The sequence below is a fragment of the Meriones unguiculatus genome, chromosome 12, assembly GCF_030254825.1.
Source record: "Meriones unguiculatus strain TT.TT164.6M chromosome 12, Bangor_MerUng_6.1, whole genome shotgun sequence".
Classification (NCBI taxonomy): domain Eukaryota; kingdom Metazoa; phylum Chordata; class Mammalia; order Rodentia; family Muridae; genus Meriones; species Meriones unguiculatus.
This window is the reverse complement of record NC_083360.1, coordinates 32,529,051-32,667,729: the sequence shown is the minus strand read 5'-3', so window position 1 is coordinate 32,667,729 and position 138,679 is coordinate 32,529,051. Positions and strand designations below refer to the sequence as shown.

Sequence of the window (138,679 nt, the reverse complement as noted above, 5' to 3'; positions counted from 1 at the left end):
CCCTCCCTCTCTAGCTGCTTCGTGCATTTCCCCTCTTCTCCCTCACACAAGGCATCCTCCCTTCTTGGCTGCCTGTTCCCAGGGTTGTGACCCTGGGCCCCACCCTGGAGTGGCAGCCCCGGCCCAGCCCCTTCCAGCTGTGATTTCATCTGCAGCCTGTCCAGATCCTGCACACTGGGCCTGCTGGGGGTTTGACAGGCTTCAGGATGAGGGAGACAGCCAGTTTCCACACAGGGAATCCCTCAGGAGGGATAGGGGGCTGCCATGCCAAGCCCAGGTGCAGTCTGCAGGTGACTGTGTCTTCTCTCCAGGAAGTGACTAGCTTGGAGCCAGGCCTGGAGGCCTAAGTTAATCTGTGCCCTTCCCAGAAGCCCTTGGTGTTCTCTCTTCCATTCACTTCGGTAGATAGGGCCAGTCCACCCCGATTTTTCCCTCGGCTTTCACTCAACATACACAGCTCTCTCCTAGGATATCACAGCTGCTTGTTTTTCACACATGGAAGTTAAGGGGTGTGTAAAGGCCTGTGCAGAAAGGTGCACAAAGGGTTGACATGGGAGCCCTCCCCTCCGGCTGGCAAACCACAGTGACCCCTCGAGGAGGAAATAAGGACTTCTGGCAGGAAGGGCTCCTCCCGCCCCCCACCCCGAACCCTGACCTGTTCATTTGGCCTTGGCACCCTCCGAAGGGTCTCCCCAGACAGCACTGGTCAGGAGGGAGCCCTTGGAGCAGATGCTATTTACTTAAGCATTTTACGCCTTGAAAGCAGTCTGGGCAAAGGTAGGAACTCTGGTGGTTTGAGGCATGTTTGGACTTTGACCTCATTTGGAAGCAGAGATTTGGCTCAGGGAGGTACAGGCTGTGTGACTTTTGGGAAGTAGACACCTCTCATCGTTAATTTCTTCATTTGTAAGAATGATGGCACACACACACGCGCACACACAGTGGGCACACACAGGGACGGCCTGGGGTCCAGCAGGGTGCCTGGCACCCAGCAAGCCTCTTGTGTGTCAGCATGGACCCTAAAGACTCCTCTGTGAAACAGAAATCTTTGTCCTGTTTGAGATGAAGAAACAGCACACTCCGGAGCCAAGGGCAATGATAGACAGGAGAGGGGCTATTCCTCACCCCACAGTCTCCAGCTTCATCGGTACCTCAGAGAGATCAGACAGGCTAGAGAGGACTGGTACGGTAATGTGCCTTCCCTGTGTCTCACACACACAATTTGTCACTTAGACTTCCACAACCTGTCATAACCTTACATACACACCTGTCACACCTACACACACACACACACACACACACACACACACACACACACACACGCCATCCCAGTCAAGGCTTGAGCTATGGACAGTTGCTGGCTGGACCTTACCACCCCCAGGAGCTGATTCACCCCCAGACCCCATCTGAGGTGCTCAGCTCAGAGGAATTTGAATCACCAGCTGCCCCCCTGCAGAGCCCCTGGGGGCAGGACGCGGGGGTGGGGGCCAGCCCCTTGCCTGCCCGCTTGTCTCTTTCCTGGGCCCCGGGGCTCTCAGACTCAGGAGGGAGGACCGCAGAGCAGGGGCTGCCTGCAGGGTTTGGGGAGGTGGCTTGTCAGCCAGGCATCCTGTGTGGGCAGTGGTTACTCAGCAGGTAAGTAAGCAGCTCTCTGGGCAAGGGGAATTCCCCAAGACCAGTGACCCACATGCTGAGCTGTCCCTGCAGCCCGGCCAGCTCCATTCTCCCAGCCTCCTTCCACTCCCCTGGAGAATCTCAGTTCTTCAAAAAACAGCCTCGGCTGGGCTTTGGTGATCTCACCTGGAAGGTGAGCACAGTTATCAGATGAGCTGGGGGAGGAAGCTGGGGTTGGGGGGTGCTTCTGAACACCCGAGCTGGCAACAGGTGCTCGAAGGACATAAAAGGAACTCAGGAATGTGGCTGGCACGGATATGGCAGTTGATACTATGTCAGAAAAGTCAGAGGCGCTTCTGTTGTCCAGGGGATGGGGGGCTGCCCTGAGAAATGAGGCTGAGCCACCTTCGAGGTCTTTGGGTCCTTGGGGTGGGCACGGTCCCTGGCAGTGGGTGGCTCCCGTCTCACAGTCCTGAAGAGGTCCAGTGCTGCCATGGACTCTGTCCCTTCTCATCCTCATCCTGTCAGGCACCAGTGACATCCTCTCAGAGCCTCAGAAGAGCCAGAAGCCATCTGGCCAATGGCCAGCCATCCCAGCATCACCTCGACATTTCCTGGCTCCTTCTGCGTCAGGAATCAAGCCCTTGGAGGTGAATCAGAGTGACTGCATCCCCCCCCTTGTTCATTTCTGATAGAAATTGCAAAGGAAATAGCAGCCCACAGAGCTGACCATCCGCAGGGCCAGAGGCCAGGGTGTGGCGTGGTGGGTGGCCAGTCCCACCCTGATGCTGCCCTCCAGCCCTCTGTCTGTAGACTAGGCTGCTGCCCCTGGTCTAGCATTTGGTGTTCGTGTTGAGCAGGCACTTACACCTTCTTCCCCAGGAATGTCCAGGACTATCTCAGGCAGAGGTGGACACCAGAGCTTTCACGCTGACCTCTACCGCCTCCTAGGTGACAGGTGTGATACAAGGTGCCAGCGGCGCTCCCAAAGAGAAATGGGATGACAGAGTCCCTGGACATCGCCAGGACGAGGGCGAGCATGCTCTGTGAAGCATGCTTCCCAGCTCTCTGTGTGTGTCCATATGCTTCTTACCGTGGGAATCAGAAACGCAGGCCTGGCCCAGAAGGGCTGTGTGACTTGCCCAAGGTCACTCAGCAGTGGGAAGCACAGGGTCCCTGGCTTCTATTGAGCCTGCCACTGAGGCCAGCTCAGGAATGGGCCCAGGTATGGCCAGGCCAGGGCACAGTGTGGGGGTGGAGCAGTGGCCTCAGGCTGAGCAGTGACCATGTCCCTTGCAGAGGCTGGCTTCTCCAGAAGCACATCCTTCTCTGAAAGACATCGGCCTCAGCCCCTCCAGGTTCCCTGTCTTACCTGGGTGAGGCTAGGGACAGTCACAGCTAACTACCAAGCCTTTCCCACAGGCATCAGAAGCCTTTCATGCAAGCCATGGGAGGAGGAAGTGGTTCCTTCAGGGTGGCCTAGGCCCGGAGGCCCGGCTGAACCCAGAAGAGGGCGCCCCGCAGATTCCCCATGACTCAAGCTTGGTGGAGTCTGTGTGAGCGTCAGTGAGCTATGTGCTTGCAGTGAGTGCAGGGAGTGTCAGTGTGGAGTCTGTGTTCATCTGTGTCGGCCCTCTTGTGCACGTGTGTGCATCTGATTATACTGTTTGCCTGTGTCCTGTGTGTGTGTGTGTGTGTGTGTGTGTGTGTGTGACTTGGTGACTTGACAGAACGGGACTTTGCAAGTCCTCTGGTATGTGTGTGTGTGTGTGTGTGTGTGTGTGTGTGTGTGAGCCTGTTTGGGATAGCAGGCCTGGTGGGTAGACAGGCATGACCCGTGCATGTGTATTCATGTACCCCCGTGTCTCTCCCTTTCACTGTCCTGCCCCTGCCTCTGGGAACCATGGGGCAGCCTCGTGTCATGGGGGCCACCAGCAGCTGGTTCCCTCACCCCGCCCTACCCCTCCCATCCTGACCACCCTGACTTCTGGCACAGGGACAACGCTGATGTCAGAGCCGAGCTGACAGCTTCCTTTTCCCTCTGGGTTTTCTGAGAGAGAGAAGGAGAGAGAGAGAGAGAGGCCACAGCACGGCTGCTATTAAATAATCACGTGTGTGGGGGGGTGCTTACCACTCATTGGTTTCCTGAACTTGGAGGCAACAAGCAGAACAGGAAGCCACAGTGGACAGACACACAGGAAGCTGGAAGCTGGCCACAGTGGTAGGCCTGGCCTCATCTCTGTCCCTTCTTCCAGTCAAACTCTCTAGGGCCACCTAACAGGACCAAGAAGTGATGCTGGGAGGTGGCCTGAGCCCTGTCTCAACCCTCAGTGGTGGGGAGGCTTGAAAAAAAAAAAAGTTTTTATTTTTATTTTTTCTGAGGATGTTAGGAAGAAGACAACATGAGAAGAACATGAGGAGAATGAAGGGTCCCATTCCAAGTGAAGGTGGGAGGAAGAGTTCCATCCCCAGCAGGAGGAAGACTCATCAGGGTAAACTGTCCAGGTTCTGGGAGAGAGACTACCCTGTGACTGTGTGGGGACAGAAGCAGGTGGAACTGCCAGAGACAGCAAGACACAGCTAGGACTGGCTGCCCTGTCACGCCAGTCCCCTACCCTTGGGCCTCTGCAAATCTTGAGTAGTCTCCCGGGGCACAAGGCTGGCATGTCCACCAATCCCAGGGACCCCTTCCACTGCATGGCAGAATGCCTAGAAGATACCCTAAGGCCTCCAGCCCTGACGCCCACCTGCTGTAGGAGGCATTTCTCCTGCAGCACTTGGAAGCTGAGGCTGGGGGAGTTGAGGTCCAAGGTCACAAAGTGTGCAAAGCTCTGCATCCCCAGCCCAGCCAGTCCTCTGCGAAATAGGCCCAGGAAGCCTGAGGGTAGTTGAGAAAGCCAGGAGGTACTCGGGGCGGATGCCAAGGTCTGTGAGGGGCTCTGGGGCCAGTCAAGCCAAGGGAGGAGAACCTCCTTCTGTCGAGGCCAGGTGGCCAGAGCTTATCAGCCACAGGGCTCCATGACACAATCCGCTCTGATCTCCTGCCCAGTTGACCGCACCCCTGGGCCCTGCTTCCGTCCCCACCCTTCCAGGTGGGACCTGTGCCATTCCTTGTATCACAGTGGGTTCTGTGAACCCCTCAGCTGTGGCACCTCTCCCCTGGTTGGACTCTGACGTGCAGGCTGACAGCTCAGGACCCTCTAGAGAAAAGATGGCTTCCTCTCTCAGCTCAGCAGCCCACCCAGCCACACAGAGTCCTTGCCTATCTTTCCACGTGGGGTGTGACTCTTGTTGGCTGGAGGAGAGGGGCTCTGGGCCCTGGAATCGGTCAGGCCTCAGATCCAGTGCCAGCTCTGTCACTTAGCCACCTGTGGCATCGCCACTCAAACCTCAGTTTACAACGTGTACAAACTTAGTAAGTGTTGTCAGTCATAGGTTGGCAAAGCCACAAGATACGCCCTCATTACTAACATCTTTATCTGGTACAACTTCAAAGGGAGGTCCAGAGAGGAGATGCCACTCTCCCAAAGCCACACAGCACACAGTGGGCCATCCTCCGTGCCTGTCCCAGGTTCTCAAGGGGATGGGACCCTAGGGCTTCAAAACAGGTTTGATTGGGAGAAAGGACTTGCTTCTTGAGATCCAGTCACTGATCTGGGGGGTTGGAGGCCCCTCCTCCCCCAGCAGCCTGGAAAATTGAGCTTAGGATTCTTTGCCCAGGAAAACCCTTCGCAGCTCCAAGCCCTGGGCAGCAGCGCCTCCCGCTGACCAAGGTCAGCAAATGCAGCAAGTGCAGGCCGGCTCAGCCAATGTCAGCAGGCGGGTGGGGCTGGATCGGTGGATTGGAGGAAGTGAGTGGGTGCCTGGGGCTCTGGATGGGGGTGGGCACAGGCCATCCGCCAACACAGGAGAAGAAGGTTCCTCTGAGGGGCTCCCGGAGAGGCTTGCCCTAACATCTGCAGGGTGAAGCCCAAAAGACTGGCCACAAGGGGGCGCCAGAACCACACTCACCGGACAATGTAGCGCAACCTTGCTGAGCCGGCACTAAGGGAGGGGGCCGCGGACCTTTCCTGGTCCTGCTACTTGCTCCCACCTTGCCTTGGCAGTTCTTCTAGGTGGGGATCAGGCTGTCCATTTTGCAGGAGAGCCACGGTGACCCACGAACTGCCCAAATTCACACAGCAAGCAGCAAGAACCAAATTCAACCCAGGGACAGCTGGCTGTGCCGGCTGTGGTCATAGGCTCCCCACAGGGCACCCCACCCTGTGCCCGCATGGCATGGGAAAGACAGGGTCCTAGGAACAATTCCCCATCCTCTTGGCAGCCCCCTACCAGGTTTGGAGGAACACTGGCCACAAGTTAGAGAAGAGCGCCTCTTTTAATTTTGGGCGCCAAGCCCCCAGTGCAAGGTTTTTGGTTTTTTTTCCTCTCACTTTGTCACTATCCTGGAACTAGAATGTCCAGGTTCACAGACCAGCCACACTCCGGCCCAAGGTCAAAGACAGAGGGGTGATGACCTTGGCTGATCAAGCTCCCCAGAGCACCCTTGATAGCCCCTGTGGCCTCCTTTGGCCCGTTCTGGATGGACAGGGACTGGCCCTCCAATGCTCCACATATTGGAGGGTAAATGAGGCCTCGGCAGGCTCAGAACTCCACTGCTTTGAAAGTAGAAAGAAACCCGAATGCCCCTTTGAGAACCCAGGAATCAGTTCAGGATGCCTTTGGAATCAAGCTGACCCTACCACGATCGAACAATGCAAGATTTGAATCCATGGGCGCTTTCCACTGCCCTTTACCCATCCCATGAACTTTAACCCATAGGGCACTTTCACAGCTGGTCTCTCCTGGACATCCTCCAAGAGAGCCTTACAACCGTGTTTTACAGTACAGGAAGACCAAGTCCTGGAGAGCTGTGTGCCCAGACGCACAGGGAAGCAACTGACGTGCCATCCACCCTCCTGGGGAGACGTGTGGGGAGCAGCAGTGCCCCCTTTGTCCTGCCCCCTCAAGGGAAGCCTACCGTGGTCTCTGCTGGGTAGCGGCCCTCCGCAGTCTGCACAGATGTCCAGTCTTCAGGGCGATACCATGGTAGTTGGGTCCCTCTGCTTCCCTCTCCTGCTGAGGCTTCTTCTGGCGTTGGCTGCTCACCCTGCCCCCCACCTGACTTCCGTCCAGGGCTGGTAGTCTGAGGCTCCCCCCACTTCCACCCCACCCCCCAAGGTGAGGACCAGAGGTGGAGAGCCCACACCCCACACCACGGACAGAGCCTGACACCGGTGGGGAAGGTGTTGTTGGCTCGTTGGAAGGAGAAGTGGTGTTGGGTGTGGGGAGGGGGCGTCCCTGTACTTGATGCCCCCGGGCTGCGTGGCAAGGCCACTGTGGCCTGAGTCACAGCTGACTAGGCCGCGCCTAGCCTGTCTGGGTGACCCAAGCGGGCATAAGGCAATGACTGGGCAGCTCTTCTCATGACCAGCTGGGGTCGACCTTAGGTGTTTTGACTCAGAGCTGCCATGGGCTGTGTGCACAGCTGCCATCGTCTGTCTCTGTCCTGAGAGCCACAGGCCTAGAGCTGCCACTGTCCCAGCCCCCAGCTCAGGACCTGGGAAGCTACCTGATCTGCTTTCAGCCTCAGGCTTCAGGGCCCCACCTGCTGTGGGACCTTCGGCCCTCCCTGGGCAAGCCCAGCCCATGGGGACACTCCAGGAAGAAAGGGACTTTGCTGCCTGAGTTGAGGGCCTCTTGATCCACTGTGGACTGTGACCCTTTTCGGGTGCCACAAGGGGTTCTGTGGACTGCCTGGACAGGCCTGGCGTGGACCTCAGAAAATGGGGACAGGACTAAGAAAAACAAATTATATAGAGAATTAAAATAATCTACACAGAAAAGAAAAAAAGTCAGGAAGCGATTAAGGGAAGAAGGGAGGAATGGATGAGGGAAGGAAGGAGGGAGGGAAGGAAGGGGGAATGGAAGGAGGGAGGGAAGGAAGGAAGTATATAAGGAGAGAGGGAAGGAGGGAAGGAGAGAGAATAAAGGAAAGAGAGAGGAGGGGAGTAAAGGATGAAGGAAAGGAAAGAAAGCAGGAGGGAAGGAAGGAAGGAAGGAAGGAAGGAAGGAAGGAAGGAAGGAAGGAAGGGGGAAGAGATGGAAGGACTGTTTACATAAAGCTTACAGACCTGCCTAGGGCAACGCTAGCCCTATACTTTTCCCGGGAAATCCTATGGGCTTCAACAGGAAAACTGTTTCTCAGGAAAAGTTTTCCCAGGAAATCCCTTGGGCTTCAATAGGGAAGTAGACTTCAACAGGGAAACTGAGGCTGGCCTGTGAAGGCCAAATAAGGTAAGGGCCGAGGTCCTATTCATTTCACCTCTAAGACTTCATCTCTCACTGAAGAGAAAATAATCAGGATATCTCTCGGATGAGGAACAGGACTGGAGAGATGGCCTAGGGGTCCGCACTCTCTTTTAACCTCTAGGCATCAGGCACACACTACCAGGGAAAACGCCCAAACACGTATAAACACGTATAACTATTTAAAAAAAAATAAAACTGGGAGCCGGTGTGGTGGCACACGCCTTTAATCCCAGCACTCAGGGAGACAGAGGCAGACGGATCTCTGTGAGTTTGAGGAGAGCCTGGTAGTGAGTCCAGGACAGCCAGGGCTACACAGAGAAACCCTGTCTCGGAAACAAAAACAAAAACAAAAGCCAAACCAAACAAAATGAAAAGTGGGACAGTGGTTAGCAGACGGCTCTGTGGGTAAAGAGCGCCTGTTTGAACTTTCGCAGGGCAGCAGGTGTCTGTGACCCCGCCCCGGGAAGCAGAGACAGATAGATCTTTGATACAAGCTGGCCGAGCAGCCTAGGCAAAATGGTGAGTGTCAGATTCAGTGAGAGACTGCATCTCAGAAAAACAAGGTGGACGGGGCCTGACAGATGGCTCAGTGGCTCAGCCGTGAGGAGCATTTGCTGCTCCTGGAGAGGATCCAAGTTCAGGCCCAGCACCCCAGTCCCAGGGGATACAACACCCTCTTCCCGCCTTTGAGGGCCTCGGGCGCACAGACACATACACGGAGAAAACACACTACACATAAAATAAAATACAGAAATCTAAAGAAAAAGTTAACAAGCTGGGGGGACTGGAGAGATGGCTAGGTGGCTAAAGAGTAGGCGCGCTTTGGCTGATAATCCAAGTTCATCTCCCTAGGACAGGCGTCAGGCAGCTCGCCCTTGCCTGTAACTCCATCTCCAGGGGGTCTGTCTCCTCTGGCCTCCGCAGGCACCTGTGCTCACCAGCACATGCACGCCTACACAAAATTTTTAAAGTAAAAATAAAATTTTTTTGATCCAGGGTTTTATTGGGTGGTACTGGCTGTCCTGGAACTAGATCAGGCTGGCCTCAAACTCATAGAGATCTGCCTGCTTTTCGCCTCTTAAATGCTGGGATTAAAGGTTGTGCTACCACCCACTCCCCACAAATAAATCCTAAAAAGAGAAAAAGAAAAAAAAAAAGGTTGAAGAATGGAGAAGCGTTAAGGAAGGAAGACATGCCACACCAGTCTCTGAAGTCAACACATGAACTATTCTGGTAAACACAGAGGTAGTTTTTTTTTTTTTGTTTGTTTGTTTGTAATTTAAATGAACCTGAGAAAGCCGTTGTGATGATATACCCCTGTCACCTAGGAGGATGGGAAGTTCAAGGCCAGCCTAGACTCCATATTGAGACCCATATGGAGCAAACAAAACAAAAACACAGTAACCCTGAGACACAGCTCTGTGGTAGGGCCATTGCCTACATGCTCAAGGCCTATGGCTCTATTCTTAGCACAACAAAGAAAGACAGTTGGGACAGTAAGGCCCACAGAGACCCAAGGAAGCCCCAGGTCTCATGTGGGCTCCGCTGTGCCCAGGATGAGCACCCAGATTGTGGGCTCCTTGGAATGTAAACCATGTCTGCTAGGACCCCTTCTCCAACCATCAGGCCTCTTATCCTAGGGAACCGTGAAATATTTGTTTATTTGTGTGAACATGGTGCCTGGTTCCCACAGAGGCCATAAAAGAGTGACAGATCCCCCAGAACTGCAGTTACAGGCAGTTTTGAGCCACCATTTTAGTACCAGGATCCAAACATGGGTCCTTTGCAAGAGCAGCAACCGCTCTCAACGGCTGAGCCGTCTCTCCAGGCGTGTGTGATAGATGTCAATGACTAGGTCTGTGACTATCACCCTAAAAACAAACCAAAGCAGAAACCCCAGCTTCAAACAGGCTGGTGTCCTTCTGCCTTCCTGAAGTGCAGACTCTACAGAAGCACTCTGGGAATTGCTGCCAGCAACAGGGAAGCCCTTCAGCCCTTCCCTTGGGGAGACCAAGGAGATGGGGGTGCTTGAGCGGCACCAGGGCAGTGTAAGGGGTAGGGAGCGGTGGGAGGCCAGGCTGCCGAGCAGGGGTGTGCTGGTCCTGAGGGGAAGCTGGGGTACAGGGGAGGGGTAGGCAGGTCCTGAGAGGCCTCCCAGTGGTGGGGCAGGCATGTTGTGGTGGTTTGAATTAGAATAGCCCCAAGGGCTCACATATTTGAATGCTTAGTTACCAGGGAGTGAAACTGTTTTGGAAGGCTTGGGAGATCTGGCCCAGTTAGAAGAGTTAGAGTCAGTGGGGTTGGGCTTTGAGGTTTCAAAAGCCCATGCCAGGCTCTCTCTCTCTCTCAATCTCTCTCTCTCTGCTCCCCAGCCCCCTGCCTGCTGTCTGTGGATCAGGATGTAAAGCTCTCAGTTACTGCTCCAGCACCATGCCTGCCTGCTTCCTGCCATGACGACCATGGACTAACCTTCTAAAACCGTAAGCAAGCCCTCTGTTAGATGCTTTCTTTTTTGAGACTCGCCCTGGACGTGGTGTTTCATCGCAGCGATAGAACAGTGACCAAAACAGATGTGCTGGACCTGACAGGGAGGCCAGGCTTCAGGGCAGGGGAGTGCTGGACATTGACAAGCCTGGAAAGGAAACTCCAGGCTGGAAGACAGGAAGGTACTGTGAACATTCTGTGAGTGGAAGAAGATATATCGCAGTGTTTAGACAACACGGAGATGTCTAAACTGTGTTGAGGGAAGCTAGACTCTGGCTGGGGAAGGGCAAAGGGAGGCCGATCATGGAGAGAGATGAGTCATGAACCATCAGGGGTTGGGGGGGCAGGAACATTGACTAGTGGACGGAGAGTGAGGGAGTTCTGCAACATTGTGGGTGGGGCAAACAATGCAGACAGTGTAAGGGCTGGAGGAGGTGATGGTGAGCTGGGATTTAAAACGCCTCCAGGTCTTCTGGAGCTGGGGAGGAGCAGGAGCCCGTCTTGGGAGAAGGCAGCTTTGTGACTCCATGAATAAGTCTGTATCGACTTACATGAGATGCCTGCATGCAGCTAAGAGCATCCTTAGTTACTTCCTGGGATGGCTGCTGCTCCAGGCCAGAGGCAGCCCTCCCAGGTAGGGATACAGAACTCAACCAGGGTGGGGCAGCCACAGGCCTCTCTGCCCTTCCTCTGCAGACCAACTTCTGCCCTCTCTGTGGGCAACCTCAGCGCCTGAGGCAGCCCTGGATCCCCTTCTGCTTCAGGAAGCTGGGGGTGCCTGTCTTTCTGTGGGTACCACCTTCCACCCACAGCTTCCCAGCAGCCCAGGCCAAGGAAAACCCCCTTCTCCTCTGTGGTCATGGCAGCCCTCAGGGAGAACCAGTCTTCTGATTTGGCAGACCTGGTGTTGCAGCCGTGGGGTGTTGGGATGAGTAGGGTGGACTCTCTGATTGGCTCATGAGTAGCTATCCTCCATCCGTCCCGTCCTCTCTGGGCTAAGGGCCGGGTCGATCCTCCCTCCTTCTTGTTGAGCTCCTATTGCGTATCAGGCAGTGTGCTAGGCTGGACAAAACGAAGGCAGCTCTGCCCTCTGTAGCCACGGTCTGTTGAGAAAGCCGTGCGGGATGCAAGCCTCACAGAGAGAGAGCTTCCGCATAAACCAGCATGTGCTCCGAGAAAAGGCACAACCAACTCGGTGGCCGTAGGCAGGGAAAAAAAAATTAAGCTTTTGTTTGTGAGATTTATTCCATCTTTAATTACGTGGGTGGGTGTGCAAGTGCAGGCGCCCACGGGGGCCAGAGGCATTGGATCCCTGCAGAGCTGGGCCTCCAGGCTGTGCAGACCACCTGTCATGGCTGTTGGGAACCAAACTCAGGTCCTCTCCAAAAACACTGTGTGCTCCTATCCTTGGAGCCATGGCACCAGCCAAATAGGCAGCCAGCCTCGAGGATTGATGGGAGTCCTGGACCCAGAGTTTGATTCCAGCCTTTGCACGAGTCGTCTGTGCTAGATGCTCTTCCTCTCTGGGCTTTGTGATTAAACACAATCCCTTTACTTACTTACCTCTGACCCCAAAATACTGGGGGCCTTTGCCCCAGCTGTCCCCATCATACCTGCACGTCACTCAGACCACAGTGAGGACGTCACCTCTCCAGACACTAGCCTGACCACCCACATCGCCTGATTCTCGCTCTCTGTGTTACATCATCCACTGACTGCCCAGTTCATGCAACCTCGGATGCTCCTGTTGGTTCCTTTGCTTGTCTGCTGTCTGTCTGCCCCTTGCCCCGGAGCTCAGTGTCTCTAGGGACTCTTGTGATTGTTAGCCAAGTGCAGAGGCAAGAGCTAGGAGCAGAGAGATGCCTCTGCCTTGGGGCCCAAGGGGCCCAAATTCTAACAGTGCCAGCCCACAGCTAAGCTGTAGAACCCACACAGGACTCTCGGATATCAAAGCCGCAGCCTCATGTCTATTGCTGAGTCACACATTAGTGCCATCTGGGCCTGTATTTCAGGAAGTGGGGGAGATGGGGACTGATTGGGTCATGTTTCTTTCGGGGACCATACACAAGTGCTCCATCACTGAGCTACATCCCCAACACCCCATCTTATAGGGAAAAGAACACACAAATTTAGTTCATGTCTAAGGCCTATTAAAGGCCAAGTTCAAAGTCTCACCCACAAGACTGTTCAAACGTGAGCTGAACAAGGATGACACCAATGAACACACCAAGGTGGGTGGGAAAAGTCCATAAGGCCTCAACCTTACCCAGAACTACGGCAACTGAGTAAGGCTGGGAAAGGGGGTCTCCCAGAGGAAGAGCTCTCCAGTTGGTTGACCAGCGCCAAATAGTCAGCCCTGAGAACATACACACAAGTAATAGTAAACAGACTTAACGGGATATATTTATGAACTTTTTATACACACAAATGCATGCATGTAAAACATGGTTAATAACAGTTAGTTAAAAAAGAAGCCATGAGGCTGGGTGAGGCGGTCCACACCTTTAATCCCAGCACTTGGGAGGCAGAGGCAGGCGGGTCTCTGTGAGTTTGAGGACACCCTGATCCACAAAATGAGCCAGAAGAAGAAGAAGAAGAAGAAGAAGAAGAAGAAGAAGAAGAAGAAGAAGAAGAAGAAGAAGAAGAAGAAGAAGAAGAAAAAGAAAAAGAAGAAGCAGCAGCCATGAATTTGAAGGTGGTTGGGGAGGGGTATGGAAGAGCGTTTGGAGGGAGGAAAGGGAATACAGAAATGTAATTAAATTGCAAACTCAATAATAAAAGGAAAGAAGGCCAACTTCTTGACTTTGTCGGCACTTCTCCTGAGTTTGACCAATAGGTAAGCCTCTCTCCCTTGTCCTGAAGGGGGCCCCACCTCCTGGGATTCAGGTATAAACTCTAATGCAAGCTCATCAGGAAGCAGGTTAATCCACACCAAGTCATAAGCTCCACCTTGTGCATTGCACAGATGAGGAAACCGAGGCTCTGAGACCATTCACTTGCCTATTGTCTTACAGACGACAGACAGACAAAGAGACCAAGGAGAGTGAGCCGGCCCGCTCCGCCTGTGTCTGCCATGTGGCCTCCCACTCTGACCTGTGTGCTGTGTTTTCTTGATCTGCCACAGAGCCAGAAGGCTGTTGGAGGCAGGGGTGTGGCTGTGATTCATTCCAAGAACACTGACAGCACTTATTGTGAGATCCAAGCACCAGGCAGACCTGTGCCCTCTGCTCCTACACAGGACACGTGCCCATGACCAGCCGGCATGGAAACACACCCTATCCCCACCTGGCGATCACAAAAAACACACGTCTAAGTGTCTGTTTCAAAGCGAACATCTAGGCTTCAAAATGAGGCCAGGAAAAGAAACGACACGGATCAGCGCACAGACTTATCAGCTCACACTCATCATGTACAGCAGTCAGCACATATGCTCATTCTATATGGCCGGCAGCTCACATATCCGCCGCACACACCCGTCATATATACCCATGAGCACACACACGCATGCATGTACACAGTAGACACACACTCCCATATACCATCCCAGGATAAAGTTATACCTGAAAGCTGAGACCAACTCTCATGTTTCCAGGGATGTATTTATGACTTTTTAAAGATTCGTTTTTATTGTTTTAAATGATGTGTATGTGGAGGTCAGTGCTTCCAGGGGCCGGAGGAGTCTGATTCCCCTGGAGTGGAATTTCACCTTCTGTGGTTCCTCTGGAAGACCATCACCTGCTCTTAACTGTTGAGCCACCAATCCAGCTCCAATTCGTCACTTTCTTTGTCCTGTTGCCATAAAAGCTTAATAAAACTACTTCCACGTTGGAACATAGAATCTGGAGTGACCTCAGTCTGTGTTCCCAGGCCATGGCCACTCATATTTGGTTCCAGAATAAATCACCTTGCAACCTGTATGAGCTAAGAGCTGCGGTTCTGGCACCCAACATGGAGTTCTGAAAACAATCCACTTTTTACCAGAGGAGTCACCTGGATAGACACACTGGCGTCCTTGGGTGGATTTCAGTGAGCTCTTTCCTGAGTTCTCTCAGACCTCCCTTGGTTTGGTCAATGTCCATTTGTTCGTGCTGAGCTGGATATTTAAGAATTCTGTTTGCTAGACCCTTTCTGTTTTCAGTGGCTTCAGTTTAAGACATCTGTTTTGTTTCTGTCCTTTGGAAGTGCTGTGGTCTGGACTGGTTTTGGTTTTTGCTTGCTTGCTTGCTTGCTTGCTTGCTTGCTTGCTTGTTTCTGGGTCTCCAAGGCACAATTGGTCAACTCGGACTGATCTGTTTTTAGCTTCTGTTCACATTCAGACGTTTGAAGACATTTTGGTTTATGTTTTGGCAGTATTCGTCTTACCACCATTTGGCCTTTGTCTCCTGACACTCTTCAGATACCAAATTCTGCCTTTTCCTGTGGGCCCCTCCTGTGGCAACCTTGCTGACTTCAGCTTAGGAACATGTGCGCTCCATCACAAAGACCCCGAAGACAAGAAAGCCCATGTTCGTCCAGCCTGGACGAAAGGTGGAAGAAACCCCACAACACAAGGCCTCATGGGAAACCCACAAACACGCCTCATTCCTGGGCCCAAAGGGACTTTAGCAGCTCATCTGGGGAGACACACGTGAGACAATCACCCCATGTGCAGCATTTCCCTGAGACCCACTGTCTGGAAAGGGGCCCGGGCAGGATGGCCCCAAAGCAGCACCTCAGAAACAGCTGCTTCCACGCACTCTCTTCCACTGAGGTCTTCCAACTGCTCTCCCCTTTCCCGCCTGTCTCTTCTGTCTGGAAAGCCAGCAGCTCACACAGGGAGGGCTCTTCTGGCTTCCTCCTTCGTAGTGTTCCGAACAAGAGGTTGACTTCTCCAACTCTTAAGGTCAAAATATGTAAATTTAAACTCTGAATGTCTCCACTTCATCAGGGGTTAAAAAGGTGTCTGGGGAAATGGCTGTATGGGACAGGTCTATGTTCCCTGATCCAAGAGAAGAGCCATGCCTGCACCGTCAGATCTAGGTCAGGAAAGCAAAGTACAGACGGCTACTGGGCCAGTAGATGATGGCTAATCCACCTCTACTGCTTTCACTTCTTTCTTTTCCTTTTTCTTTATAAACAAATAAAATCATGGGAAGTATGATTTATTCTCACTGTAAATTAATACACACACACACACACACACACACAAGCTTTGGGTTAAAGCGGCACTGAGAAAAACATCTTCATCAGCAAAGGCATCTCCATCCGGGCTTTTTAGCTCTCCGGTGAGGAAGTGATATTATCTCAGCCTGCACGACAAACATCATCTTTTGATCTTAGTTTGGTTTCTCTTGCTGTCATAAAGCACAGGGACCAAAAGCAATTTGAAGAAGAGTTTTTTCAGCTCACACTGCACACTCCATCAGCAGGGGATGGCAGATAAGAGCTGATGCAGAGGTCACGGAGGAGGATGCTTGTTGGGTTGCTCAGCATGCTTTCTCATAGACCCCCAGAACACAAGCCCAGCAATGACTCCACCCACAGTGGGCTGGGCCCTTCCCCATCCATTACTAATCAAGAAAATGTCCTACAGCCCTGTCTCCAGGCAATCTAATGGAGGCCTTTTTTTCAATTGCTAATCGTTTCTTCCTGGATGACCACAGCTTGCATCAAGCTGACAACACAGCTGCTAACATCTGGGACTCGAACCCAGATCCTCTGGAAGAGCAGCTGGTGCTCCTCACCCATGAGCCAGATTCAGCCCTCTTCTCAATCTTAAAGGTACCAGAATATAAAACTCTCTACCGTTTTCAGTGAATGCCCCTAGATTTCACATAATGTTATGGGCATCTATGAAAATCGTTTTCATGTATTGTTTGTGTGGAAAAACAATTTAACAAACCCTGACCATTTCATTTTTTAAATTTATTTTTATTGTGTGTTAAATTCTTATTTTTTTTTTTGGCATTCCTAATGAATACAGTATTTACAACTGTATTTTGGTGAGGTATTAAAAAGCCTGATAATGCTAGCTGTAGTGGCACACGCCTTCAATCCCAACACTCAGGAGGCAGAGGCAGGTGGACTCTGGTCCACAGAGTGAGTTCTAGGACAGCCAGAGCTACACAGAGAAACCGTGTCTCAAAAAAACAAAACCTCTAATAACAACAATATTTGTGATGTTTTGTATTTTAAATGTTGGTATTTCTTGGTGAAATTAATATCTAAGCTGTCCTATGAGTCAACTAGTGGAGATTAAAATATTAATTAAATAATACTTTGCTGATGGAAAGAAAATGATCAACATAACAATGATTCCTTATGGACTCCCATTTTCATTTCTAACCATTAAATAAAAAAGATGGCAGGTGCTGGTGACCCATACCCTTTAATCCTAGTACTGGGGAGGCAGAGACAGCAGACCTCTGTGCGTTCAAGGCCAGCCTGGTCTACAGGGTGAGCTGCAGGACAGTCAGGGCTACATAGTGAGACACTGTCTCAACAAACAAATAAATAAGATTTGGTTTCTGGGTAGTGGTGATGGCACACACCTTTAATTTCAACAATCAGAAGGTAGGGGCAGGTGGATCTCTGTGTTTGAAGCCAGCCTGGTCTGCACATCGAGTTTCAGGACAGCCAGGGCTAAACAGAGAAACCTTATCTCAAAAAACAAACAAACAAAAGATTTGATAATGCCTGCAAGGACTACAAAATCCTTATATCTAACAATTCTAATCTCATTTCTATTAACGCTATTAATATTTCATACTTACAAAGAGAAAGTTACTTTCAAAAGTTTGAAGGAAGTCTGTTACCTAATTTCTTTTGTATGTGGCTTTTCATTTAAAACCACTGTAAAAAACTGTAATAACACAGATTGTCAGTATCCACAGACAAGAGCCCTAATACTTCAAATATTAAAAGACCTGCCTTCCCTAGACTTATAGCCAGCCACTCCACATGAGGTGATAGCTATAACATAAAAATGGACAAAATGGACCAAAGAAAAACTAAAATTGAAAGACAATTGACTTGTTTAAATTCTCCAACCATAAACAAGATAGCCATGGAGTACACCATACAGTTGTCAATATGGAGAAATACGTCCAATACATCCATCTAGCTTTTTTTGTTTTTTAGACAGGGTTTTTCTGTGTAGCCCTGGCTGTCCTGGAACTGCTTGAACTCAGAGATCTGCCTGCCTCTGCCTCCTAAGTGCTGGGATTAAAGGTGTGAAACCACCACCGCCTGGCCCATCCAGACTTTTTAAAATGTGTAAATTTGGGGGACTGGAGAGATGGCTCAGCAACACTGGCTGCTCTTCCAGAGATCCTGGTTCAATTCCCCAAACCCACATGATGGCTCACAGCCATCTACTATCTGTAGTCTCATGAGAGCGGATGCCCTCTTCCAGTATGCAGATAAAATACCCATATACGTTACATAGATAGATCTTTTTTTAAAATATATAAAGTTTGGTTGTTTAAAATCTGTGCTTCCAGGGTTGGTGAGATGCACAGCAATTAAGAACACTTACTGCTCTTGCAGAGGACTTGGGTTTGGTTCCCAGTACCCGCATTGCCTCTCAATTGTCTATAACTTCAGTCCCAGGGGATCTGACGCTCTCTTCTGGCCTCCATTAGCAATGCACTCATGTGCACAAACCCAAGCTCACACACACACACACACACACACACACACACACACACACACAAATATACACAGAAAAATTAAATCCTTTAAAAGGAGGGGAGCAGATGGCATGTCTGTAACCCTGCTGGGGAGGGAAAGGCACACAGATCTCGGGATCTGCCTGAGCAGCCAGCCTAGCAAACAGTGAGCTCCAGCTTCCGAGGCAGACAACCTCAAGCAAAGGGTGAACAGTGATTGAGGAAGCCACCTGATAACCGCCTGTGGCCTCCCCACGTTCTGCGGCTGTTTCCTCTGAATTGTAACACTCTCTAGGGGACAGGAAGCTAAGAGCCCCAGGAGGGAAGTCAAAGTTCACACGTCTGCCCACACCTGTAATCCCAGCACTCTGGAGGCAGAGGCAGGCGGATCTCTGTGAGTTCAAGGCCAGCCTGCTCTACAAAGTGAGTCCAGGACAGCCAAGACTACACAGAAAAACCTTGTCTCAGAAAAAAGAAAGAAAGAGAGAGAAGAAAGAAAGAAAGAAAGAAAGAAAGAAAGAAAGAAAGAAAGAAAGAAAGAAAGAAAGAAAGAAAGAGAAAGCTCATAGGTCTAGGAGAACAAAAGCGTAAGGGTCCGGAGGGTCCCTCCTCAGAAAGTAAAAGGGACTACTGCAGAGAAGGATGCTGAGCCGCTAACCGGGAGGTGACATGGACTGCCTGCTGTCACCAGTGCTGCGTGGCTTTTCAGTGAGTCACCTGCTCTTGGGTCATCCCTGCTCCTGTAAGTAACTCCTCAGCCATCCTCCCGTGTGTAACCCCAGTGAAAGCTCAGTGGCTCAGCACCATGGACTTGAACCTTAGCCTGTCATGGGCTCCCATTCTGGGATGAATAGGTGTGTGTGTGTGTGTGTGTTTCAACTCCCCAGGAAAAACCTAAAGACAACACACACACATGAGCACATGCACATATGGGGGGGCGCACACACTCACACTCGCACACACACAAACACACATGCACACGGCTAAGGAGAAGCAGATGCCCCATCAGCTGTGTCATGTGACTTCCTTTCCTGAGTGATGGTCAGACCTCTAACCCAGCCCAAAGCCACCAGGCCCCAGGAAGGTCGCAAAGCCCTCCCCCATAAAAGAAAAAGGCTGACACCAGCTTTAGAAACGAGGAAAGTTTTAAATACGTTAGCAAAATATTAACATTAAATATACATTATAAATAAGCCTTATAAATAAAAAACTAATTAAAAACTGATATAAAAATGAAATAATAAATTAGTGATGTCCATCCAAGCTCACCAGGACCTGTTCAGCGTGTGAAAATTCCACAATTCACCACCAGAGGGCGCACAAAGCAGCGGGGAGCCAAGATGGGGCTTACAGGCACTGCTTTCTTTTCTTTTCTTTTTTTCTCTCCCAGATCTCCATTCAACCCACCCACGACCATTTGCAGCATATGTTCCCATTATACAGAGCCTTTGGTGTCCACCTTACGTCGCAGAGCCCAGCAGCTGACAGGAGGAGGGGGGCTTACATACGGACCCCCACACACTGCACGGCTTTCATCCGCGTATTTATAAAGTGCCTTGCTCAGTCGCACAGAGAATCAGGAAACTAGCTAGTCTCTGAGCTCTCTTCCCTTGAACCCCCAGATCAGTGCTCCTTCCAGAACTCCGGGCCCCCTGTCACAACTGCCAGGAGTGAGGTCACCCAGATGTCCAGGTGTCTGGCCTGAGTGGGACCAGGCCTGTGAGGGAGAGGGAGAGCACCGGACCTGACCTCCCCTTTGGAGCCCAGCCGCGGGGAAAGGAGGAAGTCTGGAGGCAACAGCTTCAAGTCATGAGAGGAGAGGACCAGCAGCCTGAGGGGGTCAGCCCGGCGGTGAGTCAGCTTGTGTCATCAGACCCCTGAATCAATGGAAAGCCGCTGGCCCCACGTGGCCTGACCCAGCCACCCCACTAGGCCTGGAGTGGGGGCGCCACAACCCGACTGCCCCCCCAGGCCGGAGTGGTAGAAGGGGGGACCCAATCCACCCTTTAAAGTGCTTTTCTGTGCAGCCCTGAACACCGGAGTCGGTCTGAAAGCCTCTGAGGGGCTCCATCCTGCATCCACAGACGACGCTGTACCCATCAGCGCCCTCAGGCTACCGGGGCACCTGGACCCTGGGCGCAGGGCTCCGGCTGCTCGCGGAGGGTCTGGTTCTGCGGGCTCCCTTGCGCCGGGCCCGGAGGGGGCTGTGTCTCCGGCTGCGGCTGGAGCCGTCTCCCCACTCCCTCAAGACCCTCCCCACGGAGCCCATGAAGCGATGGTAGCCCCACAGGAAGCGGCAGCTGTCTATCTTGGCCTGAAAGATGCTCGGTGTTGTGGTCGTGGGCCTTGAGGGCCGCGTGGGCTCCGCCTGCGTGGGCTCCGGTGTCTCCAGGGGGTGGTGGAGCAGCCGAGCCAGGCAGTAGACATTGTTCCTGATGCCTTGGGTGTTCTGCCTGGCCCTCTCCAGCTCTGGGAAATCCTGAGTCTTCACAAACTGCTGTCTTAGCGTCCCCAGCTGGTGCCGGACTCTGCCCAGCGTGACATACACAGTGCTCAGGAAGTGAGGCTTGCTCAGCGCCCGCAGAGCGTCCTCGCTCGGGAAGGCCGCAGACTGCCTGTGGCAGCTCTCTCTCAGGGTAGATGGGTTCAGGTTTTGGAGGCGGATCTGAGGAGGGAAGAGAGAGGGGAGTGCGTGGCAGAACCTCCCAAACACACACACAGGAACCTGCCCTTGCTGCCAAGGGAAGAAAAAGTAAGAGCCTGGCATCAGCAGAGCTGGGCAGGGGCCTGCCAGGGCCCTGGGGTGAGTGTCATCAGCTGCAGGTGAGGAGTAGGGGTCCCTAGGTGTGGTCTGCGCTGCAGAAGCTCGGAGCAGGTTCGCTCCCCACAGCCTCTGGGGACCTAGAACAAAGTGTCAAACCTTCCAGACAGTCCAAGAATGAAGCTGGGAGCTGGGCAGCTCCAAGGTCCCTGAGTAACTCGGTCTCCCCGCCTGCCTGCTGACTGGCCCTCTCTCAGTAGTCCCCGGGATTCTGAGGGCTGAGGCTTACATAGGGCTCCAGGAGTGATTTCGTGTCCCCAGTGATGTTCGCCTGACTCTGCAGCTGGCTGAGGAGCTGCTGGGAAGAGTTGGAGCAGCTGCGCGTGGCCCTGGCCATGCTCAGGAACAGGACACTGAGGGCAAAACCTGGGGCAGAGAAGGTGGAAGTTACCCGACCTGTGGGAGGTTCGGCCACTTGAGCCTGGTGCCCAGCCCAGAGCAGGTGCTGGGAGCGCAGTAGGCCACTGGGTTTGCACAGGGGTATGGGGGAGGGGGGGCAGTGAGTCACCACACAGACCAAACAAGGTGTGAGGGATGGTGGTGGCCACAATTCCCAAACGGCTCTTCGGGCAGAGGTTGGGCTGGTGTTAGCCCACAGCATCCCTGTCCTGACCTCACAGCACACGGAGCAGGCGGCATGAGTCCTCTGTGGGATAACAGGCCTCAAACAAGGGTTAGTCTTGTCCCAAGACTGCCCCACTCCCTGACTCCGGTATAGACTCCGGTATAGGTATAGAATGGAGGGGCCCCTTGGACAGGCCCCTGGGGGCAGCCCTAGGGCAGCAGGCCACCCCAGCTCTATTCACAGAGCCAGGAAAGGCACCTCTCCACACCACGGGGCCAGCCAGTGCTGACACCCATCCTACTGAAAGTCCTGCCCAGGTCACACGTGCCCAGCACTTGCCTTGACCTTCCTGCTCCTCGGTCAAGAACCCCACCCCCACCCCACTGGAGCACACACACACACACACTCCAGAGATACTGGGAGTCCGTGAGAAGGTTGTGGGGGTTAGGGCAGACTAGCATAGTTCCAGCTCCTGGCCCCCACCCTCACAGACACCGGCAAGCCACGTGGTCGGAAGGGGCCCGTGGTGCAATGGCCCGGAAGGCTGTGACACCATCCTTCCCTTCCTACAAACCGACCAGCCCCTCGGGGAGGGCCAGGAGCCCAGGCGTGCCAACCACAAGTCCCCTCTCCGTCTTCTCCAGGGGTCTGTAGCTAACAGTGCCAGGGAGGGCCCACAGCGAGCGTGTAACAGGAGCCCGCGCGCCAGTGTCCACAGGGGCGTGCCCGTAGGCCCGTGTGAAGCACTGGGGTGCTTGCCCTGCTCACTGGCAGTTCTGGTCCGCAGGTAAGCCTTCCCATGTCACCGAGAGGGAGGACCCTCGCCCACATCCATGGCTCTGTTTGCCAGTCCCCGTGTGGGTGTGGCTGTCTGTGCAGCGTGAGCTAGGGCCCTCTGGCTTGGCTGACTTTCCATCTACCCCAGACCCTGAGAATTGAATCAGGGCCCCATCTCGGCACTTGCCTCACTTCCTCACAGTCCTCCTGCAACTTCCTTTTCTCTTCATCTCCCACCTGCCTGCTGCTTCTCCAGCTTCCTCCCTCTCTCTCCTCTTCCCTCATGCCCTGGTCCCCAGCGTGGGCTCTGTCTCACCTCCCTCTGGAAGCCTTCCAGAAATACCACATCTCCACCTGTGGGTATGCTGGGGTGTCAGTGGACCCCTGACCCCCTAATTCTCCCTCTCATCAGCATCCTTCACCTGGTGACAGACCTGCAGCTCCTAAAGGGCAGAGGGTACCCACAGCAGCCAGTTGGCACAGCTGTGCCCTTTGGATGGCTGAGAGGAAGGAAGTACTTACTGAGCAGTGTTCTCTGTGGAAGCTGTGCCCGCATGCTGGGTGCTGGTGACTCGGCCCGTGCCTCTTAGGGGTGACCCGGCTTGGCTGGGTGTCCTGCCGGCTGGCAGCCACTTTATGCCCGACGGGGCGATTGGCCAACACCTCGTGAGGTGGGTGGGGAGGGGGAGGGGGGAGGGCAGGCCTTCTGGGAACATGACCCCAAAAACCAAAGTCTCCCCAGGCGGCCAATGGGCGCCAGGCGCCATGACATGCCCGCTCCTCCTCCCCTCCGCCCCGTTTTCTTCGAATTCGTTCTTCGAGGTCAGCCCCACGCCCAAGGATGATGTAAACTGCAGCCTCAGCCTTCTTAGGGTGAGCGGGCAACTCGGGGGTCCGTATCATCTTCAGGGGTCAGCCCAGGGTCAGAGACAGGAGTGCAAGCCAGGCCTCCTGAAGCCCAGACCACCCTTGGCCCAGGAACCACCAACCTCGTAGGACACCCAGGCTCAGGATTAAAGGGAGCCAGACATCTTCCTCGTTGAGTGCCCTTCCCACCCTCTCGCTTGGGCTGTCGGGACATTTGTGAGCGGAAACCACCAGACTCTGGGCACAGAGCCAGACTTGGGCCCCAAGATTGCGCCTCTAATCCCAGGCCAGCATCTTCTAGCCCAACTCCTCATTTCCATTTTCCCCATTAGCTCTCCCCTACCAGCCTTCCCAGTCCCAGGTCCCCTCTCTGGAGACAGGATCCTCTAAGGGAACCTGGACACTTGGGTCAAAAGAAATGAGAGACGGGGTTTCAAACCCCCTGACATGCCGTGGAGCCTGAGGCAAGTCACTGAACCACTTTGAACCTCACCTGTGACGTGAAGAGGAGAAAACCATTTCTTGGTTCACCTCACAAGGCCACTGCCAACATGGACATAAAAGGCAAAAGAGCCTTTGGAGGAAAAGAAAAGACGAAACTCCAATTCCAAGTACTAGTTTTCGGGGGACGGGATGGAGGGGGGTGGAGGAGACGGGGAAGCTGTGAGCTCAGAGGGGAAGCTGGAGGGGGGGGGATTGCGGTGACAGTTGGACACCAGGTTTCACTTTCTTTGAAAGATAGCGATCCGTCATGGGTGGGTCCTCTGCTCAGCCCCGGCCAAACATGGTGACTTGTGGGTGGCCCTGGAGAGGGCATCTCCCAGGCACTCTACTGCTTTACTGTGATAATCTGAGACCCGGGCTGGCCACAGGCCATGCTTAGAAGCCCAGCAAGTCTACCAACCTAGAATGAGTACCCTTAGTTTGTAACCTCAGGAACCAGAGGGCCCTGCCTCTGGTCCTCACGAATTCAATCAACAAACCCCTTCACCACCGCTCCCCATCCAGGAGGCAGCTCTGTCCGCATCCACCCACTCTCTGCACCCAGCAAGGTACCCCCCCCCCCGTCAGCAACCTGCTAGTCCTCCTCCTGAAGGCTTCATTTCCTTCTGCTGAGTTTCTCACCTCTGCCCACCCCAGGGTGCTGCTTCCTCGGGCCCTGGCCAGGACTCCTTCTGCATTTCACATCCCTGATGTCATCCTGGGGCAGTCCCCATACCCCTACATCCAAGCCTTGGCAGGGAACTGCCTCGTCTCACGGTGAGGAGGAGACACCGGAAAGTTTCCAGCAGCCCGGAGGCCTGGCTGGAGAGTGCTACAGGACCCTTCTTCATCCCAGCTTCTCCTTCCTCCATCCCAGACCAGACACTGTCTCCTCTGTTTAAAACAAAGATATAGCCAAGCAAGGTGGTGCACGCCTGTGATCCCGGCAGAGGCAGACAGAGCTCTGTGAGTTCGAGGCCACCCTGGTCTACAAAGTGAGTCCAGGACAGCCAAGGCTACACAGAGAAGCCCTGTCCTAAAAACCAAAAAAAGTAATTAATTAATTAATTTTTATTAAATAAATAACTGAAACAAAGGTTCAAAGACATGAGGCTGCCCCGCTGGAGCTGGAGGCTACCTGCCCATTTGAGAGGGCATTCGAAGCTGAATGGGAAGGCCTGCATTTGCCCTTTCAGTTTCTCGGGGGGCTGAGATAAGATTGTGGGTCAGAAGGGCAGCCTGGGGTAGACAGGCCCAGCACTTGGGAGCTGGTAAGTCACTTGCTGCAAGTTCCAGGTCAGTCAGAGAGACTCTGTCTGCAATAAAGAAAGAAATTCGACTCAGTAAAGTCGAAGGGTCTGCTGGTGGTCCACTGAAGCTAGCTGGCCTACACGCCTGACGCCCTGAGGGTGTCCTGCTGCTAGAGAAAAGGTGAGCACGCCTCAGCTGGGGGCCAGAGTGTTATGCTACACAGGCTCCTGTGACCAAGGTCTCCAAGGGCAAGACCTTTGTGTGGATTTATTTCCTGGAACTGTCAAAACAACAGACCCTCAAGTGACTGATTTCCAGGGCCCCCTTCCCAAAGATAACAAAATCTCCAGAAGCCCCGGACCCTTCTGAAAACAGTGTAGCATATGTTCCAGACCTTCACGCAGCCTCCGGTAGATGGAAACCTCCCCAGCGCAAGGCAGATGAGTGACACAAACAACAGTGTCACGAAGAGAGCATGTTATCTGCTCCTCTCTCACGGAGGAGACCGTCTCAGCTGGGCTTCTTTTCCTGTACACACTCATCTGAACCCTCTGATGTGGAGGACCCCACCCACAAGTGGGGTCACTGTCCCACAGGCTGTGCGGCCTCAAGAAAGAAATGTGTCCACTGCCATTGCAGGGGCGAGACGTCCGAGTGAAGGGTCTCTGGGGCTGGTCCCTCAGGGTGCCTCTCCTTAGCTGTTCACGTAGGCCAATTCTCGGCTGAGCAGCCCAGGCCGGCTCCCAGCTCACCCTGCAGTCCAGCTAGGCTTTAGGGCCTCAGTCCCCTCGCCTTGGCCTTCCTAGTGTTGGGATTATTGGGGTGTGCCGCCCACATTGCTGCTCTTGGCTTGTAGGTGGCCAAATTTTCACTGTGTCCTTATGTAGTCATCCACTGTCCACGTTTTTCATTTCCTGACCTCTTTGTTTTTATTTTTCTTTCTTTTTTTTTTTTTGTTGTTGTTGCTTTGCTTTTCAAGATGGGGTTTCTCTGTGTAGCCTTGGCTGTCCTGGAACTCGGCTCTGTAGACCAGACTGGCCTCGAACTCAGAGAGATCCACCTGCCTCTGCCTCCCCGAGTGCTGGGATCAAAGGCGTGTGCCACCACCGCCAGTTATCCTGAACTCTTTGTAAGTGGTACATGCATGATGCTTACATGAGAGTAGGTGTCTTTCTCTATTACTCCCCACCTTTTCGTATAGGGTGTGTGTGATAGATGGATATGTGTGTGCTGGTATGTGTATGTGTGTGGTGTATGTGGATATATGAGTTTGTGTGCTGTGTGGTATATATGGATATGTGTGTGTGTATGAAGTGTGTCTGTGTGGTGTGTGCCTATACATAGGGTGTATGTGATGGGTTATGTGTGTGTGTGTGTATATGGTTTGTGTGTGTATGGGGTGTGTGTATATGTTTGGGGGTGTGGCATGGGTATGTGTGTATATATAAGGTATGTGGGTGTATGCGGCTGTGTGTATAGGGTGTGTGTACACGTGGGAGGGTGCGGTGTAGATGCGTGTGTGTGTGTGTGTGTGGTGATGTGGCTGTGTGCATAGGATGCGTATGTGTCTGTGTGTGGTGTGTGGTGGTGGTGGAGGTGTTGCGTGGATACGTGTGGATGTGCATGTAAGCCAGAGGAGGACGGCATGCATCCTGCTCTGTCACTCTGTCTCATTCCCTTGGTATGGACTCTCGCTGAATCTGGCGCTCAGCCGCTAGCCCCAGGCACTTCCCGCTCGGCTGCTTACTCAGAGCTGGGGCCGAGGGCCGGCGTGAGCGCGCCTGACTTTCCTCATGGGCTCGGGGTATTTGAACTTAGGCCCTCACACGTGCACAGCAAGCCTGTTACTGACGGAGCCATCTCCCCAGCCTGTAATTCCTTTCCTAATCCAGCCGCACCGAATCAGAGCCCGCCTTAAAGGCCCCATTTCTAAATACAGCTGAGATACTGTGAGTTAGGAGTACGTTCAGACTCAGAGACCAGGCCCCAGACCGGAACAGATTGCAAGAGGAGTCAGGGCTGGAGGGTGGGGACCTGAGGGGAGGGTCCAGACCTTGGGGCTATACATAGATACATAGGGGCAGTGGGAGTGGCTGGAGGCCTGCCTCCCTGCCATCCAGGCAGAGCGCAAGGGAAGATGCGTCAGCGATTCTAGTGAGGTCAGTGGACAGTGACGTCCCTGTCGCCAGCAGGAAAGGCTTGCAACAGCCCAGTATAAATAGGATCCTCAACCACAGGGCTCGGGCTGTCCCCTCTTCCTGGGCCACGTCAGCCAGGTCCTCGTGATGTGGAGAGGAAGAGAGGGTGGGTTTGCTTCCTCAGAACTGCTATCTCCTAGCCTTTCCGGCCCACCCTCTGGCTGTGAGAGCCCTGCCCCTTTAAACGCATGGATGGGACCTGTCACGGCCTGAGGCGGCACTTGCTGGGTCAGAGGTGGACACTGATTCAAGCTCCAGCCTCCGCTGCACGGGAGCCTGTCGTCTTCCGCCAACCCGTCACATCCTCTCTCGGGGCCTCATTTTCTCTTCTCTGTAAACTTCAACGGCATAATTAGGCAACAAGTGAAACAAAATGAGCCAATTAAAACGGGCAAAGGGCCAGGTGTGGTGGCACACGCCCGTGATCCCAGCACCTGGGATGTAGAGGCAGGAGAATCAGGAGCTCAAGGTCAGCCGCAGCTCACAGTGAGATGGAGGCAGTCTGTGCTGTGTGAGGTGCTGAGAAAGAGAAGAGGGCAGCTGGGGGAGAGCGGGGAGGGTGAAGCTGGGCAGGGTGTGCTGGGGACAGCTGCAGCCGCTGGAGCGCTGGCCTGAATGCCATTCTTACAACCCGCATGGAAACGCCAAGCGTGGGGGCGTAGGCCTGTGATTGACCCTGGCACCAGGGAGGTAGAAAGTCAGGGTTAGGGTTAGGAGGCAGCCTGATAAGAGACCCTGTCTCAAAGCACGTTGGATGGCACTCCTAAGAATGACACCTGAGGTTGTCTCCAACCTCTACACGCTTGTACTTGTATTCAGTTGAACACGCACAGAGACACACACTGGACAAAGGATTTGATCGGGCATTCCCTACTAAAGAAAAAAATATATCTAGGTGGTGGTGGCAGGGTGAACGTCTTTAATCCCAGCCTTCGGGAGGCAGAGGCAGGTGGATCTCTGTGAGTCCAGGACAGCCAGGGCTACACAGAGAAACCCTGTATGGGGGGATACAAAGTGAATAAAGTGTAATTAATAAAAGTTAAAAAAAACAACAACAAACAAACAAACAAACAAAAAAAAAAGCAGGAATGTCCTGGAGGTGTATGAATGGTTGCTTGGAGCCACGAGGTACTAGGGAGGTAAGAAGCCTCTCTACGCCTTTCAGGGCTGAGTCAGAGACAGAGTGTTGATGACGATACAGAGACAGTAGAACCCTTGGACAATGCTGGTGAGAACGCAAGATACTGCCAGGAAAACAATTTGACAAACACAAAGAATATGCCCAGCAAGTTCACTCCTAAACTCATGCCCCAAACCACATCCAAAAACACCTTCTAGTTGTTTTTCTGAGGCAAATCCTCATTCTGTACCTTAGGTTGATCTTCAGTTCACTCTAGCATCATGAGGCCTCAAACGCATGGCAATCTTTCTGCTTTAGCCTTCCAAGTGTTAGGATCCCAGTTGGGCATCACCACATCAGGCCAAACAACAACAAACCTGTTCTAATAAGAGCAAAACCAGGCCAGGTGGCTGTGGCACACACCTTTAACCCCAGCGCTAGGGAGGCAGAGGCGGGTGGAGCTCTGAGTCTGAGGCCAGCCTGGCCTACAGAGTGAGTTCCAGGACAGCCAGGGCTGTGCGGGAAACCTCGTCTTGAAAATAAACAAAACAATAACAAAAAAAAAAAAAAAAAAAAAAGGAAAAGGAAAAAGAAAAGGGAAGTTCATTAATGCTGTCTGCTGTTGCTGACACTGGCACACAGTGTCAGGACAGACGGCAGGAGAATGGTGCCAGGCGTGTGAGGAGCCAAGGGTAGGGAGTGACTGCTAGCAGCATTTGGGGAGGCATGAGAGGACTGTTCTAGAACTGTTATGGAGATGACTTCATGACCCCGAAGGAAGGAAAAGCACAGAGCTACCTACATCCGGTGATAGGCTGTATCTGGATTCTTGTAAGTCCAGTGAGCGGTGCAGGGCACCCCATACAATGCTCAGTGTCCACTCAGGAGCTGAGCCCGACCCTCCGTGGGCATTCGGTAAGCACGTACCCCAAAGTTCCTGGGGTGGACGAAGGCACACATCGGTTTATGTCGTCGGGTGGCTTTGAAGCAGTTGGGAAAGGCGGGGTTACGTAAGGCCCAGTGAGCAAGGACATGCCGGGTCAGGGAGGTCATGGGACCCAGGGGATCCCTTGCTCTCCAGCTGCCATGGAGTCTTCTGGGGACATCGCCTGCCAACAGGTAATGCTCTGTGCCTCCCAAACTGAGGAACTGACCCCTCCAGGGCTCTGCAGCCTTACTCAGAGGAGAGGGAGGAGAGGGGAATGGAGTTTCCTCAGCTCTGTGACTCTCTGCCACCCCCTCCCCGCCAGCCACCAGCACAGCTGCACTGACGAACTGCCCCAGGGAAACCCAGACTGAGGGAAGCCCAGAGACTGTGACGACAGGCATACTGACAAGCTCGCGAAGGAGCAGAGGCTGCCCAAAAGTCCACTGGCTGGTTGCCCAGGATAACCCCATCACCCACTATGAGCCCAGGCTGTCCCTGTGAGGCGAGCCGCAAGCACAACGACCGCAGAAGGTCCAGAGCCCCAACAGGGCTGCGTTCCTTCAAGGGAAACACCATGTCTAGCTATGACATGGTAGGAGTTCATCTGGATCCCCACTTTTCTTGTGTTGACAACACAGACACTACCCGCTTTTTGAGGCAGGGTGGTCTTGAGCTGCTATGTAGCTGACACTGAAGTTCTGATCCCCCTGCCTCCACTAACAAGGCCACTGCAAAGGCCTTGAAGGTGTGGAGCTTGAATCCAGACCTTCCTAAATGCTGGGAAAGCACCCTACCAACAGCTCTACCTCTCCAGCCTTTAGAATACCTATTTTGATTCTCTCTTTCTCTCTCAACACAGTTTCTCTCTGTAGGCTTGACTGTCCTGGACTTGCTTTGTTCCAGGCTGGCCTCGAACTCACAGAGATCTGCCTGCCTTTGCCTTTCTGAGTTCTGGGATCAAAGGTGTGCGCCACCACGCCGGGCTAGGACACATGGGCCACCACACCCAGCTAGAACACCTATTTTGAAATATCCGATTCTTGCTTAAAATGTTTGGGTTCCCTGGACGCAATAGACTGGGTAGGTTTCTTGGTTTCTCATGTGCCAGGCTTCCCATTACACATGCACAAAGGGCACACCACTTGGATCCTCATCGACATTTTAGGATCCTGTTCCATTTTGCAGTTGGAAAAGCTGAGGCTGAGAAGGCAGAATCCTGGGAGAAAATGCAGGCTGGAGTCCAGGGAGCCTTCCTAGGCCAAGGGACCCACCAACGCCTTCGATGGATTGTTCAGAGCTGATGCTGCCAAGTGGCTCAGTGAAAGCAAACATGACAGTCTCTCTCCACAGGGTCAGGGGTGAGCGTTATGCTGAGCCTGACGGCTAGAGAGGAAAGCAGGGAAGGAAAGCATACCCTGTGCTCATACTGCAGGCCGGGCCCAGGGTGCAGCGGGTCTTGAGGAAACATCAGTGAACCTCTGCATGGCCATCCGGACGTCTTCCCCTGTAGACTTGGCTCCCGGCCGGCAGGACCCGGGACCATCCATACTCTACGGGCACATGTGCCCCGATGCCTCTGCGGCCAGGCTTCTGGAGGGACAACATCCCCGGTGCTGGTCAGAGCAGCTGATCTCGGGCAGTCCAGCTGGCTCTTAGTTTCCTTTCCCAGGGAACCAAGCTCTGTCACCCTTGTCACACCGGAGCACATGATCGGCCTTGCTTCTGGGCAGCTTTGAAAACATGCTGACTTTTTCCTTGACTTTTTTTTTTTTTTTATAGCATGTTCAAAAATTTGCTTTTTTGACTACCCTAGATTGCAACACTTTCCAGGAAAAGTAACTGAAGGGAAAAACGTGCCTCACGTCCCCTCTTTTGTAAAGTTTACTGGGGCGCATTTCACAGAAGCAGCCACCTGCTGGCCTCACAGTGGAGGGGGCTGAATTCACCGTGCGTGCGTGTGTGCGTGAGTGCGTGAGTGTGTGATTCATTCATCTATCTATCTATCTATCTATCTATCTATCTATCTATCTATCTATCTATCGGCAGGGTCTCTCACTGAACCCAGGTCCCAGCAGCTTAACTAGACTGGCTATCCCGCAGGCTCTAGGGGGCCTGGCTCTGCCCACAGCACTGAGGTTACAGACCCGCCCCACACTCTCAGCTTTTGCACGGGCACCGGGCACCTGAACTCAGATCCTCAGGCATATGAGGCAGGCACGTTACTGACTCTTTACATTCAGGAATTGAGCACCGGAGAAAAACAAACAAGAAGGAGAAGTTCTGGCTGGGTGTGGCGGCGCGCGCCTTTAATCCCAGCACTCAGGAAGCGGAGGCAGATGGATCTCTGAGTTTGAGGCCAGCCTGGTCTGCAGAGCTAATTCCAGGACAGCCAGGGCTACACACGCGCGCGCGCGCGCACACACACACACACACACACACACACACAAGCTCTGTCTCAAAAAAAAGAAGATACACAAGAGGCAAGAGGAAGACGTGGGAAGAGGAAGGATGCCTGTGCTAGCCAGCAGGTACACTGAGAAAATGCTCTTGCAGAGGACCCAAATTCAGTCCCCAGCATCCACACAGACTCACAGTCACCTCTAACAGCAGTTCCAGGGGACCTGACACCCTCTTCTGACATCGGCAGGCGCTGCACATATTCGGTGCACACACACACATGCAGGCAAGACACTCACACACATAAGAGTCAACAACTGGGTTTTGGTTTTGTTTTTAGTTGGGGATCTGAAGAGGTGGCAGTTGGTAAATGCAGGAGAACCTGGGTTTGGATCCCCAGGACCTTGTCACAGCCTGGCGTGGTGGTGGCCATCTGCAACATTAGGGCTTGTGGTCAGAGCCAACCTAGCAGGGACATGGAGCTTTCGATTCACTAAGGGAGCCTACCTCAAAAATGAGGTGGCGAGCCATAAAGGAAGACACCTGGCTTTGGCTTATAGCCTCCACACAAGTGTGCACCCTTGCACCACATACACACATGTGCATGCACACATTACCACACACACACACACACACACACCACACTCACATGGAGAAAAAGAGTGAGGACAAGGCTAAGAACATGCTACAAGCTTGGGTGTTGGTGTGTGAGAGGCCCTGGGTTTGTCTCCGACATGGAAGGGAGGAAGAAAAGCGGGAGGGCGGAGGAAGAAGGAAAGATGCAGAATGGAGAAAGGAAGGACGACAAAGCCACCTCAGGACAGTCAAGGGGCACAAGTGCGAGGCCCAGGGTCTTCCTGAGGAGAAAGAGGACAGCTGTGGGGCTGTGTTCCACAAGGGATGTGCTGGGGACAACTCACATGTGCAGCGACAGGAGAGGGAAACTGAGGCACTAAAGCCAGAAGAGCAGGGACAAGGACGAGGAAGAAGACCTCCCATAGGTGCTGTGTGCGGATCAGGAGCACCTGGGAGGGCAGGGGCTGGAGACTGGGTGATATTTTAGGGTCTATGCAGAAAGCTGCACACACTCGCTTTGGTGGCGGCAAAGAGTGGGTGGGGGCGGGGACAACCAGGAGAGCTGAAGCAGGGAGGAAGGAGGGCAAGGGGTCAACCTCTTCCTGGGGGTGCAGGGGCCCTGGGGACAAGCAATAGGGGCAGAGTGCACATGTGATCATATAAACACCAAAGATGTTCCCAACACACACACACATAGACACACACATAGACACACACATAGACACACACATAGACACACACATAGACACACACATAGACACACACATAGACACACACATAGGCATACACATGCACACAGACACACACAGCGATACACACACATACACACGTACAGCCACACACACACACAGCCACACATGCAGACGTATGCAGAGATAGAGGCAAGCCCACAGTGAACACTCATACAACATAGACACATATATACATAAGCACATGCCCACTGAAGTGGACTGAGTAATGACCACACAAAAACTATCCCTTCTACATATATATATATATGCATGTATGTATATATATTCTACATAAGCAGCTACATACACACACCAAGTACCCACCCGCTCACGCAGCACCCACGTCTACACGATGCCACAACTCCCTAGAAAGAATTTCTGGGCACCCCTATGACTGGCACTTGTGGCTCAGAGACTCAGCACCATGACCCTCTTGGGAAAGTGAGCCAGACAGGAGCCATTGCTCAACATCTCCGGCCTATCCAGCGCAGGGTCAGGGAGGAGGCAGGGCCAGACCTCGCGTGCCTGCCCACACAACCACTGTCCCCAGCGGCAGACGCAGGCCACCAACGCAGACAGCTAGGATTACAAGGGATCTTGCAAAATCCTTCCTATCCTTCAGGACTCATCTACAGTCCCTCCCTCTCCCCCTTTCTCTCCATCTCTCCCTCTCTCTGTCTCCTTCTTCCTTTCTCTCTCATGTCTCTCTCTCTTTCTCTCTCTCTCTCAGCCTGGGGAGCACTTGGACCCTTTTAGAATTCTAATTTTGTAATTATCCCTGTGTGGCCTTGGGCAGGTCACTTCATCTCTCTGTGCCTCCTTTCCACCTATGTGGAGTGAGGCTAGGCTGCTATCATATGGGAATCAACTTGGGACATCCCCCTAATGGCCCTTCCCCATAAAGGTGGACACTGAGGTCAGTGAGAGCAGCAGCTCCCTTGTGTACATCGACAGCTGCCCACAAGCTCACCTCCAGCTCCTGCCTGAGCTTTTCCCTGCAGGGCAGGATCCTGGCATAGCACCGTGGCAAACACTTTCTTTTCTCACTCCTATGGAGGGACAGGAACCCAACTGTAGGGGCTGGAGAGCTAGCTGGCTCAATGCTTAAGAGCACTTGTTGCTTTTTTTTTTTTTTTTTTGGTTTTTCGAGACAGGGTTTCTCTGTGTAGGCTTGGCTGGCCTGGTCTCACTTTGTAGACTAGGCTGGCTTTGAATTCACAGAAACCTACCTATTCCTGCCTCCAAGAGTGCTGGGGTTAAAGGCTCACACCACCGTGCCCGGCCACTTGTTGGTCTTATAGAGGGTTCAGTTTCCAGCAGCCACATGGGGCTCACAACCATCCATAACTCCAGTTCCAGGGGATCCGATGCCCTCTTCTCACCTCTGTGGGTGCTAGGCATGTCTGTGCAGGCAAAACACTCATACATATAAAACAAGTAAGTCTTTAAAAAAAATTAAAAAGTAATCCAAGTATGGTGCAATTTGGCACATACAGGACCAGGCAGCCTTCAGGAAAAGGGTGGGACAGAGGTCTCAAGAGCCTGAATTTCTGTTCCTGTCTTCATGGATGACCTGAGACCTGTGTACGGACAAGATCAGAGGGTAGAAATGGGCCCTAGCTGAGGTTTCGTCCTGTCCCGTCTCTACTTGTCCAGGCCTGCACCTCCGTTGGGCTGGACCCTGAGCTGCACACTGGAGGCCCAAGCACACCTTCTAGGGCAGCCCTGCCAACCCCAGCCCAGGCTGATCCAAGCCCTCCAACTTCCATTGCCCCGAGACCCCCATGGAGGCCTCTGTAGAGCAAAAAGTTTGGTGGGCCTCCGCCCCTACCTCAGCCTGGAGACTGCTAGGCCCAGCCTACACCATCAGCCTCTAGGGAGGTGGAGACCCCTCCCTGAGGCACCAGGGAGCCCTGTGCCTGTGACCCCCAAATGTCTGAGGTTGGAATTCAGTGGATTTCTGTCCGTGTGGGCTGGGAGAGGCAGGAATCCAGCCTTGGGACCCCAAGGGCCCTAATGCCCTGAGAGTTAATGGCCCTCCTCATTGACAAAGCAGATGTGGACAGAGATATAACGGGGCACACAGATATACACACTCACCGGGCTGGGCTGGGCTCTAGGCTCATCTGGGGTGTAGCCTGGGCCCCCAGCCTTGGGGTATACCTGACCAGCCTGCTGGGCCCTCTGTCACTCTGGCTGGATCAGACCGTGTCTATAGAATTTGGACCTTGTCTATAGAATTGGCTGAGGCCTGAGGCTTTTGAGAGAGCCAGGGTAAGAAGAGCACCCAAACCCGAGAGTGACTCAGGCAGACCTCCCAAGCGGCAGGTATAGGAGGATCATTCCTGAGGGTCCCAGCTCAGTGCAGGCTGCCCCCCCAAGCCTGAGCTTACACCAGTCCCCAGTTACAGAAGACAGGACCTCTCCATCCCACTCCCAACCACACACAAACTCCAAAGAAATGCTCCCTCCCAGGATCTCAGAAGGAATTGATTCCTGGACATGGGGAAACTGAGGCTGAAGAGGGCTAGCCAAGGCCTCTCCCCACGCACTCACCATGCCGTGCTCTAGGCTCATCTGATGTGCAGCCTGATGCCTTAGGCTCGGGATCCCCAGAGCCAGGCGGGCTTACTGCCAGAAGCCTGGCCTGTGTGCTGGCTTTTCTGGGGAGTCACTCTGACCTGGGTACACAGAAGTCACACCCTTCTTCCCATCCTGAGCTTGGGCGGGTCTGAACTGAAGATACCTGATAACCTCCCAGGGCATGTGTGGGGCCCTGGCCCCTGCAATGGAGCCCTGGCTGAGCAAGAGGCCCCTGGACAGAGAAACCCAGGCCCAGATGTACCCAGGCATGTGACACTAGAGGACAAACAGGGCTCCAAGTGGCCTCTCAGGCTCTGTTCTGTCCACCTAGCCCCACATCTCAGTGGGAAAATGCCTGATCACCACGTCAAGTGTCATAAACTATGTGATTCTCCACAAGAGGGACATGAGAGTTTGGGCAAGGCCCATAGGAATGCAGGTAATAGCCTCGGAGAAAGGTGCTTTGGGACCACCTGGTTTCCCAGTATCCAGCCAGGGGACTCTTAGGAGGGTACACCTCCACCTTCCCTGAGGCCAGCTCAGGGTCTATGGTCATTTCCTCTACAGTCCAGAACTCTCTAGGTTGTTTTGCAAACGACTAAGAATGAAGAGACGCTAGACTTTAGACATGATCAGCCTTGGTTGGGAACCACTTGACTTAGTCACAGATGTGCTAGAGGCTTCAGTTCCTCATTTGTGACACATACACGCTGCCTGAGAAGCCAAGGAGATGGGACAAATCCGGTAGAGACCAGGACCGACACTGGCTGTCACTCAGAACCAGAGGACGCAGCTCATCCAGTCTTTCCTTTATTTAAACAGTCACAAAATCAGATGTAAAATGAGATGTAAAAACCCGCTCCTTGGAGCCCCGAGAAGGGAAGGCACTGTTGGAACTCCATCTGGCTAGGAAGGCAATCCAAGCTGGAGATCGGAGCCCAGCTTAGGGAAGTAAGACCCAGCCAGGTGAGAGGGGCCGGGAGTGAACCTCGGGCAGGAACTGTGCAATGCTGAGGTCACGCAGAAAATGACGGGTTCGGGGTCTAAGCCCCAAGCACCATGGTGTCCTTTGTGGGCAGACATTTGGAGTCAGCACCTGCCCACTGTGCCTAGAGGTACGTGTCTGAGAGTGCCAGCTCATGCAGCTCACACACAGACAGCAGAACCAGGGCCCCTTGGCAGGATCAGGGGACTCATTCTAAAGCTTCAGGAAACAGCCCAAAAAAGTCTCTGAAGGCCCAGGGCGAGGGGATGCTGGGAGTCTGGTGTTCCCTATGGATCTTTGGAAGAAAGGCCTTCTTGCCTTTGCTGGAGTATCTCGATGACACTGCTGATCTCGTCTTCAGGAACCTGGGGTAGATGCACAGCATGAAATGCCAGGCTGAATCTGGCCCGGGAGGCCCAACTCCCTACAGCAGCTGGGATTTCTCCCTTCCCCCACCCCCGGGACCTCAGTGCCCTCGCCAGCCCCTCCAGCCCAGCTCAGGTAGTACTCACCAGGGCATGGTCGAAGTTGAAGGTGCTGATGTAATAAGCAGAGATGTCAGCAGCTGCCAGGGGACCCGCGATCTGGGCCACAATCCCACACTCATCTGAGGGTTGGAGACACAGGTGGTTTATCTTGTGAATACCCACAGGCTTGCCCTCCTCCCTCCTCCATGGCTCAGTGATGGGAGTGAGCGGTCCTCCCATCACTGAGCCACTTGATGAAGTCCTCACCGAAGCCCAGGGGCTGTCCCCCGATGCGCACCATCCTCCATAGCTCCCCAGAAGAACTGGTCAGCAGGAGGTCACTGGGGAACCTAGGGAGACAGGTGGGTGATGCGAAGGGCACCCCACGCATCCCCACCTACCCTGAGGCCTGGCGGCCCTCCCCCACCTTCCCTGAGGCTAGCGGAGAGTCTATGGCTTTCTAGGGGTCAAGGAAGGGGCTGCATACCTTTTCTGGGTCTCCGCATCCATGACGATGGAGATGTATCCCTCAATGAGGGAGAAAGCGAAGAATGGAATGGAACTTGACTCAGGACCAACTGAGGCTGCCTCCTTGGGGACACTGGAGAGGGATGACAGGGTCAAGGGCTCTGCCAGGCATGTGGTCCTCTATATTTCCTGACGAGCAAACCACAGAAAAGGAGCTCTGGAAGAGATGGCTCTGGGAAGGCCCTTATATCACTACTTCACTGTGAGAGATCCCTGAATTCTTGAGGGATGAGCCCTAACTGCCAAGGGCAGAGGACCCGACTGGGGCATATGTGGCTGGGAAGTGGTTCCGTTCAGCTCACACCTCTGGCTGAGGGCTAAAAGGCTGTCAAGGGACCCTAAGACATTGAGCGGGATACAGAGCGACAGAAGAGATGGATCGGATAAAGGTCAGAGGGCACGAAGCATCTGTGTGAGGCAGAGATCAAGGGCACGCGTGGCCCACCTGTGTGAATAGAAGAGGACATCGATGAGGGTGGTAGCAATGGCGGGCAGCGTCTCAGGGTCCAGGGTGAGGACGCAGAAGCGGTTCTGCGGGCTCTGAACGGGATGCACTGTGGGACCAGGCCCTGCTTGGGAGACACGGGCCACAAGGTGGAAAGGCAATCCTGGACTGGGGTGACCCCTGGTGGCTGGGCAGGGAAGGGTCTGGGTGAATCTAGCCCATCTCACACATTGAGAGATGGTCTGCCAGTCCCACAGAAAATACCATCCGTTTCTCAGACAAGCCCTCCTGCAGGAAGAGGTCCCACCTAAATCTGGGTGCTGAGGGCAGACCTTACCGTGCTGTGCTCGGGGGAAGCCGTTGCTGGAATCATCGATGTCAACAGGCACAGGCTCCCCACCCACTTCACGGTAGATCTGAAACTCCTGGGCCAGCGTGTGGATCACCAAGGACAGGTCCTGCTCCCGCACCTGGGGTCAAGGCAGAAGACACACATTATGCAACCCCAGGCACCCTGCTTCCGCCCTGCGTCAGCACCCGCCCAGACCCACCAGGATGAAGTCCGTCTGGTATGTGGACAGCATGAGCACAGACACATGGTGCTCGGCCAGCGGGGCGATGACGGAGCGGGCGATCTTGGTGACTCCGGCGGCCTGCACCACGGCTCCGCTGTGAGACACGTTCATCACCAGCCACGTGGCCTCGGCCACTTGCAGGAACTCGGAGGGGGGTAGCTCTGTGGGAAGGAGGTACATGCCTGGTTAGTCTGCTCCCCTGTGCACCCCCGTTTCTCTAGCTGAACCTTGTCGGCTTCTGACGAGGCAGGCCAGGCCTGTTTCCTGACGGACCTGGAGACCAGGGCTGTTTCCTCTCATTTCTGCCTTGGTGGGTTTGCAGCCGCTCTCAGGGAGCATTAGCGCTCCAAGCTTTGAACTAGGTTCAAGTCCCAGCTATACCGTCTTGCTGTGTGACTTGGGGCAAGTGTGTTTGGGGTTTTTTGATGGTTTGTTTGTTTGCTATGAGACAGAGTCTTACAATGGAGGTTAGGCTGGGATTTAACCCAAACTGATCCTCTTTCCACAGCCTCCTAAAGGCTGGGGTTACGCTCTCAGTTTCCTCTCTGCAAAATGGGATAGTCCTCAGGCCTTTCTGGCCTAATGGGTTTCATAGCACCAGCAGAGGGCGCCCAGGGATCTACTGATGGGGAAACGCTCCCTCACAGAGCAGAGATTTCCCTAAGAGCGGGGAAACTAAGTCCTTTGGGAGGGAGGCCAAGCGCCTGGTGGCTTGCCAAGGAGGACGAGCCAGGCAGAAATGGGAGCCAGAAGTCAGTTCCCGGGTCCCAGTCCTGAACAGGGACAAGGGCCAGGGTGGCTGTTGTTCGCCCAAGCACAGTCAGGAGGCCCCAGGACCTTGCTCTGGGCTTGTTGCCTGCTCCTGCATTCCTTCCCCAACCCTGAGACTCCCAGACATCCCAGGCCAGGGGAGGAGCTGGCTTTCACTGGGAAGATAAGTCCAAGAAGAAATAATGCCCAGAAGCTAAAACAGCTGCAGGAACCCCCATACTCTGGCCTAAAACAACCTTAAGGGAGACCTCCCCGGCTGGCCTGGGACTCATATCCAGCTCCTCCTGGGCTTTAAGCTTATAAAACTCTCATAAATACCGATGAACGATCATGACTACCTCCCATAGAAGAGAAAACAGTACTTAAGTGAGCGGTGGAGGATTTGAAACCAGACCTTTGAGGACTACATCTTCAGGATGCTGGGTCGCTGGACCTAGTAAGAAGAGTGCTTCCATGTGAGCCCCTCAGGGGTCAGTTCCCACCTTTAAAGCCCTCTTCATCCACCATGAGTGTGTAATCTTCTGGGGTCTCCGTCAGGCTGAAGAACTGGCACCTGGCAGTGAGGGAAGCATTGGGGAGACTTTCAGCCTGGAGTGAATGGGATTCAGACAGCAAGTGAACTTTGTTCCGACAGCACTCACAGACCCCTGCAGGGAGCCTTCCGGACCCGCCCTCAGGCTTCAGCTTCTTCTCTGGAGCAATATGGTCTAGGTCCCATGTCTGGGATCTCCCCTCCATTCCACACCCTAGAGGTGTCAGGCTTTGGGTCCCCGTGGACAACTCTCAAACTTCACGTGAGGCGTCAGGGAAGGGACTAGGAAGGCAAGACCCCGCTACGTTGCCCATTCCTGGCAGTTTGCACCTTAACAAGCCCTGGGATGGGGCCTCTCCGGGCCGGATAGGCGTCGTCCCAGAAAGGGTAGGCCCAGGCCGGATGGCAGCCAGCGTGGACAGCGTCCCTACCCGGTACCCGCTGCCTCGCGCCGACCCTAATCCTCCGCCCCTGACCCAGAGTGACCCGCCCGACCTGCGCCCGTGAACCCCGGTGCGCACCGGCTGCGACGGGGCAGGAAGAGCAGCTTGATGAGAGGGTGCGTGTAGAGCCAGAGACCCTGGCGGGCCAGGCTCAGTACTCGCACCCGGTGCTCTAGGATATGGAGTTCCATCGCAGATCCAGGAGCCCTGGCCTCGCCGACAGCTAGACCCCGGCAGGAGGCGGGGCGGGGGCGCCCGGCTTAAAGAAGCAGGGCTCCACTCCGCCCGCCGCGGGCCCGCCCAGCCAGGGACCCACTCTTCGGTGGCCACGCCCCACAAGCCCTGGTGAGGTGGCCACGCCTCCTCCTGAGCCCAGCCTTCCGGGCGCTGTGGGCTGCTTTGGAACCCGGCCTCGACCAGCTCCGCTCCTCTAGCCTGGGAATCACGGCCTGCTCCCACCCATCTGTGGCCTCCAGGCCACGCCCGGGGCCACGCCCTTTCCGCTGGATGACTGCTAATGAGTTTGGGAACTTGCCGGAAGCTCTGGGTCTGGACTATCCTCCAGGCTCGCACGTGGGCTTTATGGTTGAGGCCATTGAGACGCGGAGCCCTGCGGTGGTGACGTAGGCCTCCCAGCGCCCGGGAGGCAGAGGCAGGCGTATCTCCGGGAATTCAAGGGAAGACTGATCTACAGAGTTCCAGGACAGCCGGGACTACACAGAGAATCCCTGTCTCGAATTACCCCCTCCCCCAACACCCCACAAAAAAGACACTGGAGTAGTATGCCGAGACGTGTCTGAGCTCGCCTGGGGCCGGAATGCTGTCCACGAGTCTCCGGAGCTTGGAGCTTAGGCCGGAGACCCACGGTACACCTGGGTGGTGTCTTTGTCCTTCCTTTTATTGCTCGAGGACTTGGACTGCAGAGCTGACGATCCCTAAGAAAGGGCTGCCCAGGGTTGGTATTGCTACTTCATCTCTACCTTGCCGTTGTTTTGACCAGCTGAAATCTGGCCTTTGTGGCCCAGTTTTTAAATCACCCAATTTTCAAAGCAGATTCCCCCTTCCCCCCCTGGCTAAGGGGAGGCACAGAAAAAGTAACCTCCTCACCTGCCTGAGCAACATACTATGGACTCTGAAACTTGAAGTTATTCCAGGGAAACAACCCAGAAGTACCTGAGCTGGGAACGCCCAGGACTCAGACGTTGATGGGACAAGCCCTTGTACTTGAGGCTCCCTGAGTATTCGGGCCAGAGACTTGAGTCCCATTGAAGTCTCCTTAGAGCTTGTCGCCATTAGCAGAACTCAAACTGGCCTGAGCACATCTACATTAGATACAGATCCAAGAAAGCCCCAAGCACTGGCAGACACCCCAGATATGATCAAGCGTCTGAAGGTTTAAGAAGACCCCAAGGCTGAGCAGGAATGAGCAAGCACAAGTAGTTCCGATGGCAGGACACAGCATGCTCCAAGGGGCCCTTGTTTGGCCCAGGCACTCAGCTTCAGCTTGGAGGCTTTGAACAAGGTAGGTCTGAGTAGGCCTTGGGCATGATTGGGCCCCAGCAGGCCCATGCAGGACTTCACACTCCGGACCCTGCACCAGAGGAAGCTGGGCTCAGCCCTGTTCCTGGCTTCGCTAGCTCCAGATGATTCTCATGGAACACTGCAGCCACCACATCCTGGCCTGTCCCCTGGAGAACTGGGGGTGGGGAGTGAGTGGAGTGGAGTGCTTCCCAAAGGCTGAGCACATCTCACCATGGCAAGTGTGGACAGAGTGGGAAACTGTAGGGGTGAGAAGCAAGAGGCAGAGAGCGGGCAGGCTGTCCCAAGCCTCTGCTGACCATTCGCTTCTCTAGCCTCAGTATCCCCAGTTGCACCAGGACAACACGTTCTAGGCCCAGGCAATGCCTGAAAGCTCCCAGCAAGTCTGTTTCTCCCTCCCTGTTCCTGACTATGGTCTGGCCCTGCTTGGTCTCAGGCCAGGAACAGCCACTATTGTTTGACTAGAAAAGCTGCTTCCTCAGCAGAAGGGGGGCCTTCTCCCAGGGACACCCTGTTCTTGCTACTGCCAGTTATCAGGTTGTCACTGAGCACCTGCCTGCCACCCCTTCATGGAAGCCTGCTCACTTGGGTGAGGGGCTGGAGGGGGGGGCAGTCATGGAATTCCTTTTATGTCAGGCACAAGCCCAGCCTGGCAGGTGGAGCATGTCAGTAAAGGGAAAGCAGCATTTCACCAAGGAGGCCAACTTCTTCTCTTACCTGTCTGCCTCTGGTGGAGGGACTTTGCCTTGGTGGCAGCCCCAGGTAACAGTGTGAATGCTCAGAAGGTAACCGGGATCTAGGCTTGGCCTTGGAGGAGGAACAGCTTTAAGCTACCTCTTCATGGATCTACTCCCCATTCCCTAATAAATTTACAGAAGCAGGGACCAAAGCCTCGGGGTCTGTTTCCTGCTTTGCTCTGGTGGTGGGCTTCATCCCTGGAGTGACTCATCTGTGCCAGGCAATGGACATGGAAGCAGAGACGGATTGAGAGAAGAGCCAAGAACAGCAGCTGGCTCTGGACTTGGTGCCTCCTGTATGTTTCAGAGGGGCCCCTGCTGGGCCTGAGGCCCAGGATGAAGGGTTATACCCTTCTGGTTCCCTAGCTGCACACCAGCTCTATACACAAGCCTGTTTATTTCAGTACAAAACCATATTTCTATTTTACACAAAGAGTACCCCACCACTTCCCCGCATGTCAGCACCCTATCCCTGGGGAACATCCCCAGTAGGGTGGGGCTGAGTGACACCCAACCCATTCGGCCGTAGCTTCTGCCTGTGCTGGCTGGGACAGCTCCACTCAAGAGAAAATAAATAAGGAGGCTCAGGCAGAATCTGTACTGGTCTAGCCAGATTCTATCCCAGCCCAATGGCCAAGCAGTTGGGCCCTCAGGTACAGAGGACCTGGAGTGCTGTCAGTCTTTGAACCGTGTAAGATGTGTGGAGACCCCACCTGGAGGCCTGAGCTCCTGGGGTTACAAATAGGTGTCCTCACTCTCCTGGGAGGTCAGGCTCTCCTGGGAACGGTGGTAGACTAAGTTCTGGGGAGTAGAGTCCTGGGGGACTGGGTCCTGGGAGACTGGGTCCTTTGGGGGCACATCCTGAGGACTGCATGCATCTCCTGAAGCAGTCACCACTGTGGCTTGATTGGGGCCTGGGGACTTGTCCAGCTGTCCCCTGGCCTTTGTCCGCTTCTGCTCCTTCTGGACCTGCTTGGGTGGCTTAGCCTTTGAGCTGAGGAGGGTTGCATCTGGGGGTAGGCGGATGGACGGTGAAGGTTGCAGGGCAGGTCGGGGACCAGGCTCTGCATCCAGGATGGCCTTGGCGCCATGCATCCTGGGCGGAGAGCGACACTCCAGCTCACCACGGGTCTCTTGCCAGCGTCGCAGCTGGATGAGGTGCTCCCGCTCAATCTGGCGCTCTGTCACAGGCAACTCTATCACCTTTGGGACAATGCAGGGCACATGAGCACCAGAAAGAATGGCCTTTCCCTTCTGCTCCCAATCCTAGGCTTTCCTGTCCACCAGCAACCCGTAGCTGTGTCTACTAAAGGCTGAACCCAGGGAGGACGTGACTGTGGTCTAAGTGCCAAACCTAAGCCCCACTGTCTCAGAGGAAAAAGCTCATAGGCCCACTCACCTTACCTCTAGGACAGAAGGGGCAGAGCTGAAATGGGCAACTTCACTCTCAGCCAATACTGTCCCCTCCTGACCAGGGCAGCCTGACTGGCCAGGCTCCAGTTCCAGCCCCATCACTTTTCCACCTTTGACTGTTAGGAATCACTTTGAAATCTTGCCTCTATGAGCCTCTATTTTCTTGAGTGTAAAATGGGGACAATGCTGGAAGTGGGTTACAGAATAACCCTTGCAATATGCACTAGCATGAGCCTGGCCAAAGTCCCACCACAGAATGTATGTATCAATTTGTAGCCCCTGAAAGAAGAGTATCCAGAAAAGAACTCTTCCCTGTTCCCAAAGAGGAGTGGACTAGCGAAGGAAGGCACTGCACAGCGCCACTTGTGCCTCCTCTCCTAGCAAAGGATGAGGCCCATCCACCCTGACCTGGGCTGACTACCCCTTGGGGCAGGGCCGTACAAAGCCCCCCAAAGCCATTGCCAGCTCCCCTTCCTCCTATAGCAAGTGGGAGATGTGGTGCCCCACCTCCTGGACCAGGAAGGCTTCCTGCATGATCTTGGGACTGAGGCTCCGCAGCTGCTCGATGGTTTCATACTGGCCCTGGCAGGCTTTGAGCTTCTCGGGGGAGCCTAGCGCATGCTTCAGCAGGACCAGCCCCACACGGAAGATGATCTTGACTCCTGCATGGGGGCAGGTGATGAGTCCAAGGGAGGCTTTTGGGCTTCCTTTGCACCCCCCACAACCCAGCATAGCCTGGTACCTTCACAAAAGAACATGTCCCAGACACGCAGCACAGAGCTCCAGGGCAGCGTGCGGGCAAAGGCACACATGAACCACTCTGTCATGTACAGCAGGGGGTCAATCTTCTGGCGGCTAAGGTGCTTGTGAGCCACAGGAGACACCTTCTGTAGCAGTGAGAAGAGGATCTCGCCATCCAGCTGGATTGCCTCCTGAAGAGACATCAAGGCCACAGAGCCATGACCACAGCCCATAGGGTTCCTAGTACTGGGTCAACAGTCAGTAATTCATCAGGTAGCTAGAGCCTATAGAGCACTGGAAGACAGATGAACAAACCAGACACAGATGGTCCCTCAGGAAGAGTGAAAAGACTCATGGACACAGAAAGGGGAAGGGGACAGTGGGGCTCAGTGTCCCCAAAATGGCAGGAATAGAAATTCCTGCCTGTCAAGATCAAGAAAAGCTCCATGAATAGGCTGAAAGCTGAGGGAAAGGCATTCTAGCGGGAGAGAATGGAGCTTCAAACAAGCTCTTCAACCTATACAAGGTCAAGGAGCCCTGAGGCACAGTGTGTAAGTGGAACCTGGGTGACCTCCATCGGGTCTTGGGCCTTGAGCCTAGAGCGGCTATGAGAGAAGTGAGAGGTCTTGGCGTGCACGGCAGAGGGCACCCAGCCTGGAGCGTCTCAGGCCAGGCAGGCACTCACCAGCTTCTCACTGTAGTAGCCAGGCAGGTACTTCTCACAGACTTGTACCAGACACCAGAAGGCTTGCTGTGGATGAAAGGGGTGTGAGCCCTTGCAGCTGAGGTTGGGTCCCCTGCCCACCTACCCACCTGGGTCCTAGGTACCTCAGCAGGCATGTGCATGAGCAACACAGCAGCAATGGGTGCCTGAGCCTGGCAGTAGCCCTCCTCAGGGCGGTACAGTGTGTAGGCCTTCAGCACACGGAACAGGTCCTGCTGGCTGTGGAGAGGACAAGGAGGATAGGCAGGCAGGAGTACCACCTCCCCCGTACCCTGATGAATGTCTATAGCCCTGCCTCAGAACCTGCCCTCCCCTGAAAAGGATGTGCTCGTAGTCAGCAGTGGGTCAGTCTCCCATCTGTAACCCAAAGACAGGGCTCGAAGAGAAAGCCAGGACTGGGCCAGGGCTGGAGCCAGATGGATACAGACTGAGGAGGGGCCAGAGTCGCCCACCTTGCTGAGCAGCTCTGTCCCTTGTCTAATACATTACTCCTCTCCTGCCTACTCTTTCTGTCCACCAACCCCCCTGACATCTTCCCCTATGTCAAGAAGGCCTGACCAAGAAAGTTCTATCAGTCTAGAGAGTAAATAATGCAAGGTATTGCAAGAGTCAAATACTGTGGTCAGTATACCACCAAACCACAGAAGGTAAAGGCTAACAGTAGAGTTTTGGCCACATTGTACCTTTCCTGACAGTCTAAAGGAGTTTTAGAGCCACCTCCCAGCCCACATGCTTAGTTAGCCTGCTTACCCATGGCCTCCTCGGGACACAAACATCTCATGGAAAGGGAACTGACGGTGCAGGTCACGCTCAATCACATCTAGCCATTTGGGGTCACCAGGAGACATGTCCAGCTCCTGGGAAGCAAGGGCATAATGTCAGGAAGCAGTGAGGAGTACCCCTGGTAGGAGATAATTGTCTCAGGTATCAGATTAGGCACCAGAGGCACCCAATCTCTTATTGAACCAGGCCTTCCTAAAGACAGGAAAGGAAACCCACAGAGGCAAGAATGGCAGAACCCTGGGAAGCCTGAGAGGTATCCTAACTCCTAGAGGATGAACAAGCATCTATTCTGGCTGGAATCACAGCAGTCAGGACTCAGTTTATCTAGGGATAATGTCTGTCCTTCAGATAGAAGACTTCTCGACAGCAGCTACAGGGTTAGCACTGCTCGGAGCCAGATGCAGAGCTGAGTATGGAACACACACAGACTCCCTGGCCCCTTCCCTACTCCAAGACAGATCCTGTCATTACATCTGTTCACAGATGAGAGAACTAAAGGGTCAACTGGAAGTCTGTTACCCAAGGCATCATGACTAGAAAAAAAATGGTGGAGCTGGAACTTAAAAGCAGGTGTGAATCAGAGCCCCCAAACCCAGTCAACTCTGCTGCATGCGTCCTGTGTTGCAGGCATCACCTGTTCAGGAAGGGAGTATGCCACTAAGTTCTTGTCTAGGTACTGAGGTTTCAACAGTTTTACTTTCTTCTTTGAACCTCCAGTGTGTGTACTTTTAAAAGCCACCAAGCTCTAACAGAATAAAAAGGTTCCACAGTCATTTGAAATGTTCTGTCTTGATCTGATTGTTGGCCACATGCATGTGTTCTTAGGCTCACTGAGTTCTATGCTCAAGTCTGTCCATCTTACTCTTTGTAAATCCATACGTCAGTTTTCAGAAAAAGAAATACAAAGGAAATGCAGAAAGATGGACAGGAAGACCAACCAAGTACTAGTTGCCTTGTCTAATCCATTACTCCTCTCCTGCCTACTCTTTCTGCCCACCAACCCCCCTGACATCTTTCCCTATGTTAAGAAGGCACCAGAGGCACCCATTCTGGGAAGGTCCTGGGAATTATGGCCTTGGCAAATATACTAGATGAGCTCAGGCCATGCTGGTGAGGTCCTGATTGATGGTGACTTTATACTTTTCCTCATGGCCTGACGTAGCAATAACTGAAATACAAAAGAACCTAGTGTGTCAGAAACTAGACTAGAACGCAGTGAGGAGAAGCTCACAGACTGTTTAAAGTTTCAGGACAGTGGAAGAGGCTGGGATTTTTCTCAGTGGAAGGAGTGAGCGTTACCCTCTGGAGCCTCAAGAACCCTCAAGATAGGGTCTTTGTGTGTCCTGTGCACTCTCCTGTACCATCTGAGCACAATGCAGGGATGCTTTTCTCAGAAAAGAAGAAGGTTCCCTCAATTGTTTTTGTCCCCAAGAACCCCAAAAGTTAGTTCCTTGGATGTAGCATCTTGGTGCCTCAGCAGCACGAAGTGCACAATCACATGTGGGCTGCTAAGGAAGGCAAAGGGTAGCAGCAGGGCCTCCAGGGAAATAGGGTGAATACCACAGGCATTTTAATTGTCTCGAGAGATAATTGTCTCGGGTATCAGATTAGGCACCAGAGGCACCCTGTGCCTAATTCTGTGAAGTCAGAGAATACCAGAAAAAAAGAGCAGGAAGGTCTTGACTCTGTGAAGTCAGAGAATACCAGAAAAAAAAAAAGAGCAGGAAGGTCCTGCCAAGGAAAAGGCAAGAAAGAGCAAGTGCTAGAGAAAATAGCCACAGATAGTGTGGCAGAAGGGCCCTGAGCACAAGAGCAGATATGAGCACTGATACACAGTTCAGCACTGTGATTCCCTATGGCTCAGGCACTCAGAACAGAAGAGAAGACCCCACCCTCGTCTACTTCCTCTAGGTCCTCTACAGGTTAAGTCCTTCCATGCATGCTTGAAAACACTGGGACCCCAGTAGTGCCATGATGACCATACATCATCAGAAGGCCTTTCTTGGCAAATCTACATCCTTATATAAGCAACCTACCATCCATCTCAGGGGTGGCCAGTTCCTCTCTGGACACTATTCTACACACACACAAAGCCCTGTGCTTCTGCCAGGGCAGTGGTGGCACACACCTTTAATCCCAGAACTTGAGAGGCAGAGGGGGATGGATCTCTGGTCTAAAAACTGAGTTCCAGGACAGCCCGGTCTACACAAAAAAGCCCTGTCTCAAAAGTAAACAAAACAACCCCTCTAAAACAAACAAACAAAAGTTCTGTGCTTCACTGCACCGGACACACTGCTAGACAGTGCACCCAGGAGGCTTGCCACTCACAGCCTGGACTCTGGGTGGGACACCCATCCCTGGACCACCAACTCTGACCAGGATGGAGCCCACTGGAACACAGGAGATGGGGCTAGTAGAAGGAAGATTCTGGAGTCAAGAAGTTGTTCTTTTGGACATGGTCTTAGTGCTGTGTAGGAATATCCAATCACCCTGATTCACAGTTTCCTCTAACCGAGTGCTGCCACCCCACCAGGCTCTCTGTCCCCCGGGCCAAGTGGTGCCAACAAATAGTTTGAGCCCTCTCCAGGTCAACAGTGTAAATTTCAGGCTGCCTTGCTCTGCCCCTGCCCACTCTTCACAGAAAACAGGTCTGGCCAGAGAGAAATTATTCTTTGAAGTATAAAGGATAGCAACAAAGAGCTGGTGGCTAGCAGCTCTGTGTCACTGCCGACCATTAGTCCCGACAGCCTGGGGAAGCCCTGACGCCTGGGGTCAAGTCTGGCAGGTACAATGGGGCCACCCCATGGAAGCCAACTGTCTCTATGGTATTCTCCAGGGGAAGAGGCTCAGCAGTTGAGCTTAGTGAATAGAAAAGTACTGTGCCACGTCAACCAGGGAGAGGTAGATGGGGCAAGACTACAGAAGGCATGGTTTCTGACCAATGATTGGCTTTTGACCCCCAAGTGGCCACCTAGTGGATCACATCTAGTTAGGCTTAGAGGCAGGAGATAGAGTAGAGGATAGGGACCAAGAAATGTGAAGGCTCTTGTGGTTCTAATGCGCAGGCCCCTAAAGGCTACAGCACTTGTTCAAGGCATCAGGAGGGGAAGTGGTTTTGAGGGTCACTTCTTCCCGATGAGCTCTGAAGTAGTGCACATGTTCAATCATGAAAGCAATTCTGGGTAACTGTTGAGAGAAAGGGCTAACAGAGGGTGCAGAACTGTAATGAAGTCCATTCCATTGAGGCCTAGTAAGGGCAGAGCCTTAGGTGAACAACAGCCTCCAGTAAACACGGTTCATGGACTTGGCCAATCTGGGTCAGTCAGGCCTTTGAGTAGAGGCCCCGTCAATCGTTCATTTTACTGAAATCTAGGACAGTACGTGGGGGATCCACTGCCAGGGAAAGATTCCCAATGAGAAACAATAGGAAAATAAAGAAAGGAAGAAAAACTCACATCAAATTTTCCAGGGTTCTGCTGAAGTTTCACCTTGCCTCCTGACAGGTACTGCCAAGCCCGTCCCCGCAGAGAAGGTGGGATACCCTTCTGGCACCGAAGACGAATCTGAAAGTCAAAAGGACAGCTGTGCCCACGCACCCACCCTGGCAGCTCCTCTGCAAGGCTTGGTGGGCCTTCAGCGAGCTTACCCTCAAGAGCAGAAAGGGAAAAACTGAGGGCTTTCCTGCCCTGCAATGCAGAGCTCATGAGGGCAATAGGGACTGCAATTAGACATGCTGCCACCAGGTGATGGCAGAGTGCACATTCTCTAATGACAGTGCAGGCGTTCCTGAGCTCCGGACCCCAGAGCTAGAGCCAACCCTTAGTATCCATGGGAGACGGGTTCCGGGATCCTGGCAGACACCAAACGTTCCTCAAATCCCTCATACAAAGAAGCCAGGCATGGTGATGCATCCTGTCAGATCTCAAAGAAGACAGGACGGACAGCTACCTGTGGTGCCTCTGAGTCCATCAAAGCAAATGAAGAGCTTCAGGCTCACTCAGTACCTGTGGCTCAGCTCAGCTCTTCTCACAAAGCTCCGACCTTGAAACTTCTCCAGCCCAAGGGCTTTGTGCTTCCCTTCTCCCAGGTTCTCTTCCCTATAAAACCTGCCATTTTGGCCAGAGTCCTCCTGGTCCTCTGCTCTTGGTTCCTAGTCCCCTCTCTTGGCCTTCTTTCTCTCTTCTCTTCTCTTGCTCCCACCCCTCATTGCCCAGTTTCAGTCTGCTGGCCATGTTCAGTCAATTACTTTCTCTCCCTGCCCTGGACTCTTCCAGATGCCACTGGCTGTACTCTCCTTCACATCTACAATAAAAGCCTTCTCTTCAACCATACCCTGGAGTGGCCATGTCCTCTTTTTTATTCACATGCCTCCACACTCAGGAAGCAGAAGGAGGCTAGCCTAGAACTTGCTGTGTAGTCCAGGCTGGCCTTGAACTCACAGAGATCCACAAAGTAAAGGCTTGTGCTACCGTGGCAAGCCTACTACCATGTCTTTTAAAAAGACAGAAAACTGTTTAAGGGAACAAAGATTATTAAAGGGAAGGAAAAAGGAAACAAAGGGGGTACAGGTAGAAATATGCTCAATGTACAATATATACATACATGAAAATTTCAAAACAAATACAAAATAAAGAACAAAACATTTTTCCTCAGAATAGGGAAAATTATTGCCTTACTATCACACCATCAGAAACCATACCTCTTCTACACTGTGCCACACAGCTGGAGACCGAGCTCTGTGTACTTCCTACTTCACTAATTCCTCAGAGACTGACAGGTGGAAGGAACAGGCTCCTCCTGGGCTTGATCCCAAAAAGAAGTTCTCAGAGCAGCTGCCTGACTTACCAGATGGGTGAATGCAAAGGCAGAGGGCCTGAGCTTATGGGACGATAGCAGAGAGGACAAGGCTGAGAGGCTCCTTCACCTCTGCACCAAGCAGCCTGGCCTGAGATCAAGGAGACAAGTACTTGTGGCATGAGAATAGCTGATGTGGGTTCGAATCCCACATTGACCTTGGGTCACTTCTCACCTGCTTTAAGATCTGAATGACATTACGTATTCCTCTGCAAGCTTGGAGAAGCTCCATTAGAGGGGCAAAGGTGCCTTGGGTGGGGCTTTCTCCCCGCACCATCTCAGAAAGACACTCGGCATGGAAAGGCTAAGGGCTTTAGCTGCTGCCTAACTTCTCAACTGGAAAACCCCTCATACAGTCCCATTTGAAGCCTCATAAGCAGGGCACAATGGACCTTCCTGATGACCAGCAAAAGCAAGAGAAAACTTTTCAGAGCTCAGAGCAAGTTAAGACCTAGGAGGGAGACAGGCAGCAGGCTGCAGAATACAGTCGGTAAGGAAGAACAGCTGGTTACTCAGAAGAGCCACACTGGGGCTTCTGGCTGCTGGAAAACTGGGAGAGAAGGGAGCGGAAGAGAACTGCACTAGACACAGGGGACAATTTCCTGTTACTGTGGGACAAGGGTCATCTTAAGGAAGCCACTTTGGGCAGGCTTTGGCAGTGGAACATAGGACATCCCAGAGCTTCAGGTCCTTCAAGATCCCACACTTGGGCAAGGTCAGCATGAGACATCCTTCTCGTGAGCCCAGCACATAGGCCGGCTGCAGGACAGTCCTGGAGCACATTCGGCCCACTGTGATGCCCTCATGGACTCCAGGGCCAGGGCAGGGGATGGAGAATCAGGAGCACAGCCAGCCTTTCCTAGACCCCTACTCTAGACAGCCATCAGCCTGCCTTAGGATAACACATGAGAAAGTGCTGCCAGAATACTCAAAAAATTACCGGTCTCTACAGCTAACTTAAAGGAAGTCACTGCTGACAGCTTAGTGAAGCCACACCCTTGCCTGCTGAACTCCCTGCAGGCCCTCGCTTCTGCCCTGAGCACAACTGGGAGGTGGAAGAAGGCACTCTCCTCACAGGATTATGGGTGAGTTCAGGAGAACTGTTGGGTCTGAACCCACTTCCAAAAAGTGTTGTTATCCTTCCTGTGTCATGACTTCCTGAGTGGAAGAAGCCATGCTTCCAGAGCCAGGCAGAAGTTACCAGGGCAAAGCCCGATGTAGCTACAGCAGAGGAACAGTCTTGGTCTGGGCCTCTGAGTACAATGGGATAAAGCATGTCTTTGAAGGCCCCTGCTGGGCAAAGGCAGCCCTTGGCCTTTACCCACAGTGCAGGGGAAGCCAAAGGGAAAAGGAAGGGCTGCTGAGTGCTCTATGGGAGGATCTCCCCACAGCTACAGAAGAGAGGTGCAGAGCCAGCTACAGCTCAGGGTAAGAACTGGAGGAAAGAGGAGGCAGGACCCCAAAGTTAGCCAGGGAGCAACTGGAGTAAGTGTTCTAAAAATCCTGAGTTTGCCAGGTATGGTGGCATATGCCTATAATCCCAGAACTTAGGAGAACTACAGTTGGAGTGGGAGACCAGCCTGATATATAGAGCAACAGAGAGAGAGAGAAAGAGAGGGAGACAAAGATAGAGACAGAGACAGAGAGACAGAAAGAGAAAGAGAGAAAAAAAGAGAAAGAAGCAGGTACTCCATAGGAGGAAAAGAGAGGGGAGAGAGGAAAAGGGAGTGCGGAGTCTTTCTTTCCTTCTTCTATTCTAGCATATTCTATACTGAACTATTCCACACATAGTCTGCCACTGAACCCCGCAACCAATCCTATGTAGACCAGCAAGAAAGAGCCCAAGCCTGGGTGCGCTCTCCCCCTTGGCAGTCTGTGAAGCACTTCCTGTTACCACCTTGTAAGGGTCCTCATAAAAGGTTCATCTCTCCCACTCTCCTAATGACTGAGTCTGAAAAGAGGACGCCTAGTTACATAGCTCAAGCAGATGGTATAAGACTGAGTGAGGTGACACTCACTCCAGACTTTCAGTCCTGGGCAAACAGAACTAGACCATTGTGTCAGCTGATGACAGGGACCATCGGGCTAACTTTGTGGATTGGAAATTTGTGCAGAGATTGTGGCCATGAAGGGGCAGGCAAAGGGCTCCCAAGGACAGTGACACACAACTTCAGAATGGTGGGTGAGTGTGGTGATGAGCAAGCCAGTACCTAAGGACAGTCTAACTAGACGGGGAATAGGTAGTCTCATTTTTATAAAACTACTTGTAAAGTGTCAGGTTACTCTTCTTTCTTTTCACTCTGGCCGGAGATGAGGAAAACCATCAACATGTCTAAGCAGTGAAGAAGGCCCTTCCTATGGTGGTCAATAGGGCAGACACTAGAGTTTACTGCCTGACTTCAAATCTTAGCTCCCTGATAAAGCAGAGTGCTACTATTAACTTCACTGAAGTGTTAACTATATGATCATAGTCAAGATATGAACCCTAAAAATGCTCCCAAAAGTTAGCTACACTAATATTAGGAAGCTCTTCAGTCCTTCTTCTGGCAGGAGTAAAGCAAAGTTACCTATGAGGGTTGTTGGCTACGGAGTGGCTTTGAGGTTTAACTCCAGGACAAAGTTCTATGTGGCTCTCCTCTGAAATCATAAGCCCAGTCCAAACCTGTCCTAAAGCCAGCTTCTGCTCCTTACACGACAACAGAGGACACCTATGGAAGCCTGGCAGTTGGAGAATCCCTATTTTGCTGCAGTGATGAAGTTCATCCCTTTCTTTCTCCTTCCCAGACTGCTAACTCCCAGCCCTAGGCCCAAGCTCCCTTACCTTTTTGTGCTTCTTGGCCATCCATTTGTCCCAGTTGTTGAGCATGTCCAGCCACTTGGACTCTCTTTGCCTCAACACCTCCAGGGGAACTTCCTCCAGCCTGTGGATCAGAGGGCAGGGCATCAGTCAGATGTGTCAAGAGAAGCAAAGACCCTGGCTTTGGCCTCAGCCAGCAACCTGGCCAGCCCTCACCCCACCGCCCTGTCTATCCTCCTTCAGGTCTGCAGACTCTTGATGCCCTGCTGAAGATGAGCTGAATACTGCCCCTGCCACACACAACAGGTGCAAGGGCCTATTCACCCAGTGTGTCAGGGGCCAGGGACACCTTGCCTGTCTGGAGCAAAGGCTGAGCGTGTGCCTCTGTGCACTGAAGTCAAGCATTCCTGTCTTGGGCCTGCCTTAATAAACAAGCCTCTTCAGGAGGCCAGAATGCTAGGAGTGAAGCTGGATGCCAAAACTAGTCAAACAAGTACAGAAATAACACACTCACCTCTTCACCTGAGCCAAGCTGGTTACTCAGACTTTCCCCAATTACAGCCTCACTCTTTCCCACCACTCAGCCTCAGCTCATGCCAATCCCTTGGCTGGAATGCTCCCCAAGTAAGTCCCTTCAAACGCTACCTTCTGTGTTTGTACACTTACTGACCGAGCCGCTGTGTCAGTTTTGGCAGGTTAAAGCGAATTTTTTAAGAAGTTTCCCCTCTCTTATTTGTTTGTTTGTTTGCTTATTTGATGCATATGAGTGCTCTGTTTTCATGCATACCAGAAGAGGAAATCAAATTTCATTACAGGTGGTTGTGAGCCACCATGTGGAAGAGCAGCCAGTACTCTTAACCACTGAACCATCTCTCCAGCCCAAGAAGATTCTTGTTCCCAGGCCCCTTGTGGAATTGACATTTGAAGGATACCGAGACTCAGCTAGGCAGATCAGCACCAAAGAAGGCAGAGGTGGGCTGCGGAGGAACCCTGTCTTAAGCAGAGAGCACAGTCGCTGAGGAGGCTTCCTAGGGGAGTAAGCCCCGAGGATCCACACGTTCACACAAGTCTCGAAGGCAGAGAAGAGAAGGAGATGAACGTTTGTAGTGTGGGCGTCCTACATACGCCTTCTTGTCTAGCCTACAGAGTAATGCCGAGTAGACAACACAACACAAGATGTACACATGCAACTCTCACACACACCATTTCCTCAAATGCACTTTAAAGTATTAGATCATCATAATCTTGCATTTCTTTGTTGTGCTTTTGTCAAGTTTTTTTTTTTTTCAAGTACAAAAACTTGTTCTGGTGATAATGCAGCTCTGTGGTAGAGTGCTAGCATGTACCAGTCACTGTGTTCAATTCTCAGTACCACCAGAAGAAATGCAATACTTTATAAACTGCGCGTGGTCTCAGCTCTCTGGACATAGAGGCAGAAGTTTAAGGCCAGCCTTTGAAACATGACCTCCAGTCAAAAAATCAGTGGGCTGGAAAGATAGCTCAGCGGTTAAGAGCACCAACCACTCTTCCAGAGGACCTGGGTTCAGTTCTCAGGACCCACATGGCAGCTCACAGCTGGAGTTCCAGTTCCAGGGGATCCAAAACCCTCACATGGACATGCAAACAGGCAAAATAGCAATGTACATAAAACAAAAATAAATCATTGCAAAAATTTAAAGTACTTGATAGTATTAAGAAAAGATTAATTACAGACGAGAAAACAGGCTCAGAGAGGTCACAATACCCAGGAAAGGCATCCCACGCCTAGAACTCAATTCCAAGCCAGACCCTATATAGCCTAAAGCTGGCCATTTCAGCCCAATCTGACTTCCATGAAAGGGGCACAGGGTCGGAGACACTTGAGGCAGCTCCAGGGAGCTCTCTAGAACAGAACACGGTGGAGCTGGGCCTGGCCCAGGGTTGGAGTTTCTGCTTCTCTCTGCTGGAAGGAAACACGTTGCTGTGACTTTTACTGGTCGTGAGAGAGGGGGAGAGGCCCTGGCAGAGTGGAGGCCTCCAGGAAACAAAAAGGCAAGTCCTCCTGTTCGGTACACTTCATCTGGGGAACTGAGCCTGAACTCAGCCTTGGATTAGAAGCGTTGAGAAGGAACTTGCCTGGGGTAATAAACTGGGCACCTCAATACAGAAGTCCCTGTGCCTCACACTGCTCTCTCTCATCATCTAGAGGCAGAACCAAAGCACAAAGATTTTTTTCTTTCTTTCTCTCTTTTTTTTTTCCTTCTTTCTCTCTTTGATAACAACAAAGCAGTGTTCAAGCCTTTAGGTCGAGTAATTTATAAAAGGATATACATGTTCAGGCAACCCCCAAATACCCAAGAAGCAGAAACCTAAAGTCCCTACACCCCCGGCCAGGATGATGTGTATACCAATAACAGTGTTCACTTATGCAACACGTCAGGGATGAGCCTTCTAGTTAACTAAACAGAGAGTAGGATGCCCACATGAGTCAACAGGAAGTTCTGGCAGTTATGAATGTGATAACATCTGATTCAGCCCTCTTGTGCGGACAAGGAAACTAAGGCTCAAAGATGAGCCTTAAAACTGAAATTGCTAGTTGCCAAAGACTCCCCACATAATTAAATACCAGACTATATGATACCTCAACACTGGGGTCTGGTTTTGTTGGTAAAATATTACTGTAGAGTCTCAGAGATACCTATTCTTCCAACTGCAAACACAGGGGAACATGTTGAGAGCTCTTTCAACTGACGCCAGATGAGTTTTGGCAGTTTCAAAGCTCCAGTGTCAAACATCAAACCAGAACTCAAATAGGGTAGAAAACAAAAGGTCATGTTTCCTGGATTCTAAGACAGCACTGATTCTAGGCTGTACCAATGATTAGGCAAGAGCTCAGAAAGACAAACAACTGCTGTTGCTCTCAATGTGCAGATCAATCAGAAAGGCTCTGTTCTAAATTTTAAAATCTCAAACTAGGAAAACTCTTGAGGAACTACATTCATTTAAATGGCTTCTCTTCCAACAGAAAAACTTAATCCGGATGTTGGGAAGACAGACACAAACACAGTCCCTAGCACTCGGGACAGTCTCTAAGTGCAGGTGAGCTTATCTTCCCATACAAGTGTACATTTCATAGAAATCAGGTTAAAGGGCCCTTCAGCAGAGTCAGTCAGGATCCCAGAAAGCATCAGTTCTGGATAAAGGAAATTCATCCAACAAAGTCTCACGGAGGCTAGAGAGATGGCTCAGCAGTTAAGAACCCTGGTTGCTCTTTCAGAGTACCTGGGTTTTGTTCCCAGCACCTACATGACAGCTACCAGCTGTCTAAACTCCAGTCCAGAAGATCTGATGCTTTCTTCTGGCATCCACAGGCACTGGATACATAGACATACATGCAGGCAAAACACCCATACACAGTAAATAAGAATAAAATCCAAAAGCAAACCAAAACCAAAACAAACATCAAAGCCAACTCCCCCCACTTTCTGTGCTTGTTTTCTGTTACACGTGGACAGGCTACACTGTGAAATGACTCTGAAAGGATGCCAAGAGGGAGCTGTGGGATGGAGCTGGGAAGATGGGAGTGTTTCAAACAGCATGGTGGTGTAAAGGCCCTAAGATGGCTCCCCTGGCAGTACAGAATGTGTGAGCCAATTGCTAGTAGTCAGAGGGAAGCTGACTGGAAGCTGCCTCAGCAGCACACTCACTTTCCAGAAAACCCTCTGCCCTGAAAGTGGCCAGAGGGTTCTTCTATACCCAAAGAGCCTGTTACGAAAAGTCTCTGGGGGCAGCCCTTATTCGAACTGCCCCAGGGCTAGTGCTTTACCTCCAGGGGTAGCCATCCTATCACTGAACAGCTTCTACTGCTAAATGTTCTTTCCCGTGCTTGGACACCCTGCTGTCTTCTCTCCATAATTTCAGTACTGTTTTCTGGTGCTACACAATGCTCATGCCCTCTTCTATGAGACACACACAGGATTATCCCTTGTCAACCATCCACCCTGGTCTGGAATGCTCTTTCTTGTCTCTTCTTAGTCACAGCACCCTTTCAGGCCCTCAAACACCATCAACCCCCTCAACAACAACAACAATAATAACAACATCAACAACTGAAGTTTGCATTTACTCATTCATCATTTACTACTTAACTAATTTCTTTCTCTTATATGTGTTTATCACATATACATCTTCTTGATAACCCCAGGACAATATCACTCTCCTCATTAACAGGAGAATCCCAGACTTAGTAAAGTTAAGAACTTTGTAGAAAAGCATAGCTGTAAGCAGCAAGCTGAGACTAAGCCCAGGACTGTATGACTCCACAGCCATGTTCTTGACCCTTCCACTACAGTCCTACACCCCCAGAAGCTAAACCCACAGCATCCTCATAGCCTGCCCATCGGTGTGCCCAAATGCCATTCACTGTCCTGCAACTTGCAAACCTTCAGCCTGGCCTAGACCACTGATTCTCATACTTTAAACTGAGACCCATAGTAAGATCTTGTATTTTATACTTTGAATACATACACATAACTGAAATGTTCTATGAAACAAGTTATCCTTATATGTATAAATATGCACTCTGATTTTTCAAATGAATTTTATGCATTTTTTAAAATTAGGTAAGCTGGGCATGATGGCATACATCCCAACACCTGGGAGGCTGAGACAGGAGGAATGCTATGAGTTTGAGGCTAGCCTGAACTACAGACTGAGACCCAAGCAAACAAAAAGCTATTTATAGGACAGTGAGATGGTTCAGTGGATGAAGGTACTTGACTCCAAGCTTGACAACCAGAGTTTGATTCCTGAGACCCAGATGGTGGACTCCTATAAGTTTTCCTTTGACCTCTGCACATATAAGTGCAGACATGCACACACACAGAGATTAGAAAAATTAAAGTTATATCTAATCCTCTGAAACTGACTGCAGTATCTAAGCATGAGTATCCACTTATGAAAGCAATTGAATCAGGTCTTGAGCTTCTGCAGTAACTCCTTTTCTGGTTTCTCTATGACAACATTACTTTCACATGTATTATATTCAGGCATACAAGGCACTTCTACCTACAGTAACTGTCTACATCTCTCTAATGCTCAATGAAAGGGGGCCCTCATAGATTAACTATCATTTCCATTTGCGTAATAAATAGGCTTGTTTAGATCAGAGAGGTTCAGGCAAAGTCACAAAGCTAGAAAGTACATAGCTGAACCAGAGCTTCTTTCCGTCACATAACTCATGCATTGCCTTGGACTCCTTGCAGGAGTCTGTGGGGAGACTGGACCCTTTTCTAGATGTTGCTGCATGGCTTTACCTGGCCCACAGGCCCTTAGAGATGGTCTAACTCCCCCCTTGTGTTCTTCCAGCTATCGTGAGTAGTCTGCCTATGTGTAATGCTACTCACAGGCCAACAGGATGGATAGGCATTGCTGGCAAGTACAACCTCAGCTGGAGATGGTGTGCCTAGGTGATTTGCTGTTTGCCAATAGCTCTGGCTCCTGAGGATGGAAGCTCATAGAAGATAAAGGTGCTAACTGACAGAGACCCAACTAGGCTCCTAGATTCCCACACCTAGTTTGCTGTGCCATTCTGTGGCCCAAGGTGGCAGTGACACGTCATACAATCCACTTTCTACAAGCTCTCCCAAAATTTAGAAGCTAGAGGCTTCCAAAAGTTCAGAGGCACAAACCCAGTTCCCAAAGCTCCTGGAAGTTTCTCTCCCTGTCCTTTCAGACTTCTGTTCTCAACCCCTTGGCTTGGCAAACTCTGTAAGGATACTGGACATGCCCAGAACCCTTAAATCCTTGCTGGAAGATATGCTTCCTACAAGCTTCACTCCCTGAACCCTAAGCAGATACTTCCTAAAGTCAAAAACCACAGGACTGATGCTTTTCCTCTCACTTGTCAGAGATACTGTATGAGACATGGAAGAGAATAAAAGTGTGGGAACACCCTGAAGTCAACTGACCTAGGAATGCCTTTCAGTTCCTCATCTATTAGCTGGAGACCATGGGCTGGCACTTTCCCCCAACCTGCTGGCTTCGAGGTTTAAACCCTAGGCCTTGTGTATGATGCTAAAAAGCAGCTATCATCAAGCTACAGCCCCAATTCTACTTCATTTTTAGTAGGACCACAATACACACCTTGTATTACACAGGACTACAAGGAAGAATGAACACATACTATGGATAGCCAGAAAATGGCAACTAGCTCACAACTTTTGTTTGCAGACAGAACTTTTACACTCATTTTCTTATCTGATCAGTTTCCAAATGCAGTTCCTGGAGGTAAGCAGGACAAGAGCACCCCCATATTGCCTAGAAAATAACAGAGGCCCATGAGATGATGTTATTTACTCTATGACACATGAAGTATAATTCCTGGCTTCTATCACTTTATAGCTGTGTGAAACAGAGAAGGGCTTCTCCACTCTCTAAGCCTCCAGTTTCTCACTGTAACAAGGAGGTTCTGTTATCTGCCCAGGGAGCAACTGTAAAGATGCCATGTTTCAAGAACTGGCTATGTACTAACTCTGCTGAGCCACTACAGGGCATACATTTCCCTAGAGAAATAGTTATTTCCTCCATTCAGCATGGCTAAGTAATCTGTCCACATTAGATAGCCTGGAAATGGAGGCTGCCCTTAAGACACTAACCTGTCTAATAAAGGACACCAGATCTAACACAGACGCTGTCTTTGTCATACTCTCTTTCACTACACTTTAAGTTGAAAAAGACAAAAGAATATGACAACAACTTTTCACTGCTGAGTCTCTAGGATAAAGACAGTCACCTGAGGAAGTCCCATCAAAGTGCGGAAAATTAGGAACATGCAGAGAAAGTATGGCTAATCATGAGTTCAAAGACAGTGAGGGAAGGGGAGTTGGGAAGAAAAATGAGGATAAAGAGGCTAACCTGCTTTACACATTGGGTGATAACTTCTAGAGCTCACTGCTTTAAAAAGATAGTAATACCTGAAAGTACACATAGCTTTATAGCCAGTTGGTTTCACTGAAAGGAAATCACAATATGGGAGAAGTAAGTTAGCATGTGCAAATGGCTGATAGTCAGGCCCAACATATCACATGGTTAAGAATACCCTTTCCAGCTGGGTGTTAAAGGTGTGGTGGCATATATCTTTAATCCCAGCACTCAGGAGGCAGAGGCAGGTGGGTCTATGTGAATTCAGGGCCAGCTTGGTCTATAGAGCTAGCTAGTTCCAGGACAGCCAAGGCTACACAGAGAAACCCTGTCTCGAAACAACAACAACAACAACAAAAACTACAAACAGACAAACAAACAAAGAATAGCCTTTCCAGACAGCTGGGAGGCCCGGTGCCCAGAAGGTAGGTGACTTGCTTTAAGCCCTTAGGGAAAAGGTGATGCCTGTAGTAGTCTAGTGCTCCCTCCTGTGGCCTGGCCATTCTGCCTTGGAGCTGGCTGTCAGTGGTTCCTGGGACTCTTGCTTCACTCTCTCTCACTCCCAGCGGAGGCAAGTGCTGGGCCTGCCTCTCTTTCCCATGAGGCATTTAATGGTTCTGCTCCTTCTGGCTCTGGGTCAGTGCACAATGGTAAACAGGTTCTCTCCACTCTTCACTGGCTTTGGCATCCTGGGCCTCTGCCCAGCTCTCCACTCTGCTCAGCTCCACCCTGCTGTCTTAAAGACTCCAAAAATCAAGTAATCCCTCTTCTTCTGGTCCACTGAACTGGGAAAGGTCACAGATAGCAGAATCCCCAGGGCATCTCTCCTTGACAACTATAGGAAGTTGCTGAGCCTTTTCTTAGCAGAAAACGTCACTTCCCCACCTAAACCTGGCCAGGTGCAGTGGTGCTTGAAATCTGCCTGTGACTAGGTACCTAACTCAGTCTCCCTTGGAGACCCCCGGAGTCTACCCTGATCTATGTGTAAGCCATCTTTAACAAACTGTTAACTCTTATTGATAGATCTCACCTAACTGCCCAAACTGTCCACAAGGTCTCTCTGTACTGGGATTTCTTAATGGCTCCCTAGGGTCCTCCCTCTCCAACAGAAATCGTAGGCCCTGGCTCTCCAATGCCCTTGTCCCTTGAACAGTACTCCTTTCACTCCGGACTCTGCCTCTGGGTGTCCCCTCACTGAGCCACTTCTCTCAGCCTCCCTCCACTTCTTTTTGCTTGGTTATTTGGTTTTTTGTTTTTTTCTTCTTCTTAATGCTCTCTTTTATTTGAGTTCTGAGCCACAGTCTGAGCCACTCTTAAACTTCCAGGGGCTGCCTAGAAAGGTAGCAGGGAACTGAACCCTGGACTCTCAGATTCAGGCTCAGGAGTCTTATCAATTGAATTACCCAAGCCTCCCTTCCCTCCACTAACTGGCTCCCACTCACCACTGAGGACCTCATTCAAAACTGCCTCTCATCTCTACATTGCCTCTAACTGCTCCAGGGACAGCACAATCAGCACATTGCATTCCATACACATCTCTCCAGAGCTTTGCTATAGGTGAAAAAAAATACAGAGCCTGCCCTTGAGGAAGCCAAAGTTGCAGAGAGGCAGCTAGGTGGATAAATAATTCGCACACACAAAGTGCCAATGCAGAGCTTGTGAAAGGTGCTAGGAATCTGCAAGAAGTCTCCAGGGTGAGGATGGAGATGTTTGGGAAGCTGACTTTTAAACTGGGGTTTGAAGGCTGACAGGAAATGGGTAGGCTGAGGAAGAAGGAAAGAACATACCAGGCAAAAGGCCCAGTATGTGCAAGCGCAAGTTAATAGGAAGGGCATGGCTTGTGCGAGGAATGTGAGCAGCCCAGCAGAGCAGGCCCAGCTTCCCAACCTGACCTCTGCTCTGATGAGGCAGCATTCCTTGAAGAGGTATGCTCCTAGAGAGCCCCATCGGGCCATTCTTTTCAGTGTCTCAGGCAAGAGCATTACCTAGTACCTGGCTGGCACTTGGTCAACACATGGTAACTGATCTGCTTTGTAACCTCAGGCCTGAGTTCTCAGCAATAAACTGGAAATGCTGATCTCTGCTTTGAGACCAGGCAAATGAAACACAGTAGGAACACTCCCTCTGAAGTCTAACACCAGTTCTAGATCTTGCTTGAAGGCCAGAACAGGGCCCGCTCAGATCTGCTAGAAGATGGCCTTTTACAACAGTGCAATTCCATTCAATTAAGTAACTGAATGTCTGTGGTAACACTTACCAGACACTTGCTAAGCACCAGACCCGGCTCAGCAATCAATTGACATTTCATTTAACCTTGGTAACAAAGCCCAGGAGATGCATTCTCCAATTACTAACCCCTCTTGGCAGATGAGAAAACTCAGATATTCAGCAAGCTAATTGCTGCCTAGGGTTTATGGCAAGCAAGCCCTGGCAGGTAAGGCTAGACCCTCTGCTCTTCTCTAACTATGCCAGTGTACCAGTCACTTCAGCATCCTGTTGTCCACTCAGCAGGATGCACACAAGCTTTGAACCTAGGAGCCTAGAGCTCAATGAACTCCAACCCACAAGCAGTGTGACACTGCAAGTCACTTTAGCTCTCTGGGATTTGGCTTCTGTTGATATAAAACAGGGGTTATAACGATAACCACATCTCACAGAATTAAGTGACAAGAGTCAAGTGAAGCCTGGACTACCACGCAAGCTTCTTTGTGAAACGGCATTAAGATAGGAATGGTGAGAGAATGAAGGGGGTCACCCAGGCATACCAGGAAGCCAGGACAAAGGCACAGAGAGGGAGAGTGGTGATGGTAATCATGAAGCAAACTTGGACTCTTCCTCAGGTGACTACTACTACCTAGGAGGGTTCTGGCCCCAAGCAGCCATCCGGCCACACACTGGCCCTGAAGTTCTCAGCAAGCCTATCTCCACTCTCACTTCTGTTTTTTCTTCATAGGCTACAGAGAGGGAAGAGCAGTCCTAGAGTCAGGGCTGTTAGAGGGCCTTGCTACAAATGACTCAATAAGGAACTAATGGGGAATTCCCAACCTGCCCTGGTAGGTCAGGGACCCCCTGACCTCAAGCTGAGTGGAAGTGGCCTTACCCCCAAGACCATGAGGTGAGTGAGCAGAGCATATGAGAGAGGCTGAATCTTCACGCCTATATTGCCTTACTTCCCTAAAATGGTAGTAAAAGCCCAGTGAGAGAAGGGGTGGGGTAAGGGGGAAGAGACCAGAGTCTGTCTGTCTTGTGTATGTGTGTACCTCAAGACAGCCTCACTATGCAGACCAGGCTGGCTTCAAACTCACAGATATTCGCCTGGCTTTTGTGGTAGTGGTAGTACATCTTTAATCCCAGCACTCAGGAGGCAGAGACAGATGGATCTCTGAGTTTGAGGCCAGCCTGGTCTACAAAGTAGCCAGGGCTACACAGGGAAACCCTGTCTGGAAAAAAAACCAAAACAACAACAACAAAAAAATAGATATAGATAGATAGATAGATAGATAGATAGATAGATAGATAGATAGGTGGATGGATGGATGGATGGATGGATGGATAGATAGATAGATAAAGTGTGAAAGCCCTCATTTATCAAGGACACAGAGCTCTTACAGTGTGGCAGATAATGTACGGGGTGCTTTTTAAACACCCTCCTAAAATCTCCCTCCTCCAATGACACCAATATCCTATTTAGGGATTCAGAGTAGTCACATGCCTGGAAAGTGTCGAAGGAAGACTGACAGCTGTTTGCTGGTATCTTAAACTTAGGCTCTCCCAGACCCACTTCTAGGTTGTCCTTCCCTCTAAATCATGGCAAGGAGGAAAAAAGAAAAGAAAAGAAAAAAGCATCTTCCAGAGGGCAGACTAGGAAGACTGCTCTGTACATACAGTGCCCAGGGCCCAGATGCACCGAGAAAGAGCAAGAGCTCCCAGAACTATGTTCACCTGCATCCCTCACAGCCAGCCACTCCTGCCATCTTAGGGTAACATATAAGGGCGTGTGTGTGCAGACACAGGACAGGTGTTGTACTCTTCCTTGTAACAACTCAGCTACCAAAACAACACAGAAGACCTGTTATGAAAAGTAAACATCTGGGGCTGTGACATGGAGAGGAAAAGGGAGGAGAGGACACAAGGTGGCCACCAGCAAGCCCAGATCTATCCCTTGCTCAGTCAGTTTCCCTGTCTGTAAACAAAACAAAATAATTATTTTGGGGGGGAGGGAGGGTTGAGACAGGGTTTTTCTTGTGTAGTCTTGGACTAGGCTGGCCTCGAACTTACAGAGATCCACCTGCTGCCTCTGCTGGGATTATGGGCATGTGCCACCACACTCAGAACAAAATAATTCTTACTCTATCGATTTCCCATTACTCCCATAATGGTTACCAGAGACTAAGAAGATAAAGCCCTGCGTAGTGATACAGGTCTTTGATCCCAGTACTCAGAAGGTAGAATACGGCAGAAATCAGTGAGTCTCAAAGTCAGCCTGGTCTACATAGGGGTTCCAGGCCAGCCAGGGATACATAGTGAGACACTGGCTCAAAAATAAATAAACATACCCAGGAAGTCTCACCAATATGTCTAAACATGACCTGAACAAGGATGGCACTGAGACCAATAGACACACTAATGTAGAAAAAGGAAACCACACAGGCATCCAACCCTAGACAGGGAACCACAGACAACAAAGAAATGCTGAAGAAGCTAGGTATGGTGACACATGCTTGTGATCCCAGCACCCTGGGAGGCAGAGGCAGGCGGATCTCTGTGAGTTTGAGACCAGCCTGGTCTACAAAGTGAGTCCTGGACAGCCAAGGCTACACAGAGAAACCCTAAAAAAAGAAAGAAAGGAAATGCTGAAGAGTGGAAAAGAGAGTCTTTTCCTGGCAAGAGCTAACCTGTTTATTGGTTATCTCCTACCAAGGGGTCAGCCCTGAAAACATATACATATAAGTAACATTATACTGACTCTGCAGGTTATTTATATATTTAGGAACACACGAGTGACAATTAAAGAAAAAGAGGCCATAAATTTTAGCAAAGGGTGCAGCATGAATGAAGGTTTGGAGGGAGGAAAGGAAATGAAAAAACAAAACAAAACAAAACAAAAAAACAATGATGTAACTATAACCTCAAAAACTAGAAGCTTTTTTACAAATTAAAAAAGACAAATCTGATGAAAAAGATAAAGCACCCTTCAATCTGATCACACCTCCACATGCATGAGGGTCACTGGTTCTGTGCACAAAAGGACATCTCATACAAGAGGGACGAAGTATGCTGGAAGCACTGGCTTCTGTGGAATGTACCACAACGACCAAAGCATTTTTCCAAGGTCATTTCTCAAGAGTGCTTGGATAGATGAGCTCTCTTTTCTCTGCAGGGAAACTGAGTCTTAGAGAGACCAAGCTAGCCTTCTCAAGGTCACACAGCTACTTAGTAGCTCAGGGAGGCCCAGGACTTGGGTCTCTTGATCCCTGCTCAGAAGCCTCTGTTTGTACGTGTTCTTAATCCAGTTATCTTGTTTGAGCCGCACAATCCTCTACACAGCTGCACCTGTAATTACTTGTCTAATGTGTGGCTTCCCTGTCAGAATGTAAGTCATTCTGGTTTCTATCCAGAGGCTGACACAGGGCTTCACATAAGTGCTGGAAGCTAGCCCTGGGACTGAATGAGGGGACATACTTAAGCCATGAACCACAGGGAATTGGGAAGCTGGCATCAGTACCCTCATACCCCCGGGCTTAGTTAAGAGTACTCTCCCCATACTGCAGCTTAAAGCCATGTTTCCAGCCAGAATCTCTAATCTCTAAAACTTGGTAGTACCCCTAGGAGCTTTCTTCTCATAGGTTCAGGACTTACCTGTCCCAGCCCCAGACACCAGCTAGAAGAAAATAAAGAAACTCCATTGAAGTCAAACTGGCCCTCCCTTGATCAGTTTATGCTATGCCGAAAGCCCTAAATCCCCTGTCCCAGCTGCCATGTCACCCTAATGTAGGATTCCTCTGTCCTCGATCGCTCCTAGCTCCTTAGAGTGGAGCCTGGCTCTCCTTGCAGCTTTGCTTACCATCCAATTTGTTTACCAGTCAGCAACCACAAAGCTCAGTGTTTCTCACCCTCCTGCCTCCATCAGCCAGGTCAGCCAACTCTCTCCTGCTAGAGAGAGACAAAGAGCCCCTTGAGGTGCCCTGCACATTCTAGCCAAGCTATGCACCTTGGGAATATGATGTAGCTAAATCAGCAGCAGCCCACTGCAAAGGCTATAGGATTGGCCCTGTAAAGAGGCCTTTCCACCTCTGTCACTCACAAGGCTAGCCACAGTGCAAGCTCTAACAACTTGCCAGGCTCTTTCTCCCTTGGCTACAGACTTCTTCCAAGTGTCACCGTAACTCTTTTGGTCTATCTTGGATTCTCATGACAATCTCATCACCTGTGATCTAGCTCCTCGTTCTGCCATGTTAAACAACTAAACCCTCTGAAACACAGGAGGACTCAGGCTGGCATTCAAGGCTGTCTGCCTAACCTCTTTTCCCAAGTCTACCCTTGCTTCTATCCTGCCCCTGCTTTCAGCACATTAGACTTCTCAAACAGCTCACTTTTGGGTGGAATGTTACACATAAGTCCTTTCCCATCTAACGAAAAGACCCTGCTTGTCCCTTCTGGGACCAAATGGAACTTCTTCATATGCTCCTGTAGGCAAAGCTGCTGCTTCCTCTTGTTGACTCTTTAAGAGCTGCTGCACACCTCAATTACAGCCTTTATCATTCAACACTGCAAAGATTTGTTTGTGGTTCTGTCTTCTAACCAATCTCAATTCCTTGAGGGCAACAAGACAGAGATGTCTTGTTCAGCTCTTGCCCCAATCACAGCACCTGGCAGAGTAGGTATTCAAAAGAGTGTCTAGGAAATAAGCTCACTGCTAAAGTGGCTAAGCTAGCAAAATGAAGTCTTTGGCTGGCCTCCCCAGGCTCCTGCATCTGCCGACTACCTAACTGCCTAAGCAGAAGTAAAGGGTTAATGTGTGCCAGCCTCTGAAGAGCTGGGAAGAGAACAGAGAAGGGTAGTGTTGTAGTCGGAGAGGTGAAGAAAGGGAAGATGAAACAGAGGAACCAAGTTGACAAGCTACCCTAAAATCCTAGATAAGGGAGCTTCCAAGCAGGAGTACTGGTTTGCCAGTGAACAGCTAGGCTAACTTTCTCAATTTTAGGATTCCCTCCCCTCCATAGAACCCATCTGGGAAGAAGAAAACTGACCTGGCTGCTTCAGGATTTATCAGATAAATTCGGGGCACTCTTTTCTGAGATCTTCAGGCACTTGTGTTCAGAAAGGAGACTGCCACCCCTTCACGGGGAGTGAGGTTCACCTGCATTAGGGTTTTCTCTTGCCCACAGGACAGGCCCTCACTGTGGCCTGAGATGGAAATAGATCACTTCACTAACTACTCCAGTCTTTAAGAGGGGAAATATTCACTGAGCACCTGCTCTATCCCAGGCTCTTTTCACACATCAGTTCATTTAAATTTCACAGCAAGCCCCAAAAGTCAGTATTAACATAACTTTTTTGTGGGTGAGACAGAGGTTCAGAAATGAGGCAACATGTTCAAGGTCATCCAGAGGTTGTCTTAGGAGAGAGACTGCTTTCTTCCCCAACCCTGATGTAAACAGGTTGGGTGACTGCGCCTCAGTCAGGTACTGTTGTCCCCCACCCCTAGGTCATGTTTCACTCCAGATGCTGGGAGACAAAACATCAAGCAGGCTCAATCACTTATCTCTTTCCCACAGCTTAGGGTTTCTAACAAGTGGACACACAGGCACCTTCCCAGGACAGCAGCTGGTGAGCTGCTCCTCCTTTACCAAGTCTAATCTTCTCTGAGGTTCCAGAAAAGGGCCTCTTTTCCTTAGAGGCCGAGAAAAGGAGATAGCAAGAAACAAATGGGAAGGCTCATGATTTAGAGTCAAGGGCCCCACATGTACAGTTGTATTCTTCCCAATGGACTACCCAGAGATCACTCACTGCCAGTTCCACGCTCTTCTGGGACTAGTAATAGCTCAAGAGAAGTGGATAGTTTGAGCTTACAAACTAAAAAAGGCAGTAGTGGCACGACAGCAAACAGGCAGGCTCTGGCTTGCCAGAAGGGCCCTTGCTCCACCTCAATAAAAACTGGCACAGACCAATCTGTAAGGGTGCCAATTAAGCCTGCTCTATGACTTCCAAAGTCATCAGGCTGACATAATTAGTAAGAAGTAGAGGGAATCGGCAACAACTGGTGTTCCAGATGTTTCTCCCTGAGCTTAGCTCAAATCATTTGCTCCCCTAACAGGAAGCCAATGCCCACAGGATGCCAAAGAGCATAACTCCTGACTCATCTGGCCTACATACTGAGCAGATTGAGGCTAGGTGGGAAGCTCCAGCCTCAGGTTAGAGCTGATAATCACATGGAAAAGAAGAGGAAGATTGGGGATTTCTCTCTCCAGCCACCAGGGATTTAGCTTGTGTCCTTTCTCTCTCCTGACCAACTTTCAGTTGCAGAGAGACTATTAGACAGGTTGATCTTCCCTCGAAAGATGGAAAGGTAACATCACTCCTCCCCCCAACCTTCCCTGCTTAGAACCGCTGGTCTTTCTGGGGTTACACTGCCCAGCTAAGTCTTGGGCCAACCCAGAACTAATGCTGCCAGGGCCTCTGTCTGTGCCTGTGCCACCCACAGGTTCATTCATGGGCTAGTTGCTTTCTTGCCTTTGGCTAGTGCTCAAGAGCAGACAGGGAACACTTCAGTCACACTAAGGTTTGCTACAGAGCAGGCTGAATGACAAGACAAAAAAGTGGACAGCACAGGGAACTCTGGGTTCAACCCCTGGCTTTTCTCCTAACAACCTGAAAAAGAAAGGCTAATATTTGTTTCACATCAATCTGTATGACAGTGGCCATCTCTAAGTTCACTTTCAGTTTTCTGACTTGGAATATCTCTCAGTGGATGCATCATTCAATTAATAAATACTGAGCATTTACTACACTGCAGACCCGAGGATAAAAAGGTGAAAAAACCTGGCTGGTCTAGCTCTAGGCTAATCAGACTAATGACAACATGCTCTTAATCTTTCCTGGCCATTCTTGTTAGCCTCCTACACTGCTAGGGTGTAAGAAGTGCTGAGGAAGCAAGGGAAGGTGATGGCCAGCAGATTGCTGTTAGTTACCTCCAGTTTTACCTCTCTGCCAACTGATTTCCCACTGGGGGTGAAGGGTCACAATGATGGATGATGAATTAAGCTGGTCCTAACCTGGGATTCTGACATCCTGGATCCAAGTTCTAGTTCTGCTGTAATATGCTCTGTGATCTCAAGCAAGTTTTTGCTTCTCTGGCCTCTGTTTTGTCTTCTATACAAAGGTTATACTGGTTGATCTCTCTCTTTCTCTCTGTCTCTTTCATTTTTCCTTTTCTTTTTTCTACCCCCCCCCCATCCCTGCCAAGACAGGGTCTCTCTGTGTAGCACTGGCTGTTTTGGAACTTGCTCTGCAAACCAGGCTGGCCTCGAACTCACAGAGATCTGCCTGCCTCGGCCTCTGCCTCCCCAAGTGCTGGGATTACAGGCGTATGGTCAACCTCCTAAGATCTGTTCCTGATCAGTCCACAATTTTATGATATACTTCAGTCTAGTACACAATAGACACCAGATTGAAGAGGCTTCTGATTTCTTTCCTGTTCCCACAGTCCTTGGCAACTACCAAAACTGACCTGTGCTGGGACAACCTTTGGCCCAGGATGTCTGAAATGGACCTTTACTCTGGAGACAGAGTCCCCATCACCTCCGCTGCAGGCCATTTGTGTAATGTTTCACTTCTCTGGGATAGCACATGGACTCCTAGCCCGCAACCACGAGACTAGGTTCAGGGTGGTTACCCTGAAACCTCCCACAACTTCCCCTCTTATGGCCTTGGGCAGGGACTTACTTTTGGCTTTTTTAGAACCACAGTATAAAGTAAACATAGAAGAGCCAAGCTTTCTGATTCCAGAGACTCTGCTAACCAACAAGCTGAAAAAAAACAAGGCAGGGAGACAGAAGTAGATCTAGGATCTCACTTTAGCCTTGGCCTCAGAGACGCCAGAGATTTAGAGGACATCTGTAGAGCCGTATCCCAGGTCTGCAGCTGGAGGTGGAGAAGATAGACATCTGGCTGCCTAGTTGGGGATGGGAGCCAAAGGGAGTTGCTCCCACTGGGCGTCTCTTCCCACAAATACCAGAGGTACGCCCTAATTTTTCTCTTCATTTTCAGACCCTTAGAAAGAGAAAGAAAACTATTTCTTGGGCTACCACTTGTTACCAGGCATGGTGCTTAATGTTTTCATATATCCAGTTTTCATTTTTCTCTGTAGCAATAGATATAGGCATTACTTTTGCCCTTGAAAAAAACAGGCTAGGGACTCAAGATCTACCCAAGGTCACACAGTCAGCAAGTATGATCACTAAGCGTGGCCCTTTCTCATTCTATCACATAACCCTGAAACCTGTTTAAATATCCAATAACTATGAAATAATTTTTATGCTTTAAAATTTACCAGCAAATCTGAGCTGTTGCTTCCAAGACCCCACAAATAAGACTGAGAATTCCTTCCCACTCCCCCAAGATCTCACCCCTCCCAGGCCCCTAATCCCTGATGACTATGCCCCAACTGAAACACACCCTAAATCCTCTCCAGGTTTCCACAAGCTCATACCAGGGAAACTAGGACAAAGTCAGAGTGAAGGGTGAGAATGAGCAGTTCCGGTTCTGAACTGGACTAGGCTTAGCCTAATGTGAGCAAGTATGGAGGGGCTGGAAGAGACAGAGCTAGTAAGTAGGAGGAAACTCCATCTAGGTCAGAGGCCTGGATTTGTAAATTTTTCCTCCTGAGGAGGAGGAGGAGGAGGTCTGGTGAGTAAGAGACTCTTGGGGTGCGGAGAGATATTTTGGAAGTGACATTTATATGGGACAGCTTTACGGAGTGGGTTTCTTAAGACAGTTAAACACTTCTGTAAGTCACAAGAATAGCTGGGGACATCCTGCACAGTCACAACCAGTCAGAGGAGAGGGAGGATATATTCTGGAGTAGGGCTTCCCTGGTGACTGGAAGGCCCTGTCTCTATGGGAAGGAGGTTTGTCAGTTCTAGTCACATACCACAAGACAGCTGGGATGTAAGTGGGCTCTAGAGGCCCGAGGGGACCACCAGATTGCACCTTCAGTCTCTGGGAGGACTGGCTTCTGAAAGGGGTTCTACGGGGCAGAAGGCTGCAGGCCAGCCTGCTCATCTTGGAGGGAAGGTGATACTCCACTGCCTCACCTTTCTCTAATGGCCAGTGGGGTGCCTGGGTGCTCAAGGGTGGAATGCTACGTGAGTGGGGCCCCTGCTGTCCCCTCCTACTCCTGTCCCAGATCTGGATTTGGGAAGGAAGTGTATATCCACAGCAGCCTGGGAGTCTATTGGCTCCCTGTACTGATCAAGCTGACAGAGGAGACTAGAGGTAAGGTGCTGTCACCCTAGAACTACTAGGAAAGGGGAGTGTCTGCCCACCTGTTGCCTATGACAATAGGCAAAGCTGACTTTTGGCAGAGGGTGTGTGTGAGAGACAGACACTCTCTGACCTTTCCGCGATGGAAAGAAACTGTCGGTGACCAGATGGGGTTGTCTGGGAGGGAGCTGGCCAGTGTCAATCCTTGTGAGGTCCGTGTGTCTGGCTGTAAGGGTTAGTGTGACCTGGAATGGGGTGGGGCCGGCCGGGAGTCCTGAAGTCTAAGATTTAGTGGGGTGGGGTGGGGGGGAATTCTGTGGTGGTGAGGCAAGGATTCTGTGGGGTAAGCGGGGGTGGGGGGAGAAGAGCTGTGGGGAAAGTATGGGACGGTCATCTATGCGCCACGTCAGGGGGTGGCAAAGCCTGGGTGACCTGGTGAGCCTAGGAGCTGGTGTTGGTGGCTATACCCCAGTCGGGAAGGCACTGTGGGTCCTCCTTGAATCCCTTGGATTGGTCGGTCTCTGGGGTGGGGAGGACCGGCACGGGGACTGGGAGGAAGGGGATGGTCTGTCTGTCCGTAGGTAGGAAGTAGACTGCCGCTTGGGGCGCGTCTGTGGGGATGAGGTAGTGGAGACACGTTGGTGGGTCAGGCCCACGCCTGCGCTGGTCCCGCGCCCGGCCCAGACCCCAGTGCTACTCACGCGCCCTCGGCGCCCTGCGAACCCACGATGAAGCCGAACTTGTCGATGCGACGCTCGGCGAAGCCGTTGGCCTCCGAGTCGGAGCCGAGCGAGCTCAGCTCGTCGGCGGTGGCGGCGTCGGGGCCCTGGGCCAGGCTCTCCCGGGTCCCCGACAGGCTCCCGCCCGTTGCGGGCGCGCGCGGCCCATTCTCTCTGCTGCTTTTCGCCATCCCGGCCGCGCCCGCCACCACAGCGCCAGCGGCCACCTCAGCCGTCTCAGCCTCCTGGCCTCCGCCGACGCTGCCGACGCCCCGCCCACGCGCCGCGCCCATTGGCTGCCGCAAAGCTGGGGGCGGCCCCCGGAGAGCTCCCACCACGCGCCCAATGGACGCCGAGGGTCCCGGGCTCCGCCCCTCCTCCAGCCCGGCGCCAACTGGATCGACGTGAGGGGGCAGGACAACCGTCACCGGGGACCCGCCTGCCCTGGCTGCCAATCACGAAAACTCACCTGGACTAGCTCTTCTGGCTTTTCCGGGTTGGCCCGGGGCTGGCGTGTCACCTGCTGCGGCTCTCAAGCAGAAGGCTCAGGACTTCCTCGGAGGCTGTGCTCGCCTGTGCCTCCCTGGGCCCGGTCCTTGCGAAACGGTCGTGGGTGGGGCTGCTTTGCCCGTTCGTTTTGAAGAACAGGGATGAGACGCTAGTGGGTTTAGGGATCTGAACCATCTTGCTGCTCTGCTTAGGGGCTGGTGGGAGACCCGGTAAGAATGATACCGACCTAAGTAAGCTCTTCTTTCCTATGTAATCTTTTTCCTTCCCAACACCTTTTTTGGTGAGGGTTGATTGTGTTGTTTTTTGAAATAGAGTCTCCAAAGTGGCTTTGAACTTACTATGTAGCCCAGGGCTCTGCTCAGTCTCCTAAGTGCTGGCGTTCCAGGTGTGGGCTACCGTGCCTGACTCCCCAATGGTTTTATTGATATACGATTAACACGACACAAATTCATCTATTTAAAGTATATACTTCCTAAGTCTGAATCCTATTTAAATAAAAATGTAAAATAACCCAAGCATGATAACACATACCTGTAGTCTCAGCACTCAGGGCCGACTGAGCTACAAATAAAGGCCTTATCTCAAATAAATAGCACAATACTATGGTTCTTAGCATCCTTTCAGAGTTGTGCAAACATCGTAATCCAATTTTAGAACATTTTTATTCCGCAAAGAAACTCCTATTCAGTAAAGGTTGTTTCCAGTCCTCCCTCACCGTCTCTGGCAACCACTATTCTACTTTGTGCCTATAGATTTGCTTTTTCTAGACATTTCAATTATCTGTGGTTATCAATGACTTTGTGTCTCTAGGTTTTTGTTTGTTTAAGAAGGGGCCGTGTCTTGCTTGTGATACAGACTGTCCTTAAGCTTTTTTATTATTGCTTCCAAGGTACATCAACATTTGAATATTTACTGGTGCTTTATTCTTTCCATGGCTGAATTATATTCCATTGTGTAGACATATACACGTTTATACTCTAATCAGTGAAAATCATTTGAATGTTTTTTTTTTCTTTTCTCTCTATTAGGAATAATGTTGTTTGACCAAGTAGCATATTATTTTCATTTCATTTTTCTTAGGTAGAATTTCCTAGGAGGAGAATTTCTTTTTTTTTTTTTTTTTTTTTTTTTTGAGACAGGGTTTTGCTGTGCAAACTTGGCTGTCCTGGACTGCTTTGTAGACCAGTCTGGGCTCGAACTTACAGAGATCTGGCTGCCTCTGCCTCCCTGAGTGCTGGTATTACAGGCTTGCTCTGCGCCAGGCTGGGTTTTAATGGTAACTCTGGTTAACCTAAAAAGACTGTGTGTGCAGAGGTCAGACAGCTTTAGCAGTCATTTCCTCCACCTCTGGGTATCAAACTTATGTCATCACATTTAGAGCATGGGCCTTTCCCTCTTGAGCCATCATGATGGCCCATTTAACCTTCTGAGTAACTGACAGATTACCTTCCAAATTGGTTGTGCCATCTCTTGTAAACTTTTGGTAATTTTGTATATGCACTATTTTACAGGTAGGTAAACTGAGGTTCTGTGAAGTCAGTTGCCTAAGGATCCAGATTACTTTACGGCAGTCTTAGGACTTGATCCCAGCTCTCACAATATGTTTGTATTTGAATTGGGCCAATTTTACTCTTGCGATCTCAACCCCAGCATCCTACTTCTGACCCTGAAGATTGTCAACTCTTAGGATGGTTCCTCATTTGCTCAGTATTCCATAGTTTACCACAGTGTCATTTGACACTCCCTAGATAACTAAAGGGGAAGACAGGCTGCAGAGGGTCTGAGAAAGGGGTTTAGGCTAGAATGACTCACAAGCCATTTCCTTGATGCCATGAGACCTGATATTCTGGAAGACCTGGAACCTACATTCCAACTGCTTCTGGTTTTCCACACAGAAAGCAATAACAGACATGGGAGCAGGCACGGGCCACTATCCTCTTAAGTTATGTCCGGGTGGACATTCTCCTTTCCAATGGCTGAACGTAGAATCCCAGGAGGCACAAAGTGCCTACCCCAGGGAAGGAGAGAGGAACCAGATGTAACTGGAGTGGATAGTGGAGCGGCCACGCTTGACCTCATAATCCTGGTCCTAAGGTTCTGTTTCCCAAACACATTACCAGTCAGCCCTGAAAGGGCAAATATACACACTGCACTATTTTTTTTTTTTAATTTTTTTTTTTTTGTTGTGGCAAAATACCTGACAAAAGCAATTAGGGAGGAGGTTCATTTATTTTATTTTTTTAAAGATTTATTTATTTATTATATATACAGTATTCTGTCTGCATGTATACCTGCACATCAGAAGAGAACATCAGATCTCATTGTAGATGGTTGTGAGCCACCATGTGGTTGCTGGGAATTGAACTCAGGACCTTTGGAAGAGCCGTCAGTGCTCTTAACCTCTGAGCCATCTCTCCAGTCCAAGGTTCATTTATTTTGTGTCATAATTTGAGGGTACAATCCATCATTGTGATAGGTTAGCTTGTTCTCTTGTGCGTGTGTGTGTGTGTTTGTATGTGTGTCTGTCTGTCTCTCTCCGAGTCTCACTATGTCACCCTTGGGATTCAAGGCCTGTGCCACCTTTTTCCAGTTTTATTTCATCCTGAACCTCAAGCCCTTGGAATGATGCCCCCCAACCCACCCCCAGTAGGTCTTCCCTCTTCAGTTCAACCTTTTTGGAAACAACCTCACAGATACACCCAGAGGTGTGTCTCCTAAACAAAACTCCAAACCCCATCCAAACTGACAGTGTAAATTAACCATTGCACAGATACCCAGAAATCTCAGGGCAGGGGTACCTAGCTTTCAGAAACAGGACAGACTTCAGTGGATGAGCACGAGCTAGGTCAGTTCTGAGGCTTTCCCCCCCTTGAGCTAGGGTCCGTTACCTAGGCTACCCTCTGACTCCTGGGATCAAACGATTGTCCTGCCTAATCAAGTTCAAGTAGTTGGGACCAGGCATGCACTACTGTGCCTAGCTTCTTTTAGACTATTTCCTCATTAGTAAAATGAAATCCTAGAAAACAAAACAAAAACTTTTTGAGACTTTAGTGTTGTTCTTAAGCATTTGGTTCATGAAAATTCCCAGCAAGCAGTGGGCAGAAGTGCTAGCACTAAGGTTCACAACTGTCTTGTTCTCCACCGCCTACAACTGTAGCAGCAGGGTTAACAGCTTAATCCAAGACACACAGATTGTTTCATGGCTGTCCTAAATAAATTACTGGATGTCCTTGTGCAAAATTATTTGAGAACACCATTTTTCTCTTTTGAAAAAAAAATATGGATGTCAGACGGGCCTTTTATCTCAGCATTCGGGAGGCAGAGGCAGAAGGATCTCTGTGAGTTCAGGCCAGCCTGTTCTACAAAGCGAACCCAGACAGGATACACAGAGAAACTGTCTCAAAAAAAAAAAAAAAAAAAAAAAAAAGGATATCAGTAATTACTTGGTGAACTCCTGTGCTTTGATTCTAAAGCCTTCAGAACAACATAGGTACCCTGTTAGGGTGTCAGGGTGTGTATAGGAGTTCACAGATGCATGTGAAAAGCCACATGTTAATGTCCAGCATCCCTCAACTACACCCCACCTTATTTTCTGAAATAGTCTCTCAGTGAACTCACTAATTCAGTTAGACTGTCTGGACAGTCTGCTCCAGGGATCTTCTGTCTCTGCCTTCCTGGCGCTGAGAGAATGTGACGAGATCTCCGGGTTTCTAGGGTGTAGACACCCCAACTTAAGCTTGCATGTTTGTTTGGTTGGCACTCTCACACGGAGCCACCTCTTTGCCTCCCAATGGTAACGTGTGTGTGTGTAGTATTATGCGTGTGCAGTTGCCCTCAGCGGCGGTTGTGACCCACCTGAGACGGCTCCTGGCAACTGAACCAGCAGCCTCGGAAAGGCAGCACTGTGAGCAGTGTGTACTTGTGAGGTGGAGCTGACACGGCCGCTTTATCCATTAACTCGCGGGGCAAGGCAGGCCTACAGGAAGCATTCCGTCCTGGATTTGAGAGCGGTGCGCGCAAGGCCCCGCCCTCCCCAAGGCCCTAGGTGCAGTTAATAGAGGGAGGCATATTCTTAGTGGTGCGGCCACTGGTTAAGTTGCCCTTGATAAAATACACAACCCAAATTAAGTGCAAATGGACACACGCACGCGTGCATGCGTGTGCACACACACGAGGAGGGAACTTGTTGGAAAGAAGTGTTTGCTGGGAGAAGGAAGGGATAAGGATAATGGAGGGCTTATCCAAAGTGCTCCCCTTTGGCCATTCACACCAGCTCAAGAGGCAGGGAGACTCCCTTTGTAAACTTTGTAAACCCTCAAGGCAGGAAAGTGGACAGACCCCACCCCCAGACTTCCCTAGCGGCCCTAATTTTTTTTTTTTTTTTTTTTTTAAGGACTCTGTAATTCCCTGCCTGTGCTCAAACCAACCTACCAGAAAAATCTGACCAATCCCTGTGCTCCCCCAAGCTCAGGACTTGAAAGTCCACCAACCCTCACCCTGGAAATTTCTACCAACTAAGAAATCTTTTTTTTTTTTTAAAGATTTATTTATTTTATGTATACGAGTGTTCTATCTGCATTTACACCTGCCAGAAGAGGGAATCAGTTCACAGTATAGATGGTTGTGAGCCACCATGTGGTTGCTGAAAATTGAACTCATGACCTTTGGAAGAGCAGACAGTGCTCTTAACCACTGAGCCATCTCTCCAGCCCCCACTAAGAAATCTTATACAAGCCCTGCCTGCTGTTCAGTCGGTTCCCCATTCTTCTCTGGGGGCGCAGAGACAGCCACCCTTGGATTTGCCCCTCCCAATAAATGTCTTTTATGAGATTTGCTGTCTGGTGTGACTGCCAAGAAGGGAAGAACAGCAGAGCAAGGCTGAGGCTCCTGAGCTGGGGAGAAGCTGTTACACTGTAGCACTCCATCTCAGACAGGGATGTCCTCCCTCAAGGCTGCAACCCCTCTGCTGAGAAGGCTGCCTCTCAAAGCTGTGTGGTTCCTGGGACCCCACGTCTCAGAACACCCTTCCGTGGGGACACTGTCCTGCCTCAGAGCTGTGTGGTTCCTGTTCCCGGGCTCCTGAGTGACTCAACACCTTTCCATCCAAGCAGGAACTCCCAACAGTGTATGTATGTATGTACTGTTATCACAGTGTAACTTTTTTAAATGAAACAAAATCTTAAAAAACACTTTTTAAAACTGAAAAAAAAAATGTTGGATAAGTAAGTACTTTTTAAACTTGCAAGGTTGTGGGACGTGCATTGCCAGAAAACAATCTTGGTCTCCGGCCACCAAAGGCTCTGTGGTCAATGAGCATCCAATGAATGTGAGCCAGGACAGGCATTCATTCAGGAGTTCTGGGAACTGTTAACTCCACAGAGTGTGCGGATCAAAGGGCCCATTCACTTGCACTCGGCCCAGCCACATTCCTGGCCTCATGTCACAGCCTCAGCACAGAGGCACTGTGGGGTCTGCCAGTCTGCAGAGGCATATGCCCTGACACAATGCCATGTTCCTAATGCCAAAAAGGAGCTCTTGGGCATGGGATTCTCCGAGGCTTCCTGATGCCCTCCCTTCCTGATGTTCCTCCAGAGGATTCTTGAGCTGCCCAATCAGTGCCTAGCAAAGAGCTTCAGGCCCCTAAACCAAGAAAGCCCACCAGCAAGTCAGAATTTGCACTAGTCCCTAGGCAAACAACTGGCAACCAGGTGAGAAGCAAATGTCACACAGGGTGTAGAATGGCATGGCATCAACAATGTCAAATGTGAGGGCCTAGCAGTCTGTAATGGAGCCACGTGACCGGTGCTGCAGAGGAGCTGCCTAAACTAAGCCTAGGATTCAAGAGGAAAGGTGGAGTAGGTTGAGGACTAGGATTCTGCTTCTGTGATTCTCAGACTGTTTTTCCTGAGACCTGAATCACATCTAGGGACTGAAAAAGAAAAGGTACTGGGAACTCTCAGATCTCTGAGCATGTGTGATCCTCAAAAGAAAATCACTTTGTTTACAGCTCACCAAGCTCTCACTTCCCTCCCTCTGAATACCCAGTAGCACCTGTGCCTCTGTAATAGCACAATTCCAAAAATAATGACCTACATTAGGACCTCACTTAGTAACCAAGACTGGGCATATGTTTTGCACATACTCTTCATCTCGGAACCAGGGCATGTCAGTTGGCCTCAGTACCTCAAAGAATAAGCACACAGTGCTTGAAAAAGAAGTGTCAGGCCTGATGGCACAGGCCTTTAATCCCAGCACTTGGGATGCAGAGGCAGGCGGATCTCTCTGTATATTCAAAGGCCAGCTATTTCCACAAAGAAATAAAAGCACAGAAATTGTAAACTTAGATCAGCACATGGACTTGGCACAATTAACTACATGCATTGTAAAGAACTTTGCTCACACTAGAGGAAGCACCTACCACTGTGCCCATCAGGTAATGTGCGATTCTGGGCCTAAAAAAAACCTACTACGCCATGTATTATGGTCCTTGTTCTATGGGATACTGCATGCAAGTGGGTCCCAATGCTTTAAAAAATGTGTGTATCTGTGTAAAGGAGTGCCATGGCAACTGTGGAGATGAGAAGCTAACCATGGGTGTCAGCCCTTCCTGACAACGAGAGAGAATGTTTTTCTTGTTCACTGGCCTACTTCGGAGGATTCTGGTTTAGTCTTCCAGCTCCTTGTGCACAAGGGTTTCAGTGGCTTGTTCTAGTGGCTTTTACATGGATTCTTGCACTATAAGCACTTTCTTCACTGAGCCACCTCCCCAGCCCATAATACTTTTTAGAAGAAATAATTGAAAGACATGATGGCAGCAAAAATTTATATACAAACACCAAGACTGCTAAGACCTCAGAGCTCCATAGCACTGTGGAGTGGGCACAGTTGGTTAAGAAACAGATCTTGAAGTGCGAGGGCTGCTGCAGTGAGCATAACTGTGTTTGGATGGCAGCGCGTGCCCCAAGCTCGGCCTCCCTGCAGCCCGCCAGTTTGAGCCCAGCCCTTGGCCCCAGCAGCAGCACCATGTTCAAGTGGAACACCTACATCAACACTGTCATGGCGGATGGGACCTGTCAGAACTCGGCCATCGTGGGCTACAAGGACTCTCTCCATGTGGGCCGTCGTTCCGGGAAGACGGCATCAAGCCAGCTGATGGTGTCCTGGTAGGCAGACAGGTTAAGTTTTTTTTTTTAATGGGCTGACACTTGGGGGCCAGAAATGTATGATCCAGGACTCACGGCTGCAGGACGGGGAGTTTACACTGGATCTTAGTACCAAGAGCACCGGAGGAGCCCCCACCTTCAACATCACGGTCACCATGACTGTCAAGATGCTAGTCCTGCTGACGGGCAAAGGTGTCCACAGTGGTTTGATCAACAAGAAATGTTACGAATGGCCTCTCACCTATGGCGCTCCCAGTACTGACCTCATCTGCTCCCCCACCCCCCTCAGCTTTTGCACCCCTTCTTTCCATATACACACAAACCATTATTTTTGGGTCATTACCATGTTTCCCTTATTGCTGCCAAAATCACATGGGCAGGGGGCAGGGGCTGGATGGACAGATAACCCCCCCTACCCGTACCCCTCCTGTGTGTGTTTGGAAAATTCTTTCCTTTTGGGTTGTCTTTTCCTGAATGAAAAAAAAAAAAAAAAAAAAAAAAAAACCTACTTAAAAAAAAGAAAAGAAACATCTTATTAAATTGCTTTCACAAGGGTCAAAGAGGTGCTTAGTTTTTAATTTTAAAAAATATTTTTTGTTATCTTTTAACAGAGTATCTCACACATTCCAGGCTGGCCTCCAGCTATAGAGCTGAGGTAAACTTTGAACATCTAGTTCTCCTGCTGCACCACCCAAGTCCCGGGATTACAGGCATGCATATACCATGCCTGGCTTCAAGAGGTTTATTAGAGATCAAAGCATGATACAAAATGATGAACGACAGTAACCATCTTCTATCAGCCAAGTGTTACTCAGCAGTATCAAACTGTCCTGTAGGCCAGCCCTGGGTTTTCAATTCCTAATGGGCTTCCTGAAGGACCTCCAATGCAGAACCTAAACAAGAAAATCCACAGACTGGCTTAGAAAGCTCTGCTATTCTTACTCATGTCAGGAATAGACAGTGGGCAACAACTCTCCTAAAGACAAGGCAAATTTACAAATTGATTAAGAGGAAAACAATGCACAGGCTATGCCTGAGGGTCCCAGAGAAGTGCCTAGAATCGGTGGTAAAGAGGTACAATGGCAGGAGCTTGACTGTAGGTATCTCTTGTTACTTCTTCCTGCCGCCTCTCTCCTTAAGGGCCAAGTGGATGACAGCACCACTAGCCATATTATAGTAAGCCAGGGAGTTGGAATCCTTGATGAAGATGCCCTGGAAGACAAACAATTGTCTTAGTATATAATAGCACTTGTCTTTGACTACATCAATGCAGCCTCACACAACTGAGCTTGCTGTTAATATTCTAGACTTCACCAATATGGAGGCTTAAGGGAAAGTCAGGAGGTCATTGGAAAATGGAACTTTGGTTTGTTCTAAAAACACTTTTTCCTTCCGATGCAAGTTAACATCTGATTCAGTTTTCAACTCTCTAAGATGCTAACCATGATCAACTCCAAGGAACAGTGACTTCTCAGGTCTTAAGACCTTAAGTGATTAACTCATTCAACACTCTCACTTTACAGAGGAGATGAGGCCTCAGAAAATCTGGAAGATTCCCCTTTGCATCGACACACACAGCCAGGCTGCCTGAGATCTTATCACTGGGCTGGTTCCCACCCAACTCCAGGCATTGAGACAAAATGTTTTTAGACCCTGCTTTAGACCCTGCTTTAGACCGTGCTGTAGAATCCAGCACTGTCAGGTCCCCCTGCCCCAGCATTCCAGCTCTGTCATTGCTAGGATGGACTCAGATGGCCACACCTAGGTCTTTCTCCATCCTTCTTTGTAACAGATTGCTTCTGGAATGGCAGAGAAGTTGGAACCTAGGGAGCAGGACTGGGGTTACCCTGGCTTACTTCATATTGTAGTTTCTGTTTCCCTGCAGGCATGCCTGTGGCTTCATGAATCTTCACTTTGATGACAGAGACCTGTGGAATCAATGAAAGGTCATTCATTTCTTTATTAAGACCAGCTGGAAAAAGCTGCCTTAACCCGTTGGCTTCCAAGTACCAATTGGGGGTGGCAACACATACCTGGTCTGTGAGTGGGAGAGTGAAGACCAGCCCTTGCCCATTCAGCTTCCATTCCGTCTTGTCCTGCATGTTGGGTACCTGCACTTTGATGGATACGGGACCCTGCAAAATGGAGTGCTCATTATGCCTGGAGAGCCCCAAGCCAACCAGAAACTATGCTGTTATCCAGTGGGCCCACCCATCCAAACGACTCCTGCCCCTATAGCCCACTTAACTACTGACGCACTTGTATAAGGCTTCATTTCTTTTTTTATTTTTTTGTTTCTAGACAGGCTTAGGGGTAAGGGCTAACCCAGGCTGGCCTCAAACCTCGTGCCTCTAGAGTTGAGATTTTAAATTTATGCTCAGTTTCATTTCCCTCCCTTAAATAGACCACCTTGCTTTCCAGTGAATTTAGAGCTACGGTGAAAATATTCTGCAAGCCCATGGAGCAGTAGGGTAAAGAATGTGGTCCTTGAAGTACTAGGTTCACAACTCAGTGGACAAAGCACCTGAGCTCGATGCTCCTTGCCTATGAAACATGCTGCTGGAAACACTAAACAGAATAATCTGAATCTTTGGTAGGTACTCAAGAAATAGACACTAGCCTTGGGGAAAATTTTTTTTTTTTGGTCAAATTTACAGGGCAAATCTAGTGGGACCTGGGACTGTTTCTGCATTCTCACTGAGGCCTAACAGCTTTTCTAGAAATCAGCAGTGCCAAGGTAGGGTCCTTGTTCCAGAATGCTAGTAGAATCCTACCCTAAGAGGCAGCCTTTCCAGGACAAGGGAGAGATCTGAATTAAGACTTCCTCCATCTGGTTTAGTACTCTTGTGACTTAGGTGTTATTGTCTAGCAGCTGCATTTCCACTCTGGCCTCTATAAGAGTCCACATTACCAGAACCACTCTCACCTCTAGCACCTTCTGTTCCCCCAGCTGTTGACCTCACATTACACATATACCCAGAAGCTTCTTATGGCTGACCTACATCCCACAAGCTAACACGGGAGTGGAACTTTGCTGGGGCCTTGGCAACCCATGCTGCTACCAGATACTCCGGGGCACAGGCAGCATTCTGGGTCACAGACCTTGTTTCTGCGCAGGAACTCTTCCTCAGGCATGAGGCTGTCCTCAGTCTTTAGTTTCTTGGATGGAGGCTCATCTTCCATAGGAGGTGGGGGGTGTACAGGAGGCATTGGAGCTGGGGCTGGGACTGGAGCCACAGGTGGAGCGGGCACAAAGGCTGTAAAGACACGGTATAGCTGCCCAATGAGTAGAGAAGGGGTGTAGAGGTCTAGGAGGAAGGACTGAGGCTTTGCTCCTTAGGGTGTGAAGTGCCATGCCTCGATGAGTCTGGCACTCAGCATGTTCCCTGGCGGGGAGCCTTGGGATGTTAACCAGATTAGGCAGCAGGGAACCAGAGGCAGGGCAGGATCAGCCATGTAACAGTCATCTGTCAGGCCTCTGAGCCTGTCAAGGACATGACCACCAAATGTAGACACTCTACCTATGCCATCTCAGTCTCCTGTCTCCCACAAGAACTATGGCTTCCATTTCCCAGTTGGGATTTCCTCTGGAATGGATACCCAGTGGGAATAGTTGTCATTAATACCAGGCATTGCTCTGTGGACTGACCCAACAGATGGGAAAGCAACACTACAGACTGACCTGTTGGCACAATCATGGGAGGTGGGCGGGGTGCCATGATGGGAGGTGCTGCAGGAGGCATAGGTACCACGTTGATCCTGGGTGCATGGATAATGGGTGGCATGGGGGCGATCACTGAGCCTGGGGGCAGCCGGACGACAGATGCCATGGGTGGCCGAGGCATGACAGGTACTGCAGACACAACAGTGGTACGAACTGGAGGCGGCATCTGAGGGTGGGAGGAGACCCATAAGTCACAGGAAGCCAAGGCTTGTTGGGGTGATCTTTTCAGGCACTATGTAAAGACTGTCCTTTTATTATTCAAATGCTGATTTCTGTACTCAGGACAAGCCCGAGCTTAGTATTGTCATTTTTATGTAATACAAGTCCTGCCTCAGTATTTTGTAAACACTGCTCTCTATCTCGTTCTGATTGGCTAAATGAAGAAGACTGGCCTTTACAGCAAACACAGGAGATAATAGGCAGGACTTCTGTCGTGTCGAAAAGACTCAAGAGGCAGGGAATTCGCCAACAAGTAAGTCAGAAGTATGAAATTGAGGAGAGGTAATGAGCCACAAAGTATGAAATTGAAGAGAGATAATGAACTACATGGCATAACATAGATTAATATAAATGGGTTAACATGTTAAGAGCTAGTTGGGAACAAGAGTAAATAAGCTAAGGTCAAAAGCTATTATAAATAAATTTAAGTCTCTGAGGCTTTATTCAGAGCTGGGGTGGGCATAAAAAGTCCATATGATTTTTAAAGACTCAGCCTCAAAGGCATATCAACTGGCCTCTCAGGATGGGAGCTGGACAACTTGGACTCTGCTTAACACTGAGACTGAAGTCTCACATCAGGCCCATGATAGAAACTTGTAGCTCAGAGTTACAGGCTAATACTCTTCCTCTTGGGGCTTGGTGGTTCAGATTCCAGCTCCTCATGGCAGACAGTACCATTAAAAGAGACTAACCTTGATCTCCTGGATAGAGGCCATAGTTCTCAAAGACCCATCAAGCCCACAACCCTTCTCTGCTTCTAATATGCTTCCTCCCCTTTCGTCACTCAGCTCACTCCCTAATCCAATTCTTCTCTCCAGGCTAGAAGTTTCTGCTTTCAGCTTGATCCTTTCTCTTTCAACTCACCCACTAGCATTCAGGCCCTCTTTTAAAACAGTTGCCCTTCCCACACATGAGCATCATCCCACCCCAAAGACCAAGGTTTAAAACACTTGGTCACAGGATGGCTTTGGACTCACTGCAGGAGGCCGCGGCACTGATGTGATTGGGGGTGCTGAACTGGGGATGTTGGTTGCTGAAGATGGAGGTGGTGGCTGCTGGGGGATTTCATTGGGCTTGCTAGGGCCAATCTTCTCCTTAGTGTCATCTTCTGGCACCAGGCCCTTGGCCTTATGAATGGCCTCAATCTGTTCCTGGAGGGTGATGTTGGCCTGGGCAGCTTGCTGGGTCCGGGCCATGCTGCCTGAATGGCCATCCCAAGTCACCTGCACAGCAAAGCAAAGACACAGCTTGTCAGGACTCCTGGAACTAAGCCTGCATGTGGGAGAAAGACGGCAAAGCAGGCCCTAGGATTCACTGGAATTGCACCTTTTCCTCTGGCTTCTGGATCTCCTCTTCACCAATCTTCTTACCAATAGCTGTTTCTTCTACCCCAAAGATGTCTGTACGTCGCTCAGCCAACTGCTTTAAGCTGCTCTCAATATCCAGACCTATACACAACAAAATGGAGTAAGGGAAGCTAAACCTGGTGCCCTTCTGACAAATCAATAGCTTTCTGGGACATAGAGTAGAAGCTGGATCTACAGCACAAGCTGTCAGCCCCAACGTGTCACTCTTATCTAAGTCTGGGGAGGGTTGCCAAAGGAACACTAAGCTTAAAGACCTGGTGCTTGTCCAACTCCTATTAACAAGACCAAAGACCTAGTCCCTAGCCCTTGGAAGTAACCTCCTTCCCTCCCTTTTAAGGCAGGGTTTCTCTATGTAGTCCTGGCTGTCCTGAAATTCTTTATGTAGACCAGGCTGACCTTGACCTGACAGAGGTCCACATGCCTGTCTCTAGAGCACTGGATTTAAAGGCATGCACCACCTTTCCCAGCCGTATCCCGCTGCTTTATACTTAGCAGTAAGACTAGTGAGTGGCACTCAAGGAGAGAGAATTCAAGAATGAGTCAAAACAGCAAAGAAGTAAGGATCCCACCCAGCTACGGCCAGATCTTATTATGGGATATCAACAGGAATGTGACACCCCATCAGTGCAATCTTTGGAGGATTCCTCTACAGTGTCCTAGAAGATACAGATTTCTTTGTAATGTCATAGGCTGCATTTACCTCCCCAACTCTTATTGACCTCGACCATTCTGTCTCCCTAAAGCTCACTATGGGCTGGGAACTGCCACCTCACCTGGTGCATAAACCTCATCATCACTCTGCTTCTCTCGGATGGAGCGATCGCGCTGCTCCAGCCACCGGGGGTCAAGAAGTCCAATGCGCATGTGTTCTTGCATTTTGCTGGCAGGAATCTTCTCTCCAGTGATAGGGGATACAAGATACTCATCAGGAGCAGGAGCTGGAGGAAGGGGCTTGGAAGCTAAGAGAAAACAGATGTCCACGTGAGAATACTGGATGGTTGTAGAGGTTTTCATTCACTGGAAACATCCATTCAGTTCCACCCTTATACCAGGAACCCAAAACTGGAGATGACTACATAGTGTTTCCTGCTATAAGGCCTGTAACACAGGGGTTACCTCAGGCCCTCCTAGAAACAGCCCATAAGAAGAAGACAGAAGACCATGCAGGACTTTCTTTAGCAGCACAAGGACTGGAAGGCTGGCCTCACCTTTCGGATCATAGTCCTTTCGCACAATGACTTGGTCTGGAGTTGGGGGCAGAGGCGGAGGCATGGGTGTTTCTGGGGGTGGAGGCACTTTCTGTCCTTCTTCTTCATCATCTGAACCCTGAAAAGCAAAGCAGTGGCAAAACACAGATGAAAGGCCAGTTCTGTAAAGCTTAAGACCATGGCAGCTTTCAGGGGGCAAGGAGCCTTGGCCCCTGCCAGCCAGCATCCATGTGCTAAGCCTCCTGGGGTAGCTGAGGTCAGCCGGCAGCAGGCCAAGCCGCTTCCTCACAGCATGAATGGGAGCACCAGGGACCATGGAGCTAACACTCCTCCCAGGCATTTCCAGTGGCTGGCACCAGGCGGTCCCAAGAGGCCAAGGGCACTTAACATGCAGGGGAGGAAGACAGGGGCCAACTCAGCGCTTAATAGTAGCTGCTCCCAGAGCAATGCTGGGAGGGAGAGAGAAAGTCAATTCCCACAGACAGAGGGGCCCTTTCTTCTCAAGCTGTACATAAATTCTTTCAGAGCAGGGAGAGCAGCTTGGCTCAGGGTTCTGTGCCTACTTGGAAGGCCATGTTGGGAGGGGTAAGAAATGTCTGAAAGGATGTGTAGGCTACATTTAGACAAGCTTGGGAACTAGTGGTCCTTTAGGCCTAAGTGCTAGAAAGACATTAAAGCACAGGGTGATATGGTTCCCTAGCAGGACTGGTAAAGGGTTGGGACCAGGGACACTGAGCCAAAGACTATACAAGATCTGCATAGCTTTCAAATCCTTCCTATGAACTGATCTTTGTTGCTGGAGCTAGAAAGAAGTGCTGTGTGCCTGGGCTTAAAGAGTTGTAAGCCTTCTCTGGGGCTCACAACCTTTTGAGTCTCACAAGGAGCAGAACCTTGGGCCTAGTAGGGTATCACCCAACATCCTGGGCTCCAGGGGAAAAATCAGGCTAAAAGCACTTCAGAATTTACCTCATCCATGTCCTGTACTTGAGTGTCCTGGTCCAGCTGGGAAGGAGTTTCCTCAGTCTTTTCCTGCTTCTCATCTTCCTCATCAGATTCAACCTCCATTTCTACCTCCTCGCTTTCCCCAAACTTCTCATAGCGTTCTTGAATGAGGATTCGGGCTCCCAGCTCCTCTGGTGTTGTTGGGGGCGGAAAGTTTCCTAAAAGGGGTAAGTCCAGGTAGAAAGCACCCCTGAGTGTGTTGGAATCAAAGATGTTCAATTCCAACACTTGGAAGACTGAGACAAGTGAATTTTCTGAGTTTGTAGACACCCTAGTTTACACAATGAGTTCTAGAACAGCCAGGACTACATAGAGACCCTGTGTAATGGCTACTCTTATTAACTTGACTACAACTGGAATTAATTAAAATCCAAGCAGCTGGGCCTATGAGGGATTCTCTCATTGGGTCATTCTAGGTGGGAAGAGCTACCCTAAATCTAGGCCACACCTTCCAGTGACAGGTTCATTCTATCTGTTGTTCTCCTCTAGAAAACACTAATTAAAAAAAAGGAAAAAAGACAAGGTGTTTCTTATTCTGCCTATGAGATCCCCAAAGGCTGGATTTCATTATCTGCAGAGGATGTCAGAGTCTAACATTGTAACCAGCTGTTGAGCTGCATTTAACTTGGGCAAATGAAGCCTTTCCAGAGGGAAACAAATACTAAGGAAGTCCTGTGCCTGACTCTACTCCCTGGGAACAGCTGGGTTCCTGCTCTCATGTGTAGGTACTCTCTTCCCAGACTGACCTTGCTCATTGGGTTGAAAATCTACTGTCTCCACCACCACAAAATCATGCCAGTCGATCTGAGCATAGGCTACGCGCTCCTTCTCTTTCTCTTCTTCTTCCTTCTTCCTCTCACGTTCCTGAAATTTGGCCCATTCCACTCGGTAACACACCTATGGAGATAGGAAATAACAAGGTACCTCCAATGAGGCTTCAGGGCATCTCCTTCAGACCCCAAGCTGGCAAAGGGCTCCACTCACAGAAGAGAATAAATGCAGTAAATGTACATTAAAACCTAGTAACTAGGGAGCTTAAGAGCATTGTCTGCTCTTCCAGAGGTCCTAAGTTTAATTCTCAGGAACTACATGGTGACTCACAACCATCTATACTAGGATCTGATGCCCTCTTCTGGCATGCAGATAGAGCACTCATATATGTAAAATTAATCTTAAACAAACGAAAAACCTAGTAACTGGTACTGTAAACCTTCTCAAGATCTTACTCAAAGTGTCATAGGCCTAGGGGGGAACAATCACTTTTTTCACTAGATGGTCATGTTAAGTGTTCAAAGTTTATATCATGATTAGTTCTCGGGTGAGAAACTTACTATACCTTGTGGCAGTAAATGTAGAGCCTCATGCCGAGGATAAGTAATAGTGGTATACACAGTCCTCAAAGGAACACTGGCATTACCACTTGCAAAGCTCAGTGAACATTTGTAAAAAGAGTGTAAGAACTGAAGATGGCGAGCTGTGCAGCAAAATGATATCCTCTGGACATGGCAAAGTTACTGCATCATGAATTCACTGCAGCTGTGGTTACCTGCACACTAGTGAGCCCATCAGTGGTTCACCAAAAACGGAGGAGGGGCAACCCTCGAGGGACTACTGGCAATAAGGGTGGCTTAGGTAAGGGTGTCATTTTCTGGTGCAGTCGCTGGCGAACTGGCCACACTCCAGTAAATAATCTCTCATCTCATGTTTTTGTTAACACCTCCAATAAACTCAGTATGTCATACAAAAAAAAATGACATAAAAGTAGAAGAGGGACCTTGTTGGAAAGGGTTTCAGTGGAAAATGCAGGGGAAAAAAAAAAGAGGGCAAAGACGTCTAAAAACCATTATATACGTGTATGAAACTGACAAAGATATTTTTGCTTTGTTTTTTGAGACTTGGCTCCATCTGCAGCCCTAAGCAGCCTTGAAGGTGTGCTTAAATTAGAGCTGAGACACCATACCTGGCAAACATTTGATAAATTTAAGAAAACCTAGTATCTTCAAAAGTAGCTGCAATCTGAGTCTTAGAAACAGCCGTCTTGGTTAAAACCAACCCACACCGATATGCCTGCTCAACTGTGAAAACCAGGGGACCTGAAAGGCACCTACCACCTCTATCACCTGGGATTTGCTTGGGAGGTAGCAGGGAAGTGTCTGAGAACAATGCACTTGGCCTTTGTAGTCACCTCAAGCCTTTTCTTCTCAGCTCCCAGAACTAGGCTCAGGCTGTCCATCCCTTACCTGAGATGCTCTGGTGTTTGTTTTTAGAGATGTTTCTAATTTTGGAATATGTACATATATATGATGAATGAGATGCTCTGTGGATATAACGTCTAAACCTGAAAGGTTTAGACATTTCACATGCACCTCACACACAAGGCCTGACGGTTAATTTTACATGACATTAGTATACTTGCATTTTGAAAGCAACCCATCACATGAAATCAGATGCGGAATTTTGAATTTCTGGTGTCATATAGGCACTCACAAAGTTTCAGATTCTGGAGTGTTTGAAATTTCAGATTAGGGAAGGTCAAACTTTTACTGCCTCAAAGATGGTTTCCACACAAAAACAAACCCAGATAAAGAGAACCTGCTGTGTTGGTTCCTGGTAATAGGAAATCTTGTGTTTACCTGGTCCAAAACTTCTCGAGGATTTTCAGCCTCTTTCTTGAGCTTTGTAAATAAGCCTTTGGGTGGAATCAAGATCTGAAGAAGAATTAGAACAACTGTCAGTGTATCACAGTTTAAGACAGAGACAGGCTTGTCAGGCCCATCACAGGACATAAGAGATGGACCCCTGCTATACCTGTGGGATTTTGGGCAAGTTATTTAACAACTAGAACTCACATTTCCTTTTCCAAATGTCGACACTACCACTTAATAAAGCACCTTTAGCCTGGCGTGGAGGTGCACGCCTGTAATAATCCCAACACTCAGGGAGGCAGAGGCAGGCAGGTTGCTGTGAGTTTGAGGCCAGCCTGGTCTACAAATTGAGTCCAGGACAGCCAAGGCTACACAGAGAAACCCTGTCTCTCGGGGGGAGGGGAGCACTTTTAGAGAGTGCCATTTCCAGGATTCCCAGTACTCAAACCATTGGCAGGTTACCTAGAACATGCTGTTGTTATGGTTGCTTATGTGACACTGATGTGCTCCAATCATTTTGGAAATGTTTTTCATTCCTCCTCTGCTGTCTTGTTCAGGACTGCAGTAACCTCTTCCCCTACTTTCCAGTATTTCCATTCAACTGCCCTTTTACCTAGTGTAGCTATCTCCTTTTGACACACAGATATGTCACCTGTATTCTCCTCTCCACTAAGAAACTTCATGAAGACAGATTCCTGTCTTCTCACTACTTGAACCCCAAACAATGTCTAATGTGCAATTATCAAGTACAGGAACACTGACTGCCTTTAACAGCCATTCCAACCAGCCTATCAATATCGACTTCCACTCACAAAGCAGTACAATTTTCCCTTGCCCTTCCTTGTACCTCTACCCTTAGAATCTACCTGCTGGTACAGCTTTTCCCAGTGCCTTCAAGTTCTGAGTCAATGCCAATACCCAAATTTACAACGAAGAAACAAAAGTAACAAAACAGAGATCTAAGAACTTCTACCTATGGAAGTAGTCCGAATTGAACCTAGACCACACTTAGAACTGATACAATGGGGCTAAAGAGATGGTACACAGCTAACAGCAATGGTTATCCTTCAGAGGATGGGGTTCAATTCCCAGCACCCACGTGGTAGCACACAATCATTTTTAACTCTACTTTCAGGGGTTCTGATAACCTCTTCTCACCTCCATGGCACCAGACACAGATGGTGCAGAGATACACATGCAGGCAAACTACTCATACACATAAAGATAAATTAATAAAAATTAAAAATTCACAAAAACCTTAGACTGTATACTTATAGTAACCCTTTGGCTTTCAGTCATTGTTCTAGATGTTCTACTATGATTCTAGATTTGGTCATTTTCTTTTCTTTTTTGGAGGCGGGTTATTGAGGCAGGGTTTCTCTGTGTAACCTTGGCTGTCCTAGAACTTGCTCTATAGACCAGCCTGGCCTCAAACTCACAAAGATCCACCACCTGCCTCTGCCTTCCTCCAAGTGCTGGGATTAAAGACATGTGCCATCACACCCAGCTGATTTGGTCAATTTCTAAAGACACATTTTTATATTTCTAATTTTATACTTAGAGCAAGTCCTTCATGAGCCCTTTCAATTTAGATCTTTAACAATGTTTCTGAATATTAAGAACAGATGTGTAGACCATTCCAAAGAAAAATGTGTCACTGGCAAACCTATACCAGTGAGTGGTCTTTGTAACACATTAAAAATTTTATTTTTAAAGTACAAAATCTCTCAGGTTAGCTCAGGCTAGCTCAGGCTAGCATGAAACTCCTAGTAATCCTCATGCCTCAATCTTCCTAGAGCTGGGACTAGAAGTGTTGGCTGTTACAGCCAGCTATCTGATTAATTTTAAATACTAGATTGCCATATCAGATTCTTTTTAAAAGGAGTTCAGTCTGTAGCCCAGGCTGTTTTGGAACTTACTATGTAGCCCAGATCAGCCTTGAACTGATGGAGATCCAGAGACATGGGATTTCAGCATTCAGACGGTAGAGAAAGGCAGGTAGATCTCTGTAAGTTCAACACCAGCCTGGTCTACACAGTGAGTTTCAAATGAACCAACACTACAAACAAGACCCTGTCTTTTAGCAAACAAAGGACACCAAAGAGTGCTAGGATTAAAGACCTACACCACCACAGCTGGCTTGCCATGTTGATTCAAGACTGCAGCAGTGCAGCCTGGTAACTAAGACCCAGAGTTCAAAGTAAAAAGAGAGCCAGACCTACACCTGTGTGCCAGCAGCTAGGGTAACTGGGAAAACAGCAGCTGCCTTACATGTTTTCAGAGCCGAATGGGAGGATGCTGCACAAGGAGGCTTTACGTGTTAGACTCAAACTGAACTTTTCCTTGGTCAGATACTAAAATGGTGTGAATCTCAGCAACACTTCACGAGCTTGAGATCACAGAGACCAAGAATGGCCTTACATCTCATTTGTTTTTGCCTTTTTTTTTTTTCCCCAGTGCTGAATCTAGAGCCTTATGCATGCTCTCTAGCACTCTACCACTGAGGTGTACCTGAAGCCCATGAAATCATCTCTCTTAGCCTGTTTCTGCTTGTAAGTTAGGGAAACACCATTTAAAATTTTGTAAGGATTAAATTAGGTAACAGGAGGCAACTGTTACCCTGCTTCTCAGGCCATGTAGCAGACAAGTAAAAATGCACATACACATAAAAGCAGACAGTGCTATCTACTGCTGTCATACAGCAGATGGCCACCTAATAGTAACAGTTTATAAACATGTATCTTTAACAACAAGAAGTATTTAAAAAGATAGTACAAGCTGGCGTGGGGGGCCCATGCTTTAATCACAGAGACAAAAGGATCTCTGACTTTGAGGCCGTATTGGTCTACACAGTTAAGTTCGATGTCAGGCAGGGTTAGGGTTACACAGCACGACCCCACCTTATAAATAGATAGATAGATAGATAGATAGATAGATAGATAGATAGATAGATAGAAGTGGCTGGGTGTGTAATGGCACATGCCTTTAATACCAGAACTCTGGATGAAGAGGCAGGTCAGATTTCTGAGTTCAAGGCCAGCCTGGTCTACAGTGAGTTCCAAGATAGCTAAGGTTACACAAGAGAAACCCTGTCTCAAAATAAACAAAAAAGTAACAATAAAAATCAAGATTTAGAGCCAATGATATGGTTCATCAGGTAAAAGCACAAGTTTGATCCTCAGTGGAAAAAGAGAACTGAAAGCTGTTTTTTGACCCCATGTGTGTTCTTTGGCAAGGCACAAAAGCACACACATACCCATCCAGCCACACATACTCTCCCACATTCACGATTTTTTTCTTCACATCAAAACTTTGTATTAAGCTGGAATGCACATTTCCCCAGGTCCACAAAGCAAGTGTCCTTGCTGACAGTGGTGAGATGTAACCTCCCCTCCCCCGAATCCACTCAGCACCTTGGTATACTGTTCCACCAGCTTTGTGAAATAGTTGAAGAGGCTGTGCTGTGGGCGGAGGAAGTCAAACTGGTAGTTGCGCTGCTCTTTCTGCATCAGCTGGGTCAGAAACTGGCGTCCATTCCTGGCCACAAACTGAGCTGTCAGCTTCACTACATCCAGGTCAAAAGCTGAGATGGAGGGGGGATCAGCGATGAACTCAAACTCAGGAGGTGGCTCCTTTGGTACTATAGTCTCTTGGATCACCTGGGCTTGAACCTAAGACAGAGCATAGAACAAGAACAGAACAGGAGTAAACTAACTCCACAACAGAATGGACACAGACTCCAATGTTTTATTAATTGTGAGCATCACCGGGACTTGCTGAGAAGACTGGTATCAGTGCCTCACCCAACTGTGTCTCGACTCCCTAACCTGCTTCAAGTGAGATAGTCTATATCTCTGCTCCTGTCCTGAAACCAAAGGCCTAAAGAGGTGGCAAAAAATATATAGGAAATGGGCTATAAAATCTGACTTAAGAGGCTAAAAATACAGTAAGGACCATGTTGTGTGTAGTGAATCCCACCACATAAAGTACATTGATGACTTCCCAGATATCCTGGAGGTAGGCAGAACAGGTACTGTGAATACTTTTTATAAATGAGGAAACTAAGGCAGCCGTAGGCTCTATAAGCAGCAATCATAATACAAAGTCTTCAAACAGGCCAAAAGATTCACACACTACAACTAAACCTTTGTGCCTTGGATCAATAAATCCTATTTGGACAAGCTTCAGCTTCATCATCTGTTAAACAGTTGTTCTGCTAAGCTCCTCATGATCTGAGCCCAGAGCACAGAGTTTGGCCAATCAGTACTCAAGAACTGCTATGTGTCATCAGTGTTGGAAGATGAGGGTAACATTACTTCTGTCCCTGGTGACTGGACAGCAGAGCTAATTATGCCCCCCACCCCTCCGTCTGTTCTTGCTTCCTCCCTAACCCACTAAGAGGGGCTGGGCTCCAAACCTTCTGGGGCAGCTGTTGTTGCGTGGCTTGCTGCTGCTGCTGCATGACCTTGGGGATGGCAGCTGAGGGTTCCTGGGCCTTCCCCTCCTTGAATTCGCTGACCTTGTGGCGGTAGTAGGCATGGTAAGGGTCATTGGGGTTTAAGAAATTGAACTTGGGGTTGTTGATCTCATTCTGTCGGATCCTAGCTTCAAATTCAGGCCCATTTCTGTAAAACAAAACAACATATCAAAGAATGACACCACCTTTGTGACTTCGCAGACCCAACCTTCCTCCCACTTCAACATTTGTGATACTACCCACTCACCAAACCAATCCATCCCCCAGGAGAGCAGAGTTGTTCCTTGAGCATCTAGGAATCAGTCAATGCCATCTGCTAAAGTGGGCCTTGCTGCTTCCACCACAGTCATTCCTTAGCTTTTTCTTATAATAAAACTTTTTTTTTTTTTTTTGGCCTGAGAAATGGCACAATTATAAGAGCGCTTGTCTAATGTGCATAAGGCCCTGGATTCGGGTCTTAGCTCCACAAAAACAAAAAACTCGAACAGCTAATAAGTGTTAATGCCTTGCCCAAATATTGCCTAAAGGAGGCCCACAAAGAAAAATTTGCTTTGCAAGATAGATTTATATATTCTGTATATATTCAGAATAAGGGCATGGTATGGTGGCTAAGTGAAAAGAGGTGCTTGCTGACAAGACGAACAACCTGAGCTTGGTTTCCTGGTTTCACATGATAAAAGGAGAGAGTTGACTCTCACAAGTTGTACTCTGATGCTTGTGTATGTGTATGCTTGTACACATATGGGTATATATCAACACTACAGAAATGCAATCCTCCAGGATAAGAAAAAGTATTTGAGGAATCCTGATTTTTAAAGTCCCAGTACATATAACTCAAAAGATCATAGTTTTTCTTTTGGTTTTTTGAGATAGGGTCTCTCGAGCCCAGGCTAAGCTGGCCTTGAACTCCTAATTTACCTGCTTTTACTTCCAGGTACAGTAAGTGTGCCACCAAACCTAGCTCCAAGAATCATATTTACATATAACATCTGTGTCAGCTAAAAGGCACACAAGCCTTAAAAGATACAAGATACAGATACCTTCAAGTTCCTTGTTCACTACTTAGTCTCCCATAGAGCAAGGTTACAAAGTATTCCTTGCTTTGATTTTCCCTATGTGTAATGTGAGTAACACCACCTTTCCTCTGTACCTTCAAATATTATTGAGAAGATTTACTTAAGTAGTATTTAAGGAGATGCTCAAAACTTTTGAGTACAGTGGCCTACAAACAAAGGAAGCAGTTATTACTGTGTAGCCTAGAAGGAGCAGTTCCAACACTAGTGATGACTGGCCCACCAAGAGACGCTTGTGGGGCTTCCCCTGATTCTCATTCCAAGACACCCCAAATATACCAAGCCAAGGCTCCAGAGACTAGTGCCAAACAGGTCACTCTTTCTTCACTTTCACCCCCTGATTCTGTTAAACAGAGCAGAAGACAAGATGCAGGCAGCTTTATGGTTAAGATTAGCCACCACAACAATCTGTGACACCCACAGCAGACTGTGGAAGGCCGAGCCTCTAGCACGTTCTGGTCACGCCCTGTAGCATGACTAATAACATGAGGTCTCAATTTGACCGTGCATTAGTCCAACTGGACCTCAGGCTTTGGAAAGATGTATTTTCCTACCTCCCTACATAATGCAAACCAGAAACAAGCAGGATAGATACAGATTCAGGTCCTGCCAAATCAGCCAGGAAAATGCCCATGAAGACTAATGGCTTCTAGAGAAGGGAGTCTGGTTGTGTCTGCCTCCTAAGCCATAGCCTCGACATCAGGGAACAGTTAAAACGATATAATGAGAAGGCAGATGTACTTATTCCAAGAAATTCCACTGCTCTCAGTTGGCTTACTGTTAATTTTAGAATTAAATCCTCCAACAAAAGGAACGGATTTTAGCAGAAAAGCCCAACTCTGACTCAACCCAGATGGTGGGGCTTTTTGAAGGTAATTTCCAATTTAGCTTTCTGACAAGAAAATGCAGGAATGGGAAGACTCATCTACAGAGAAAAAGTTCCTTTCAGTCAGTCAGACTTGGCTACCGATACCCACTGCCCGCTCCTGAGTACGTGGTCTAGCAGAGCAGAGACCTGAATACCGGCTCTCTCCCAGATCAAGATCTTGACCTGTCCCTTCATTTTGAAACACACAAAAGCAAGTTCCGATTTTATTTACAATTTCTGAGATGGTATAAGGAGAAAATGTGGGTGTGAGAATGACTACGCAGAAACCAGAAGTCAATGCTGGGTAGCCTCATCATTTTCAACCTTATTTTTTTGAGACAGAGTCTTACACTGAGCCTGGAGCTCACAACTATGCTTAGGCAGGCTGGCCAGCCAGTGAGCTCCAAGGATTGGCCTATCTTTACTCAACAGGACTGTGGTCACAATCACCCCTCACCTCCACACAAATAAACATACCATGCCTTTAGGTGGGTGCTAGAGAGCAAGCATTGTTCATGAAGTCATCTCTCAAGTTCAGATTTTAAAATGCCAACAAAAATAATTGTCATGGTTAAAACCCCATCTAGAAACATGACAGGGTTTTCACACTACTAGAGATGGAACTCATACCCTGTACATAGAGACTTACACTCACTCCATTACTGAGCTACACAACCAACCCATTCACTTATTTCTATTTTTGTTTTTGAGACAGGATTTCTCTGTATAGCCCTGGCTGTCCTAGACTTGCTTTGTAGACCAGGCTGGCTTCGAACTCAGAGATCCGCCTGCCTCTACTGCTGAATGCTGGGATCATAGGCATCTGTCACCGCAGCTTGCATGAGTACTTATTTTTAAGAGAAGTTGGTTAGTTGTGCTTTTTTGTCTGTGGCAGCAGAGAATGACACAATTATTAGAAAGCTACTTGGCAAATTGTATGAGATGTTACTAAGTGCATATCTGTATGTGCACATGCCTGTGGAGGCCAGAGGCTGATGTCAGTTGTCTTCCTCAATCATTCCCACCTTATAAATTTATCTACACATGTATTTTAGATAAGGTCTTTGCATCCCCAGCTGGCTATGTAGACCAGGGTGGCCTGAAACTCACAGAGATTGACCTGCCTCTGCCTTCAGAGTACATCAATACACTGGGCTCTCCTTAGTTTTAATAAAAAGGACAAAGGTCTCTCACTGAATCTAAAGCACACCAATCTGCTAGACTACCTGGCTAGTGAGCTCTGGGAATCAGCCAGTCTCTATTCCCCATTTCTGAGGTTACCAGACGTAGGCACTGCTAAATCGCGCTTTTACAGCAATGCTGGGAATCCAAACTTATGTTCTCATACTTTTTTGTGACAGGCACTTTACTGAACTGAGCCATCTCCCCAGGCCTCAGAATCCTTTCTTTTAAGGCTCTCTTAGCCATTAATGTTTCACATAGAATTTTCTTCTAAAGAAAGCATCTAAGAGGGAAAGACAATGTTCAAACTCCTCTTACAGCTTTGCTGATCAAGTGGAAATACTGGAAACAATCTCAAAAGAAAACCAAGACCCTGCATCCTCTCCACAGAAAGCATTCAGCATGAGAGTAATCATGAAGTACTATAGGAAATGTTTACAAGTTAGCATGCAAAGAAAATCAAGACATGATAGTACTTGTGTGTTGGTATTATCTTATCTAAAAAAGGATGCCAAGGGAGAAGAAAACAGGAAAGGGTGACAATAGCGGGCAGGAATTATTGCATAAGGAATAAGATTTCACTTATTCCTTATGAAACATCCTTTCCCCAATTATTAACATCACAGGAGAAAGGGGGAAGGCATTAGGGTTGCTACAAAACATTAGCCAACATTCACACAGCAATCAATGTCCTATCTTAGGAACCTTGTAAGTGAAAATCCAAGTTAATTAAAGCCCTTAAAGTGATATGAACTCTCATGGAATGGACACTGTAAAGATACCAATCAGAAACTCTTTTGATGCTTCATTTTATTAGGAAGTTGGGAAAGATACATTTATTAAATGATACAAGGTGGTAGGGATGTGGCCTCAGGGAGTGACTGTTAAAGATACCACATGCTCCTGAAAACATTCAGGGACAAGTAGCACTGCCATATAAAATGCAGTCTAGTTCAAGAAAAGCCAGAAATTCAGATTGATTGCAAAACTGCCTCATTTTTAAGGACAAACAAAACATCTGCAAACTGGATATAGCTGCTAGTTGCCAAAACATACTCTAAATGCCCTAAGCCAGGGGATGTGTTGACCTTTGGAGTCAAGTGGGCCTCAAGAAGATTCCATCTAAGGATGTAGAAGTATATAGGATAAGGAGGCTGAGGAAAAAAAAATCCTAACCAATTTGCACCCTGCTTGGGAAGACAGCTAACATGTTTACAACCTAAATGAGTTTCACTCAGTCTTATCAGTTTGCTCTTGACTCATCTGGAAATGATCATTTGAGGCTATGTGGATAGTAGTCCTTACAAAACAAGAAGATCAACTCTGCTTTTCAGTCCCTCAAGCCAGCAACTCAAACACAGGGTACACAAATGTCATTACTCACAAAGAAGCTACCAGGGGTTTCCTTAGGCTTGTTTGGGAAGAGACCCCTCCTGACTGACTATACAGCTACACATGGCTTACTGTGGTTATTACTGTGGTATGTCAAAGACAGTAGTCCTGTCTATTGCCCACCTCACTGCCCTACTGTGGTTTTGGAAGAACAAATAAGCCTAAGCCAGAGACTAAAAAAAAACCCCACACTGCCCTTGCGCTGAGTCAAAAGCCCTTTATACTACAATTTTCCCTGACCCACTGTGGGGAAGCAGTTGTTACCTGGCCACAAAACTGGCAGTCTTGTCAACGATATTTCTGACTTCTGGAGGAGGGTAAATGATCCCTACCACTGGCTTGGAAGGGGTGGAATCTTCCTTTGTCGATGCTTCTTCTTCAATTGGCTGTGAAAATAGAAAAAGTGTCTTCAAGTACCTGGTTTGGGTTAGGATATCATAAACCCTACACGAGACCCCAGCATTTCTCCATAGTCTTTGACCTGCAAACTTCCTTGGGTTAGGATCTGAGGAAGCAGTTAAAAACAAAACAAAATAGTACAGAATTTATATGAACATTCCTAAGTACTAGGGAAAAGAATGGCTTCCTTGGCTCCCCTCTAAACAGATTAGTGGGATAAGATCTGCAACTTTAAAAACCTGTTGAAGAGCTAGGGCTCAAACTCAGAGCCTTACATATGCTAAGCAAGGCACTGAACTACATCCTTAGTCTCCAAATCTGCATTTTTACGAAATGTCCATGTGATTCAGATTCAGGGACCTTGACTACTATCTAAGAAATCATATTCCAGAATCCAAAAGGCTGTCTTTAGCCCTGAAACTAGTATTATTGTGTCTGACATAGAATACTTGCTGACTGCCTGTTAAGAAAGCCAGAGAGCAGCTCAATGGTTTAAAGTGTTCACCATGCATGAGATTCTGGATTCCAGCCTTAGCATAAATAGAAATAAAGAGAGAAGAAAAAAACCTGGCCGGCAGCTCATTCTGTCCATTTTCTCTACATCCACTCCATAAACTCAGGCACTGTTAAGTGCATGTTTTGTGAGCTTTAGTCAACACCAACAGTCCTGTAATGCTTTATCCAGCAGCTTCTCTCTCAATTAAGAATTGGGCTCTCATCTTAGAAAAAGATTTCTATCCGCCTTCATATTCCTTTGGACTGCTGACTTCCCCTGTTCATCCTCTGGCAGCCTGACCATCCTAAGTTCCTATTTCATCTCCTATCTGGTTTCCATTCATTTCCAGTATCCTCGGCCAAGGAAAAAACAAACTACACCTGCAGGCGTCTTCTAGCTTCTGTATTTTACCTCCTGCCTATAACAATGGAAACCTCTAAACTAGTCGTTTTCAACCTATGGGTTGTGACCCCTCTGGGGTCAAATGACCCTTTCAAATGACCCTAAAACCATCCTGCATATCAGATTACCTTATACTTCCTAACAGTATGAAGTGGCAACAAAAATAATTTTATGGTTGAAGATCATTACAACACAAAGGATTGTATTAAAGGGGTGCAGCGCTTAGGTTACGAACCATGGCTCTAGCTTATGATCTCTTCCCAGTATTCACACTGTCCTCAGTCAGACATCTTTGAAAACTAGGTTCTACACTTTTTTTTTTTTAATTTAATGTGTACTGGTGCTTTGCCTGTATGTATGTCTGTGTAAGGTTGTTGGATCCCCTGGAACTGGAGCTACAGACAGTTGTGAGCAGCACCATGTGGGTGCTGGAAACTGAACCCAGGTCCTCTGGAGGAACAGCCAGTGCTCTTAGCCGTTGAGCCATCTCTCCAGACCCTGTTCTACATATCTTTTCCCTACTTTAGGCTGAAAAATTCTGCCTAAATCAATCTCCTAGGTAACTTTTGAATGCCACCAACCTTTAGAACCAAGACTCCCAAGCACTTTCATCCCTAACCTATGAATGGCTTTCCAGTCACATAAGCCAGAAATCCAGGCCTCCTCAGTCTTTCTCAAACACACTCTTACCGCCACTTTAACTGTATTAACTCTTAGGATCCTGATGACAGCCCTGAAAAGTGTTCTTATCCCCACATTACAGACAACCAAACAGGAATGACAAACGTGTGCCTGTCCCATGCAGGCAACTCAACTCTCACTCCTTCAGACTTCCTTTTTATTTATTTCCCCTTCTATTCCAGCAAGCAATAGTGATTAAATGTAGGGTTTATTTGTATTCAACTCATGATCCTCCTGCCTCAAACTCACAAATGCTGGAATTACTGATACACGTCATGTGCCTTGCCTTAAGAACTTTAAATGTTGCCTGGCACTACCATTTACACTACCGAAGGCAATGTTGTTTTTTTTTTCACTAGTCTGGGCTCTCTCCTACGGCTGGGGTTATGCCTCATTCATTGTGTAATGATGAAGACTGGCACTTTTTCTGGTTTAGGGAAAGCACATCCTTGGTGGGTTTTTTTTTGTTTTGTTTTTCTTTTTCTATTAATTCTTACTTTTTTATATTAACCACAGGTTATTTACTTTGTATCCCAGCCATAGACCCCTCCGTCATTCCCTCCCAATCCCACCCTCCCTCCCTTGTTTTTCTTTTTAAATCCAAAAGACACACTGCAGGCTAGGAAATTAGAGATTACTGGACAAAGGCTGAGTGACTGGTAGGCCTAACTACGACAGTGAACACGCTGTCCTAATGCTTCTCACACTTTAACGAGACACCTTGGGATTTGGTTAAAATACAGATTCCTTAGGAGGTTTCGTGATTCTAACAGGACCCCGGGTGGAGCCGAGGCTGCAAGTCCGCAGGCCCATCTGAGAACTCCGGTTCAAGGGAGCTTTTTTTTTTTTGGAGACAAGAAAGCGGGGCAGCGCGCTGACTCCTGGGACTTGCAGTCTCTGGAAGTCCTTCAGGGCGGCCTGAGCTTCCAGCAGGAGTGCCGTAGCGCCCGCGCGGGAGGGGAGGGACGAGGCCTACACCAGGGCTGCAGGCTGAGGAGCACGGGGCGCGGTACCTGTTTGGGCTCAGTAGCTACTGGCGGCGGCGGGGGCACCGCCTGCACGGGTCCGGCCGGCATGACTGCGACGCTCAGGGCTGCCAGTCCGCCTCGGTGGCGACAGCCGGTGCGGCGGAAAGGTTAAGCTCCTCACACGAAGACTACAACGCAATGGCAAGATGGCGGCGACCGAGCGCAAAGCCGCGGAGGCTGGTGAACACACTTCCGGCCCCGCTCCCGCCCCATGTCGCACCTTCCGGCCCGCCCCCTAGGCACGGCGGCGTGGTACGTCGTTGCCATGACAGCAGTCTGGGGCGCCTGAGAGTTTGGAGGGATCCCAGGAGTCGCAGGCGCTCTGGGGGAGGTTCCGTGAGCTGGCCAGACACACCGCTGAGGCTGCGACGCCAGAGACAGGTGAGCCACCCCACATCATCCGCTGAACTCCCCTCGCGACCCTGGCCGCTTCCTCGCTCCCTGCGACTGCACCTTCCGAGCACAGCCCCAGTCTTCCTTTCTGCTTGGCCTGTCATTTTAAAGAATTCTCCTCCTCTTAGACCTGTTGCCGTAGCCACACGTTTAGACCCCTTTTTCCGGTCACCACCTCCACCAGATCCTTTTTACAGCCTGTGCCCGCAACTCCCTAGGGTCTTTCCACTATTCTCTCCCTTAACTTCCATAGCTCCGCCCTCTCTCTCCCTCTCTCTCCCTCTCTCTCTCTCTCTCTCTCTCTCTCTCTCTCTCTCTCTCTCTCTCTCTGTCTCCATCCCCTCTCCCAACTTCTGGAGGTCTCTTAGTGATCCGGCCTTGCATCACCTGTGAAATGGGGCAGCGACAAAACTCCCAAGAGCCTTCCCCATGTCTCCTTCTCCATCCCCATGCACCTCGTTTATTTCATTGTTATTAATGTAGACTAGGAAAAGCAAGGAGTGGTTGGACGTTTGTTTACTGCAAGCTAGGTCCTGTGCCGAACACTACATGTGTTCCGCCATTTACTCCTTATGGCAAGCTACTTGCCGGTGAAGACCACGAAGTAGGCAACCTTACTCAGGTCAGTTTTCTCTACGAATCCGATGTTTTCTTATTATGCTTTTCACTGTTGTCACTTTCATGTCCCAAGGTATCCAGGTAGTAGTTACCTCAGAGATTGGTCAGAGGTGGTTTTAGAGTTTCAAAAATGTTTTCTTAGTGGCGACTGAATCTCAGTATACATACTGGCTGGGTAATACACATGGGCTTCAGCCATGGTGTTAGTTGTTTGAGAAAGGAAAGGTTGAGGGTTGAATGGAGAGAAGAAAAGGCTCCTACCCTTCTTTTGGACTCAGCAAACCTCAAATAACATGATTAGCTGCTGCCCCCATATGATAATGTTGGTTCGGTTAGAGCCATCATCTGTGTGGTCACGGGTACCGTTCAGAGCTGGTAGCTTCAGTTGATTGTTCATTCAAGACCTGGAAAGCACAGAGAGAGTCCATGCCCTATGCTCTTTCAGTTGACACACAGGCACAATGCTGCCCTCACTGTGCATCTGCATAAGCTCTATTTTTAAAAGAACCAATAGAAAGAAACCTTGGATATTCTGTGTGCATATAAGTTTCTGTTGGGGCTGGAGAGATGGCTTAAGAGCACTGGCTGCTCTTCCAGAGGTGCTGAGTTCAATTCCCTACAACCACATGGTGGCTCACAACCATCTATAATGAGATCTGCTGTCCTCTTCTGGTATGCAGGCAGAATACTGTATAATAAATAAATAAATAAATTTTAAAAAGGCACATTTCTGGTGCTGACCCAGGACTTCATACGTGTTAAGCAAGTACCATACTATCAAGCTAGAGTTTCTGCTTAACTTTGAGTATTCTTGATGTTTTGACCCAGACTCTCATGGGAATTGGAATCCAAGATGTCCCCAATAAACAGATCAATATATATACATATATATATTTGCATTCAAAAGTGTAAAATGCTTTGCCTCCTGAATATGCTTCTCCCCAGATTGGGATTTCTTACTTGCTTCATGTCCTTTCCAGGGTGTTGCATGTCCCCATTGCCTCTACTTCATTCCTTGGGGACATAATCTCTTGGGCTGCACTGTCTCACCAGGGGCAGTTGCCAAGTCAACACATGGGAAATATGAGTCAAATGTGTTTGTTTGTGTGTGAGTATTATTCCTTGTAGGGCAGCTCAGGTATAGTTAGTGGTTCCTGAAGGATCTCCCGCCCTTCCTCCCCAGCTTTACTTTATAGCTCAGGCTGGCCTTGAACTTGCATTCCTCCTGCCTTAGCCTCCTAAGTGCTAGGCTTACAGGCCTGTGTCGCCATGCCCTGCCTGACCCTAGCAGGTAGTATATGTTCAATCCCATTATTGTTGAACACACAGTATTTGATCCTTAACACTGTACTGGCCCCATGTGGCTTTCAAATATTTAAAATTGGGCCAAGTGTGGTGGCAAACATTTTGATCCTAGCACGTGAGAGGCAGAGGTAGGTGGATATCTGTGAGTTTGAGGCCAGCCTGGTCTATATGGTGAATTACAGGACAACCAGAGATACGTAGAGAGATACTGTACTGTATCAAAACACCAAAAAATAATTTTTAAAAATATTCTCTGGGGCAAATTGAGGTATACCATAAGGGTCAAATAAACTAAACTTTGTGGATTAATAAAAAAAAATTTTTTAAATGGCTTGGAGTATAGCTCAATAGGCACAGTGTTTACTGAACATGTACAAAAGCCTGAGTTCAATCCCCAGCACCACTTGTAGAATATGATAATACACAGCTATAATTAATTACAGGACTTTGGAAGTACAGGCATAAGGATCAGGCCTTGGAAGTCATTCTCCTCAAGGTCAAAGCCAGCCAGTGATATGTAAGACTGTGTTTTCTTCTCTTCTTCTTCTCCTCCTCCTCCTCCTTCTACTTCTACTGTTTTTGAGACAGGATTTTTCTGTATAATAGCCCTGGCTGTTCTGAAACTCATTTTGTAGACCAGGCTGGCCTCGAACTCACAAAGATCCTCTTGCCTCTGCACCCCTGGCTCCCCACCCCCATGCTAGAATTAAAGGACTAGGCCACCATGCCCAGCACAAGACTGTCTTGCTCTTTCAGACAACCCAACCCAAGTTCAATTCTGAGCACTCATGTCAGGTGGCTAAGCTGCCTGTAACATCAGCTCTAGGGGATCCATAAACATCACACACACACTTAAAAATAAATACATTAAAAATAAAGTAGCTAGGTGTGGTGATGCATACCGTTAGTCCCCGTATTCAGGAGGCAGAGGCAGGCAGATCTTTATGAGTTCAAAGTAATGCTAGTCTATGCAGTGAGTTTCAGGACAGCCAGGGCTATATAGTGAGAATCTGTTTCAAATAAAATGAAAAAAAGAATTTAATTTCATATTGAATTCATGTTGAATAAATATTTTTAGTAATTTATGCAAAATAAAATTAAAGTTTTAGTGTTTATTTACTCCATTTTAAAAAGACTTGTTTATATATGTGTGTATGGGTGCTTTGCCTGCAGGCATGACTGGCTCCCACACATGTACAGTGCCTGCAGAGAGAAAACAGGGCCTCAGGAACTAGAGTTACAGAGAGATGGTGGAGCTGAGAACCAACTCTGGGTCCTCTACAACAGGGCCATCTCTCCAGCTTTCTTTTTAGTCTTTTCGATGTGGTTTAGGAGAAGGCAAGTAATCTTTTAAGTTACTCTTCACAAGGTTTATAACTGAGATCTCTAAAACTAATAAGACATATGTTAAAAAAAAAAAAAAGGAAGGAAGAAAAGAAAAGAAAAGCAGGACCAGGTGCACACACCTTTAATCCTAGAATTTGGGAGGCAGAGGCAGGTAGATTTCTGAGTTGGAGACCAAACTAGTCTATATGTCCATTAGTGAGATCCTATCTTTAAAAAAAAAAAAAAGACAGAAAAGCATAAAAATGTATTTTATAAGTTGTTCTATGAGGGTTGAAAGGTAGCTCAGAGGTTACTGGTTGCTGTGGCAGAGGACACAGGTTTAGTTCCTAGGACCTGCATGTGACTTACAACCACTGGCAATGCCAGTTTTAGGAGATCTGATGTCCTCTTCTAACCTCAGAAGGCACAGGTATGCCCAAGGTGCCCTTGCATATATGCAGGCAAAGCATTCATAAACATAAAATACATGTTTTCTCTTAGTTACTGTTCTATTGGTGTGAAGAGACACCATGAGCAGCTTATAGAAGGATGCATTTAACTGAAGGCTTGCTTACAGCTTCTAAAGATGAATCCATGATTATCATGGTAAGAATCATGGTGGCAGGCAGGCAAGCATGGTGCTGGAGTAGTAGCTGAGAATTCACATCTGATCTGAACGATTCAGGCAGAGAGAGATGGACACTAGGCCTTCTGAAACCTCAAAGACTACCCCCCCCCCCAGTGACACACCTCCTCCATCAAGACCGCACCTCCTAATCCTTCCCAAACAGTTCTACCAACTGGGAACCAAACATTTAAGCATATGAGCCTATGGGAGCCATTCTCATTCAGACCATCACATGCTTTAAAATAAATGAGTAAATAAAATTTTATGTTTTGGAGCTTTCAGAAAAATGAGACCAGGAAATCTTTGTATTTTTATGGACAGCCATTCAAAAAATATAATTGGAGGATAAAAGTCTGTGCTCTAACAGTAATAAAGAGTGGAAACTTAGGACATCTTTTCTTGTTGCTTAAAGGAAGAAAGATTCATTTTGGCTGTCTGGTTCAGAGACTTAAGTCCCTTGTTCATTCTGGCCTGGTGGTGACAAGAAAATCTCAGTGGTAGGAGGAGGCTCAGGAACAGAGAGGAAAAGCAAAGGAGGAGCCAGGGCAAGCCATAGCTCCCAGGGACACACCTTCAGTGACCTACTTCTTCCAACCAGGCCCCACCTTCTCCTTTCTGCTACCTACCAGTAATGCCATCATATTATGCCTCTATGAGGGGCTAAACCCACTGACCACATCAAAACCTTCAAGAGCCAGTCACCTCCCCAACGATCATCAATGAGCAACAAGCTACCAATACCTAAGCCTGTGGGAGACAATTCACATTCAAACCAAAATAGACTGTTGAAATGTTTTTCTTTTAAAAACCGTTTACTATTACAGTATTTGTTCATGTGTGCATGTGTCACAGTGCATGTGTGGAGGATGCTCTCCTTGTACCCTATGAGATCTAAGGATGGAACTCAGGTTGTCAGCTTTGTGTGGCAAGTTTTTTGCCTACTGAGCCAGCTCACTGGCTCCAGATTTTTCTTTTCATTGTTCTTGATATTTCTTACCAACCAGCTTTTCTGCAGGATGCTTATCCTATGAGGTTGTCAGTGAAGAAGGGAGGGAGTTCCTGAGCTTTACAGTCTTTTCAGGGGCAAATGAGGGAAAAGGGAGGGTAAGTGGCCTTTGTATTTCAGCTCTTTTCTCAGTTCCCAAGCCCCCTTACCTCACATTGTACTTCTTTTGGCTGTGGCTGCTCTAGAAGTCGCATGGCCTAAGGATGGAAGAAAGATGCTAGACCTGAGTGACATCTCTGGGTTCCACTTTTCCCTCTTGTGTGTGGAAGGGCAGGTTCGGGGAAGTGGCTCTACTGAAGCCTGCCCACTGTGGTCAGGCTGAAGGTGTGCATGCTCGCCAGTCTGTTTCTCATCCCTGTCCTATAACCAGGGACATCGCTTCTTGCAGATGGCTCCCACCCAGTCTCCTAGGAAGCCGTTGTCTGTGTGTTCACTCACTTTCTTGTGCATCTGTTCGTAGGGATGGGAGGGCCGCTTGCGGCCAGCCCTGTACCTGAACCATGAAGCCAAGAGCCAGAAAGCCAGGCACCAGACCTCACGACCTGGTCCAGGACATAGTTGCTCACTCCAGCTCTATGGGCAAACATCTGTGAGAGGTAAGGGCAGAACTGTCCTCTGGGAAACCCAGAGTCCACTGCAGACCCCAGCACGACCCTGGGTGTTTCTGAGTTTCCAGTACCTTTGGGGCCCAGGTTGGTCCTCAAGTCTTAGCCTTGGTGACCAGGTCATGCAGTGATGAGCTCAAAGGACACAGATGCTTACAGGGGTGGAGTGTTATGGGGGGGTGTGTGGATCCTAGCATTCCCTGTCATACTGAAGCTAAGATGTGTTTTGCCTATGTGACAGGGAGAGGTAGGTACCTTATCTAGCATTGCTCCTGACTTGGACCTAGCTGGGATCAGAGATGGAATGAAGAATATACAGACACAAAGAAAAGCTGAGGTTGGGATAGAGAAACCTCAGCGTCCCAGAAGTGCAATGTGTTTATGAAATAGAGTTGAATGGGGAGGAAAGGTTACTGTACACAGCTGAACAAGGAGGCCAGTCATTATAGATGAACGAGCAGGCAGAGTTTATGGCATAGAGCTGGATCAAGGAGACAGGCTTAGCTAATCTTGGTGAGCACAGTCTCTGTAGGGGGCAATCTTCAGGCTGTAAACATCCCAGGGGAGGAATCTGTGGTAGACAAAGTCTGACTACACTGTCACCATTTGTACTCAGGACCCCAGGGAAGCCTTTGCCACTACCCTCTGGTCTGAGTCTCTGCCCTTGCTATTGCTGTGCCCATATCAATAGCATTCATTTATTCAGGTCTTCACTCATTCAGGGCTTCCTCTGGTCCCTACAGGTAGGAGACTTATCCTTGCTTCCACACAGCAGGGGAGGCCTGGGCAGGGTCTTAGGAAGTAGGGTAGCCACAGGAATGGGCAGGTAAAAAAGCAGAACCAGGTTCTAAAGGGCCTGTCACTTGGGATTTCTCCCTAAAACCAGAGGTGGATTTGGGATGTGGAGCACCCAGGCAGGTCAGGGGTTTTCTAAAGTTCTCCTGGCAGTAGCCTCACCACTTTGACTGGCCATGGCTCTTCTCTGAACCCCAGGAGCTGTGGAGATGGCACACCTGCTAGGCAGCCAGGCTTGCATGGACAGCCTGCGAAAGGACCTCACCGACCTGCAGGGCACCATTGTGGACGTGTTCTCCCGTTCTGGGCCTGTGCGCTTCCCCTCCTGGAAGTTCCCTGACCGTGTGGCCTGTGATCTGGACATGGTGTCCCTTCTGGAGCACTACGACCATGTGCCAGATGACCCTGAGTTCACACAGTTGTCTCATGCTGTGCTGCTGGAGCTGGTCATTGACAGGTGAGGCCTAGACCAAACCTGGACACCTAGAGATGCTGAAAGCTGCCCCTCACACCCGTAGCAGCTGCAGTATCCCCTTCTAGAGGTGCTGACAACATGGGTAACAACAGTCAACCATGGACTGAATAGACAGGTCAGGAACCACAACTCAAGCCCCTCAAGTAACCCCACTTTTCACTCTGTGCCACATTATGCTGCCCTATCCTGTCTGCCTCAGGGAGTTCTTGTCCTTATCCCCATTCTCTGCCCTCTTTTCTTGATCCCCATAATACCACAACTTGGCCTGCTATCACCTCAGGTTTCTGTGTGTCAGGAACACTACAGTTGCTGCATAGCATTTTCATCCCAGGCTCTGACAAGGCCAGAAATGGGAGGTGTCTTCCCCAACCCCCGCCCTGCCAATTACTTCCCTGTTCGCCCTCCTCCTCCCCCCCCCCCCGTCTCTACACCGTCACTAAGTTTCCTTGTGAGGACGATAACCCAGGCTTCTGGCACTGAAAACCTGTCCATGCCAGTAAAGCTGCAGGGAACCAATGGGCATTAGAAGTGCTGAGGGTGATCTGCTTGGGAATGGAGAGGGCAGGGCACTCCTGTCAGGCCTGGAGGAGCTCTGGTGTGAAAGCAGTGTTTGCGCTCTCTCCAGGGCTGCTGAATGTGAGTACAGAACACTTCCTCTCCCAGGGCTTGGCATTGTGCTTTTGCTCATCTAGGCCTGCCCTGCCAACCCCTTCCTGCTCTGGCAGAGCGCCCCCTCACCCACCAAGGCCTCAGTCACACCCCTTTCCTGTAAAAGCTGTTGCTGACATGCCTCCGCCACCCTCCTTGGCTGAGCTCTTCCTACCTCTGAGGTAGCACTAGCTCCCTCTGCCTGTAATTGACTCTTGCCAGAGGCCACTGAATCTAAGCTCAGCCTGAGAGCCCTGGACTGAAGGCCATGGCCTCCAGCCAACAATATAGTGTTTTGAGATGCTCAGGACACGTCAATGGTGGGACCACGGCTAAGGAGACACAGCATCTTCCACCACAGACGGCTGTCTGAGAACACAGACTGTTCCCCAGTGTTGTTGTCCACATGGCTCAGAGGGCAGGCCTGGAAGCAGTGGGTATCTCCTTCTCAAGGTGTCGGGGTTGAGGTGCTACCTCCCATCCCACCCCCTCCTGCAGCAAGATAAGCTCACTCACCTTCCAGGTGTGTGCTACAAACATAATTCTGCCTTTAAGGTGAGTCCTGGCTGTGAAAATGCACATTTTACAACACCCATTTCCCCTAACATTAGTACTTGACTCTAAACTTGAATTTGGAGGTTAGCATAAAGAGACCTAACCGTCCTCGCCCCAAGTCACAATTGTCACAGACGCCACTATGCTTGAAGGAGGCACCCCTGACTGGAGCCAGGAGAACGCCACTATGCTTGAAGGAGGCACCCCTGACTGGAGCCAGGAGAACGCCACTATGCTTGAAGGAGGCACCCCTGACTGGAGCCAGGAGAACGCTCACGTGCCCTTGCCCCCCTGCTCTCCCGTATCTTTGGGATGCTCTTGCTATTTAGGGGGTCTCGGTTAAGTGCTGTCATCTGTAGAGGCAGGCAGCTACTCTCCCAGCACTTTCCGGCCCAGGCTGCCTTTCCTCAGTACCTTGGTCAACTGGGGAGAGACAGAAAGCACTGCCAGCCAGGTAGCCACCCACCTTTTGGGAGATGGGCCCTGGTTGAATCTGAAGTGGCCCCTGGGCTAGCACAAAGCTGACTTGCACTCTCTCTAGGTTCTTGGTATCCAGGTCAATCCCCCAGAGCTCAAAGCCCCCCAGGTGTATGAGGACTGTATCATCACCAACCTTGGCTCCAGCCCACCCCAGCAACTCTGCCCACAGGCTTCTGCTGCTGCTTCAGAGCTGTGCCTGTTACCTGGAAAACCTCACACTGGAACAGATGATTCCCCCTGTCCGGGCTGCAGGGCCATGCATGTCCGTGGGGCTCACAGTCCGGCGCTTCTGGAGCAACCTGCTAAGGCTGGGCGTGCTCTATCAGCAGGCCACCCCCCAGGTGTGTCTCCCATCCTTCATGTCACCCTCACCTATACCACCACTGTACGCACCACATCCTTCGCTGCCTTTCCACTGCCCACATGGAGCATTCAAACTCTAGAGCCTCCCGTTCAAGGCCCATGGGCTTCGCAGTTAAGAAAGCAGCTCTTGAAGGTTATATCTGCCTCCCTGGCTTTGCCATTTACACAGTGGGACTTTGGAAAAATGCCTTCCCACTCTAAACCGCAGTTTGTTCATCTAGACAATGGGTTTATATGAGCCCCATTTGATAACAGGGTATCCCACCATCCTCTCAGTCACCCATTGAGAAAGGACACTGTTACTGTGAGAGAGAGGAGTCTAAAACAGAGTGCTTATAGTGGCATGAGAGCAAACAAGAACCCAGTGACAATTAGCTCTAACTTCCACCATCACCCTCTCAGTCGCATGCATATTTAACAATGTAAAGCCTAGGGTTGGAGCAGGGAGAGCATGGCTGAATCAAAGAGAAAAAGAAGGTTCTCTGTGATTTATGCGGGTGTCACATAACATCTGAAGACCTGAGCCTCGGGCAAGACTGTCACCAATATCTCCAGGAACTGGTTACCTTCCCTGCCCATCTCTCTCACCTGCCTCCCCTTTCTTTTCCTGACCCCAGAAAAGAGCAAACCAAGGGGAGATTCCCATCGCCAAGCCCACGGCTAAGGGTGAACCAGCCAGGACCCCTGAATGTATGACCGCCAAGTTCATCAAGCCTCCCTCCCCGGTACCAGGCTTGCCTTTGATCTGCCAAGGGCTGCAGAACGTTCCCGTCAGAGTCTCCCTGCGGAGCCCAGCTGGGACCCCTGAGAGAACCAAGAGCGTCCACACCCAGACCATCGAGACTGCCCTGGTGCCCTGCGATGCTTGCACCAGTGTCCAGGGCAGCCTGTGGGAGGTGGGCAAGGTGGTTATCAGCCTCTGTCAGAGCCAAAACTTGCCCTCATCCTTGAGCCAGTTTCACAAGTTGGTGCAGGACAGCATGGGGATTAAGGCACTGCCAGCTACCACCGTGGGCCACTGGGCGGCCGAGCAGAGCAAAGATCTGACTCGTCTCAATAAGCACATGGGGACCCTCACCCAACTTGTTGGGCCTCTCAGGGCCCAGCTGGAAGAGGCCGAGGGACAGAAGGATGGACTGAGGAAGCAGGTGGGGAAGCTGGAGCAGACCCTGCTGCAGGAGCAAGGGGAGTGGCAGCAGCAGAGAGAGGAGGCAGAGCGGAACCTGGCCAAGTGCGAGCATGACAGGCAACAGCTGCTCACAGGTCTACTCCCCAGAGGCCAGACACTGGCCTGACTTCAAGATGACCATTCCTCCTCCCCCTCAGAGATCAGGCTTTGAGTCCCAGTAGTTGCATGAAACTAACCCAGGCTGGGGATTGGGCAGGAGTTCCGGGAAAGAAAGGCAGCAGGAAGGGTGCAGACATCTGGCCGGTGACACTGAGCAGCTGGAGCTCTGCCCCCTCAGGGAATACCTGGAGGCTTGAATGGCACCCCAGCCTCAGACCTGTCTCATCAGAAGGGGAGAGGGCTGGGGTGATACTCTGACCTTCCCTCCAGGTGGTCACTAAAGGCTTTGTGAGCTTACCTCCCAACCCCCACACCTCTGCCTCAACAGAGCAGCCTCTGGGCTTTGGCAAAAGCTCTTGGGCGAAAGGAAGGTACTGGGGCCTACTGTTGCTAGCAAGAAGTCCCTGTCCTTTCTGAGCCTTACCATTACCTCTGTGTAGAGTGCTGGGTCCAGAGAGGCACAGGGAATGCAGCAGGCAGCCTGTGGAGTATTCCCAGAGCCCAAGGCCTGCTAGGATCACCCCAGGCTTCCCTTGCCAACTCAAGCAGCCCCTGCACACTGGATGGTTGCCTCCATTCTACAGGGTGCATTGGGCTTAAAAGGCCACAGGCCCAAGTGATCCTCTGAAAGGCCTCTCTCTTGGCTGCCACAGAAACATGTGACCTAAAGACAAAGGTGGCCACTCTGGAAGGGGACCTTAAGCAGCAGCAGAAATCTGTGAAGGCCATGGGTAAGAAGCCCTTTTGTTTGACCCCACCCACATCTCAACTCATTGCAGAGCCAGATGGACCTCGTGTCCATTCTAAGCTTCTAGAGCAAAGAGAGTGGGAACCATAGGAGGACAGTTCTGACCCTGTTCTTCGGTGATGGTCCAAGCTGGAGTCTCAGCATCAGGGGGCAGAGGGTGCCTTCGGTATTCCAGGACCCACCTCATGGGGTCCACAGCCCCATGTTGTGATGTGGCCTTCAGAGCTGTGATGTGACCTCCCCTTAGCCCCAGACAGGTGTTTCAGAGACTCTCACCCAGGCCTCCCTTACCCCACCCTTTGCGTACCTGCTCGCTCAATCCTGCAGAGGCAAAGGCCCAGCAGCTGGAGGAGGAAGGTGAGCGTCGGGCAGCAGCTGAGCAGCAGGTGCAGCAGCTGGAGGAGCAAGTGCAGCTGCTGGCAGGGCGGCTGGATGGGGCTGGCCAGCAGATCCGCTGGGCCAGCACAGAGCTGGACAAGGAGAAGGCCCGAGTTGATAGCATGGTCCGTCATCAGGAGGTGAGGTCTATGATCTGGGCTCTGGGCTTCAGGCTTTGCAGCCCTCTTATCCTTACTCCCACAACAGGAAGAGGTAGATACTCCTGTTGTCCCCCATTTTATGAATGAAGAAACTGAGCACAGCGAGGTCAAAGAAGTTGCCCCAAACAGCACAGAAGGTCATAGACACCACAGTTACCTCCTTAGGCCCTGGAGCCTTGTTTGGTCCCAGGGACCTTACAGCTGCCCTTCCTATCCATCCGCATTTAGTCCCTGCAGGCCAAGCAGAGGACCTTGCTACAGCAGCTGGACTGTCTGGACCAGGAACGGGAAGAGCTGCGGGGGAGTCTGGAGGAGGCTGAGGCCCGGCAGGCTGAGTTGGAGGAACAGCTGCAGAGCCTTCAGAACGATAAGGAACAGGGACAGTGCCAGCTACAGGCCCAGCAGGTAAAGTGGGGGTAGTGTGAGAGGCGGCATTCCTCTCCGAGGAGCCTCTAACCTGTTGAGTGCACCTAGGCCTGTCTCGTGTTCCCAAGGGAGCCTGGAGCCAGGTCCAAGCTTTTCTTTGCCCCCAGGAACTGCTGCAGAGCCTGCAGCAGGAGAAACAGGACCTGGAGCAGGTAACTACAGACCTGAAGCTGACCATCTCAGAGCTGCAACGTGAGTTAGAGGAGCTGAAGGAGCAGCAGCGACTGCTGGTGGCCTTCCCAGACCTGCACCAGCCAATGGAGGCCCAGATCCAAAGTAGGGGCCTGGGAGTACTGCTGGGGGCAGGGTGGGCCTGGTTGGGCATGGAGCTTGCCTGAATGTGACCAGGGTCTGCTCCTGTTCACATCCTCAGCAAGAGGAGATGGGAAGAGGGCGAGCTGTGTGGCTTTAGAGCTGCCACGAGCCACAGTGTTTCTTATGTTGTTTACCTTTCTGTGAAGATGACACACAGAAATCCAGAGGCCAAATGACTGCCCCTTCACCCTAGTGGAGTCCAAGCATAGGTCTGTCTGCCTTTAGAATGTTCTTCACATCACATGCCAGTCCTTGTTCAACTTCCCCAGATTTCCTTTCCTGGTGTCATACACCATGGGGTCATTTTCGAGGATACAGCCCCAACTGTCCAGTATCCTGGACCCCATGGTTAGGACCGTGCACTGAGCACTGGGCACCTACACAGACACAGGATCCTGTCAGGTGATCTCTGTTCTCCTGCCAGCATTTCCAGACTTCTAAGGCTCTGGGATGGATGGCTTCCTCTCCAGAGCTGTCAGGAGACCCACTGTAGCTCAGCTGCTCACAGTGAGTCATCACTCCAGAGCACTAAGTGCTGGCCCCTCCTGCTGCCCACACCTGCCTCATGAGATGGAGCGGGACCCCGTCCTTTGATAATTAAAACCCTTTGTGAAACACTTACTTTGTGTGTGTGCACCCACTGCAGTACGTGTGGTCAGAAGACGTGTGGAAAGTGGTTCTCTCCTTTTGCATGTGGGCCAGAGGTCCAGGGATCACACTCAGGTGGTCAGGTTTGGTGGCAAACATCATTCTTTACCTGCTAAGCCATCACACCAACCCTACAAACTTATTCTTTTCATTGTTTTTTGCACATGGATGTTTTGGCTCTATATGTCTATCACTGTGTTGGGGCCTGAAGGCCAGAAATTGGGGAAGATCCTCTAGAACTGGAGTTGCAGACAGCTGTGAGCTGCCATGGGGATGCTGGGATCTGAACCCTGGTCCTCTGGAAGAGCATCTAGTGCTCTTAACTGCTGAGCTATCTCTCCAGCCCAACAACTTCTTTATAAACTGGAAAACTAAGATCTAGCCTGGGCAGCAACTTGCTCAGGTTTATAGAGCTGGACGCTTTCTTCCACAAACCACACACAGTGTAAGCAAGAGCATCCATCATAACTTCCTGTGACTCCAATTGCCATGTACCTTTGGACAGCCTATAGTACCTTTGCCAGGCCAAAGGCAAGCGGCCTTGAATAAGCTCCATTGTTTTAAAGATTTATTTATATATTTTGTGTATATGAGTGTTATGCATGCATGTATGTCTGCACATCAGAGGAGGACTTCAGATCCCATGATGGAAGGTTGTGAGCCATCATGCAGTTTCTGGGAATTGAATTGAGGACCATTGGAAGAGCAGCCAGTGCTCATAACCAGCAAGTCATCTCTCTGGCCCCAAGATCCATTGTTTTACTCAATACCCAAATCTGCAGGTTCTAGGACTCACCTGGCTCTCAGATTCTGACTTGTAATGTCACCTTCCCAGTAGGTGGCAACAGGAAGGTGGGCTGGTGCCTGGGGTGCTACCTCACATCCTCCGTGGTCCTGTCCAATTGGATACAATTGCCTCCCAAGTGCTGGGATTAAAGGTGTGCACCACCACCTGGCCCAAATCTGCTTCTTAACAGCCCAGGAGTTCTGGAGGAAATTAGATGTTCTGAGGCACTCTACCAGGGGAGAGCCAGTTTTAGGCACAGCTCTCCAGGAGTGAGGCCCTGTGACTGCTGAGCATCCCAGTGAGGTAGGACACCAAATATGTCTCTGCAGGCTCTGACAATGTCACCCAAGACATGGAGAGGCAAGTGCAAGCCAATGATATCCGTATCCAGGTCCTACAGGAGGAGAACAAGCGGCTCCAGTCAATGCTGACCAAAATCCGAGAGGTGGCCCAGCAGGGAGGCCTCAAGGTGAACCTTTGAATGGGGCTTGGGTATATTTTATTTAGAAGGGGTCCCAGCCAGGCAGGATTTGAGATTGTGCCGTGAGAGCCTGCTTCATGGCATGTGGTTTAGACCACACTTGAAAAACTTCCATACATCAAGACGTGAGACTATGAAAGATCGAGCCCTCCAGCTTGTAATCCTATTACAGTCCCTCATTCTTTTACTTCAGGAGTCAATATATATCGCCTGCCCAAGGGTTTGCAGCTGAGGCTGGCCCTTGGATGGCTTCCCAAGTCCCGTCTCTTTGTGAAGAGGACCTGTGGGTTTGGCTTGGGGTTCTGCCTCCTTAGCTATCTTGTGACACTCGCTGTAGTGCAGGGAGGACCTCCTGGGCCCTTCTGAACTTGACCTCCTTTGCAGATGGTATCGCAGAGCCAGCTCTGGTCCCCTTCCTACAAGGGCACTCAGAGAGCAACACCTCCAGCCCAGGCCCAGAGTGCTTCCCCAGGGTAAGGCTTTCCTTGAGGCCGGGAAGATCAGTACCTGGTCCTAAGTGTGGTCGCCTTGATCACAGGGGATTTTGTGTTCCTGTCCTCAGGCCCATGGGCAGATGGCAGTCTCCTGGCAGCAGGATGAGCAGTGCAGGCAGGACTCATCCAGGCGGGCCCCGGGCAACCCCCCCACGGCAGCCCTGCAGCTGGCCCAGCAAGTCCTCTTTGGAGGACGGAACCCAATCAGCCGCCTGTGCCCAGAACCCCATTCGGGCCTTGGCCAGGCTGAGGAGGAAACTCTCACCGAACAGAGGTCAGGCTGGCTCTTCACACCAGCCCCAGGAACATCCCACATAGCCCACAGCAGGGGTAGGGCTGGAGGGCAGGTGGCTAGCAACCCCTCATGGAATAAAAGCCCCAGCCATCTGCCCGCAGCGATCTTGGCCTCAGCGTGGCTGAGCTGAGGGAACAGACCTTCCCTCCTTGTTGGGTAAGGGCCTCTGAAGATCCCACCATGCAAGTCACTGGCCCCTAGGGGCCTGGCACTGAAAGGGAGCTTCCTGTTTCCATCCTGACAGGTGCCGTGGAGAGCACACTGAGGGCAGCACCTGGGCCAAGCATCCCATAGAAAGGGCTGAAGGGTAACCCTGGATTCACTGACCAGCACTCAGAGTAGAGTTTGGGGAGCTAGGGCACATCTGAAACAAGGAGCCAGAGGCCAGGAGCTTGCCTCTAGTTCAGCAAGGCAGGGAGAGGAGAGCACTGCCTTTGCCTTCCATTCTGGCTCTGCATCTGGTGCAGGAGCCAAGCACACCAGGCAGCTCATGGAGGAGCTCACTCCTTTAGGACAACTGAGAGGTCCCTCTTAAGTCCTAGAGGTCAGAGAGCTGCAAAACCACTGGAGGAAAGTCCAGGCCACTGGACACCTTAGCCACTCAAAGGTTTGATGAGAAACAGACTTGGGGCTCAACCGGTTCAGGATGACAAGGGATCGAGCAAGAACGCTACCAGCCACACTGCACACACAGTGGCCATTTCTCTAAGCAAGCCACTAGCCCGCCTTGAGTCACCCTATTTGTGAAGGACAGGCTCTAAAGATTAACGAGGATTTCTCAGGCCACACTTGCCTAGCCTTCTGGGTAGCATTATTTATTGTATGAGGAGGAGGCCATCAGGTTGAGTGAAGGATCAATGGAAGCCACATGTGCAGTGAGCTGGCACTGTCAGGTCTCCCAACTCTGTTTTTTTTTTGGGGGGGGGGGGGCAGGGAGGAAGGGGGCTTTAAGACAGAGTTTCTCTGTGTATCCCTGGCTGTCCTGGAACTCATTCTGTAGACCAGGCTGGCCTTGAACTCACAGAGATCTGTCTGCCTCTGCCTCCTGAGTGCTGTGCACCACTACCTGGCCCAAATCTGCTTCTTAACAGCCCAGGCACTGAGTAATCCCAGTACTCAGGAGGCAGAGTTCTGGAGGAAATTAGATGTTCTGAGCTACTCTACCAGGGGAGAGCTAGTTTGGGGCACAGCTCCCTGAGAGAGGCCATATCCAAATCCAGGAGTGAGGCCCTGTGACTGCTGAGCATCCCAGGCCTCTGCTGACACCGCATTCATTAAGTAGCTCTAACTTCTGCCAGTCAGTAGGCCAGACCCTTCCTAGCTATGTGACACATACATGAGGGAGGCTGCAACAGGAGGATTTAGAGTTTGAGGCCTGTGCTATACAGTGAGGACCTGGCCAGACGGATAGACAGAGAACAATAGGAAACAAGCAGAAAGTCCAGACATCCAGCTGTTTGACCAGGCCCTCTGCTCAGGTTGCTCAGAGGTGAAAAACCAGGGTGTCACTCAGGATATCACCTTTAGATGGCTCTGGGGAAGAGTCCTCTTACAAGCTCCTGGCTGTGGCAGAGCTTAGGCTGTGGGGCTGAGGTCCCCACTGCCACATTGCTCTTTCTTGGCCTTTTATTCACAGTACTCATCTTCAAGAAGGCACCAGAGCTGGGCATGATGGCACTGAGTAATCCCAGTACTCAGGAGGCAGAGGTGTGAGGATCTCTTTGAGTTTGAGGCCAGCCTGATCTACAATGTAAACTCTAAGAAGCCAGGGTTACATACAGACCCTGTCTCAAAACGGGGTGGGGAGGCAGACAGCAGAGGAGAACGTCTGTCTCCTACATGAAACCCCCTTCAGTCCCTGACCTCCTGCTTTCTGTGGGCTCATGTGTTGGCCAGACACTTTTCTCGTTGTTACTGCTTAGTGTTGGGGGTTGAATTCAGGACCTTGTGCATTCTAGGCAAGTGTTCTACCAGTCAGCCATGACCCCAGCCCTTGCCTTTCTCATCTGGAAGTCACACAACATAACCTACTCACAGGGGTTAGGCATGATCATGCAGCAAAGGAGTGCGAGGCTCCGAGGATGTAAGAACATCTGCTCCCAGCAAGAGAAGCCAAGGTGATTGCTATTTTGTTTGTTTTTCTTCCTGAGAGGAGCCCAGGCTGACTTCAAACTCACTATGCAGCCAAGGATGATCAAGAGCTCATGGTCCTCTGGCTTCCCTTCCCTCCAAGGGCTAAGGTACAAAAGGATTACATGGACTGCCCAGTAGCCTAGTTTGGCCTTAGTTTCTTTTGTTTTGTTTTTGAGACTGGGTCTCTCTGGAGCCCTGGCTGTACTGGAACTTGATATGTAGACCAGGCTGGCCTCAAACTCAGAGAAATGTGCCTGCCTCTGCCTCGTAAGTGCTGGGATTAAAGGAGTACACCACTACATTGGCCTTTAACTCTTAATCCTCCTGCCTCCTCTACCTCCAGGTTTCTGGGATTACTGGCATATGCCACCACATCCCCACCTCTTGCTCAACATCTTAAAACATCCACACAGATTTATGTCTTATGTTAAAATATATTCCATGTTTATTTTACTATTAAAACTTCCCTACCCAAATGTTTTTTTATTTGTTTTGTTTTTTAAATGATGCCCTTGGCAGATGCACCACATATATTCTGTGCCTTCAAGTATCCTGGTCAGTAACATTTAGCCCAACCAAGAAATACAGCACTAAATGGTTTCTAAGGCCTCGGATCCCAGCCAGACTGGAAGAGCCCAGCTGGGCTGGCAGCAAGTAGTGGAAGAGGCTCATTTCACATCATACCTTTGATTTGACAAAGTCACAGCCTGAAAGACAGGGTCAGACTAGTGGGTCCCATGGCCACACATCTTTTTCCTCAATCTATCCCCCAATAAATAGCATAAAATTCAATCTCTGAAGCTCCAGAGTGCTGGGGACAGATGTAGTGGCCATGTTTTCTTTCCCAGAGTCCTGCGAGCTGCCTATGAGGGCAAACACAGATATCCCAGGGTTGCAGAGAAGGGCTCTAATGATTTCTCCTTGCCTGGTAGTCCTGGCTCTGTGTCTTCAGCCTGGGGCTGTGAGTCCATCCTACCCATCACGGGTATGGTGGGACCTTCACTTTGCCCACAGGGCTAGCTTGTCTGTCCACCCCACTGTCCTGTAGTGGAGGCTAGGAAGGGCCCATCCCGAAGTGCAGACTCTCCTCTGGGGTAGTTAGTCATCTGAGTAGTGGTTTCCTGTATGGAAGGAGGAAGAGCAGGGAGAGAAGTATCAGGTGGGGCTTAGGGGATGAGCCCTGGCCCCCACCTGGCCCCCAGTGCTCACCCAGGACATTGAACTTGCACAGTGGGCAGGTCTGTTGTAACATCAGCCAGGGGTCCACGCAGTCTCGGTGGAACTCATGCTTACACGGCAGTACCCGGAGCCACTAGAGTGGGAAGAGGGACACAGGCTCTAGATGGGGACTAGGCCTGTACCCTTCACCTGTACTGGGCACTCCTGGTCCTTCTCCAGGTGTGCTCCTGACAGCCATAATAAGGACTGGAAGAAGGACCCTGGTTGGAGACTTGAGAGTCTCTTGGGAGTGGGATCAGGGATGCCACAGGTCAGCTGGTAGCTGGTCTTGCCCCAGGCACTAACCTGCTTGTTACAGAAGTTATCTAGACAAACAGCACAGGTGTCAGTGCCAGCCTCTGGAAGGCTGTGTGCTGCTCTGCTCAGCCGGCAGCGCCGGGTCTTGAGGGACGCCAGTCTCTGAACCACACGGCGTTTGAACAAGTCCCCCTGTGGGAAAAGGATGGCCACAGTATTGCAGGCCCAAGGGCTTTGAGCAGGAGGGCTTCCACAATCTGGCTCCCACCTGGCCTCCAGGCTCCTGCTGGTTCTGTCTTGATGCCTGCCGCTGGGCCTGAACCACAAGGCCTGTGCACAAGAGCATGGCCACAAGCAAGATGGCGTTCCATAGCTGCTGCAGGGGCTTCTGGGGAGGGAGGCAGATGTCAGGGACACTGAGGCTGCTCCACATGCTTCCCCCAGGAATATCCACCCCCAGGAACACTGGTGACAGAGCAGGTGACGTGCACTGAGGGCCTCTGTCTCTGCAGGCTCCTCGATTGCTCAGCTTAAGTCTCCATCCCATCTCCATCTCCATCCCATCTCCATCTGCATGGAGAGCCACGTCTGTCCCTGATATCCTGCTACTCAGTCCCCAGCGTAGATTTCCTCCAGGTCTGTTCACAGTCCCTACACCCCCACTCACCTTCACCTAAGCTGATCCTCACACTGGAAGCTATAGCAGAAGCTGGTAAAGATGCGTCTATGGTCATTTCTCTCTTTAACCACTGGCACAGAGCAGACCCCCAACCCCAGGGACTTCACTGGCAACTGACAACACCCCGCCCCTTCCCTCATTCACCACTTTCTCCCTTGTCCTCTGCCTTGCCATGTCCATGCCGTGCCACATTTCCCATCTTGAAATGGACTCTCCTTGTCCCTTCTCTTCACACCTTTGGCCTACTGCTCCAGGAACACCCCCTGACCCTCAGGGTGAGTGGTCCCTCTGCACAGCCTTCCTAACACTGACCATGGGCTCCCTTGCTACTGCCCTGGGTAGTCAAGGACATTTCATTGGTCGAGAACCAAGTCTGACAACCAAGACAACCAAGTCTGCTGTAGCCTCAGTCTTTGGGAGAATGAAACTGAAGTGGCAGAGTACGCAGGCAACCAGGGCTCTCCCACACAGGTGCACCACTTCACACAGAGTTGAGAAGCGCCGTGACTACAGACACGTTCACTTCAAAGCTCTGAGCTTCCCAGTAGCTCCTCTTTGTCACAGCATAGAAGATGGGATGTCCTAACAGTCCTATAAAAGCCTGGTAAAGTACTTCCCTGGGACTGCAGTTCCTAATATGGGTTAGACTCCCATCACAGCAGGGGAGAGGAGCTGAAGTGATCGGACAAAAAAAAGTCACCATCCCAGACCAAGCTGGGGGCTGTGAATGCAGCCAAAGCAGCCCTTGCCTGGGGTGAAAGCACTGCGGTCATTCCTCAGAAGTCTGTAACCCTGCCTCTTCACCTGCAATCACGAAGAAATGGCGGCACCTCGTCCAGGAAACCCTGAGCCCTAGGTTGGGCTCACGTCCTTTTGCCAGGAGGAAGGGTTTGTGCCTGCTGCCAGCTTGTGGCTCACTCCTACAGAATGACAGTCTCTACCTGCTCCCCGGCCAGAGCCCAGGCTGGAGCTACTATGCGGTGTCCTGTGCTACACTGTGGCAGGCCAATCAGCAAGGCTTGTTGGGTGGCCATCAAGACAGAGCTGCTCTGAAGCCTGTGCTCTGGAGCAGGCAGGGTGGAAGCCCCTGGTGAGGAGAGGAGGACAAAGGCCCCTCCATTAGGGCAGCCAGCATGTTGTTCAGTGCAGCTTCCGGATTCCCAGCTCAGGGTGGTAGCTGGGCTAGGGGGTGCACTGTTCATCGGGGCAGCTACTAGAGTCACCTGGCCAGCTATCTCGCCTGCCATGGCCATATGACGCTTGCACAGGCCACTCACATCTTGGCTGGCAGTACCTTCGCAGCTGTTCAACTTTGTCCTCTGTCCCTGTCAGCCTGTCCTAAATACTGTACATTCTCACTCCCAAGCCACCAGGGTCCCTTCCCAGCCTGCTCTTGTCCCACATGGAACCTTTTCCCCTGCCCTTCACCAAATGCTTCCCTTGCCCGGAGGTCCGCGTGGTCCTTCCCAGTGGGGGAAGAGTACATGTGAGGAACAGAAAACTCTTGGCCTGTAGTTGTTCAGCTAAGGTTTAGGAGCCAGTGTTTAACCTGCCTGACTTCAAAATGGCCCATATCACAAATACTTGAAACTGCACACAAGGAAAACAGAGGGTGTCTGCCTCTCCTCAACTTACACAGATTCTGGAGTTGAAGAAATGCTGTGGACTGAACACCTTGACCCCACCCCAGAAGCCAAACACTGGGGGATGCAGACACAAAACACAGCCATCGCCACGAGGACACAAAGTCACTCTCTCCAACATACAGGGTTGGAGCTGCTAATAGCACTGGGAAAGCCTGGAAAAGCCCAGCCATGACTGAGCAGAGGACCAAAGGGAACATTCCAAAGCAGGAAAGCAGGACGAGCTGCGAAAGTTCCACTAGGCAAGGACTCACGTGGACAGGGAAAAGGGAAACACTGAGGGCCAGTCACTGGCGAGACCCAGAGGCAGGAAGTCAGGGTGGGTGTGGGAGCTGGTGGATAGTCAGGTAGTCAGAAATTATGGATAAGACTAGCAGTCAGTATGGTTGGCGCTCTATACCTGAATACTTGCTGAGCATGCACATGGCCCTGGGTTCTGTCCCCAATGGGGGAAAAAAATGGGACAAGTGAGAGAGCTGTGAAGGCTACTGAGAACATGAAGATGTCAGCAGCTACCACTGCCCAAGTGTCATGTTCAGTGTCTACTGGTACCATGTCACTAATCAGCTCTAAGGTATGCAGGGCTGTCCTTACCATCAAGGCCTATGTTTGGCCCCACCCGAGCCTCCACTCCTAGGATCCACTGGCGCCTACCTGCTCTTGGGCCTGACCACTTCCCAGGCACACCAAGTCCTGCCAGCCTCCGTAGCCATTCTTGGAGAGGCCACAGGTGGTCCACAATGTCAGCTTCCATTCGATGTTAGCTGAAAGGGACTCTCCACTGGTGATCTCAGCAGTTGCCTGGGTCCTCCTGGGAGGAAGAATCGTGGGGGAAGGGGAGAGGCAGACAGAAGTGCTCTTGGGAAGGGAGGGACAGACTCATCTTTCTGGCTCTTAGGTGGAAACCCCAGGATACTGTTGCTGTAGGCCTTTCCTAGCTGTTGTTTTCCCTCAGCCAGGCCAAGGAACAGTCTGTCAACCAGGCACTCAGCTTCCTCATACTGGGTTAGCCCCCTCTGCCCATATGGCAACTCCTTTCCCAGGTCCTGCTTCCTCCTTCCTGTCCCCTCCCCCATTTTCAACCCTGGACAGCAGTTTAAGGGTTAACAGGTAAGGCCCTTCTCCAGAGACTCGCTCCTCCCCTCGAGCCCCCTGGAGAGGCAGAGACCCACGGCACCCAGGCACCACACCAAACCACCCAGAACCATCCCAACTCACCGCAGAAGTGCCTCCAACAGCTTGGTGACATTGGAAGAATAGTGGAGAACAATTACTGGCCTCAGCAGAAGCTGTGATATGTCCAACTGCAGGAGACAAGGAGGTCAGCAGGCTTTGGGGCCCAGCCCCTCACCTGCTCACCCTCACAGTCCACTCCAGTTTACCTCTCGGACCACACTATGGTTTAAGATGAGGAGAAGCAGGGCAGAGGCTCCCAGGAAGAGGGCTCGGCGCATCTGCAAGGGAAGACAGAAGGTGAGAGGCTGCCACCACAGGCCTGCCTTAGCTGTGGCCCCAGCTCTCGGAAGCCTGACCTCTGCATAGTCAAGCCACAAGCTCTCCGAAGTCAAGCCACGGCTAAGGGACGGTTTTAGAGGCAGAAGAGATACGACAGCCAAAGGTAACCCAAGATGGCTGTGGACTGAGGCAATATTTAATTACAGCAGTTTAGAGATGTAACTTTCCTGATCTCCATACACTAGAGTTACATAAAGGATATTCTTGATTTTAAGAAATTTGCACATTATCATGTGTGTGAGAAACTTCCACTCCTCCCGTTCTGCAGGAGCCAAAAACAAACAAACCTGTCCTGGCAAAGCAGTTCTCTTCACCCCCTGTCACATATTCTGAGAACAGGTCCACTTTCCCCAGCAAATCCACATCCTCCCACCTCCCCATCACATAGCAGATGTTGTGAAAACATTTCTTTTCTCCCTTTCCCTGCAAACACCCTTTGCACCTGCTGGACCAGGGCCTTGGGATATGCCTTCTGGCTACTGCCTTGATTCTCCTGGTGGAACTGGGCGGCCTGCTCTTTGCCCACATATGCCACTGCAATCCAGCCATCTACGGGTATCTCTTGCTCAGCATCCACGACGTCCATCTGTGTGACGGGCAGCCATAAGAAGAGGGAGGCAAGGGGGATGGAAGAGACGGTCAGGGTCTGCTACAAAGGATGCAAGGTCAGGGTGTAGGAATGAATTTGGAAGGGACACATGGATCTCATGTTTTCAAAAGCCTGACTGCTGGGGCGCGGCATTCTGGGCTGTTAGGAGCTTGCTTCGGGATGACGGATTCTGTAGAGCGGGGTCTTTGCGAGGGTCACAGCAAGTTTAGGTTGGGCTGCTCTCACCAACAGCAGGCGGCCGCCCAGCAGCGGCTCGGGGCCGGCTTCGGGACCGATCCTGACGCCCTCCAAAACCAGGGCGTCCTGCCGCGGCAGCTTCACGTCCACCCGCACCGCGCGGGCTCCGCCCCGCCCCGTCCGGGCCGCCGGCTCGCTGCCGTCCGCCGCGGCCCCGGGCCCCGCCAGGCCCAGCCACAGAGGCAGCAGGGGCAGCAGCAGCAGCAGCGGCGACGGCGGCGATGGAGGAGGTGGCGGCGACGACGGCGACCTCAGCGTGGGGCGACCGGCGGGGCCCATGATCGGGCCGGAGAACTGGCGACGCCGAGAGCTTAGGGTCCTGGGCGCCCCGAGAACGGCGAGAGCGAGGCCGCGCCGGACGGGGCGGGGCCGCAGCCGGAGGGGGCGGGGCTCCGGGAGGGTGCGCTGGGTGCTTGGCGGCTCCGAGCGCCCCCTGGTGGCCCCTGAGAGACCTGGTGCAACCGGCTGAGATGAGGTGGATCCCGACAGCAGAAGGCTCTGCAGAACTCAGGCTATGTCATATCCCCCTCCGAATCAGCGTTTCTTCATAGTATCTAATAGCAGGCGGCAGAGAATCAGAGAATAAAGGAAGATGGGGAGATTGAGGCCACAGTCTTAGAGGAGCAGGGAGACCTACGCGCACCAGGTGTGACAAAGCTGTACACAGAGCCATAGTGGGTAAGAGAGCTGGACTGTCCTCGACTGTAAAAAGGGCTTGATCTACACCTGCTCTACCTCACGTCTAACATGCTCCCCGAGGTTTACAGGGATGTAAAGGTTCCGCTTTTGTCCTAAAATTTGTCCTTTACCCCAAGGGTTGTGTTGCTGGAAGCTGGCTCAATCTGAAACCTGAGCCTTTTACAAATTGTACCCTGATAAAAGGGCAAAGAGCAGATGAGCTGCAACCTGCCCTCTCCATTTTCTAATAAAATATTAAAACCTATGGAAAACAGAAACCTGTTTAGCCATCAGTATTCAATGATCAAAATATTTCTAAAGAGGGTAGAGATGTAGAGAAAGTCGGACGGGCCCTGCAAACAGGGAATCGACATACAATGGGCCGGCACATATATAAACTTGGTCTGTCAGAGGAGGTGTTGCCTTTGGGGAGATGGGAGACAGTGTAGCTCGCTCTTTGATAGACTGCTGCGGAGCCAATCGCTGGGAAAAGAAATGAAATTGGACCCCTATTGCACATTGTATACAGGAAACAGGTACAGACCTAAACATGAAAAGCAAACTTTTAACATTTTAAATAAAGAAACAAGATTTTGATTATTTCAAGATCGTGAGTTTTTTTGTTTGTTTGTTTGTTTGTTTTATGTATACAGTGTTTTGCCTGCATGTAACACCTGCAGGCCAGAAGAGGGCACCATATTTCATTTATTATAGATGGTTGTTGGAAGAGCAGCCAGTGCTCTTAGCCTCCGAGCCATCTCTCCAACCCAGATTTTTTTTTTTTTAATGATATATAGGCATGTTGTAATCTCAGCACTTGGGAGGGTGAGGCAGGAAGATCACAGGTTTGAGGCCACCCTAGGTTACACAGTGAGACCCTGTTTCAAAAAAAATAAAAGAAAAAAGTAAAGTGGTGGAGGCAGCAACTGGAGAGAGCGCTCAGTGGTTCAAAGCACCGACGGCTCTTTCAGAGGACCTGAGTTTGCTTCCCAGCACCCACATGGACTACTAGTTCACAACTGCCTATGACCCCAGTCCCAGGGGATCTGTCGTCCTTGTTCGGATTCAGACCCAGGACAAGCAGTTGAGGGACCTATTTAACCAAAGTGGACCTGGCCTCCAGGTTCTCCCAGCATCCCTCAGTCCCTGCCTGTTACAAGGTGTGGCTGGCACACCCAGCCCTCTGCCCTGAACTGTCCAGCCCAGGGGCTAGGATTCCCCTCGAGCAGAAGCTCTTCCCAGTTTAATCCAGACATTTAGGTCTTTCTCACCCCTGTCCTTTCTCCTCATTTCTCTCTTTCTCTTCCTGCACGTGCTTGTTCTCTCTTGGGTCCCTTCCTGTTTCCTTCTACATGGTGACTTCCCTGGCTCCGTTCCTTGGGACCGGTGAACCCGCCCAAGAGCTGCTCCCAATAAACCTGCCTTTATAATTTATTTTGGCTTGTGTTGGCTCATTGTGTTGGCAGAAAGTACCTATCAGTCCTCTTCTGGCTTTTGTAGGCATGATGTGGTGTACACGCTATGCTTGCAGGCCAACAACACTCATAAGCATAAAATTTAAAAAAAGATGGCTCGGTGGGTAAAGCCTGATGACCTGATGGCCTAAGTTTGACCCCCGGTACTCACATGACAGAGAGAACCAACTTGTGCTATGTCCTTTGACCTCCACACATATCTTGGCACTCCCACACCCACATTTTCACACATATTTGCACACCCGTGCCGTGACACATGTGATCCTCTTACACACAAAACAGATGTAAAAGCGCGCTAGTTTTATGTCAACTTGACACAAGCTGGAGTCATCTGAGAGGAGAGAACCTCAATTCAGAAAATGCCTCCAAGCCAGATGGTGGTGGAGCACACCTTTAATCCCAGCACTTGGGAAGCAGAGACAGGCGGATCTCTGGGGTCGAGGCTAGCCTGGTCTCCAGAGCAAGTTCCAGAACAGACAGGGCTATGCAGAGAAACCCTATCTCACCCCTGTCCCCAAATGCCTCCCTGAGATCAGGCTGCAGGCAAGCCTGTAGGACATTTTATTGATTAGTGATTAATGGGGGAGAACCCGACCCATTGCTAGCCATGCTATCCCAGGGCTTGTGGTCCCGGGTTCTATGAGATAGCAGGCTAGACGAGCCATAAGGAGCAAGCCAGTGGGCAGCGCCCCTCCATGGCCTCTGCATCAGCTCCTGCCTCCAGGATCCTGATCTGGAAGCATAAGCTCTAAACCCTTTTCTCCCCAAGATGCTTTTGGTCATGGTGTCTATCACAGTAACACTAACCCTAATTAGGACAAACAGTATTAATAAATAAAAAAATATTTAAAAATGAATAAGCGATGTATCCACGCTAAAGTAAAAATACCAAACTAAAGGGAAGGGCAGGCTGGGGTAACTGCTCAGCAGATAAGGCTGCAGGGGGCGTAAGGACTGGACACTGGATCTAAACACTGATGGAAATGTCAGGTGGCCACTGGGACTTGCTTACAATCCCCTGAAGCCCCTCGGGGCCAGGAGAGAGAACCCCTTGAGCTAGCTAGCTAGCTTGAGTTGAAGTGAAAACCCTACCTAGATTTATAAGTGGAGGTTCAGCTAGGAAGACATTAGATGTCTACCTATAGCCTCTATACATATAGATGTACATATGTGTTCCCCAACACTCTTGTGTACCTACATACATGAACAAGAAAACCCCTCCAGGAACATGCATGCAAATAAATAAAATGATAGAAATCTAAGCCCCAAACTGGAAGAAGACATTTGTAACCAAATGACTCATCCCCAGAATATATAATGCATGGATAAGAGAACAAGACACCAATAAAGATTGGACAGACAAGGGAACAAGAATGGTTAGTCATGTGAAAAGTTTGCTGAGGATGTAGCTCTTACGTAAAGTTGTGCTAGGCATGCATGAGGCCCTGGATTCAGTCCTCAGTGGTGTGGGGCATGTTGAAAAAAATCAAAATTAATTATTTGGGGGGGGGGGTTTCGAGACAAGGTTTCTCTGTGTAGCCTTGGCTGTCCTTGAACTAACTCTATAGACCAGGCTGGCCCTGAACTCAGAGATCTACCTGCTTCTGCCTCCTGAGTGCTGGGGTTAAAGTGTGCCACCACTGCCCAGAAAAATTAATTACTGAGAAGAAAAATAAAAATTTTAAGTCCTGGGAGAGATTAACTTGAGCTTAATAGATTAACTGGAGTCTGAGAATGCCAGACACTGTTAGGAATGTGACATTTCCAAACCCAGCCGAGGGGTTAGGGTTTAGCAGCTTTGCCCTGCTAGTGAGATACAGACGAACTAGAAAACTATTTTCATCAAAGGAAACCAGAAATATACATTCTTAAGGTGTTCCAGTTCTAAGTCTAGAATAATGATCCTCTACATATTAGTGTCATTTAGAATCTTAACATTAAGCCTAACAAAGCCCAAGATGGTGGTGTATGCCTGTACGCGCGGCATTCAGGAGGTAGAAGCAGGTAGATTGTGGGTTCAAGGCCAGCCTGAGCTACAAAGTGAGACCCCTCATCTGAAAACAAACAAATAAAGCCGGATGCTGCAGCAGCTGCCTGTAATCCTGGAAACAGGAGGCTGGGGCAGAGGGACGAGGCCAGGAGTCGAAGCCAGCCTTGACAACATAGTGAGACCTGTCTCAAATAAACAACCCACCCCCAAAACTCCTGGCCCCTAAGCCATACTCGAAGTCAGTGCCAGTACTGATGGAGGCAGGCTTGTTCCTGATAGTGGTAAAAGGTTCCCCAGAGAGGTAATTCTCAGGGACAGTCTTGGCTGAGACCTACCTGTCTGTGGCGCACAAAACAAGGCTGCCCTGTGAAAGACTAGAGATGAGTAATGGCTCTTCAGGCGTAGACTAGCATACAACAGGAACAAACGATTTGCAGCACAAATGATCCTTACAAGATGCTGGGTACGAAAGGCAACTTCTTTATAACAAGCCGGACAGTCAGCTCAGTGGGCTGCCTAAGAGTGACATGCAAAGGTCAGTCTACGTCAGCATGCCAGCAAGGGTCAATTTTAAAAAGAAACTAAAGCAGTACCCTTACGTATATATAATAATATCATACAAAATAATGAAATGTCTTTGGAGCAAAGGACACAGGGGCTGACAACTTCGAAATGTTACTGGAGTGCATAAGACCAAACAAACACACAAACGAGGCATCTGCACCAACGGATTAGCAGAACTAATACTGAAAAAGCTCTGCTGCTAACCAAAGCAGCTGGAAGAACAGGGGCAATCCCCCTCACCACTGTAAAGACCTTCAGTGAAGGAGGAACCCAGCCCCAGTGCCTGTAGAATTACAAGAGCCCCAATAGCCAGAACGTATTGAAACAGAAGAATCAATATTGAGATGGCGCTGGCATCATGATGCAGAGATGGAGAGACAGCCCTGTCCTTAAGAGCAAGTACTGCTTTAGGGCAGCTCACGGTCACCAGGGACTCCAGCCCCAGGGGATCAACGACCTCTTCTGACCTCTAGGACACTGACACTCGTGTTTGAACCCATACCCTCCCACACACTCAGAATTAATAATCAAAAAATCTTAAAGACACATATAGAAAGAGCCAGCGAGCGATGGAATAGAGGCATAGAATCGAGATTCTAGATGTAAATTATCCATCTATACATCCAAGGAGTTGGGACAAAGTCCCTGGATGTCCTGAAACTCACTATGCAGACCAGGCTGGCCTTGAAATCAACAGAGATCCTCCTGCCTCTGCCTCCTGAATGCTGGAATTAAAATCGTGAGCCTCCACACCTGGCTTTCTTTTCTATTTTTTTGTAATTTTTATTTTTATTTTATGTTTTGCCTGATGTATGGCTATGCACCATATGCATGCAGTACTTTCAGAGGCCAGAGGAATTACAGATATAACTGGCCACGGGTATGCTGGGAATTGAACCTAGGTCCTTTGGGAAGAGCATACAGTACACTTACCTCCCAGCCATCTCTCCAGGATCCATGGAACTGATTTTCAGCAAGTCGAGATGGCAAGATCATCAGTGAAAGGTGGAACTGAGCCAGGTACTATGGTACATGCCTTTAATCTCAGCACTCGGTGAGGCAGAGACAGGCAGACACTGTGAGGCCAGCCTGGTCTACAAAGAGCCTGGGATAGCCAAGGCTACACAGAGAAACCCTGTCTCAAAAAAAGGAAGAAGAAGAGGAAGAGGAAGAGGAGGAAAGAAAGATGAAACTGTTTCTGTCAGCAAGTAACATGCCGAATTACCAAGTTAAACCCTTACCTAACATCATATGCAAAAATGAACTCAAAATGAATCCTCGGCAGAGATGTGCTGTTGAGGCCTGGCATAAGTATAGTCATTTTTGTTTCTGGCCCACCAGCGACATTATCTCAACTTGTTGCTGACATAAAAGGATCTCTGTACAAGATCAGGTTGACGAAAAACTGTGTTCATGCTCAGCATACCCTGTGGCCTAGCTGTTCCTAGAAACTCCCCCGCCGTAAGCTCAGCTGGCCCTCGCTATGAAGTTAGTGGTCAGCCAGAACCGCTTGTCTAGTTAGCAGAATTAACGTGCGTCAGAACTGACCACCCTGTGACACCATCCGACCCCCTGGATGAGCTACCTGGGGTTTTTGCCTTTATAATCTGACCCTGGAAAACGGGTTCGCTGTTACAGTTAAGCTTCCAAGTCCTTCTCTGGCCCTGATTGCAATCAGCTTGGAAAAGACATCCAATAAACCGTCCATCTCTAACTGAGACCGGAGTCTGAGTGGTTTCTGTGGCTCTTCTTGGGCTATGCAATGATGCAATGATGCAGTCTCTATAAAGTCCAGTGGACAGTTCCTCAAAGGCTAGAAAATGGTACATGCTAGTGAAGTTGTGGGGAAATTTGAATTCTTGTCCATTGCTGGAAATTTCCCAAAAAGTTAAACATAGGCTGGGGAGAGGGCTCAAAGGGTAAAGTGCTTGTTATGCAAGCATGAAGACCTGAATTCAGGCCCCTAGCACCCAATTAAAAGCTGGGCTCGGCAAAACCCATCTGTAACCCCTGTATTGGGAAATGAAGACAGGTGGACCACAAGGACTCACTGGCCAGTCTAGCCAAAATAGCAAGTTCATAGTTCAATGAGAGACCCTGCCTCAAAAATTAAGGTGAAGAAGTGACTAAGACATCTGTGATACTTGGAATAAGAATGGCCCCAGAGCCTTGTATGTTTGAATACTTGGTTCTCAGCTGGTGGAACTGTGTGAAAGGTATTAGGAGTTGGAGGACCTGTGTCATGGAGGGCAGGATTGGAGGTTTCAAAAGCCTCATGTCAACTTCAGTGCACTCCCTGCCTCCTAATTGCAATCAAAATGTGAGTTCTCCCAGGCAGTGGTGGCTCATGCCTTTAATCCCAGCACTCGGGAGGCAGAGGCAGGAGGATCTCTATGAGTTCGAGGCCAGCCTGGTCTACAGAGTGAATTTCAGGATGGCCAGGGCTACACAACCCTAGCATACACCTTGAATCCAAGAGCTTTCTGTACACATGATTTAATAAAGTTATCCCCAGGTCAAGAGGCAGAGCAAGAAACCAGCTGGCAGGGAATAAAGAGTGGGAGGGACTTTGAGTTGAGGGCTATTAAGACGGGGTGGAGAAGAAAGAGCTTTTAGCTTAAGTCTGGCTTTAGCTTTGGCTTCTGCTCCTCAGCTCCTTGGCTTTGGGGGCTTTGCTAGCAAGTTTTGGGTTCTTTTCCCCCTGTTCCTCCTGGGCTGTCAGTTAAGCTAGTGAGCCTTTTGGATATTTTTCCATCTGGACCAGAGCTGAGAAAGAAGGTCATCTGGGTGCTTTCTCTGCTTCTCTGAGCTAGCAGGTTTTCACCCCAGCATCTGGCTCCTGAGTCTTTATTGGTAAAAGAAAATGGTTGGGAATTTTCATTTAAAAAACAAAAAAAAAAACAACAATTGTAGAAGTCTTTCAAACTTTGGACTAGGAGAGTGGTTGAACACTGTCAGTAGGGATTAATGGACCATCCTAGTAGGAGCTTGGAAGACAGTAGTGCTGAGAGCAATGGGAATTATGGAGGCCCAGTTCAAGACGTGACAGAAGGAACAATATTAGCAACTTGGCTAGAGACCATTCTCGTGATATTTTGGCAGAGAATGTGGCTGTTTTCTGCCCTTGTCCTAAGAACTTGCCTGGAGCGAAATTGAAAAGCAATGGACTAAATTTGCTGGCAGAGGAGATTTCAAGACAGCCTAATATTGACTCTGTCATATGGTTATTAGAGATCACTCTTATGTAAGTCTACAATGAAAAAGAGCAAGCAAGGCAAAATGTACAGTTTAAAGAGAAAAGAGCACCAGGAAATACTGGACGGACCCTGCTGTTTGAGGTTGCAGTCCTCCCAGTCCAGATAGCCATTCTGACCTTGGTATAAAGGTACAGGACTCCCTCTCCTCAGCAGGGCCTCCTACTCTCTGCCTGACTTCATCTGGAGGGTGTCTTTAGACATAGATGCCCCTAACTACAATTGATATTTGACCTTTGACACGGCTCCGTGCTAGCTCTACCCTCCCTATGCCTGTAGGATAATTAGGTACTGTGTTCCCGTTCATATGATAGGAGCATGCTGTTTAATGAAAATCAAACATTCTTGAAGTGCCTAGTTTTAACCAGTTATGTACACCTATCCTCGGATGCCCCACCCACTCCCCAAGGGGCACATAGCCTTTGCCCTCTGGAATTAAAGTTGAACTGGCTCCCTGAAGTGATTCCCGGAGTGTTTGATCCCCGTTGTGCTCACGGCCTTCCAAGTGCTGTTCCTCCCATCTTTGTGGACTGGTGGCCAACAGCCCCCAAGGAAGGAGAAGAACCTCAAGAAAATTTAATGCTGAAGACAAGGCTTGTGCTGAAAGAGGTAAGGAGATTAAGGAGAGGCCTGATCTGAAATGGAATAAAGGGAGGGGTACCTTCAGACAAGACCTCGCCAGCTAAGCTTCCAATTGTGGAAGAAGGACTGGAGATTTCTACTCTTAAAAAAAAAAAAAATAAATAAAGAAGAAGAAAGCTGCTGCAAGTGTGACTCAAGGGGAGGCAGGCTCCATCCCACCTGCACAGCCAAACTAGGCGTGTGGTTCTGGTTTTAGAGTCATGAAGGATACACAAGTGAAAGGCTTGTGGAATCTTCTTCCATGGGGAAGGAGAGCTGCTGGGGCTAGGTAATTGGTGGCAGGCGCTGAGGGCCCTGAGAGGCCATCACATGACGCCATGAAGGTAAAGCCTGGGCTGCACTGGAGACCCCAGGATGTAAGAGGTGCCAGAGCTGTGGGATATCTGTCAAGGAGAGCTATAGACAGGGAGTGGAACCAGCCTGGGAGGCAGGGGGATGCTGCAGGCAGTAAAGCCAGAAGAGCAGGGCTCTCTAAGCCCTCTGACCCCAGACATGGAGCCACAGAACTTGGAAATTTTCTTGCTGGGTTTTGGTCTCCCTTTGGTACAATATTCCTCACTATGCTCCCTTTCGGAATGGCAATGTATATTCTGTGACACCGTATGTTGGACATATGTAATTTTCCTTTAGATATTGTAGGGTACAGCTAGGAGATTGTCTTGAGTCTCAGTAGAGACTTTGAACTCTGGACTTTAAAGTGTTGAGACTGGAAGGTTACAGGGACTTTTGAAGTTGGACTAAATTCCTTTGATATGGCCACAAGCCTATGTCAGCCAGGGAGTGAAATGCCGTGGTCAAATGAGAATGGCTCCCATAGGCTCATACATCTGAATACTCTACCCTCAGTTGGTGGAACGGTTTGGGAGGTCTTAGGAGCTGTGGCCTCATTAGAGGTGTGTGACTAGGGGTGACTTTGGGGTTTCAAAAGACTTGTGCTAGTCTCAGTCTCTCTCTCTCTGCTTCTGATTCATGGACCAGAATGTCAGCTCTCAGTGCCATGCCTGCCTGACTGATGCCATGTTCCCCACCCTCTGGAACTGCAGGTTCCCTAATAAACTCTTCCTTCTGTAAGTTGCTTTGGTCATGACGTTTTATCACATAATAGAAAAGAAACGAAGACAGCATCCTAATGTCAACCTCTGGCCTGCGCACACAGATGCATACGTGCACACACTACTCCTACGTCTATACAAAAAGAACTGAAATCAATACTCCAATATTTGTATATGAATGTTCAAAGAAGCATTACACCAGAAGTCAGAAACAACCCAAATGTCCCCAAACAGATGACTTGGTAAACAATGAGTTAGTTATACACAGAAAATGGAATGTCACTTAGCCATATAAAGGATGGACCCTAAAAACATGACGGAAAGATGCCAGACATAAATGTCACACCTGTGTGATTCCATTTATATAAAATATCCAGAAGTAAAACCCTCAGATACAGAAAGTTCACTTGTGTCGGTGTGAAAAATAACTGCTAAACGGATAATGAAGGTTTTGGAACTAGACACAGGTTGGACAACATTATAATTATTAAATGTCATTGAATTCCTGCTTTAAATAGGCCAATTTTATGTTCTGTGAGTTTCACCTCAATTGAAAAGAAAACAATCTGTCACCCAACTGAACTCTACTTTATAGGAGTGTGATCATGTATGGCAAAGCTGTGAAGAAATTCGGGGGAGGCACACAGCATTCGGTCACTGAAGTGTGTCATAGTTCCGCTGGGACCCAGCTCAGAGATTTATGCCTGTCAGGTAAACACTGAGCCACACTCTACTTTTAAGTCACATGAGTACTGGTATAATTTATTATTATTACTACTATTATTATTTTTTTATTGTTTTTCTAGACAGGGTTTCCAGACAGGTAGCTCTGGCTGACCTGGAACTCACTGTGTAGACCAGGCTGGCCTCGAACTCAGAGATCTGCCTGCCTCTGCCTCCCTAGTACTTCGATATGTGAGCCCCCACTGTTGGCTTATCACTGCTGCTGCTATTATTACTACCACGACCACCATTACTACAACCTTGGCTACTGAAACATGCTCTTGGTATGTGGGGCCAGGTTAGACTTGAACTTGTGGTCCTCCTGCCTTACATCATAGGTGAAATAGCTCATCATAAGCTGCAAGGTGTACTCTAAATGATCTTCATGCTCTTTGAGACAGGATCTCACTCTGGTACAGGCTGTCCCGGAGCTCACCATGTGGCTCTAAACTCTTGCTAATTCTTCTGTTCGAGCCTCCCAAGCGCTGGGTTACAGCAGGAGCCACCACACCCAGCTTCCATGAAGTGTCTTACTTCTTGCATTTTGTGACTACTTCAGCCCATCTTACACCCCAGTGACAGGGCTGCAGAGACCCGCCCTGTCATCCTCAAAGCTGCTGGCTCTGCCTATTTCTGTTTCTTGCTCACTGCTCCCCCCTCCTGCCCCCTGCACCACCTGAGCAGAACACCCCCATGGACTTCCCCTCTCCCCAAACACACACCCCAGAAAGGTGCAGATCCTTGTTCATCCTTGACTCACTCTGCATCTCAATATTCATATCCCAGCCTCCCATCACTGGCAGCCAGAGCTCCTCAAGAAAACTCAGTGTGGTCTATCTTCCCATTGGTCGGCCCCTGCTTACCCTGGAAGAAAAAGATTAAGAATGTCATTGCAGCTGGGCATGCTTTAATCCCAGCACTCAGGGAGGGAGCGGCAGGCAGATCTCTGAGTTCGAGGCCAGCCTGGTCTAAAAAGTAAGTCCAGGGAAGTAAGTCCAGAGAAGCCTTGTTTTGAACTCCCCCCTCCCCCACAAATGTTATTGCAGCACAGGACACTATAAGAAAACCCAAAGAACCAACTAACCTGGGCTCATAGGCACTCACACAGAAGTGCCAACCAGGGAGCCTGCACGGGATTGACTTCAACCCTCTACACATAAGTTACAGTTGTGTAGCTTGAACTTCTTGTGGGACTCCTAACTGTGGGAGCAGGGGCTGTCTCTGACTCTGCTGCCTGCCTTTGGGACCTTTTCTTCATCCACCCTTAATAGGAGAAGAGGTGCCTACACTAACAGCAACTACCATGGCTGGTGATATCCGTGTGAGGCCTGCCCTTTTCTGAAGAGAAACGGAGGAGGAGTGGATGGGGTGGGGAGAAGAGAGGAGGCAGAGGGAGGAACTGGGAGCAGAGGAGGGGACAGGAAGAATGTCATCACAAAGTGGGTCAGACCTCGCGCAGCTGTGGGGTGTGGTGTGGGTGGATGAAGGAGCTCTTCCGAAGGACAGCAAGTCCAGGAGAGGAGGCAACCAAGTCTAAGACCCTGGCTACCAGGAGGTGGTGACAGTGGCCCCATGTGGAGTGGCCTGGGAGTGAGGTGGGCCCATTCCCACTAATAGATAGACAGGACGTCAATTCTTTCAATGTCTTTAAAGGAGTCAGGTCTGCAGCTCCCAGCTTGCTTGACTTCTGGGACAGGTTGACGGAGCCAGTAGAGACAGGAGAGCCATTCTCTTATTACATGTCTACAAGCAAGCCATCTTTCCTTGGGCCAGCTCTTATGGATCTTTGTTGGACAGATTTGGGCCTTTTCACCACCCTGATTTCAACTAGCTTATTTCTGATTATACCAGGTTTCCCGGCCCTGGCCTGGAAACAGAAGGGATTCCATTTCCTATCTTTCCTTGAGATCTAAAACTGCAGGAGGAGTCAGGGTGAGGCAAGAGTGGATGGGGTTGGGGGAAGGAAAAAGGTGGAGGGGGGAGACTGGGAGAAGAGGAGAGAGGCTGAGGCAGAAGAATTATCAAGAGTTCAAAAGCTACATTTGGCCACACGGCGAGTTCTGGGACAGCCTGTTCTAGAGTGAGATCCTGTCCCAAAGAGCATAAAGGGCCTTTGGAGCAC

The 138,679-nt window shown here is 50.0% G+C and overlaps 6 protein-coding genes, 1 long non-coding RNA gene and 1 pseudogene across 14 annotated transcripts; 2 read left to right on the top strand and 6 right to left on the bottom strand.

Moving 5' to 3' along the window:
* Positions 1-19,239: 19,239 nt before the first annotated feature.
* Osm (oncostatin M) lies at positions 19,240-23,164 on the bottom strand. Of its 2 annotated transcripts, XM_021652535.2 has the most exons (3): positions 22,784-22,924; positions 21,149-21,285; positions 19,240-20,763 (listed from the first exon to the last, which is right to left on the bottom strand). In XM_021652535.2, exons 1-3 carry the CDS (start codon positions 22,815-22,817, stop codon positions 20,212-20,214), a joined length of 723 nt encoding a protein of 240 aa, XP_021508210.1. In that variant the 5' UTR covers positions 22,818-22,924; the 3' UTR covers positions 19,240-20,211. The 2 variants fall into 2 exon arrangements, with proteins under 2 accessions (XP_021508210.1, XP_060221548.1); XM_060365565.1 differs by lacking the exon at positions 21,149-21,285 and having other exon boundaries at positions 22,784-23,164.
* A 1,569-nt stretch (positions 23,165-24,733) lies between these two features.
* LOC132646808 (uncharacterized) lies at positions 24,734-35,459 on the bottom strand. Its single transcript, XR_009585103.1, has 3 exons — positions 35,369-35,459; positions 30,523-30,698; positions 24,734-24,927 (listed from the first exon to the last, which is right to left on the bottom strand). It is a non-coding gene; the product is annotated as an uncharacterized LOC132646808 (long non-coding RNA).
* A 733-nt stretch (positions 35,460-36,192) lies between these two features.
* On the bottom strand, positions 36,193-40,563 carry Castor1 (cytosolic arginine sensor for mTORC1 subunit 1). 2 transcript variants are annotated; one of them, XM_021652384.2, is made up of 9 exons: positions 40,220-40,563; positions 39,649-39,719; positions 38,372-38,556; positions 38,158-38,290; positions 37,821-37,944; positions 37,335-37,448; positions 37,115-37,197; positions 36,893-36,987; positions 36,193-36,745 (listed from the first exon to the last, which is right to left on the bottom strand). In XM_021652384.2, exons 1-9 carry the CDS (start codon positions 40,330-40,332, stop codon positions 36,668-36,670), a joined length of 996 nt encoding a protein of 331 aa, XP_021508059.1. In that variant the 5' UTR covers positions 40,333-40,563; the 3' UTR covers positions 36,193-36,667. The 2 variants fall into 2 exon arrangements, with proteins under 2 accessions (XP_021508059.1, XP_060221546.1); XM_060365563.1 differs by lacking the exon at positions 40,220-40,563 and having other exon boundaries at positions 39,561-39,700.
* A 2,232-nt stretch (positions 40,564-42,795) lies between these two features.
* Tbc1d10a (TBC1 domain family member 10A) lies at positions 42,796-73,100 on the bottom strand. Its single transcript, XM_021652371.2, has 9 exons — positions 72,815-73,100; positions 53,754-53,853; positions 49,534-49,641; positions 46,046-46,152; positions 45,400-45,514; positions 45,257-45,322; positions 44,573-44,762; positions 44,338-44,492; positions 42,796-43,620 (listed from the first exon to the last, which is right to left on the bottom strand). Exons 1-9 carry the CDS (start codon positions 73,021-73,023, stop codon positions 43,153-43,155), a joined length of 1,518 nt encoding a protein of 505 aa, XP_021508046.1. The 5' UTR covers positions 73,024-73,100; the 3' UTR covers positions 42,796-43,152.
* LOC132646807 (profilin-1-like) lies at positions 70,519-81,009 on the top strand (annotated as a pseudogene).
* A 51-nt stretch (positions 81,010-81,060) lies between these two features.
* On the bottom strand, positions 81,061-102,795 carry Sf3a1 (splicing factor 3a subunit 1). The gene is made up of 16 exons (XM_021652362.2): positions 102,654-102,795; positions 99,927-100,048; positions 95,088-95,295; positions 94,084-94,341; positions 90,659-90,733; positions 88,772-88,922; positions 87,990-88,183; positions 87,024-87,141; positions 86,589-86,774; positions 85,775-85,896; positions 85,426-85,671; positions 84,188-84,395; positions 83,608-83,762; positions 82,539-82,640; positions 82,362-82,433; positions 81,061-81,717 (listed from the first exon to the last, which is right to left on the bottom strand). The coding sequence occupies exons 1-16, from the start codon at positions 102,714-102,716 to the stop codon at positions 81,616-81,618; spliced, it is 2,382 nt and encodes a 793-aa protein (XP_021508037.1). The 5' UTR covers positions 102,717-102,795; the 3' UTR covers positions 81,061-81,615.
* An 11-nt stretch (positions 102,796-102,806) lies between these two features.
* Ccdc157 (coiled-coil domain containing 157) lies at positions 102,807-120,495 on the top strand. Of its 4 annotated transcripts, XR_009585102.1 has the most exons (13): positions 102,807-103,049; positions 108,405-108,540; positions 109,543-109,801; positions 111,564-111,843; positions 112,483-113,128; positions 113,807-113,884; positions 114,229-114,419; positions 114,669-114,845; positions 114,974-115,142; positions 116,946-117,085; positions 117,482-117,570; positions 117,660-120,126; positions 120,363-120,495. XR_009585102.1 is itself a non-coding variant. In XM_021652351.2 (12 exons), the coding sequence occupies exons 1-12, from the start codon at positions 102,807-102,809 to the stop codon at positions 117,907-117,909; spliced, it is 2,550 nt and encodes an 849-aa protein (XP_021508026.2). In that variant the 3' UTR covers positions 117,910-120,495. The 4 variants fall into 4 exon arrangements, 3 of the variants coding, with proteins under 3 accessions (XP_021508026.2, XP_060221542.1, XP_060221543.1); XM_021652351.2 differs by having other exon boundaries at positions 111,672-111,843; positions 117,660-120,495; XM_060365559.1 differs by having other exon boundaries at positions 117,660-120,495.
* On the bottom strand, positions 120,434-126,709 carry Rnf215 (ring finger protein 215). Of its 3 annotated transcripts, XM_021652328.2 has the most exons (9): positions 126,168-126,690; positions 125,775-125,918; positions 125,200-125,271; positions 125,036-125,121; positions 124,472-124,628; positions 121,764-121,883; positions 121,544-121,687; positions 121,229-121,331; positions 120,434-121,140 (listed from the first exon to the last, which is right to left on the bottom strand). In XM_021652328.2, the coding sequence occupies exons 1-9, from the start codon at positions 126,456-126,458 to the stop codon at positions 121,118-121,120; spliced, it is 1,140 nt and encodes a 379-aa protein (XP_021508003.1). In that variant the 5' UTR covers positions 126,459-126,690; the 3' UTR covers positions 120,434-121,117. The 3 variants fall into 3 exon arrangements, with proteins under 3 accessions (XP_021508003.1, XP_021508013.1, XP_060221545.1); XM_021652338.2 differs by having other exon boundaries at positions 120,434-121,331; positions 126,168-126,700; XM_060365562.1 differs by lacking the exon at positions 124,472-124,628 and having other exon boundaries at positions 121,544-121,883; positions 126,168-126,709.
* Positions 126,710-138,679: the final 11,970 nt, after the last annotated feature.

Excerpts from the sequence above, each read along its gene's own strand:
- Osm (XM_060365565.1), bottom strand. The coding sequence starts at position 23,164 with ATGATACGGACCCCCGAGTTGCCCGCTCACCCTAAGAAGGCTGAGGCT. Across the intron at positions 20,764-22,783 it reads TCCACAGAGAACACTGCTCA|ATCCGCCTCCAAAACCTGAA; the intron begins GTAAGTACTTCC and ends TTCCCTCCTCAG.
- Castor1 (XM_021652384.2), bottom strand. The coding sequence starts at position 40,332 with ATGGAACTCCATATCCTAGAGCACCGGGTGCGAGTACTGAGCCTGGCC. Across the intron at positions 39,720-40,219 it reads TTCCTGCCCCGTCGCAGCCG|GTGCCAGTTCTTCAGCCTGA; the intron begins GTGCGCACCGGG and ends CCTCACTGCCAG. Across the intron at positions 37,945-38,157 it reads CTTCCCCCGAGCACAGCACG|GGCCTGGTCCCACAGTGCAT; the intron begins GTAAGGTCTGCC and ends TCTCCCAAGCAG.
- Tbc1d10a (XM_021652371.2), bottom strand. The coding sequence starts at position 73,023 with ATGGCGAAAAGCAGCAGAGAGAATGGGCCGCGCGCGCCCGCAACGGGC. Across the intron at positions 45,515-46,045 it reads GTGTCCCGAGGAGGCCATGG|CCAGCAGGACCTGTTCCGTG; the intron begins GTAAGCAGGCTA and ends TCCTCTCCACAG. Across the intron at positions 45,323-45,399 it reads TCATGCACATGCCTGCTGAG|CAAGCCTTCTGGTGTCTGGT; the intron begins GTACCTAGGACC and ends TTTCATCCACAG.
- Sf3a1 (XM_021652362.2), bottom strand. The coding sequence starts at position 102,716 with ATGCCGGCCGGACCCGTGCAGGCGGTGCCCCCGCCGCCGCCAGTAGCT. Across the intron at positions 88,923-90,658 it reads CTCGAGAAGTTTTGGACCAG|GTGTGTTACCGAGTGGAATG; the intron begins GTAAACACAAGA and ends CTATCTCCATAG. Across the intron at positions 85,672-85,774 it reads TCCAGAAGCCAGAGGAAAAG|GTGACTTGGGATGGCCATTC; the intron begins GTGCAATTCCAG and ends TTTGCTGTGCAG.
- Ccdc157 (XM_060365559.1), top strand. The coding sequence starts at position 102,807 with ATGGCAAGATGGCGGCGACCGAGCGCAAAGCCGCGGAGGCTGGTGAAC. Across the intron at positions 108,541-109,542 it reads TGGGCAAACATCTGTGAGAG|GAGCTGTGGAGATGGCACAC; the intron begins GTAAGGGCAGAA and ends TCTGAACCCCAG. Across the intron at positions 113,885-114,228 it reads GAAATCTGTGAAGGCCATGG|AGGCAAAGGCCCAGCAGCTG; the intron begins GTAAGAAGCCCT and ends TCAATCCTGCAG.
- Rnf215 (XM_021652338.2), bottom strand. The coding sequence starts at position 126,458 with ATGGGCCCCGCCGGTCGCCCCACGCTGAGGTCGCCGTCGTCGCCGCCA. Across the intron at positions 125,919-126,167 it reads TGGGCGGCCGCCTGCTGTTG|ATGGACGTCGTGGATGCTGA; the intron begins GTGAGAGCAGCC and ends CCCGTCACACAG. Across the intron at positions 125,272-125,774 it reads CCAAGGCCCTGGTCCAGCAG|ATGCGCCGAGCCCTCTTCCT; the intron begins GTGCAAAGGGTG and ends CTTCCCTTGCAG.